Raw genomic sequence first — 144,179 nt, forward strand, 5'->3', positions numbered from 1 at the left:
GGGTCAGCCCGTTGGGCTACCCGGCCCATGAACAGGTCTAGCCACAACCAATTTATTGTAGGTTACCACATCTGGGAGACACCCTAGTCGTATACCATCAATTAAAACCACTTGCATTTTTTCTAATTGTCACACTTTACACAAAGAAGCTACACAGATATTCATTAAGCAAGTCAAAAGTCTAAGCAGAAATCCAAACATGTATGAGATGAGAGCATTCCATATCAAACGGTACTAGAAAATGTAAGAATAACTAAAGAAAAGCATCCAAGCTTTTGGAACAAAAACAAAATTTGCCCTAACTTCTCTCTTTTTTTCAAATCGGTACTGGAAAAAACATCCAAAGCAAATTTCTATTCCTTGATAGTTTCTGCATGACTTTTTTTTCATTTGTTTTCCTCATAGCTTCTTTCTATGATCATATTTGGCCACGTCAACAAATGTGATGTTACCTCCGTAATTCCATTTTTGAAATCAAAGTTGGTTTAAGACTTTAGGTACTGTAAGACTTGTCACTTTACAGTAGTAGTCATTCTTGTAGAAATAGAAGAAATATGGTATCGCCATGGAGGCTTCTCACCTATGGAGTGGGGTGGGGTCGGGTGGGGTGAGTGTGTGAGACCACTTTTTCCTTCTGTGTAAAAGAGTCAAAATCACTTATCAGGTTTACTATGAACAAACCAGTGATACAACAATATAATATGATGGTATCTATATTTTTAAAATGTGAATTAATAAAAAGTAAGTAGACCATATAACGCCTTTAATGTCATTTGTTTAAATTTTGATGTAACAAGTAAACATTTTCAAATACACTTTAGTTGGATTGTGTAGTTTAGGGAAGTAAATGATATCCCTCAAACTAAGAGTTTACATCATCTTTAAAATCTATTTATTTTACTTTAATTTCCCAAGTCTCTATGCCCATCATCATAAACATCCTCTTTTTATTAGGCCCTATTCATTTGTTGGTATTTAGCAAGGGGTAAGTTGGTTAAATAGGCAATTGACCACACATCTCTACATTCACATGTTACTATATTGGGTCCCACCGTAAGTCAAGATAACGGAGAGTACCTATTACCTCAACAACTAATACCCTCTTAGAGGGTGGGTAAGCAACTTACTCGTGCACTGATAATGTTCCTCTCTCCTACTTCTCTTTTTACTTGGGTAAATAACTTATATCACGCAAGAATATTGGAATCGAACTTACCTAGACAAGTTTTACTTAGGAAACATTTTCTTAGATAAACTCATTTACATAAGTAAGTTGAAACGAACGGAGCCAACTTAAGGTAAAAGACTTAAGCGTCCCTTGGCTTTTTCTCCAAAATATTAAAACTTCCACTCTCTTTTCAAATTGGACTAAGACCTCCCCCATCATATGGCATTATTTGATAAAGACCTCCCCTCCATTAACAATCCATCAACATGTGGCTGAATTTTGTAAATTTTTTTGAAAAAACCAATATTATGCCTCTTTTCATACAATTATATGAAGGAATCCTTGAAGTGAAGGTTGAAAAAATGAGTAGGATGTAATCTCATGAACAACAAGAGGACACAACACTGTTCATCTAGTTACATGTGACCCTCTTCTACCCAACTGCATGAGATAATCCAGTAGCCATAGGACTTCACGGCTAATCCAGTTAGGCTTCCTTCATTCTTGGAATTGAGATGTGGAATCATGGCCTTAGATTTATTAATATGTCCCCACCATGATGTCACCTTATCTCATTGAAGGTGGGGTTGTATCAAATTTTCAGTACATCACTTTGATTTCCTTGTTTCAATGCAACATTATATCATAGCAAAAGTAGTACCAGACTGTGAACTGGGCTACATATCAGAATGGACACGCTAGTGAATTGATCCTAAGGGTGGAAAATGGATGGGTTAGGTTGAGTTGGGTAAGGGTTGAATACAAATCCACCATGACACATCATCAATCCTTGTTAATGGGTCACAATCCACCCATATTTACCTACTTGACCCATTCATATTGACCCAATTAAGTCCACCTAAGTCCTAGCCCATGTCAAGTTGTGTTTTGGTTTGGTTCAAACTTTGGCTGCATTTGGATAAGTTTAGGATTTGTGCTTTTAAGGCCTAAACGCATAAAGCATCGATAGGCTTTGTGCTTTATGTCTTAAAAGTGATTTGGTTTTAATACTATAATGATTTTGAGAGAAATCCTTACCAATCATGACAACTTGAATCTATTTGTTGGCCATGTAAAAGGATCGGGATTTGGTCTTAGAACAGGGTCTGAACAGCCATTGCAAACCTGTATAACCAATTAAGAGTGAATGTTTCGGATAGGTTCTACTCAAAACCAAATGAGGCCTGCCTTGATTGGTCATGGTGGAGCCAACTTGAAACCAAACTTGCATTGAAATAAATTCCCGAAAAAACTTTAATAATGTTAAGATTTAAACTCAAGCACTCATGGTTAAAATGATTCTCACTAAACCATTAAATCACTTTTTTATAATATTTTTCGGTCTATATTTTTATGTGTATGATAAATAATGTAAAAGATAATATTTACAAAATTTAAATAATAATAATAATGATGAATTTTGAATTATATATTGATATATCATGATAATTTACAAATTAAATTACTCAATTTAATCAATAAAGGTAGTAGTAGCAAATAGATCGGATCTTATTAGATTTGAATCAGGATATATTTGTATCAGTATCTAATCTGACACTATTCATGGCAGATTCCAATCCGATCGGATCTGACAGGCCTCAATCTGAATTCGAATCCTATCAATAAGTCAGATCTTCGGATTTGATATGATTTGACTTATTTTCTTTAAAAATTAATAAATTATTAAAAGAAAAATAAAATATACCAATTTAAATAAAGAAAAAAAAAACAAAAAATATAAGTATTTTTAATTATTTTCAACATATATATACATGTTTTTATAAAAAAGTAAATGATATAACAAATTTTAAAAAATGCAATATAAATAATAATATTTATAAATAAATAAATAACATATATATGTATTATATATAACATAAATCGGATCGGATAAGGGTGACCCAAATCCAATCCAATTTCTTATCAGATCCTATTATCCAATTTGAAGATTCAAATAAGGGCAACCCAAATTTGACCAAATAGGATTGAATCAGATCGGATCATCCGATCCATTTACACCCCTAATTGACATTCAGTTTTATAAATAATATGTTCTATTTTTTGAATTAAGGCTTGGTTTGGAAAAAGTACAAGTGCAAATATGTACAACATAAATATTACATAGAAAAGATAAGGTTTTGCACTTTACATATTTGCATTTGTACTCCGCTAAAGAAAAATTGATTCTAGAGATAAAACAATGGCAAAATACCATCAAAATTGGGTAGGTTCAATGTTTGTCGTGGATCCAAAGTAAACCGATTTATACTCGAGTTGAGATCACCTACCAACAAAATACTTTACAACACCATCCCAAGACGTCGAAACGATATAGCATGACACATCTCATCGTAGACCGAGACCCACCATATAGTACCCGCCATGTGTACTCTCAAGTGTGTTGGAATGTATTTTGTTGATGGGTCCGGATGTAGTAGGCAGGTTAGGTAAGCACAATGAGTGAACATATAATATCTATATGACAGATATCCTAGTTAATGAGCCTTTCGGTTAGATAGAAATTATCTATTATTTTATTATTTTTGTCAAAATAATTAAAAATAAAAACAATGAATACGTTTTATTAATAATTGGGATATGTGTCACGTTCACTCATTCTACTTACCTAGGTGCCCACTACATTCAGACCCTTGGTGGGTGGTGACCCCGACTTATCAGGATTCGTTATACAGATTTTTATGAGTGATTACGTGAGAACTGAATAACGAAAGCACCTTGACGAAACGTAGCAAAACATCTGGGGATTAGTCTTGACAGTTGGAAACGTCGTGACGAAAGTAAACTCTCGTGAGTGGTGGCTTCCTTGAGAACTGGGAATGTTGACTACCCGCCAGACATTACCCAGAAAAAAAACACCTACCTGTGGACTAAGACTTTTGGCCAGAATCGTTTCTCTCCGTCCAATACGCAGAATCTAAATCACAACCGTTGAAAAAATTATCCTCAGGAAAAGCATGGCTTTTCCGATTTCCACCCATAAATAGTTTGGCAGAGAGAGTGAGAAACGACATGGGCGTGAAGAGAAGACGACGGCCATGTGCACGTTAGAAAAGCGCGGTAACAATTTCCTTCTAACTCTAATCGGTGACGATGAGCACCGGTTGAACCCCAACCTCATCGGCGAGATTCGGTCAGCTCTAAGCCAAGTCCGTGCACAGGCCAAGCGCGGTTCGGTCCTGATTGGCCAGGGTAAGTTCTTCTCCAATGGCTTCGATCTCGCTTGGGCTGAGTCCGCCGGGTCCGGGTCCAGCGGCTTCCTCCACCGGCTTCAGCACATGGGCGACGGTTTAAAGGCCATCATGGTTGACCTGCTCTCCCTCCCTATGCCCACTATAGCAGCCGTATCTGGGCACGCCGCTGCTGCCGGATTCATGCTCGCGCTTAGCCACGACTACGTCTTGATGAGGAAAGACAGGGGGGTCCTTTACATGAGCGAGCTCGACATCGGGCTTACTCTTCCCGACTATTTCATAGCGTTGTTGAGAGAAAAGATCCAATCGCCGATGGTTCGGCGTGACGTGGTTCTGCATGCCGCGAAGGTGAAGGCCGAGGAGGCGATCAAAATGGGGATCATAGACTCGGCACACGATAGCGCGGCGGAGACTCTGGAGGCCGCACTGCGCATGGGTGAGAAATTGGCCTTGACCGCTAGGAAGTGGGATGGAGGGGTTTATGCCGAGATACGGAAGTCGTCGTTTCCGGAACTTTGTAGAGTGCTCGAGCTACAGAGTAAGACCATCGTCACACCGCGTCTTTGATTGAAGAATAAAAGAAACTAAATAGAAAATCTCAGTGGTAGTTTCCGCCTCCGGCGGTGCTTTGGTTCGTCACGCTTTTTTTTCAATATAGAATATAATTTGGGGATTTTACGATCCACTCCATTTCAGAATTTATAAATTTATCGTACAATTTGGATCAATATCAAGAGAGAAAAAGATGATAAATTCACGGAGGATGGTGTTTATAAGGAAGTTAGGCGTAAATACATTTGGAAAAAAAAAATCCCAATTCTGAGGTGGATTGATCGGTAAAAATCCCATATAATTTTGATGGATAGTCTTGGACCATTGATTGGATAACACAGTTTCGTCGTCTGGTAGCTGTCCTTGTTGTTTGTGAATATTAAAGGGGTTTTTAAGTTTACGATTTTACTGTTTGGAAATATTTAAAGCTTTTTGTGGTGGAAGGAAATATTGAAAGTTGAGAACCTGATTATGTAATAATTTGTGGACTGACATATAATTCTCAAATCCAATCTCATTACCACCAAAAAAATAGGGAAAACAGGGTCAGAATTTTGTGCATATAGTGGGGTATTTGACATTTTAAATGTTTATGGATCTGGGGTGGAATTCAGAAATATGCATTGGTCCTGTCCTTACCTTATTGAAAAATATTTCAGTAAGGTTTGTATTTGGTACCATTCCCTTTTATACGTTTTTTTTGTTTGACGACCCAGATGGTTGGACCGTTTGGCTTGGGAACCATTCAAGCAATCAGTTCCGTTTTACCCTAAACCTGGTCTTTGGTAAAAAACTGTTGAATTGGTCAATGATCCATTGATTCGAGCGGTTGAACTGTTGATCCATTTGACCCATTCATTAGTTATTGGCCTTTTATTTTAATTTTTTATTGGAACGGGCCATTTGTTCGAACTGGACAATTAAACTATTAACCCAAAAATCGGTGGTTAGAATGGTTCCAGTTCTAAGTCAATTTTTAAAACATCGGTTTGCAATGTAGCATTTTACATGCGTCCCATTTCTTAAGCGTTTTCAATTTTATTTCAACTGATTTTTTTTTTTTTTTGAAAAATACCTAAAAAATCTTGTTTGATGGAAATGCAAGCTGATTAGTCATTTAAAGTATTTTGACTTGCTTTTATAACAATTTTATATATGAGTGAGCAGATGGCTAGTTTCTACTTGGAATAAATGGAACTGACATCAAATCAACCTTTAATTGGCCCTATTCAATTAGAGTAAGGTAAGTTCTAAATTCTTGGAATAGACTCCCAACTAAGTTGATTCTAGAGTTTAGAGATTTACCCTACCCAAATGGATACCACTATTCAACCACATCACAATAATTACTCCACACCTACTACCATTATTGAAAGATGACAAATCACCCCAATTCCCTTCATATTTATACGGTGTATTGTTGAATTCAAAAATCAATATTTATTCTATTATATGGAGGTATAATATGTTGCAATACTTTAAACATTGCCATCAATCGAGCATGGTGTAAATGTGAGGCAAATTTGAGTCCCAGGAAGAAGATTAACTTGTATTATTAATATAGTATTCTGTTTGCCTTTTTATCATACTAAGATTTCATTTTAAGGCCCCTGATTAAAAGAATTGAACCCTTTTCAGATATGTCCGATCTGGGTCCAGTTGGCCTGATATGATCTTACCACTCATCTTAGAATGTCCAAATAACCCAAATCTCAATCCCCAAATCCTCAAAACTCATTATAGATCTTATCTGATACCCTCTGATTAGTTTACCAAAATACCCTTTAAACCAAATTCCCAAAATACCCCCGTTCCAGATTACCAAAATACCCTTTGAACAAATCCCCGTAACACTTTCCTCTTCTGAATTACCAAAATTACCCCTTTGACCAATCCCTAGATTGCCCTTGGCCTAATTTTCAAAATTGCCCATCCTTCCAAAATCCCCCTAAATTTCCAAAATACCCTTTAACCAAAATTACCAAAATGCTCTTGACCAAAGTTACCCAATTTACCTCCTTTTGACCAATACCCAAACTACCCCAACCCAAATCCCAAAATACCCTCTCCCCTAAAATTACCAAAATATCCCTTCTCCTAAATTCCCAAATTACTCCAAGTTTGCAAAAATACCAAGTTACCCTTCTTTCCCCAATTTACCCCCAACCCTAGCCTATCCACCTAAAACCCCTTTCCTCTCTGTTTTTGTTTAGAAGACCCCTTCCTGAGGGGAGGCATTGTTTGTTCCCAATGAGTGGAAGGAGGTCTTGAGAGAGGAGAGAAGATTGTGAGAGAAAGCTGAGAGAGGAGAAAACAGTCGAAGATCCTGTCTCAGTCCGCGTCAAATTCGAAGAGAAGAATTGCTTTCATACAGCCCAAGTAGAGTTTCCATCGCTGAAGGAGCTTCATCGAGAGGCTGAACTTTCCCTTCCCTTGCATCACCGTTTCTCATTTCACGCCACAAGAGGTATATTTCGATTACCTCGTATCTTCTTTTAGGGTAAAGTTTGTAGTTGCAGTAGTTGTTTTTGTAATAGACGTTCTTGCTTTTGTTTTTTTTTTTTTTTTTAGGCTTGGGGGTTCTCTGGGTGGGGACTCTGATAGAAAGGGGGTGAGGAAGTAGTTTCTCATCCTTTTGCTCAGGCCCCTGCATCCAAAAGGGGATTGGTCTGGGAATGTAGAAGGGAGCATTCCTTCGAGCTATTAGAGGATCCGAATCTCCAATCTATCTTCTGCGCGAGTTGGGATAAAGGGGTGCCTAACCCCTTCCCTCTCTCTTTCTCATCTTACCCAGGTTTGTTTACTTTGTTTGGGTCGAATGATAGGGAGTCGCCATTAAATTCAAGTTTATTTTTGAAATCCAATTCTGGGAGACCCATCACTACCAGTTATGTGTTTCTGATGGGTGGCGACTCCTTACATTTGGTCATGAGGTGAACCGCCGGAGCCGGATTTTTCCGACGTTCACAGAATGGCGACTCCACTGGGGAGTTCTGAGAACAATGTGAATACCATTTCCAACGCCGGTTCCCCTTTTGGGCAATCGGTGTTACTCTTAAACAACATTCTGGTAATTGTAAGTTTCAAGCCCTTAGTGGTTTCTTTTTATTCTGCAAAAAAAAGGAGTAAAGTACAAAGCAATTATGTTTGTTTCCTCTAAGTTCCCAATAGCAGTTGTTTGTAATCCAATTATCATACATGTCCATGTTATTGTTTTCCCGAATCATTTCTTGATTTGAGGGAATCACTATTGCTGGATTTCAGAATTGGCACACAGACCAGGCATATCTGTGAGAAACTCAGACTTGGGGCATGATGAAAAGAAGTATCTGGCATTCTTAAGTCCGGTTTCAATCTTGTCTATAAGTTGATTTCAGATTGGGTTTGTCCAGGTTGGATGTGAATATAATCCCAAGGGTAGATTCGACATTGTTTTATGTTTATCACTTGTCCTATTCCTCAGACGTCAGCTGCCTTCATCCTAGGGCCTAGGCTTAGGGAAGACTAAACTAGATGGGCTTTTATGGATTTGGAAGTCATGCAGGAAGGCTGATACCAGGTTACCTCAAGTTCTGAACATTATTATGCAGTCTCTGTAAAGTCACGGGACCGAAACTTTGACTTTGGGACCACCATTCTAGTCTCCCTTCATTCCCCTCTCAGATTGAGATGGCCGTAGGTTTAATTGATAAAATACCTGTGCAGTTAACGGCTAAAGAGATTTAGGTTTGGGGCTGGATTGCCTTAGCTAGGCCTCTATGTTTAATTTCAGTCCTGGTTTCTTTATTGTAAAGGTAAAAGTCTGAATTCCCCTGTTTGAAATAAATGCTCTTGGGTCTGAAATAAAGTGTGGATCCTTACTCTTAGAAGTTGGCTTTTGGTTTGGGCAAAATGAAGGGAAAAGGGAGTTGGGTACTAAAGCAAAAACAAAGTGTCATATCAATTCAGACTTGGATAGGAAGTAGCCTCCTTGGACCCTTCTAGGTTGCTGAAGTATGGTTGCTTGAAAACTCCTTTGGTGACTGATATTGCCTTATGTCGAATAAGTAAAACAGTAGGTCAATTGTGTGAAAGGATGGCTTCCTTCCCAATATGTTTTAATGGTAAAGCATCTGCTGTTGGTGTGTGTTGAAATCTTTAATTTGTTTGTTTAACTTCAATAAGTTGAGCTTCATTTCGCGATCTTTTCAAGATAAAATGTTGTTTCTAGTCTTCCCTCTCTTTTAATTCCCTTCTTGAGATCCTTGGAATAAGGAAGGTGATTCTTGCTCTGGGCTGAGGTCAACCTTCTCTTTTGTGCCCAAAATTACTATGGCACTTTCAGCAAAGCTCCAATCTACAGGGTGCACTAGAGTTACTAGTCACATTCCTGTTTCCCTTAAATTCCATGATTTCTGAGTGTCACTGTAGCTTAGATTGTTTGTTGAGTGCAAGCTTATGTTAAATGTTTCAGTCTGAAATTTGAATGCTAATGGTGGTCCAGTTTTTGCATTCTAATTCAAGGCTTGAGTTTGGGACCTTCTACCTACAAGTCCGGTTCCCTTGACTTCTTTTGATAACATCACAAGGTCTGATGCCCAAACCCCTGAAACTGATTTTGAACTAAGACATTGATTTTTCACTAGTGTTTTTGAACTGTGCTGTCTAGTGTGCTTATTCCATTGCGGTGGTAAGGACATATAAGGACGAGAGAAACATGGCCATACCAGCCGCACTAGATAAAGAGTGATTTTTTTTACTAAGTTTGAAGTGGTGCATGTAAAGTAAGCTTTCTGGGTTGAAAGTAAGGGCGTTGCCTAGAATGAGAGTAAGCCAGAATCTTGTTAGCCAGACCTTCAGCAGCTGTGTCAAAGATGTTTAAACTTGTATCTTAATGTCAGAAGAGTCTTGACCTACTTGTTTGAGTTGTTTATATGCAGTTCGGGTAAGCGGCTCTAGGAACTACGGGTACAGGTTACTCAACCATGAGAGATTGTTTCTAGTCTGACCTATTTGAGGCTAGTTCTTTGTTGTAGTTGTTGGATCAATTCAGAGAGTTAGCTTTAGGACAGCTACAGTTCTAATCTGGTGTTTGCACCAAACAACTAGGAACCGGCTTAGTCTGTTTCTTTTTTCCTTTGAAGTCCGGACTCTCTTAGTGATAAGTGGGGTATTAGTGCACAGCATTCCACAGAGATGTCTTCTTGTAATAATTTTCATTTGGGGATTTAAAAAATGTCTAGTTAACCTCTTTTCCTTGGGAGTAAGTGTCTCTTTTGACTTAAAAACTGGTTTCAGACTTGTGCCAAGTGTCCTTCACTGAATTGAAGTTGACTTTAGGCCTAGTATAGAGCTCTGCTTTAGAATAAATGGGTGTTTCATTGCCCTGAACAAGCTCCATCCAGCATTCCAAAACAGATCTTATACTACTCTGATTTAATCTCTCATAGGTGGACCTGAGTGGAGTTAGTAGGTGATTACATGTTTAAGGCCTTCAAGATAACAATCCTAAGTTGGGTGGTGTTTCAGAACTGAAAGGGTGGTAGACCTAGGGTTCAGCCTCTGCGCAAGAGGAGGGAGTATTCCTACGGTGATAAAACTGTAAAGTCATCAGTAATTGGAAGTTCAATTGTCATACGCCATTTTTTTAGGAACCAATGAGTAGGCTGACAGCAGGTTCCCCTCGAGGTTGAGCATCACCGTTCAGCCCCTGTGAAATTGTAGAACTGGAACTTTCCCGCCTTCATTCCCCTAGTTCCTTCCTCTCAAGAAAAAAAAAAAAAAGAAAAGAAAAGGGAAAGCCTTGAGTATGGAGTAGCAAAGGCTATTGTTGGAGAGCCAAACAAACTTTAAGTTGTCTCTCTAAAAGGTTTGGCTTTAGTTTTTGGGCATAGTCGAATCCCTCTTCCAAGTTGACTTCAAGATTGCTTAATAACTTGCATTCCCATAGTATCAATAATTTCTGATTGCCTTATTCAATTATGCACTTTATTGTCTTGCCCTTATTCAGTAATCAGTATATCTAAGTGTGGAATCTCTCTCTCTCTCTTGTTAGATAGGTTATTCTTTTGGTTTTATGCAAGTTTGGATCTCCTGCCCACGAGAACTCTGCCTACATTTATCACAGCCACACATGGAGAACATCTCATCCTCTGTATAGTATTATGGAAGGGGATATTTTCCCAATTCACAGGGGTAGTGTATTGTGGGTAGGCGTGGGCAGAGTTCTCGTGGGCAGGAGATCTAGAGTCGTTTCATGCTGTTTACTTCATTAAATAAAGTAAATAATAGCAGTCATGTTTACATGCTTTGATAATATGTTGTTTAGCTTATGTTTATATGATGCACAACCACTTGCGCATTGTATTTCATTTTTAGTTATTTAGAAACCTATTGCCCTATTAGGTGAGAGTTTGGTACACTTGGGCCATCGGGTGCATCTGATGAGGCCGGTGGAAAGCTCTCGGCCAGTCACCAACCTGAGAAGCCCCTACGGGTGGAGGTTTGAAGACTGATGGCCTTTCAACCATGATCTATATATCACACTCCAAACCCATGCACATCATTTAAGCCTAGACTCTAGGGTCAACCACCTTGTGTGTGATACATTTGCATGATTAATCTTAGAGTGTCCCAGATTAGGAATGGAAAGCCACAAATACAAAAATGATAAAAATAAATAAAAAGACAGAGAGAAAATTCAGAAGAAAAGTTAAAATACAAAAAAGGGGGAACATCCAAAATTCAAAAGAGAAAAGAAAAGTCAAAATAAAAAAAGGAGAAAATCTAATTACCTTGTAGGCTTCAACAAAAGCAGCATTTGGTGATCAGTGCGTCCACTTTGCTCATCCAAGTCAATATTATTGTTATTTTTTGATAGATAAGTCATATTATTAATTAATGATTGGTTTTCTTGATAAATTTATCTTACAAATTTGTCTTCAAAGTAAATAGTACATGAGTGTAATTTATACAACGTTCTCTAATCTTTTGTCTTTGGATATTCTGAAATTCTACCAATGTTTGGTACATACATAAATGAGACAAAATGTACCAGCATACAGTAAATGTGTGGGAGAAATTAAACATGAATTGTCTAGCCAATCTTTTACATATATTTTATAATTTAATGGAAGCATATTAAACATGAATTGTCTAGCCAATCTTTTAGTAAATCAAATTGTTCACCTTAATTTTTTGTTCTTGATATCAAATTGTACAGAAATATATTCTATACTCTATTTATAAATTTATGCATTATATATATTTACTAATTATGGTTCAGTAATTTGCTTCACCTTTTATATATATTTACTAATTATGGTTCAGATTCCTGATCCCTCCTGTGTTTTATGCGGCATGGGTGCTGAATCTATAGATCATTTGTGCATTCACTGTCCGATCTTCTCTTCAATCTGGGGACATTTCTTCAAGAAACTAGAGGTGTGTTGGGCTATGCCTAAGTCTGTGAATGAGCTGTTTATGAGTTGGAGATTGGAGGGTCTTAGCAAGAAAGGCAGGCTTGTTTGGATTACTATTCTGCAGGCTGTTCTTTGGTCCATTTGGATGGAAAGAAACAATAGAATTTTCTGTAATCAATCTAAAAGTCCAGATGAGATTGTGCAGAAAGTGGTGGGGAAGATTTGCTCCTGGGTATTGGTGAATGAGGAGTTCAAAAGTCAGAATGTTTCTCTCCTTCTTTGTACTAAATCACGGATGTTCTTGTAATATGTTTTGAGCTCAGGAAGGCCTAATTGGCCTGAGTCTTGTTGTATTATAATTTTTGTACTAGTTTCAAAAAGTCAGAGAAAATTACTTGGGACTGCCTCATTTGGAAGTCTCTTCCTACTCATTGTTCCAATGTTGGAAATGCAAAACAGCCGCCATGTTTTTGATTTCTCAATTTCAATTCTAAGATAGTTTATTTGGTGTGGACAATAATATCAATATCAATATTCTTTTCTCTTTTAATTTCTGAACAAGAATTGTAGGTTGTTTCTTTAATGTTAAAACTGCCCTTCATTAAATCAGTACAAATCTGACAGTTAGTGTCAGCCTTCTGTGCATCTGACCACCAAGAATGGTAGTTTTTTTTTCCAAACTAGGTGGCTGCAAAAAAAGATGGTAGTTTGTACAATGGAAGATAAGTTACAAGGCCTCCATTAAAATTTATCGACTTCTACCATTTTGGAACACTGAACTAGCAATGCTGGTGCTGGTATTTTTGTCTTTTTTCATTGAGGTTGTTCTGTGCTATTTTGAAATGTTAGGCAGTGAATAGGAACAAACTTCTGAATAAGTTACTTGACAGTAATTTTCCCAAGTTAAGGAAAAAAAGAGGCTTTACATGGGCCTTCACACATGGGGCAAACAGAGGGCTTAAGGCTTTATCTAGAGAGAATTTAAGATGATATTGATGCTTTTCAACATTTCTTCTTCATACCCAGTCTCTAACCTTGTAAGGTATTTTCCAGGGGCCTTGGAACATTCCTCATCCACCATGTAACTAATTGTGGGTCTCCCTCCATAGACATCCTATCATGGCCATTGGATGCCGATAACTCGTTCTTGTGTACCAAGGTAATAATTTTCCTTACCAATAAAAAAGCGGTAACAATCGACTTGTGCAGAATCAATTGTATGGGCAGGTCATAAATATGCTATATTATTACCCTTTCTAAAAGCTCCTGCAGTGTTACATGGGGAACATCCATCAGAGTTTAGCTCAGTAGAGTTCACTCTAACTGGTTGAATATCACTGGTGTCTTTATTTTGTGAGAAGACCTGACCATTATACCCACTTTGTATTAATCAAATCAATTGTGATCCTTCTGGAAATCTGCAACGTAAAAGAGGATTTGGAAACATGTTCTTAGAGGGAAAGGACTTGGGCTTCTAATAAAACTTTACATAGAAGGCTCATCTGCAAGCTGGACACAGAAAAGTAACAAGGTAGAGATAAAGATATTGGGGCTTTCTGAATTTTAGAATGTGAAAAATTGGTTTTGAGGATTGTCAATTAAGTAATGCATCTGTAACTAAATTATTCATTTTCACTACTTTGTCCATTTTGAGATTTGTTGTTTTTATTGTATCCTGAATCCTGATAACTTTAAAGTTGTACTGGTATTCTCCCACGCTTTAAATATCCATAAACCTTAAATCTTAAATAGGACAATAAGATGAAAATGTTTATTAAAAAACTATAAGATGAAAGCGCAGAACATGAATCTTCAATACGTGCAGTACTTGTATCATCATCATCTAAGCCTTGTCCTAACAATATGGGTTGGCTATATGAATTCTGTTCTGCCATTTCATTATGTTCTTTGACATATAGATTGTTAATTTATGTTCCCTTAAATCATTCTCAACACTTCAACCCATATCGGTTTCGATTTTGGTCTGAATTAAACATATGATATGCTGCAATGAAATATATATCATGATGTATTCTGAACTGTGCGATGTAGTTTTGATTTCTCGAATGAACATATTGTTAACTTCAACTTGCGATGAATCTCGATTGTGCTTATTATATATATACATATATACATATACATATACACTCTACTAAGCCCCGGCAACCCCAGGCACTCTACAAAGCCCCGGCAACCCTAGGCACTCTACAAAGCCCCGGCAACCCTAGGCACTCTACAAAGCCCTGGCACCCTAGGTATGCTACAAAAGCCCCGGACACCTCGGGCACCTCAGTAAGCCCCGGCAACCCCAGACACTCTACAAAGCCCCGACACCCCAGGCACACTACAAAAGCCTTGGACACCTCGGGCACCTCAGTAAGCCTCGGCACTCCAGGCACACTACAAAAGCCCTGTACATCCTAGGCACCTCAGTAAGCCCCGGACCCCCAAGCACACTACAAAAGCCCTAGACACCCCGGGCACCTCAGTAAGCCCCGACCCCCTAGGCACAGATAAAGCCCTGGCAACCCTAGGCACAGATAAAGCCCTAACAACCCTAGGCATAGAGAAAGCCCTAGCATCCCAGGCACCGATAAAGCCTTGGCAACCCTAGGCACCGCCAAAGCCTTGGCAACCCCAAGCACAGCTATACCTCCGTGTAACCATTGGAGAGCTTCGTCGATAGCAGGTATGACTCCTATCCAATTTATAAATACATATACTCTGTCCAACTGCGATGAACTAAGGGAAAACAAACTTTACCCGCCCCTACATTGACAATAAAACTCCACTGAAGAACAACACTCCACTTCCCCAAACACGGTTGCGACAAAACTCTAACCTATGCTACTTATTATACTATGACTAAAACCCAAACTATATCGCCCATTGAGGGCATCACCTTCTTATGGCACAACAACCATTGATCCTTGTGTGTGTAGCAAAAACTGCATTTCCCTACAAAGTAATTCAAACTTCTCTTTCTATGAAAACGTTAATTTATTATTTACATAATGTTATTTGGGATAACTCCTTTGCACCCGAAAGTATCTCAGATGATTGAAACAACACTATTCGTTTTCTCTAACGATCTGCGATAAAGTTCACTATGCTTGCGATAAAGCCCACATAGAAGCCCAATCCTCCTACAAAAATCAAATTCCCTTTCCTATGCGCATACTAAAATTGTTCACAACCTTATCGCACCCAATGAAAATTTGAGAAACAGAACAATAGTCGATTTCTCCCTCCACTCTAACAATTTGGGACTAGAGGCTAGTTATGATGGCCGATCACCATGAAACATACAGGCGTGTTCACAAAATATTTAATTTTAAATACTTGGGTTTTATTTGTGACCTATAAACGCAATTTGCGATAAAACTTAAGACTCTGAATACCCACACAAATCGTGCTGGGCCTTTAAACCAGAAAACACGCCCAATATGTTATGATAAATACCTACGGTGCGGCGGTGTTAGTTTTCGATTTTAGAATGGCATGGCTAATACGGTATATCTTAGGAATCGGTATGACACTCGATTTCTCCCTCTAGCGATCTACAACTAAAGTTTGAAGTTGTACATATGTCAACACCCTTACAGTCCAATCATAGCAACACTCAAGTGATAAAAGTTCGCAAAACACCCAAATTTAAATCTTAGTTCGACAATTGCACTGAATTTCCGAACTAAGGAGTACGCACGATCTACTTTGTCAGAACAAGAGTTGCGATAATGTTTTCCTTCAAAGCTTAAATACTTCTAAATACCGAGTGAACATAGGATCACTATTAACATGAACACACGAACTTGGCCATTGCCAAAAAAGGCAACACACATTGCAATCCCATACACTCCCTTGCTATCCTCCCTTGTTAATGGCCATGGGGGGCTGAAATACGGAAACTCAACACTAGCTTGTCCGTTGCCAAGAAGGAGCATCACACACAGTAATTCCCAATGTCTTTTTCTAATTTCCTTCCCGTCAACAGTCAGGGGGGCTGAAACACACAAATAAGGCGTAGCATTGACCATTGACAAGAAGGAAACCACCAAAAGACGAGGGATAAACCGTGGAACGCAGGAAATTCCCATCACAAACACAAGACACATCCTACCTACACAAAATTACAAAATATGGCAAATTCCCAGACCCAACGCATGCAAACCAAATGACCCCAAGATTTAAAAACAAATATGAAGGTAAGTGCTTATCGATAAGCAGGGGAGCTAATGTAAGTACATGGTGGTCACTAAGACTATCAGAGTACAGAGGGTGTCAAACCAATGCTACGTGGACGCCTGCGATGGATCCGTAACCTATTGCACGTCTACGATGCGATTGCGATGAACCCGACAACATTACGAGAACTACGGAATCACGGTAGATCGGGAATAAATGCCGGTTACATGTGCATCTTTAAATTACTCATGCAAGTTTAATAAAATGTATGCCTATCAAACAATGACGTCACCCACACTACGTCAATATAATAGGGTCGTATACAAATAGAATTCGAAAGGGATAAGACTCTCCAATAATAATCCCTTAATAGTCAAATAAAAGGAAAGATCTCATTTCCTAACAGAAAAGATTCTCTTTCCCAACAAGAAAGAACTTCTTCCTAAATAACCTTAACCTTCTCTATATAAAAGGGGGAGAGCAATTCTTCTCCAGGGAGAACACAATCATAATCCTCACCTAGGTTTCTCACAAGGGATTCTCCCTTCTCTCCTCTCTTTTCCTCTCCTCCCCTCATCCTCTCTCTTTCTCGTTGCCATCTCTGGACCTTCAGAGACTAACTAACTGCTAGGAGTCAACGGCGAAAACAGAGAGAAAAGCAAAAAAAAGAAAGCTACAAAAAAAAGATTAAAAAAATGGGAAAATCCCAAAAATGAAAAAGAAAAGAGAACAAAAGAAAATCCAAAAATGGAAAGTTTAAAAAAAGGAAAAGAAAAATCCAAACTAACATATAAAAATGCAAAAAAGAAAAAATCCAAAATATATAACAAAAGAGAAAATCCAAAATCCAAAAAAAAAGAAGAAAAGTCAAAATACAATAAAGGGAAAATACAAAATACAAAAAAAGAGAAAAAATAAAAAAACTAGGGAATCAAATAAAAAGGGAAAAATCCAAAATCAATAAAAATAAGAAATAAAAAGAAAAAGAAAAAAATCCAAGTAAATGCAAAAAATGGGAATATATAAAATAACAATAGGGATATATAAATAAAAAATGGGAAAATGCAAAATCAAAAATAACAAAGAAAAGATAGAAAAATCCAAAATAAAAAAAGAAAGAAAAAACAAAATTCAAAAAAGAAGGGGGAATCCAATGTGCAAAAAAATAAAAAAAATCCAGGATTTAGAAAAAAATAGGAAAATATAAAATATAAAAAAATCCAAAACACCAAAAAGATAAAAGATCCAAAACATAAAAAAGAGAAACATGTCAAGATCTAAGAAAATAAGGAAAATCCAAAAAAGGGAAAATTTCAAAGTACAAGAAAAATATAAAATATCAAAACAAAGGGGGGAAATCCAAAATCCAAAATTCAAAAAAAAAAAAAAAGAAGTGAGAGTGAGGGAAAAATAAAGAAAGAAGTAGTTGCTAGCTGGGTTATGTTGACAAGAAAGCACCATCAAGAGTCCTTGGCCAATTTCTCATTAGACAGTGAATAGATCAGTTACTGGGTTGTGGCACAAAATCCCTTCCAAAGTCTTGCAATCACTTCTTAGCTAGCAAATCCGACTGCTTCCTCCTTAATAGAGCCTACATCCAGCCTGATCCCTTTCAAAGGGTACATAGAGCAGCCCATTTCATGGGTCCACTTCCGTAAATAAAATTATTATTTTCCCCATTTTTTCCTTATCTTGCCCTATGCTTACTTATAAGATAGTGATTAGCCCGTTTAGGGTTGTCTACCTGTTGAAGAAGGCAAAGTTTGTCTCTTCTCAGAATCCCAAAAGCATGCCTGAGGGAAGTTAGTTGTTGATCAAGAGCTCTATAGTTAAATTTCCTTTTAACCTCCCAATCTGTAATAAAGTCAGCATCTCTGTCCAAACTGGGGCAAAATTGCAACTACCAAAGAATGGTGCATTCCTTTTGAATAATGCCTAAGCTGACATAGAGTAAAGGCACCATCCTAACCTAGTAGTACTCTATGGATTAATCAAAAAAAGGACTGGAGGCCATCTTCGGCCATTCATCTTTCCTCAATAATCACTTGAATCCACAAAAGTCTCTAGTTAACCAGTTGAGCTTATGCATTAGACCTTTTTTTGACAAACTAACCAAACCCACTGAATGCACCTCAAGGATCATCAAAGAGAAAAAAAAACAAAAAAAAAGAAGAAAAAAAGGAAAAAGAGAGGGAGAGAGAAGAAGAAAGAAACAAAAAAAGGGAGAGAGAAAGAAGAAGGAGAATGCCCAAGGGGGCTTTGCTCGATACATACTATGCTTAACATATGCTTCTTCAATATGCAACATGTAGTCGATAATGAAATGAAGGGAGGCCTTCCATGGCCGCTTGTTTGACCTTGGGCATTTAATCCTGATAATATGTAGTGAAATCCTCTAGTTGGTCATTTGAACCTTCATATCAGCCTTTTCTTCACAATAAACACTTTCTAACGTGTGGGTGTCAAAATAAGTAGAATGCGATTAGAGCAATTGAGCAAGAGCAAAAAAAAAAAAGAAAAAAATGAACTTTTGGTAGCTTTGCTAAGAATGAAATACTCAAGTAAAGTGGGGCAGTTATCAAAGAAGATCAATGCAAATGCTGAATTGACAAACGAAAAATCAAGAAGTAGTCAAGAGAAAATGGGGCAGTTAAAGTCCTCCCTAATCAATAAGAAGGCACGATTCATTTTAATGAAGAATATGAAGAGCAATCTCCATCCATATGGCTACGAGTGGAGCATTGATAACAAAAATCAAAAAAAGAGAGAAAAAATAGGATATAAATGTGATGATGAAAGCAAGCCCAAAAACAAATTTCCCAAGAGGAGATCCATGCATCTAATGCCTATATTAATTGTTATTTGAGCCTTTTAACCCATCACTTGTAACTTTCATCCCATACCACATTTCGTCCTAATGAGCAAGACTTCCTCGATCTTTGAAAAAATTGAAAATCAGCATTAGATAGACCTATTTGGCTGACGATGAAAGACCATAGTTGTTACTCCCTCCATTAAAGTATTAGTTTCATAGCCCACCATTTTTGTTAACTAGAAAAAAAGGGAAAAGAAAAAGAAAAGAAAATTAAAAAAACTGGGGGCAGACCCCCTATGATAAAGCCTTTCTTACAATAAATCATTTGTTCAACAATTTACAATTCCATCACGCATGCTTGTGAATTCAATGAGTTTTTGGGTAATGACCATATACAAACTCTCATCTGATGCGAACTAGACATAGCCCATTTGAACATAATAACTCTCATATGAGTTAAGGTCGAAGGCACTTTTACCCTTGAGTTTTGAAGTTTTCCCTTCTTATCATTCTAATATTTAATGTCCTTGTGCACTGCTCGATAATTAAATGCTTTCTTGTGGCATAGGTTGAAATGTTTTGACCTTTTCAGTGCATGTTCGACTTCTATCTTGGCTTTACCATCACATCATATCATTTTGATTATTTATGTATTCCGTTGGTCATGTCAACCTCTATGCCTTGACTCGCATAAAAAAATTTCATCGGTCATGTCAACCTCTATGCCTTGACACACGTCTGAATTGAGCAAATGGAAATGACAAATGATAATAAAAAAAAAGGAGAAAAAGGAAAATAAAAAAAGAAGAACTAAACAAGCAAAAACAAATAGCAGAAAAGAAAAAAATATATATATAAGAAGGAAAGAATGATGAATAGTGATATCTAAAGCTTGGCAATGAGTTCTTCACATTTTTGCTTATTTCCCAACATAAAGTGGATTTTCGATTGCATCGCGGCATATTGCACTTTTGAGCAAATTAAAAATTGCATCATTGCATATCATGAATTTTTTATTATTTCTCAGCATAAAGTGGATTTTCGATTGCATCGTGGCATATCGCGCTTTTTAACAATTTAAAAATTGCAACATGGCATATCATAAATTTTTGCTTATTTTCTGGTATAAAGTGGATTTCTGATTACATTGCATCATATCATGCTTTTTAACAGTTAAAAAATTCCATCATGGCATATCATGCATTTTTTTCTTGTTTCCTGGCATAAAGTGGATTTCTTATTACATTGCAACATATCACGCTCTTTAACAGTTAAAAAATTACATCATGGCATATCATGATTTTTTTATTACTTCCGGACATAAAGTGGATTTTCGATTGCATCACGACATATCACACTTTTTAGTAGATTAAAAATTGCATCATGGCATATCTTGAATTTTTTGCTTATTTTTCGACATAAAGTGGATTTCCGAATGCAACGCGACATATCGCGCTTTTTAACAATTTAAAAATTGCATTATGGCATATCATGAATTTTTACTTGTTTTCTGGCATAAAGTGGATTTCCTATTGCATCGTGACATATTGCGCTCTTTAGAAGTTTAAAAATTGCATTATGACATGTCATGAATTTTTTGCTTGTTTCTCGGCATAAAGTGGATTTCCGATTGTATTGCGACATATTGCGCTTTTTAGTAGTTTAAAAATCACATCATGGCATATCATGAATTTTTTGCTTGTTTCTCGGTATAAAGAGGATTTCCGATTGCATCGCGGCATATCGTGTTTTTTAACAGTTTAAAAATTGCATCATGGCATATCATGAATTTTTGTTTGTTTTCCGACATAAAGTGGATTTCCAATTGCATTGTGGTATGTCACGGTTTTTAGCAGTTAAAAATTGCATCATGGCATATCATGACTTTTTGCTGATTTCTTGACATACAGTGGATTTTCCATCTTGCGTTACTATTTAACTTATTTTTATCATGTCATAAAATGATTTTCATCACTTTTCAGATAGAAAATATATTTCCTAATTTGCACTGCGGCTTATCGCACTTTACTATGTTAGTCTTTGATGTGTTTGACATGCGCCGAACCCTTCTTCCTAAGGGTACACCATTCCTCAGGAATTTGCCCATCACGCAACAATAAAATTGGCTTGAACTAGATAAAACGATGTTGCACGGGAACTCCGCTTCCTCATCTTTCCATTCGCTTTAATCTTCCTTCTTCGTCTCGCCCCTCTTCTAAGCCGGTCCTTCGCAAAAATCTCTCTGTACTTCTTTTTATCTTTGTTGTTTTGTAGTCTCATATCTCACAACAAAGAGGAGCAGCTATCAACACCCGATTTTTTATTGGTCCTTTACCTAAACCTCTAACTTACCCCAAACACCTTATCAGACCCTGCCGATCCCTCCGAAACACCCAAAAATCCTAACTTTCATCTCTAGAGCCCTCAGAACTACCATTAAACTTGCCCAATACCTATTCGATGGCTTTGATCGACCCCCACATACACCTCAACCACCAAATAAGACACAACCATAAGTTCTCGGATACCCCCAAATACCACCTGTGAAATCTCAGCCCAAAATACCTCTGTTTACCCTTCAATCGCACCAAGATTTCGTTTTAAGGTCCCAGATTCATAGAATTGAGCTCTTTCCAGATCTACCCGATCCGGTCCAGTTGGCCCAATATGACCTTACCACTCATCTTAGAATGTCCAAAGAACCTAAATCTCAATTCCCAAATCCTCAAAACTCCTTATAGATCTCATCTTATACCCTTGACCAAATTACCAAAATACCCTTTAAACCAAATTCCCAAGATATCCCATTCCAAATTACCAAAATACCCTTCGAACAGATCCCTGTAACACTCTTTTCTTCCAAATTACCCTTTTGACCAATTCCCAAAATTACCCTTAGCTTAATTTCCAAAATTGCCCCTCCTTCCAAAATTCCCCTAAATTTCCAAAATACCCTTTAACCAAAATTACCAAAATGCCCTTGACCAAAGTTACACAAATTACCCCTTGTTGACCAACACCCAAGCTACCCCTAACCCAATTCCCAAAATACCCTCTCCCCTAAAATTACCAAAATATCCCTTCCCTTAAATTCCCAAATTACCCCAAGTTTCCAAAAATACCAAGTTACCCTTCTTTCCCCAATTTACCCCTTGAAGACACCAACCTAGTGAGATACCTCCCCCCAAATCCTAGCCTACCCACCTTAAACCCCCTTCCTCTCGGTTTTCGTTTAGAAGCCCCCTTCCTTAGGGGAGGCATTTTCCCAATCAGAGGTAGAAGCAAAGAGGTTGGAATGGGGGTTTACTGGCTCTCGACATTTTCCTTTGGGGAAGTATGAGAGCCACTGAATGGAGAGTTGAGAGGGAGTTCTGAAAGAAGAAGAGAGAGAGAGAGAGAGTCCATGAGAGAGAAAGGGAGAAGAAAATAGAGAGGGTTGGGAAGAGGTCTTGAGAGAGGAGAGAAGATTGTGAGAGAAAGCTGAGAGAGGAGAAAACAGTCGAAGATCCTGTCTCAGTCCTCGTCAAATTCGAAGAGAAAATTTGCTTCCATCACAGCCCAGGTAGAGTTTCCATCGCTGAAGGAGCTTCATCGAGAGGTTGAGCTTTCCCTTCCCTTGCATCATCGTTTCTCATTTCACGCCACAAGAGGTATATTTTGATTACCTCATATCTCCTTTTAGGGTAACAACTGTAGTTGTAGTTGCTGTTTTTGTAATAGATGTTCTTGCTTTTGCTTTTTGGCTCGTTTTTATTTTTTATTTTTGCTTTGAGGCTTGGGGGTTCTCTAGAGTTTGGGAGCTTTATGCTTCCTATCTTTTTCATACCATTCAACTGAGTTCGGAGGTGGGGGCTCTGATAGAAACGGGTGAGGAAGCAGTTTCTCATCCTTTTTCTTAGACCCCTGTGCCCAAAAGGGGATTGGTCTGGGAATGTAGAAGGGAGCATTCCTTCGAGCTATTAGAAGATTCGAGTCTCCAATTTATCTTCTACACAAGTTGGGATAATGGTGTTCACGCTGACCAGAGAGAGGGGTACCTAACTCCTTCCCTCTCTCTTTCTCATCTTACCTAGGTTTGTCTACCTTGTCTGCGTCGAATGATAGGGAGTTGCCATTAAATTCAAATTTATTTCTGAAATCCAATTCTGGGAGACCCATCACTCCCAGTTATGTGTTTATGATGGGTGGCGACTCCTTACATTTGGTCAACCGTTGGAGCCGGTTTTTTCTGACGTTTACAGACAGATATTGAAAATTAATATATGAATTTGAATCCGATTAAATATTCGATTATATTCGAATTCGATTAATTAATTATTTTAGATAATTAATAAATATATAAAATAAATATTTTATTGATATAAAATATATAAATATATAAATTATTTATCTAACTTAATTATTATATATAAATTATATAAAATATTTTATATATTATATATAAGAATTAAATAATCGGTCGAATTCTAATATTTATCAAACCGAATCAGGTCTTATCCGAATTCAAATCTAATTAACTATTCGGTATGAATAGGATATCCGAATTCGGCCGATTAGATATTCGAATTGTCCAAATTCGATTTGATTATGTCAAATATTGAATTCAAAATTAGATTTTCGAATACCGTTTACACCCCTACTCATGACCCATGTTTAAAGATATATGATATGACCCACCATGGAATGGATGTTTAATGGGTCAATTAATGAAAGTCTTGTCCAAATAATGTGTCAACTGAATCCTATTTTGTCATTCCATTATGTTTAGTGTCATGGTGTTGGTGTTATTGTTAGATTGTCTACTCAAAATATTTCAACATTTTTAGTGTAAAAATAATATTTGAACTAATAATATGGTCAATTATTATTATTATTACTATTACTCTTACTACTGAAGTTTTACCAAATCTGGTGTATATCTTCCACATTTTGAGTCAGTTTGGGAAGGTAGCAACTTGAAAGTATAAATATGCTCAGTTCAAAACCTTGTATATGGTATTTCTAAATCTTGTATTTGTATTTTTTTTTTAAATTGAGCTTTCTTTTTTATATTTTCACACGGAGGGAGACATGGATTTTCTTTCTGTTTTTTTTGGTGAGGGGAGTTAAACAAGAAAATAAAAATAGGGAGTATAAGAGGTAGGGTTTCAAGAGAAATGGAACAGGAAGGTTTGAGTCTATTATAAATGTTTTTAAAGGAAAAATAAACAAAAAAATCTTTTAAATTTGGGAGTTGAGGAGCATTAGAGTAGCTCAAGTTCGGTTTCCTATGTTGAGACATACCATTTTTTTTTGGGTATTATGTTGTTTTTAATCTAATCGAATGTTGGATTTGGCTGCAGAATTTTGGACATCATTGATAGGCTAGGCTACCTAAATGGCTAAATCTCCAACTTGGATCCAGTTGGCAACCTAAGACAAACATCAACTAAATCCATTATAACTCAGTTGGGATTTGGCCTATGGGCTCAAGCAAGTTGGTTGAATTTATATTTGCTCATATTTTTCATTTCCACTTCTTATTTGAGTTTTACAGTCCAACTTAATATAAAATAAAATGTCATTTACTAAAACATCTATATTTTCTTGTATTTATTAATATCTATTCTATAGTTTGTGTTTTATTAAAACATTCAATAATATCTGATTTTTGCTTGATTCGCTGTTTGAATCCCAAATTCACCCTAAACACTAGATCAGACCTTTTTGATCTCTCTCAAACATAAAAAATCCCAATTAACCCTCACTCACCCTCTCCATCATATTGCGATTCCATTTCTAACTTTCTCCTTGACCTCAATTCCCCCTTCAGATCAAATTTCCATATTACCCTTCACATTAAGTTACAAAAATACCCTTCAAACCAAATTACCGAAATACCCCCAAAACAAATTCTCAAAATCCTCTTTAGATCAAATTCCCAAAATACCCTTCAAAACAAATTCCCGAAACCTCCTTCATAGCAAATTCCCAAAATACCTTTCACACCAAATTGCCTAAATACCCAAAATACTCTTCAGACCAAATTACCAAAATGCCCTCCAAAACAAATTCCTGAAATACCTTCATACCAAAGTACCAAAATACTCTTTAGAATGAATTCCCAAAATACCCTTCAAATCAAATTCCAAAAATCCCCTTCAAATCAAATTCCCAAAATACCCTTCACACCAGATTACCAAAATACCCTTCAAATAAAATTCCCAAAATACCCTCCATATTTTCTAAAATATCCCTCATCTTAATTACCACAGGTACCACTCTTTTCAAAAAATACCCCTTAACAAAATGACCAAAATATCCTTCATGCTTATTTTCACAAATATTCTTCATTCCCCAAATTCTCTATTCATAGAGCTCTCGGACAGGAAGGATTTTTCAAAGAGTTCTATTCTATCGAGCTAAAACAGGGGAGCGAAGAGGTGTAGAAGTCTCGAGAGAAATTGAAAACAAGAGAGGAAAAGTGGAGAAAGGGTTTCGAACCGAGAGAGAGAGAGAGAGTGAGAGAAAAAGATCAGAGAGACAAAGGGGGGAGAAGATTTCTGTTCCTTCCATTCTTGCTACCGAATACATTGGCCGTCTCTGCCATCACCGCCGTCGATGTCCTATTGCCATTCGGATTCGAGTGCCGCTGCTAGTACCCTCGATCTGCCCCTTTGTCACAGCTAAGCTAAAGTTTCCACAGCACCAAAGATCCCAGTTTCATCAAGTTATTCAAACCTTCGCATTCGAGTTCGCTAGTTCTGCAGGTTCTTACAGCAGCATCGTTAGTTTGAAGGTTACAGGAGGTAAAGCCAACTACCTCATCTTCTATACCTCTGTTCGAAGTTGATTTAACAATTCAGAAGTAGCTCTTTTATTTATTTATTTGTTTGTTTGTTTCTTGTAGTTGATTATTGCTGGTTCAATCTCTTATTTTTGTTTGGCATTTGAATTCGAGCACGAGAACGGTTGTGTTCTCTGGCATTAGAGGGGCTAGCATGCTTCCTTGCTCTTCAGGCCAGCCAATTGAGTCCGAAGGTGGGGTTCTAATAGAAAAGGGGTGAGAGAGCAATTTCTCACCCTTTTGTGTAGGCCCTGCGTCCAAAAAAAGTGGTTGATCTCGAAGGGAAGAAAGAAACATCTATGTACTTTAGAGCTGCCGAAGGAACTGGGTTCCCGATTCCAATCTAAATAAGGAAGGGAATTCGGTTTTCACACTGACCAAAGAGGGGTGCCTAACTCCTTCCCTCTCTCTTGACTTGTCCAGACTAGCCTTGTCCACGCAGAGAAGCATGGAGTCACCAACCTTCAACTAATTTTGATAAGTGCAAATCCCAGAGGGCATCACTCCCTGTTACGTATTTTGATGGGTGGCGACTCCATATGTTTGGCCATGAATTTGACAGCTGTTTTTTCTGATGTTCACAACAATTTTAATCTTAACATTTGTATAAACAAATTTAATCAGTAGAAAATAAAAATGAAAATGTCATTTTTCCCCTATAAAACATGGGCACATTCTCTTACCAAATCAACAAAATGATATATAATAGACAGCACAAGTTAGGGTATATGTAACTTGTAAACATGGATCACACGAAGGAGAAAATCACCATCAAATTTTGTTTTATTAGAACTAAAAAGGAGAAAATCACCATAATTGTTACCTCTTCTCATCTTAAGTTAGGGTAGACGTTATTTACACTTCAAATTTATTATTATCAAACAAAATATGTAGCTTAAAAAATGACACCTACTTGAAATGTGAAGACTGGATCACATGCACTTAACATCTTCTCTAACCAAGTTCTATTATAAGGGGAGGGCTTTCTTTTTTGGAAGCTTGATATAAAGTGCTCGGGGTATTTTTGGAATAAACAATCATGGGTCCATGCCCTTAAACATTTTCCACTTGGTTTAGGTGGTCATGTGACCATTTTCTGATGGTAATATAAGCAATTATTAAAAGAAGGTCAACTAAAGAAATCCCTAAACTATAGGGGTGTTTTAATAAAACTCAAACTTTAAGGTAGGTTTTTATAAATAGACGAAACTAGAGGGGTGTCCTTCTTATATGCAGCTATGCATAGTTGTATACGAAATACAATGCACTAGTATTGGGCCCCCAACAACTTTCGTGGACAGTTAATGGGTCACCATTGGGCTCGACCCAACCGTGAAAACATATGTTAACGCTGTCACACACATACATGACATTAGGATAGAGCAAGTATGATGGTAAGACATTTATCAAAAAAAAGTACGATAGTAGGACTTGTGTTCGTAGGGTCTTAGCTGATTTCCGCAAGTCAATCTCAGAGTGAGAAAATTGTAGCTGAATAGTCAGTTCCTTTGTGTTTCAACCTAGAATGTTTTTTGCATCCTTCTTGGGTTCTACGATTTGTTTTTTTTTTTTTTTTTTTCGAACTTCGTTGGGTGTGTTTTCCACTACCAATTTGAAAAAAGAGAGAAGTTGGGGCAAAATTGGCAAATTTTGTTTTGGTTCCAGAAGCTTGGATGCTTTTCTTCAGTTATTCTTACATTTTCTAGTATCGTTTGATATGGAATGCGCCCATCTCATGCAGGTCTGGATTTCTCTGGAGCTATTTTAAAGAATGGTCTGTAGACTTTCGACTCGCTTACTAAATATCTGCATAACTTCTTTGTGTAAAGCGTGGCAGTTAGAAAAGGCGGAAGTGGTTTTAATTGATGGTATACGACTAGGGTATCTCCCAGATGTGGTAACTTATAATACATTGATTGCTGCCTATTGTCGATTAGTTGGAGTTCATGAAGCATACACAGTTCTTCGTAGAATGAGGGAAGCTGGGATAAACCCGGATGTCATTACTTACAATGCTTTGATTGCGGGTGCTGCTAGGTATCGCTTACTACCACTATGTCTCGACCTGTTCGAAGAAATGCTTCAAAATGACATCATTCCTGATGTATGGAGTTACAATACTTTGATGAACTGTTTCTTTAAATCTGGACAGCCGGTGGAAGCTAACAGAATCTTCCGCGATATGATCCTAAGCAATGTTTCTCCATCTCCAACTACATATAACACCATGATTGATGGCCTATGTAAAGCAGGTTATAGTGTTAATGCCCTTCGGTTATTCAGGAGCTTACAACGGCATGGATTTCTTCCCCAGTTAGTAACATACAATATACTTATTAATGGACTTTGCAAATCGGGTAAGTTAGGGGAAGCGAGAATGATCTTGAAGGAGCTTGGCGAATCTGGTCATGTCCCAAATGCCATAACTTACACTTCTGTTATGAGATGTTGCTTTAGACATGGGAAATTCGAACAGGGGTTTGAGATTTTCTTAGAGATGAAGGGTAAAGGTTATACTTTTGATTCTTTTGCATATTGTACAGTAATCAGTGCTTTGGCTAAGATGGGTAAGCCAAAAGAGGCTAATGATTACATAGAAGAAATGTTGAGGACTGGCTTTGGGCTTGATATAGTGTCCTATAATACTCTGATTAATTTGTACTGTAAAGAGGGCAAGCTGGAAACTGCATTTCAGTTGTTGTATGAGATAGAAAAATGTGGGATGCAAAGTGATGAATACACTCACACAATCCTAGTTGATGGATTATGCAAGATAGGTGACATTGATGGGGCCCAACGTCACTTGGAGTATATGAAGAGGATGGGATTTGAATCAAACTTGGTGGCATGTAACTGCTTGATTCATGGGTTATGTAAGGTGGGTAAGGTGGATTATGCAATGAAGGTATTTGAAAATATGGAGCTAAAGGATTCTTTTACCTATGATTCCCTAGTTCATGGTCTTTGCAAGGCAAGGAAGTTCCTTTTAGCATCCAAGCTCCTGCTTTCTTGCCTGAGAAAAGGTATGAAAGTTCTTAGTTCTACCAAACGGGCTGTTATTGCTGGTCTTCGTTCTTCAGGACTTAGAAGGGAGGCAAAAGAGCTCCGGTCAGCAATTTGGATGGCTAGGATTTTACATTGGTGAGATAGGTTATAGTGCAAACAAGGGGGTGGAAAAAGGGTATATTGGGTAGACTCGGCAATATTACATGAAAGTCATTAGAGGAGTGAATAATCTCAGTATATTCCATTTAGCTTCTTTATTGCAATGGTTGATCAATGAAGTTGCTTTAAGTTGATGGAGATACAACTGAACTCCATTAAAATGGATTAAATGGCTAATCAAGTTTCTCTAACTCTCCATATGATGTGGATGCTCTTCATGGAGTTTACTGCTGTTGTAATGTAAGAAATTCATTCTTTTGAACCAATATGCATTGCTGTCTGGAAACATTTAATATTAATCTTTGTTATCATTTTGACATGTCAATTGATTGTTTCAGACCACTAAGGACCTGACTTTCCTTTTGCTTGTTCTCAAAGAGAAATTTGTGTCAAATCTTCTCCATGTGAGTATTGCTTTGACCTCAACTTGAAGTATTATTTTGTGATTTTATATTTTCTAATCTATTATTTTGGGCTCAATAAAAAGGGATAAACCTTGCAAATACACAGTACAGAACATACACATGAAAAAACCATAAAAAGTAGAGTATTCAATTTTTCTTTTTGTTCATGCATGGTTTGTTTATTTCTGTATTGATGAGAGACTACTTAAAAATATGTATGACAATGACTACAAATTCTTCCAGTGGTGAAGGTTATATTACATCTGTCTGCAATTGACTCTATGGATGAAAAGCAAGAATAAAAACTTGCTACCTCTTATTCTATTTTTATTTTCACCAATAAAATATGCACATCCTTACTGCTTATCTAGTTACTGCCATGTGAAATAATAACAGAGATAACAGATGATAACAGATGAAGTACAAATGAAATAATAACAGAGATTACAGATGAAATAATAAATAATTACAGAGGTTTTATTAAATAAAAGATGAAGTACATGAGAAAGAGAAGATAGCAGAGATTTTTCCATAATCCACGTCAAATTTTAAGCCACCATTCGTTGTTGCTTGCACCAAGTGATATTGGTCATTAGAGGCAGCAATGTTTCAATCTTAAAGTGCCCTAGATGAAGGTCAGTGGTTGCATGTGGACTTATATGCTGAAACTTGTTCCATGAATGAAGGATATAGAGAGGAGCACACGGAGTCTTTTCAGTTCAGGCCCATACTTATGACACCGTATGGCATATTCCTAGGTCATTTGAATCCTTTTCTGTAAGATTTGTATAGAAGTTGGATGCTGTAGCTGTATGATAACAATACAAGGGCGTGTAATTATTAGTTGAGTTGGAAGAGTCTCGAAGGAATTTTTTTTTTGATAAGAACAGTCTCAAAGGATATTGGACCTTTTACTTCTGGTTGCCATTTTTCTGCAGTCATGTTGTTTGGTGTTCTAGGTATGAAGTTTAGAGCCATATCTGAACTGGGTAACAGAATCTGAAAAATCTCCTAGTGGTTGGTCATGCCTATTAAGAAGGAAGTTGCTTAATATCTAGAGACTGGAAATGGTATATCATTTATTCTTTTTATCAGCAACAGTAATAAGCAGTTTTATTTTAATGTAGAAAAATCTGAGAACCAGGAACCTCGATACCTTAAGTGTTTAGATCAAAGGGAAAATGTCTTGACTCTTGAATGACTACCATAGTTATCAAGGCGACGCCTAGGCAACAAGGCACCCTTTGAGGCTCGCCTCGCCTTTTTTTTTGATAAATAACATCAATTCCATTAAAATAATGAATAGATACAAGAAGATTCCCTTAGAGGCGCGAGGAGCAGCCTCTCCAAACAGCAAATACACAAACTACAACAGAGAAAACATGAATGTTGAAATTAAAACAATAGTTACAATTGTGCCCAGGACAATGTTTCCCTATTTACCCCTTGTTTTGCCAAGACATCAGCAAAAGCATTAGCTGATCTCCCAACCCATTGTACTGTTATAGACATATTTCTTGTCAGCCATTTGAATTTCTTTAACTCATTTTTGTAGCCCCAAGTGACATCCTCCGGATTATTTAACCAGTCCACCACTGTCTTAGAGTCTCCTTCAATTAGAAGCTGCTCCGCGCCCACTTCTTTTGCAAGAAGTATTCCTTGTATTGCAGCTAGCAGTTATGCCCGGATAGAGTTCCCAACTCCTAAAGGGCCAGAGTAGATTAAGACAACCTCTCCAGCCTCATTCCTTAGTACACCTCCCATCCCAGAGGGACCCGGGTTACCCTGGCTACTCCCATCAAAATTCAGCTTCAAAGAACCAAGAGGAGGAGGGACCCAGCTAGTCATTGCCCTTCCCTTGTAGGAGGAACAGCTTGCTACCAACTTCCAATCCTTCCAACAATCAGTAAAAGTAAAATGGTTAAATAATTCTAGAGTCTTTAACCAATGTAAAGACCTGGACAAAATGCAGTCCTTTAAGGTTTGATTGCTTCTTCCTCTTTCTTGGAAGATTCTGACATTCATTTCTTCCCATACTGTCCATAACAATGCTGCTCGTGAGCATCTCCACATTTTCCTTCCTCTTTTATGGGGCCAAGAGAAGAAAGAAGGGTTAAAGATTGTACTTACTTCTGCTGGCATATCCCAACTAGACCCAAACAAAGATAGAAGCCAAGCCTAGAGCTTTGCAGTGACACTACAAGATAAAAATAGATGATTACAATCCTCACCATGAGATCTGCAAAGAATGCACCAGTTTGGTGAAATACAAAGGACGGGTCTTCTCTTTTGTAGGTTGTCCATCGTGTTTACTTTACCATGCCACACTTCCCAGCACAAAGCCATAACCTTGGGGGGACCAGCCTACACCAGACTTCTTTGGAAGGGAAACTCTGATGAGAGGAAGATTGGCAGAGGAACTTGAAAAAGGAGCCACAAGAAAAAGACCCTTTGGGGTGAATGGCCCAAATCCTTTTATCAGGTTTCAAGGGATCCAACCAAACCTTATCAAGGAGACACAAATGAGTAGACAAACACTCAATTTCCTCATCCCTTAATCCTCTACGGAAACCAAAATCCCAAGACAAAGCTGGTAAGATTATATTTGACGGAAGGAATTTTGAGATTACCTCATTTTTATACAAGGAAACGGAGTACAATGAAGGAAAAAGGTCTTTCAAAGGGAGATCTCCAACCCAAATGTCCTCCCAAAACCGAATAGAATTACTTGAACAAGCATCATACCTGACACAGCTAAGGAACTGCGGAAGAATTTTGTGAATTGCTTTCCAAGGTGTGGCTAGGTTAGCCCTCCTTGATGCGCCAACATCCCAACCACTCTTTGAACATCCATGAATACTCTTCACTACTTCGTTTTAGAGTCTATCCCGCTCCAAAGGCCATCTCCACAACCACTTCCCTAACAGAGTTGAGTTCTTTTTAAGCACATTCCCGAGCCCTAATCCTCCCTCCTCTTTGCTTCTACCCACAACCCCCCACTTGATTAAATGGTCTTTTTTACCTTCTCTCGGTTCCCACAGAAAATCTCTCATCAATTTTTCCAACTTCTTCGCTTCCCTAGACGGTATCCTAAAGACAGAGAGATAATAGGTAGGTAGATTCATGGGGGTAGCTTTTATCAAAGTGATCCTCCCACCCAAAGAGGTATAACTTTTCTTCCAAACAGCTAGTCTCTTTTCTAACTTCTCCAAGACTGGGGTCCAGAACCTACTCTCCCTAGGGTTTGCTCCCAATGGAAGCCCTAAGTAAGACAAAGGCCAGGAGGAAATGGAGCACTCAAGACAGCCTGTAATCGCCTCAACCTCCTCAAAAACTAAATTTACTCTGATTATGCATCTTTTTCCTAGATTGATTTTCAAATTAGAGACTCCTTCAAAAACTGTAATCAATTCTTTCAAAATTTCCACCTTCTCACCGAAACCTCCCTCACAGAAGATCATCAGTTATCTGCAAACTGAAGGCCCTCTGTCACCGTTTCGGACCATCTGGGTTTGAAAACTTTGATGAAGCTCTGTCGAGACTTAAACAATTGGGGACGGTGAAGGAGTACTAGAATGAGTTTGAGAGGTTGGCTTCTCGGGTATATGGATGACCTGAGTCAGTGTTGGTGGGAGCTTTCTTAGGGGGATTGAGGGATGAAATCCGGTATGAGGTGAAAGCCCTGCAACTGGTTACTATAAATGCAGTAGCTCACTTGGCCCGCCTGCATGAAGAGAGACTGAATAAACTCAGACGAGTGAGTAAACCAGCTCTGACCGGGCCAATCATCAAGACTTCCCTGACCAAAACTGAACCGGTTCCAGCCAAACCGGTTGGACTGAATGGTTTACCCCTCAAGTGTCTCTCCTGGGCGGAGATGCAGTCACGCCGCGAGCGTGGACTGTGCTATAACTGTGATGAAAAGTTCGGGCCCGGACATCGTTGCAAGAGACCCCAACTGTTCCTATTAGAACTGGAGGATCCCGACGAGGAGGGCCCCACAGTTGAAGAAGGAACCCTAGAAAATGAGGAAGAATCTATAGAGCAGGGACCGGAGATTTCCCTCCATGCCTTGACTGGCTCGTCATCACCTCGAACCATGAGGCTAAGTGCAGTGATCGGGGGCAGCCCAATGGCAATATTGGTGGATAGCGGGCACTCTCTAAACTTCATTTTAGAGGAGCTAGTTGACCAGCTCCATTTAGCGGTGGAACCTATACCGGTTTTCTTAGTCCATGTAGCTAACGAACACTGACTCAGTTGTGATGGGGTTTGTAAAGTCGTGGAAATCAAGGTGCAAGGGCACTTACTCCAAGCGAATCTCCACCCGTTGGAGTTAAGGGGGCCCGATGTGATTTTGGGCATCTAGTGGCTGCGATAATTGGGCCCGACTGACCATGACTTTCACCATAGAAGGGCAGAAATGCACTCTTCGAGGCCTCGACCCAGGGCCCCCATTGCAAGAAGAATTTGGCCTTACTATCAAGCCGAGGCCCCATTTCTCCCCACCGATCATTCTTTATTTGGGAGGAGGCCCAATGGGGCCCACACTCGACTACTCCTCTGGATCTGTAGGCCCAGGAAGAGATCTCATGGAATTATCCAGATTACTGCAGGCCTACCAGGATGTCTTCCAAGAACCCATGGACCTTCCCCCGAAACGGGATCAAGACCATAAGATTCCCATATTGCTCGGGGCGGGACCAGCCAATTTGAAGCCATACCGTTATCCACATTTCCAGAAGTCTGAAATTGAAAACATTGTAGCTGACCTGAAGAAGAGGGGACTGATACAGCCCAGTTCCAGACCATACTCCTCACCTGTCCTGCTGGTAAAAAGAAAGATGGCACATGGAGATTCTGTGTTGATTACCGGGCCTTGAACCGTATCACAGTAAAGGACAAATTTCCCATACCTGTGATTGACGAGCTGTTGGATGAGTTAGGAGCTGCAACAATGTTTTCCAAACTAGACTTGAGGGCCGGATACCACCAGATCCGGGTTCACCCGGAGGATGTGCAGAAGACGGCATTCCGGACTCATGACCGGCACTATGAATTCCTGGTTATGCCCTTCGGGCTGACCAACGCTCCATCCACTTTTCATGCTTTGATGAATGATATATTTTGGCACTACCTCAGGCGGTTCATTCTGGTATTTTTCGACGACATACTGGTTTATAGTGACAGTTGGGATGCCCATCTACAGCATCTGAAAACTACCATGGAGATCTTGAGGCAACATCAGCTCTATGCCAAGAAAGACAAATGTCTGTTCGCCCAGACAGAGGTGCACTACCTCAGCCATATTGTCTCTCAAGGCTGGGTTAGAGCTGATCCTGAGAAAATTGCAGCTGTGGTTAACTGGCCCATTCCAGACTCCATACAGGCCCTTAGGGGGTTCTTGGGCCTAACCGATTACTACAGACGGTTCATAAAAAATTACGGCCTGATAGCGGGCCCCTTGACCCAACTGCTCAAAAAGAATGCTTTTAATTGGAATGACAAAGCCCAAGCTGCATTTCAGGACCTCAAACAGGCCTCCCCGCCCACTCTTGCTTTACCAGACTTCTCTAAAGAATTCGTAGTAGAATGTGATGCATCTAAGTCCGGAGTGGGAGCAGTCCTTATGCAACAAGGTAGACCCCTGGCCTACTTCAGTAAGGCGTTGTCTACCCAGGCCCAACTACAGTCCACCTATGATAAGGAACTGGTTGTTAGAGCAACCAGTGCACAGCCCAGCTCAGCAGAAGTGGTTGTATAAGCTATTGGGGTTTGACTACCGGGTAGAGTACAAGCCGGGTGTAGCAAACAAGGCGGCAGACGCTCTGTCCCGCAGCCAGGAGGTTTTCATGTTGGGTGAATCCCATCCCAACTTTTCTATCTGGGCCAGGCTCAAGGAAGAAGTCCACCTGGATGAAACCATACAGAAGGTCGTTCAGAAGCTTACAACAGATCCGACTTCAGCCCTAGGGTTCTACTTAGTGGGGCCAGATCTCTTCTTTAAAGGGCGCCTAGTGATTGCGGCCCAATCAAAGTTTCTCCCGGAGTTACTTCAATTATTTCATGGCTCTGCCTTGGGTGGCCATTCGGGAATACTCCGTACCTACCGTCGGGTAAGCCAGCATTTGTTTTGGTCAGTGATGAAGAAAGCCGTCCAGCAGTTTGTAGCTCAATGCACTACTTGCCAACGTTACAAATCTAACCATCAAACTCCAGCGGGATTGTTGCAACCTCTCCCGATTCCGGCTCAAGTATGGGAGGATATTACCATGGATTTCATCACGGGACTCCCAACTTCCATGGGTAAATCAGTAATTATGGTAGTGGTGGATAGGCTAACCAAATACAGTCATTTTATTGGGCTGATGCACCCATACACAACGGCCCAAGTGGCACACACCTTTGTCAATGAGGTGACCAGACTGCCTGGAACCCCACGATCCATTGTGACGGATAGGGACCCGGCTTTCATGAGCCGCCTCTGGACTGCATATTTTAAAGCCCAGGGGACTCAGTTGAACCACACCACCAGCTACCACCCACAAGCCAACGGACAGTCCGAAGTGGTTAACTGGTGCTCGGAGACTTATTTGAGATGCTTTACGGGGGAGAGGCCCAAACAGTGGATGAATTGGCTACCATGGGCCGAGCTGTGGTACAACACCACCTATCACTCCTCATTGGGAATGAGCCCATTTAAGGCATTGTATGGGAGGGAACGACCTCTTATACTTCCCTATGAAGTTGGGTCAACAGCAGTGGCAGAAGTGGAAGAAAAACTACAGCAGAGGGATGAGGTTTTGAGGTCCCTGAAGGAACATCTGAACTGGGCCCAGCAGCAAATGAAGGCCCAGTATGACAAAAAGCACAGGCCGGTAACCTAGCAGGAGGGGGAGTTTGTGTTCTTGAAGCTTCAGCCCTACCGCCAAGTATCAGTCGCCCAGCGGAAGTGGCCTAAATTTGCACCTCGTTTTTTTGGGCCCTTTCGTATAGTGGGCCGAGTAGGAGAGGTGGCCTACAGATTGGATCTTCCGCCATCTTCTCGCATCCACCCAGTCTTCCATGTTTCCCTACTAAAGAAGAGTACAGGACCCTACACGAATGCTAGCCCCACATTGCCTGAGTTCGATGAGGAGGGGTGCCTGCAGCCGAAGCCTATGGTGGTTCGAGATCTAAGGTGGGTTAAAAGGGGAAAGACGGTGCACAATCTCAAGGAGGATGGTCCTGGGAAGACATTGACAATCTCAAGAAGAGGTTTCCAGGCTTCAACCTTGAGGACAAGGTTGTTCTAAAGGAGGGGCGAGTTGTTGGGGCCCCAGCCCATGTGTGACCGAAGGCCCATACCCCTAACCAGCACGGGGACCAGCCCACAGTGCCTATGAAGGCCCACGAGGAGCACAGCATGCTGAAAGAAGACAAACAGCTGCCCATTCACTACATGTACACAAGGAAGACACGTCAGCCATGAATAGTCCCATGCACATGTCATGATTTCCTTGTACACTATAAATATCTGAGAATAAACGAGTAGGGCAGACCTGGCTTAATCCATTTCTTCTTCTTTTCTTAGTAGGAGGTTAGGTTTCCCTCGAAGAGACCTCTGCAGTGGGCAGTATCCCATCACATTCTTAGTATGCCTCAAATCTATTGTTTTTAGCCGGTTGTGTCTAAATCTATTTTAATTCCAATTGTAGGTGTTGGAGCAGCTTAGTGGGCAGACCCCCATTTTCTCAAAGGGTAAGTTCAATGCAGTCTTCCTTGAATATGCCCTGTTTATTACCATTAACAAACACTCTTGTCTCTATGTCTGTGATTTTGTTCTTGTTTCGGCTGATGAGTTGATGCCTTGAAAGCTAGGTACACCATTCGGTCTTTTGGTATAAGATGCAATGAGAAGATTCCATGCTACATCAGAGTCAAGGGTTAGAAGGCGATGCAACTTCTGGAGAGTGATACTGGATACTTTGGTTTCAGTATTCAGGAGCATATTGATTTGGGTATCAAGTAAGCGGAAGTTCCATCCCTTTCCCATTAATTTTTGCTGTTCTTTTCCTCTGCTGATTAACATGAACTTGAACTAAATGTGCACCGCTTTTGGCTGTGTGTTGATTTTTTTATTAGTGGTGATTTAATTGTTGATCTGTAGATTGTGGGCTATGGTTCTGTCTCATATGATATCTGAATTGGTTTTGGATATATTGGTGAACTTCATAAACTTTTCAATCACTGACTAGAGAGCACAAGTATTTTATATGAACCTTGATTAGGGAAAGAAGACATTCTTATTGCTTTTTTTTTTTTGTAAGCACATTCTTATTTCTTAATGGTGAGGTGATACAGAATCTATTTGTTTATTTTTATATAATAAAAACTTCAGAAGGGTTCGTTGCCTTTTCAAGTGATTGTTCCTTTGGCGCCTGCTATCATGCATGGTCTTGGAGATTAATGGTGCCTAATAATGAAGTCTAGCAATTATTTGCTGTTGAATCTTTCTTTTTTTCTCCACTCTTACTGTCTCAGTGATGCTCATATTTGTCCAATGGAATGCTTCTTTCTTTGAGCGTTCCCCATTGAGATGTTTGTAAATATGGTCTGCTATCTTTTCCTTTATGAAGTTGAACTTCAGAAAAGGAACTTCTATCGGGGCTAATTGACCACTACATTCTAATTGTGGCAAGCTTTTTTGATGAATTTAGTTGTGGCAAATTCATATTTCTTAGTTCAAAACTTCAAAATGCTTGTGGTGGTTAGTTCCTATGGTAGGAGATTGGCTTATCTACATGTCATTTTTGCTTTTCATTTTTTCTATTATACTCATGTCAAGTGGGGGCAATTTTGTGATGGAAGTGGCATGACTTATATTAAGTTATTAAGATTATATACTTCGGATTCTTTATGTTTTTGTATTTTTTAGGGCATATTTCTTAAAGTACCCCTAAGGTTTAGGAAATTGACTAACTCTACCCTTCCTGTTTACATATTGTCTTAAAGTACCCTTAAGTTTTCTGACAATTGTCATTATTGTTAAATCCTAACAGAAATGATGAAATGTCAGTTATACTCTTCTGTTAAAATTGGCAATAAAGACATGCAATTACTGTTCGAGGAGAGGAGAAACTCCATTACCGCTGCAACTTTCAACTGGCAGTGTGACTGTGAAGAAGATAGACGGAGATGGTGAAATGCCATTTTATTTGGTTTGTTTCAAGGGAATGCGAGGAGGTTTGGCAGAAAAATGAAAAAGAGGAATGAAGTTAAAAGTAGGAGAGAATAAATAGATGGAGACGGGTCCAAAATATGGATGCCACCGCTGGCGTCAGAGACAGGATTTCCTTTCAGCAATGGGAGGTATAGAGTCACGGAGATGAGGGGCCCTCATTACACTCTTTTGAGCCAAAATGTTCTTCAGGATATTTTTGAATGTATGGGAGATTCTGTTGATGGGTCGGAGTTCGCTGGAGGCTCACACAGTTTGATGCCAAAAGCTTTTATCGAAGTATATGTTGGTACAGAAGACTGGGCTGAACATTTGATTCGTGGAGGACCATCTGCTTTCAAAAAATATGTGGAGGAATGCAAAAATCTGGGGTTTGAGACAATTGAGCTAAATGCAGGGTCACTTACCCTTCCTGAAGAAACTTTCTTGAGATTTGTGCGCCTGATTAAAAGTGGTGGATTGAAAGCAAAACCTCAATTTGCAGTGAAGTTCAACAAGTCTGACATCCCAGTAGCTGGTGATATAGCATATGGGGCATATATAGCTCCAGTTCCTTGAACATCTGAAATTGTTGAGGATGTAGACTTGCTAATCAGAAGGGCTGAGAGGTGCTTGGAAGCCGGAGCAGATATGCTGATTTGCCTAGGACTTGAAAAGACCATGTTCTTGCACAGGGTTATCCTTCTCTAAACAATTTTCTCTCACGCTCAGCTCCTGCGATTGCAGGGCTTCGATTATTCGTTCCTTTCCTTCTCTTTCATTCTTTTGGAGCCCTCGATCGAATCTAGTGTAATATCATTAAATTACATCTTATGCAAAATATTCTTATAACCTCCAGATACAGGGCATGTTCGATCACTGATCTCTCATCTTGTTCCAGATTCTTAACCGGGAATCTTCCAGGAGAGTTGGGAACTCAAGGGTTTATTCTTGTTTTGCTTTGGGTTTCTTTTCTGCTTGTTTGGGAGATAATTTTTGGTTTCTAGTTCAAGGATTCTGGTCGTTTTGGGCACTTGGTATTCACAGATCTCTGAGTTTCAGAGATTTGTGGAAGCTAATTCGCAGTTAAGTGCGCTTGTCAAAATGTTTTGGTGTATGGAGGGATTATCCGCCACATCTCCTGTGAGTTGGCATGTTGACAGAATTTCCTCCTATTGCTACAGGTTGGAGTTTCTCTTCTCCTCGATGAATATCCCTTTGAGAGTGAATCAATGAATTATTTGTTTTTTACCACAAAAGGGTATTCTAAGAATTTTTGAAAAATATATCAGACACGTGATGTCAAATGTGAACCGAGTGTGGTGGAAAGCTAATGGCAAGGGTGTTTTAGACAATTGTCAGAAAATTTAGGGGTACTTTTAAGACTATATAAACAGTAAGAGTAGAGTTGGTGGATTTTCTAAACCTTAGGGGTACTTTAAGAAATTTGCCCTTTTTTAAAAATACACAAGGCATAATATTGTAAGGAATTCTTTGTGTCTTGGAACTCTCAAATCTCCTGGGCCCGATGGTCTGAAGTGAACCCCTTGTTCTCTCAACCAAGCTATCACTGTATTAAAGAAGTTTCGAGAGGAACAAATAGCACAAATCTGGTCCTGATACCCAAGAAGCCGCCTGAAACAAGGATTTCAGGCCGATATTGTACAAGATTGTTGCAGAATTTCTTTCCACCTGACTCTTCCCTTCACTCGCTTCGCCATTATTTCTAGCTGGCAGGCAAATTATGTGAGTGGCATCATTACCCAAGAGTGGGGTGAGCAAGAAAAACTGAAAAATTGAATGGAAAATTCAGATAATCGAATCAACCGCTATTACATATATTTTTATATATTTCATGTATATTTATGTGTATTATATATATTTTATATATTATAAATTAATAAATATGCATAATGTATAAATATATATTTGTAATATAAAATATATTATCTATTATTTAAAATATAATATTTTATATATATCTAGTTTTTTATTATATATTCATATATTTTTATAATATATATTATAAATATAAAAAACCAAAAAATTGACAAATCGAACCTGTCAATAGGTTAACTGATCGGCTTTGGTTCAGTTTGGGTTAACTGGTTTTTTAGAAACCAGTAACTAGTAATACTAGTTCTGTAACATCTGTTTCAAAAATAGGCCCATGGTTCGGTTTATTGAACTATGAGCACCCCTACCTAAGACTATATGTACCGGTAAGACAATCATTTTCTACAACATGAATGTTTTTTGTTTTCATTTGTTTTTGGAATTGTCACATCAGCATAAAGACAAGCATGTTCTTGAACTATGTTTTGTTTTCAAAAGGAAAAACAATTTGGTTTGCTTATGCTTTAAAAAACAATACATGTTTTTGGAATCAACAAAACATTGGTTTTTAAAACAAAAATAAATTTTTTAGTATAGAAATCATATGATTTCATGCAACACGAAGTTGAATAATTAGATGGAAATATGTTTTTGAAACCAGATTCAAGAACATGTTTTTGGTTTTAGTTTTGAAAAAAGAAAACAAACAGAACTGAGAATGGGTTTTTTGTGTTTTTGTCTTGAAACAATCTATTTTCAAATCGCATGCCTTTGATTTCATTTTAGAACTGGTAACAAAATAAACAATTCACGTTCCCCCTTAGGTTTGGTCCCTGAATAGGTTTTTACTTTTTATTGTCTCACGTGATCCTTGTAAAAGCCTATTGGCTTTAAAGCATGGTTCATTTAATTGTAATGGGGTGATGGGATAGAGCGTTAGATCACTTGCTATCTCAAGGAATCCTTCAAAGCTTAGGCTGTTGCGATATTCCTAAATAGGTTTTTATTCTTTAAAAAGCTTTGCCTATGAGTCTTAGAAAACGTCACAAAAACTTTGCAATATGATTTCAGATGGGCAATTACATTGCCTTCAACTTCAAGGCTCCATTTGCTTTTCAGTAGCTTACTTATCTAGGTAAATGCATTTACCTAGGTAAGTATTTCTCAGGAAACACTTATCGAGGTAAGTGTATTTATTCATGTTCTTTTATTCCTCAAATAAATAAGACAATAACCGTTTTAACCATAAAAAAAATCAATTATTAAAAGGGGCCCATTTCTACCATCTTATCCATGTAGAGATGACCCAAATATATTATTTGGTTTCATGCCCCTGCTAAAAGGCATGGGAGCATGAACTCGATAAAGGGGTTAGCTCATAAGTTTGTTACTCTATCGGCTTAATTGTTCACATTCTTTTCGCCTTGTCGCCCATGCATCATTAGAGGAGGATAATTTCCTTTTATCATGCTAAATGATTATGCACCGTTTAGGCCAATAGTTTATATTCTTATTTACCTTATTGTTTGCATTATAATATGCTATGTAGAATTGTACTTGGGCGATTAGGACTTAGGGTCCGTTTGGTTTGTAGGAATAGGGGTCTGGAATCGGAATCGGAATGGGCTATTCCGATTCTAACTGTTTGGTTGGGCGGAATCGGAATCTCATTCCCATTCCTGCTGGAATGCCATTTCCCCATTTGAGGGAATGGCCATTCCCTGCCCCTCCCTTGGGAATGGAATCCCATTTATGTTGATTTTAATTCTCATTCCCATTCCTGTCTGAACCAAACAGACTATGGGAATGGACCATTCCGATTCCGGAAGATTTCGATTCCGATTCCGACTACGAACCAAACGGACCCTTAGTATTTTCTAAGGACCGATGAGGAATACAATGCCTTATTTCCCTAGACTTTCCTAGTGGGTTTTGATCAACAATTGAGGTATTCCCTACTTTATTTTACAAGCTTGTTGTTTATTTGCATAAAAACTATTTCAAGGTATGAGAGAATGAAATAGAGGATGGGGCTTCGGCCCTAAGCGGGTGTGATGCTTAACCCCTTCCACACTTATACCTTAATCCCTTACCTAGGCTAGTTAGACCTCATTGCTTTCGAGCCACATAGGGAATATTGAAACTTAAACTTTATTTTTTTCTTAAGACAAATGATTTTGAAATTCCTTCACTTCTTACTTTCTACCTCTTTTTCCTGATTTTTGAGTAAAAATTAGGTGGCGACTCCTCAACACACCCAAACTTCTCTATTGTGGCTTTGTGCCCATAGGCCAGCCTCCACATAGATATACCACTCATTTTAATAATAGGAAAAGGTCCACACATATAATAATTAATAATATAAAACTTCTTTTATTATTAGGATAAATAGTGGTTCTACATTGTTTCAAATACTGACAAACTTCACATTGGAGATCAAATATAAAGACAAATTTGGAAAAAAAAAGAAATAAGACTTAATGACACAATCTAGAATGCCACAAATATATATTAGACTTATCTAGGTTCTAACTACAAGACTACAATGTAACGACTGAAAGGAAGAAACCAAGAAGTAGAGGCCACTAGCTTCATGTCCAATCACCATCCCTCCTGAAAAAAACGTAGAAATTAGGAAAGTGATATAACTAATAGAAAGTAAGTTTGTGGTTAAGTTGGGAACATGAAGAACAAAGGTTGGAGCAAGATTAGAGTCCAAAATGAATGTCATCCATCCTTGGAGATGGAAGAAAGTGATCCACCTACAACTCTAAACTTGTCCTTTATGGATAAAGGTTGATAAGTGGAAAATAATCTTGTCCTTATTGGATTCGGCATACCAATCATGTGATAGGAAGCTCCTGAAATGGTTGCATACCAGATTGTAGAGGAGTCTTGAGCCCTTTCAAGAAAGGAATCCTTCTTCAAAATCTAGAAATACTACTATTACTCTAATACCATATTAGTATTTCAGATGTGATATTGAATGGAGAAAAAATAAAAAGAACAAAATGAGGGGAAAGATGAAAAAGAAAAAAAAGAAGAGAAGGAAGAAAATGGAATGAGACGTGAATATAGTGATATTACCTTATGATCTTTCCCCTCTTTATTTATACTTATGTGTTTAGATGCATTCAAATTACAAAATTGCCTCTCACTGCTAGCAGTGAAAATCTAAGTATTCTTATAGGATGGAACCAATTAAAAGGTTATTAGAAATTTTTGGTCGAATGAGATCTTTCAAGTTTCCTATCTCTTAAAGAAGGGAACCTAAAGGTTGATTATTAGAAAAGTAGAGTGGTTAAGCTGCTCAAATTACCTAAAGATGCAGGGATGGAACGACTGAGGTTATTACTGCACAATGCTAAACAAAAGAGATGTTCCAAATTTCCTATCTTTTAGGCTATGTTTGGTTTGAAGGAAAAAGTAGGGAAAAAAAAGGAAAGGGAGGGAAACCTTTTACAAACATTGTATAGATTTCCCTACCCTTCCTTTCCTTTCCCTACCTTTTCCTTCAAACCAAACATGGCCTTAAGGAATGAGACTAGACAGCTTATTATTAGAAAGGTAAAGAGTGGTTTAGTTGCTCAGATTACCCAAAGATGTAGGGATAAAACCACTGAGGTTATTAGTATACAGTGCTAAATGAATGAGATGTGTCGAATTTCCTATCTCTTGAGCAATGAGACCTGAAAGTTGATTATCAAAAAGGTAGAGAGTGGTTAGGCTACTTACATTACCTAGTGATGCAGGAATGGAACCACTGAGGTTATTAAAAGACAATTTTAAATCAACGAGATGTATCAAATTTTCTCTCTCTTGAGGAATGGAACCTGAAATTGATTTTCAAAAAGGGCCAAGGCCTGGGAGGATGAGAAGTCGAAGTTGTGAAGCGTACCTTGCAATCCCATACTCGATAGCCTTATCTCCCTAACTCTTCCAGCTGGATTGCAATAATTCCAACCCAATTGCAATGGTCATATGGACAATAAGAATTTGTGGAATTATTACCAGTAGGAACTTGTGGTAAGAAATAACTGTTTTAATTTAGCTAGGAAGACTGGCTTTCCATTTGAGGAGAGTTTTGGCTTCTTTCTTGTATGACAAAGGCTTTAGAAGAGCTAAACTTTGATAAGAGTGCAACTAACAAAATCACTAGGACCACTACAAGAGTGAGGGACTACTTGGATATGAGCTGAGATAGGAAGGGTGATGACTGAGTCATATTGTAAAACAGTTTATATAAATTGTAAAATTGGATTAGTTTTGCACTGACAAATTTATCTTCTTACCAAACACACTTTTAGTTGTAATGGATGCAAAAACAAATTCCAATAAAACATATACCTTTTATTTTTTTAATCAAAAGTCCACTTGAATGCAAATTTACTTCTTTTTTATTGATGTATTTTTACATCTTATTATCAATGTAAATATGCATTAAAAAATGTATTTTCTATCATTTGTCAATACATAAATACAATGTTATCAAACATAGACAAAAGTGAACTAAAGTGTAAATTTACCCTTAACTGGGATCTGGGATTTACACTCTATTTGCATGTTTCCAAAAGCAGCCTATGGAATTAATGCAAAAATGGGTTTAGGTTGTAAGAGGAAGTAGATGATAGATGAGGACTTGTATATCTTGGAGCAAGACTCTTGATAAGAAAAAGACTTGGGTTCTTGAGCTCTTGGCATATCACCCCTTTTGAACAAGGGTAGGTAATCAGGTAGGTAACACTCGTGAATTTTTTTCTCAGGCTGATGATGTTCCACTCTGTATGGACTCGTGAAACATTTCACGTTGGAACGTGTTGTTGGACTCGTGAATCATTTCACTCTGTGGGCAGCGTGATACCACTACATAGTACATACAGTATAAATAAACGCTAATTGTTTTTTTTTTTTTTTAATTTTTGGATTTACGCAGACACAAATCACGTTGGAACGTGTTGTTGGAGGAGATCCGGATCCATCAATTGTGTAGCTCACAATGCCAAAAAAAAAAAAGACAGAATCATTCCTATTCAATTTAGGGCTATCAACAGGTTGGTTCTGAATAGGGTTTAGGTAGAATCAGTTCGGGACTGACTATTAATTGGGACAAAATTATAGACCGAAAACCGTTTTGATTAAGAGTCGTATCTATCGGGTTTAGACTTGATTACGCTAAAACTATATTTGTTTATTTAAATAGTAATTTAAAATGTAAAATTTCAAAATATAATCTTAATAAAAATGATAGAAAAATAATAAATTATTTATATGTTAATAAACTAAATTTTTAACTAATATTATCTTATTTATTAACTATCAAATTTACCATTTCAAACAAAAATATGATACAAGTTATAAGAAATTGAGAAAATATAATATATATTTAATAAAATAATTAGTTTCGGGCCTTAATCATTTTGGGACAGGCAAGAGCCCAAACTGACCCAATTATCAATCGAGACAAAATCATAGAACCAAAAAACATTACGATTGGTTTGGGTCCATCGGGTAGACCCAACCCATTGACAGCCCTAATTTGATATGATATTATTCAATTTTGGTTTGTTTTATTTTTTAAATAGGGTCATTTACTTAGAAACCCCCTATAGTTTCATGTACTTAGTACTTACTATGAACTACTGTTTAGTTTGTGTATTACTTAGGTGCTCCCTCTACTTTGCAATCAATTTACTTATTGTTAGGGGTGCTCACGGTTTGGTTAACCAAACCTTGGCCCTAAATTTCAAACTGAATCAGTAGTATTGGTTTTTTGAAAATGGGTAATCGAAACTGAACCAAAGCCGATCGGTTAACCAGTTGATTCGTTTGGCTAACTGTTGGTTTGGTTTATCGGTTCTTTTGACTTTATAAAATATGTTGCAAAAAAAATATTAATATATAATAAAAAAATAGAAATACATATAAAATATTATAATATAAATAATAAATAATATATATATGTATGTATGTATGTATGTATGTATGTATGTATGTATGTATGTATGAATATATATATATATATATATATATATCAATCGGTTCGACTGACTGCTGATTTTTTTTATATTTGTTAACTAAAACTGAATCGATATCTTTGCTTTTTCAAAAATACCAAATCGACCAATTTAATTAACTAAAATTTTTTATTCGGTCTCATTGGTTCACTTCGGTTGGGGGTGTTTTTCACACATGCATGGGCAATGGTGCGAATGTGAGTGTATGTACGTGCCACACCCTATCATTTTCCTCTTTGACCGTTTGTTTTTTAACCATCGCTTGGTTTGAACATTTGAACTTTATTTTTTAAAATGTTTCTCCTTCCTCTTTTGTTGTGTCTCTTCGAACTAGTGCTTATTCCGGAGAGACACATCTCTGTTTGTGAATGGACATCTCTATGTCTGTTCGGGTGACTGAAAGCACTCTATAAATAGAGTGTTGGTCAACTTGATGATATAGTGGTTTGTGGAGGTCTAGTAAGCAAGTGCATGTTTATCAGTAGCCTGTAGGCTGTTTTATCTTGTTGACCGATTTGCAATCACTCAACTGCACCATAAGGGACAAATGCAGTTTTAAGGAGAGTGACCAAGTGGCACGACTCAACCCTCATTTTTATTATAATTCTTAGTTTACAACAATAGTTCTAAAACACTGCTACGAATTGGTTTTGGAAAGCATTCACTGATAAGTTCCATTTTGGCTTTTGTTACTATAATTTGCAACAATCTTAAAATCACATTATGGAACCTATCTCTTCTACCCCCTCTCATGGGAAATTGGATACTGTTAAGAGTCTAAGATTGAACATTTCAACAGAACCAATTATAAGCATTGGAGACAATGCCTTCTATTTGTCTTAGAACAACTAGGGGTAGCCTCTACTTTGACTGAATCAAACCCAATGAATATGGAGGAACTAGCCCATTCAGTTGTTGCACAACATTAGTTCATTGCTAACCACCTCTACAAGAACCATATCCTAAATTGCCTGTCCAATGAATTGTACAATGTTTATTATTCCTACAACTTTTCCTATAAAATTTGGAATGCTTTGGACAACAAATATACTCTAGAAAATGCCAATTTCTACAACTTTTCCTATAAAATTTCTTATATATATATATATATATATATATATATATATATATATATATATATGTGATTGCCAATTTCTTGCATTTTACCATGAAGGAAGACATTTATGTATTTGCCCAAATAGATGAGTTTCAGGTATTTGTAGGGGGAACTAGTTAAAGAAGGCATGACATTGTCAGATGAATTTATTGCCAGTTCTCTTATAGAGAAATTGTCACATACATAGAATAGTTTTAAAACTAATATGAAACACAAGAGAAAGGACACAACTTTGGATCAAGTACTGGTCTGAATCTAAATAGAAAAAATGAATAGAAAGAATAATGAAGTTCAGATTTCCAAAACCAACTCAATGGAGGAAATGACTACAAAATTCAAAAAGAGATTAAATGTGAAAAATGACCAAAAGTTTATGAAGCAATAGAAGAAACGGTAATGCTTTGTATGTGGCAAATCTGCGCACTACAAGAAAGACTGCCGCCACTGAAAGAAGAAAGACTCTAGGAAACAAAAAGTCAACTTGATTGAGGATATTATTGTAGCCATGATAATCGAGGCAAACTTTGTTGATAAATCGAAGGAGTGGGTATTGGTGGACAGATCCAGGTAAGTAAGCTCTGTTAAGTTTCCTAAAGTAGAAGGAAATGAACTTGTCAGATGGTTGTCAAATATTTTTAGGAATAGTTCAGTCAAACCAAAGATGAAGGAATGGGCCTAGTAAGATTATTTAATTGCAATGACATTTCTATAAGAGACTTCAAATTTTCGTAGAGGTATAGAAGGAATAGGTTGGTCAAGTTACATTAAGATATTGGAATTAGCCCTATAAAATTATTTGTGTACACAGATAGTATTGTGACTTAAAATTTCCTATTTCATGGGGTATAGGACCAAATAGCTATTTCTCATAGAGGGACAAAGCTGTGAGGCTGCTCAAGTTATCTAAAGACGGAAGAATGCTACTGGTGATATGGTTTTGATCCAGATACAAGATTTTGAGACTTGTTAATAGGCCTAGTTCTGATGATATATCTCCGGAAAACTGATTGATAGACAGATCAAGGTGGGTCAATTTGGAAAGATTGTACAGATAGGATGGAATGGTGCCGAAGAGCATATTATTAGTAAGATGAAGATGGATAAGGTTTGGAAAGGATGAAAATTTGAGGTTATGGAGTGTATTTTGTAATTAACTTTCTTACCTTGGGGAAAGTTACCAACATTTGGATGGAATAGAATTGTCCCTTTTAATAATGGCTTTTTATGACTAAAATGGTAATTGTCTTATTTACCTGGGAAATAAAAGAATATGGGCAAGTGCATTTACCTAGTAAGTATTTCTCGTGAAACATTTACCTAGATAAGTCTTCTCAGAAAGCGAACTGGTCAATTTGTTCAAGTTTTTCTAAATCATTTGTAGGGTGTTCATGGGTCAGTCTGGTTCAGTTGCAAGCATTTTGGCCAACCAAACCGACCTCTTGGGTTGGTAAACAGGTAAACCAAAACCAACCAATCATAAGGGAAAACCGGCCTAATCATGAAGGATCAGTTTATGACAATTTCTTGGTTTGATTAGGTCGGTTTACTGGCTTAAGATGGATGAGCGCCCCATTGGCGAGGTAGATTTCTACCATGGTTGCACTGTTGCACCATCAGAGTTTAAAGAAGAAATTAGGGAAGAAAGCAGAAAAAAAAAAGTGAGACCAACACACTTGGAAACAAGGAGTTGTAGGAAGAATGGAGATAGAGAGAGGGGAGGAGGCGAAGGAAGAAGAAGAAAAAGGGCTTTGGGCTCTGAACCTAACCTATTGTGGCTTTTCTCGAGGTGGCAGAGTAGTTGGCTGGTTGCATTGGTCATTGGATATATTTTTGAAAATATGACCAACTTGATCTCACAACCCCACTGTATCATATTAAAAAGAAAGGGGCATTTCTGTAATTGAAATTCAAAGTTTTAGTTGTATCAGGGGGTGGAGAGTTGTGACGCATTGAATGCCTTCAAGCATCTAATAAGTCAGCACTTGTTTCCTACCTTGAAGCCTTTTACAGCCTTATCACCCTAAACAGCTAAAACTATTAGGGAGAAGTGCCGATCAGCCCAGCTCAAAATTTACTAGCCACAAAGTACATGGGGAATGCATCCTGACCGTGAATTGATGCTAAATTCACGGGCAGGATGTGGTTTATAGGGAGGGAGAGGGCTACTCGTAGGGGGTGGCTGGAATTCAGAATTCTGCATCGTACTTTACCCAAACTATTAACCTAAATTAAGCTATTAAAAATAAGCCAAGTCGGTTCAGTTCACTTCAATTTTGGTTTTCAATTTTAAAAACAATAACCAGTCCGACCAGACAGATTGTTCAAATTCATAAACCAAAACCCACCGGTTTGGGTTGGATTAGATTGGTTTGGTCAGACTCATGAACAGCCCTACTCATTTGCCACCACCCATGCACATCCAAAGTATATTGTGATTTGGATTTAAGATTTCTTAGTTGACAACCGGGTCAATTTATATGTTAATGGTGAATGATTCATTACTTTCTAAATGCTTGTTTAGGAAATGACAATGAGAATATCTTTTTCTTTTTCCATTTTTCTTTCTTTCACAGTTGATCATATTTGCGGTGGGGATTGAGATGAACTTTTAGAAAACCACGAAGGGGAAAAACCACCTAAAAGAGAAGAGACATAATGGTATAGCAAGCAAAGCTCAAAACCTAGTTGAAGTGATCTGTCAACTAGTATTCAGTGTGAAGATATTAGTCTCGGGTAACTTCATGGCCCTGAGTGGATTTCAAAATTATGATGTTGTGAAGAGCCCAAAGTTGCTGGATATACAGAATTGCCACCTCAACTAAAAAGTTGGATGTGCACAGCATCGCCACCTCAATAAAATAGCTCGTTAGGGCATAGTAATATCTTAATATTTCAAAGAATTGCAAGGCATTGAGTTTAACATGTAAACCACCAACAGTGGGAGCAATTCCACGAGGAAAATGAATATTTGTCATGAAGGATCAGATTCTGGACTACATTCTATCTAGAATTCCCCTTTCCTTCTAGATGCTATCTCTGAAGCCCAAGCTCTCCCCACACCAGTCTGGAACTTACCTGCAGCCAGTACAGCAATAAAAGAATTAAGAAAAAAGACTACAAATTGTAACTATAGAAACTGTCATCACTCCCCCTCAAACCGGGTATCACCCTTTTTTGAGAACATCAACAACCGGCATATCTGTCTGAAGCAACAAATGCCAAACAAACTTCTCTAGTAGTCACTCTCTCTCTCTCTAATAAAGTGCCAATCAACAAAGCAATTAAGAAATCGCTAAGTACTACTATAAGAAACATCAACATCTTTCACCCAAGACAACCCCTCTGTTTCGAAGGGGTGGGAGGGGAGGGAGTTTATCCAAATCTAGGAAGCATGCAAATGTTTACAAATTTCCATGTCTAATGGAAGCAAGTATTCCTTATAGCAAATGTTAAATGCCTTAATATCATATATCACAAAATCCAACAGTTATTATGAAAACCTATTTTTCCCCTGAATATTTTGGATTAGATTTACTCACTGCCTTACTATCGTGAACTTAAAATAACTCTAATTCCTCATAAACTAGCTAATTATGGAAACAACATAAGATTATTACCAGCAGTTGACTGGAAAAACTCATCCAAATCGGCCCCTTGCTCTGTACATAGGAAAAAATAATGTCAGTTTTCAGATCACTTACAGCTAAAAGTAAGATGCTACTTCCCTATTCATTAATTTCAATGGTAGTCAATATCTCCTTACACTCACAGGTGCAAACATATAGATAGATATATGCAGACTAATTTGTTTCATGAAAAGCTCTGGTTTTTGCATTTAATTTCAGACTAGAAGGTTTTACTTAGAAAGCTTTTTTTTTTGAGAAAAGGTAGAGTATAATTGTATTGATCAACCGGTCCTTAGTACAACGAGAAACTGTACAAAAACTGCAACAAGAGGACCTCAAAAAAAGGCCACCCTCAAATAAGTACAATCAGTTGTATCCTCTTTAAAACCTGTGTGTATGGACAACCAGCTCCTAAGAAGCTCTATAGCCCTGTTAATGACCTCAGCTTCCGAGGAGGCTTTCTGATCAAAAGTCCTGCTGTTCCTTTCAGCCGAAACTGCCCACAAAATAACCAAAGGAATTGAGGACCAGCATAATTTCCCCTTCTTTGTCATTCCAGATATGTGCCAAACCTCCAAGCATATTCTATGTTAGTATACCTATTTCAATTGATTCTTTGGATGCCGTTTTTATCTTACCTCTCACATGAACATGTAAACAAAAATTATGTTCAGTAATGTGTAGACTTAAGTCTTTTGCATGGGCCAATACCCTCTTTGACATCCCAACTGGCTAAATCAATTACAAGAAGACAACAGGAAAAGGGTCCCTTTTATTGAATAAATAAATGTCTAAAGTTATGGTCCGTGAAAAATTTTTAGTTTTCCTTTCTTTGTTTGGAAAAAAATCACAATTAAAAAGGGAAAAAATGTGACAGACAGAGAGAGGGAACAATTCTTGATTACATTTTCCAAGGTTCTAATATAAATCTACAAATTATGTATGTTCTTCAAAAAGTCAACATAGATGTAATAAAGCTATACCTTTTTCATATTCCAAGGCTTGAAGTATCATCTCCACCTGATAGGATCAAAGAATTTATAATTATCACCTTATTTAAAGGGATACCCAGGAAAATAAAGAAAGCTATTTCTGAATGCATTCTTTAAACAGAACTGAATAATAAAATAAAAAAGCAAAACTATAAGCAGCATTTCACTTCCTTCTGAAGTAGGAATTCAATCACAATGTCTTAAATACCAAAAAAGAAAAAAAAAATCACGATGTCTTCTGTAGATTGTTGACTGTCAAAATATGAAAGATATGCATCATTTCATTGATGACTTAAATGGCCACGTGAGCTTTGGGGTCAAGAGACTGTTAGGGCACGACAATGTTGTTCTATCTTCTTCCCTTTCATCTGCTACAGCACACTCTGATGCCAAGTCCGGTCCAAAGCTTGGTCAACAATGGATACCAAGAGAAAAACAAAAAGTGAAGGACCCGGGCATGGCAGCAGAAGATCACCCAAACCTGAGGTCCACTAGGGACAGATCGGAGGAGAAAGAGATGGTGAATGGAGGGTGGATTGATTTTGATCTCTCGAGGAAGAAGACTCTGATTCGGATACAGACTTGTCAATTGGCAGCCTGGGGCAAAGTGAAGGGTTCAAATATTTGGAAGGGAACCTTGATATTTTGGCATTCTTCACCGAAGAGAAAAAGGCAATGGAAATCTCCCCTATTCAATGTCAAACAACAGTAGTGAGAGATTTAAAAGATCCTGAGAATGCTCTGGATGTTGGGAGTTAGACCAAGTGTCAAACTTAGAAAAGAAGAGTCATTGCCTAATAGAAATCATGAGCAGGGTGTCCATAAGGCAGGTGCAAAGCACCATAAATGGCTGAACAAGAAAACACTGGAAGGAAATAAGCCACAGAGCTCTGGAGGTGGTTCACAAGTTGTTCCTTTGACAGGGAACTGCCAGCAGCAATCTCATTCTATAGAAGCCAGTAATCCCCAGCCCAAGTTATAGGAAAAGGATACAGTTCCCTCTCCCTTGCCACTCTCAGGTAAGTGTGTGCTTTCAGTTTTTGATACTGACTTGCCTGCAGCTTGTGCTCCAGGTCCCCAGCTTGGTCTAAAGCTGCCAGCCTCGTGTTGAGAAGGATATCAGAGGGTTTAGTATTGGATCCTTAGCCAAGGACGAAAGGGGGAAAAGAATCTGGGAGTTAATTGAGCAGTATTTGGAGGAGACAGAGAAAGAAAGTTCTAATGAGCTGGAGAGTCAATTGGGGGAATCTGCAACTGACTCAAGAAAGGATCAAGTGGATGAGGAAGTGTCTGCAAGTGTGATGTTTAGAGAAGACTCAGTAGCAGAGTTTATGGGAAAACTTGGGTGTAAGTTAAAGGATCCAAATGATTTGAAAGCTTTTTAAAGAAAGAAAAAAGGAGGAAGAAGGGAAGGTGAGGAAGAGAAAAGTGGCTGAGAGACTTAGACTGGATGTGGTCGGTGATAGGGAGTTTAGCGAAAGAAAAGGAATAAGAAGAGGAAGTCAGAAAGGGACTGTAATTGGGGGAAAAGAGTAGCTGTAGGTTAGATAGAAGATAGTGAATTGGCCATGTTTACAATTTAGCAGAGTGTGCTAGTATTTTGGCTTGTTAGATTGAGTCCCTTCCAGTCAAATATTTGGGACTCCCGCTGGGGGTGAGTGGCGGTTCCTCTGCAATCTGGGACCCAGTTATTGAGAGATTGGAAAGGAAGTTGGCCTCTTGGAAGGCAAAATATCTTTCTTTCGGGGTAGGGTGACTTTGATTAAGAGTACTCTCTCCAATTTACCTACCTACTTTCTGTCTCTATTCTTTATTCCTAACAAGGTTGCAAATCAGATTGAAAAACTTAAGAGGAGTTTTCTTTGGAGAGGCTGGGAGGAGGAGAAAAAGGTGCACCTGGTTGAACTGGGAGCAAATTTGTCTCCCCAAAATTGAACGGGGGTTGTTAGGAACCTGCCTAACTCAGGGCTCTTCAAGGGGCCAACCTCCTGAATTCTTGGAAAAAGAGAGAGAGAGAGAGAGAGAGAGAGAGAGAGTTTAATGCTGAAAGAATCAATGTCTTATTCCCTTTTCTGCTCTACTACTTATACTGTTTTACAATCTTGATTGTCTTTCTGTTACAGTTGTTGCAAGTGGATGGTTAGTTGTGCTGACGTGGCCTCCTCTTGTAAAACTGATTAACTGCTTTCTGTTGGTCTGTTCCAGCAGTCTTAACAATCCCCCCTTCCTTTAGAGCGACCTTGCCCTCGAGGTCTAATGTGGTAAAATTTGATTGTAGATCTAAGTAGGATTCCCAGGTTGCATCCTCTTCGGGGAGGTTAGACCAAACAACTAATGCCTCTGGTATGACTCTGCCACTCTGGCGCACCCATCTGAAATCAATGATCCGGGCTGGCTCAGTTTGCACTTGTCCTTCTTCTGAAAATGTGGGAAGACTTGTAATGACTCCCGACTTCGGCCCCTTCTTCAGTAAGGAGATATGGAATACAGGGTGCAGTTTTGATGTTGCCGGAAGGTCCAGGTTGTAGGCCACTGATCCTATTCTCTCCAGGACTTTAAATGGGCCAAAATAGCGCGGGCTGAGTTTGTTCCACTGTCGGCTTGCAACTGAAATCTGTCTGAAAGGTTGTAATTTGAGAAACACCCAATCACCTACTTCATATTGGACATTCTTGTGGTGTTTATCATAGGTGTGCTTCATCCATTGCTGTGCCTGTAAGAGATGATGTCTCAGTTCCCTTAGCACCTCATCTCATTGCGTTAGCTGTTCTTCAACAGCCGCTACTGTGGGGGTTCCTTTTTCATAAGGAAGTAGAAGGGGAGGGTCCCGAGCATATAAAGCTCTGAAGGGTGTCATCCCCGCGACGCTATGGAAAGTGGTGTTGTACCACCATTCGGCCCAGTGGATCCAGTTCACCCATTGTCTTGATCGATCTCCCACGAAGCATCTCAGATATGTTTCGAGACTCTTGTTAACCGCCTCTGTCTGTCCATCAGATTGGGGGTGGTAGCTAGTTGACTTGAACAGTTTAACCCCGTGTAGGCGGAAAAGCTCAGCCCAAAAATGACTGATAAAGATAGGGTCCCTGCCTGATACAATTGAGTTGGGGAGCCCGTGTAGGCGCACAATTTCCCGGAGGAACAATTCAGCAACTGTGGATGCTGTAAATGGGTGTGATAGAGGTAAGAAATGACAATATTTCGTCAGTCTATCCACTACCACAAGGATAACTGTTTTGTTGGCAGAAACGGGCAATCCCATGATGAAATCCATTGATATATCATCCCAGACTTGGGTTGGTATTGGGAGTGGTTGCAAGAGGCCTGCTGGTGTTGTAGTGGCCGACTTGTTTTGTTGGCATACTGCACACCCGGCTATGAAGTTCTGGATAGATGTACGCATGCCTTTCCAATGGAATTGTGTGGTGATGCGCTTTTGTGTTCGTAGGATGCCGGAGTGGCCACCTGTGGGTGAGGCATGGAATAATTCCAGGAGCTTCCTGAGATGAGTAGAAGCTGCTGGAATTTCCAGGCGTCCTTTGAAGAAGAGTAGATCATTCTTAATGGTGTACCCGGGGTGCAATGAGGGATTTGCCAATACTTGGGCCTTCAACTGCTGTAACTCCTTATGGGATTGGGCTTCTTTTCGCAGTAGATCCAGGAGTGGAGAAGTTGGGGAAGATACTAGTAACTGAAATGATTGTGGGTGTCGTCAGAGGGCGTCCGCCACCCGGTTAGCAGCCCCTGCTTTGTATTCAATTCTGTAGTCGTACCCCAGTAGCTTGGATATCCAGCGCTGTTGTTCCGGGGATAGAACTGATTGATCCAATAAGAACTTCGGACTTTGATGGTCGGTCCGAATTATGAACTGTCTACCGATCAAGTAGGATTGCCAGCATTGGACTACTAAGACCATTACTATTAATTCTCGTTCATAAACTGATTTAGCCCACTTTTGTGATGTTAAGGCCTTGCTGAAAAAGGCTAGTGGTCGCCCCTCTTGCATGAGAACAGCCCCAACACCTTGACTGGAGGCATCACATTCAATGATGAAGTCTTTTGTGAAATCGGGCAGTGCTAATGTTGGAGGGCTCGTAACTGCCTGTCTCAATTGCTCAAAAGCTTGTTGGGCCTGGGTTGACCAATTAAAAGCGTCTTGTTTCAGTAATTGGGTCAGTAGGGTAGCTATTAGGCCGTAGTTTTTGATGAAGCGGCGGTAGTACCCCGACAGGCCCAAGAAGGCCCTCAATTCTTCCACACATTTGGGTTGCGGCCAACCCATTATACTGGAGATTTTATCTGGGTCAACCGCTATAGTCCCCTTCTCTACAACATGTCCCAAGTAGTGAACTTGGTTTTGTCCAAAGGAGCACTTGGACTCTTTAGCGAACAACTGGTGGGCCTCAAGTGTTGCAAGGGTGACCTGTAGATGATTCAGATGTTCCTCCCAATTGGGGCTATAGACCAATATGTCATCAAAGAAAACAAGGATGAACTTACGTAAATATGGCCGGAATATGTCATTAATTAATGCTTGAAATGTGGTTGGAGCATTGGTCAGCCCAAATGGCATGACCAGGAACTCATAGTGGCCATCATGTGTCCTAAAAGCCGTTTTGTGAACATCCTCCCTATGTACCCTTATTTGATGATAGCTAGCTCGTAAATCTAGTTTTGAGAATATGGTGGCTTGACTGAGTTCACCAAGCGGCTCATCAATGACTGGTATCGGGAATCGGTCTTTAATGGTGATGCTGTTAAGGGCTCTGTAATCAATACAAAACTGCCACGTCCCATCCTTTTTTTTGACTAATAATACTAGTGAAGAGAATGGGTTGTGATTGGGCTGTATTATCCCTTGCTTAAGCATTTCTTGAACTTGCTTCTCGATTTCAGATTTTTGAAAGTAAGGGTATTGGTAGGGTCTTACATTGGTCGGGGCTGATCCGGGCATGAGGGGGATGCGGTGGTCATGCTCCAGGCGTGGTGGCAGTCCTTGGGGTTCTTTGAACACGCTGCCATAGTGCTGAAGGAGTTGTTGTAGGCGGCTTTGGAAGTCTCTAGGCCCATTTGGGCTGCTGTTAGCTAAAGATGGGCTGGTCCAATTTGAGTCCATGTGCATGAATATGGGTTGATTTGGATCTCCTCTTTGCTTTGTTAGTGTTGCAAGACTGATGGGCCTTGGACCTTGCATGTTTGCCCTTGTAAATGGACTGTAGAGTTCCCTGATGTGAAGTCCATGGTGAGACGGGCCCAGTCACAGACCACAGGTCCTAGCTGTCTTAACAATTGAATGCCTAACACCATGCCCGCTCCACTGAGATGGAGAGGATATAGGTCCACCGCAAACTGATGACCTTGAACCTTTAGTGGTAGGCCCATGCAAATGCTATTGCAGGATAGGCTATTACCGTTGGCCACATGAACTGTAAAGGCCGTTGTTGGTTGAACCGGAAGTCCCATTTTATCCACCAAGACTTGAGTTATGAAGTTAAGGGAGCTGCCACTGTCTATGAGGATTGACACTTGGCGTCCTAGGATTAGCCCTACAACTCTCATTGTTTGAGGGGACGCAAGTCCCGTAAGGGCTTGTAGAGATATTTCAGGCGTGCCATTGGATTGTATTTCCCACCCTAGGTTAAATTCTCCGCAACTGGTGAGGTCGTCTTCCTCTTTGGCATCTGTTTGGAGGAGAAATGCTTGTTGTTTCTTGCAGTGATGGCCCGGCCCAAATTTCTCTTTGCAGTTGTAACAGAGACCTTTGTCTCTGCGGGCTTGCATCTCTGCCCAGGTCAGCCGTTTGAAAGGAACCAGTGGGCCTGGGCCCAATATTCCTTCCTCCTTGTTTGGTGTTGTCATCCTTTATTGCTCCTTTCTTGCTCTTGGACCCCATGGTCGTTGCACCTTTCTTGCTCGACTGAACTTATCCTCATACAATCTTGCTAGCATTGCCGCATTGATGACCGAAGAGGGCAGCATCGCTTTCACTTCCAGTCGCAGTTCTTTTAGGCCACCAATGAAGCTTCCCACCAACGCCTTCTCCGTCCACCCTTGGACTCTCACGGCCAGCCTTTTGAACTCCATTTGGTAATCCTTTACTGATCCCACCTGTCGCAGCTTTGCCAAATTTTCATCAAGATCTTCGAACCCAGATGATCCAAAACGGACAGTCATGCCGTTCGTGAAGTCTGCCCAAGTTTGCCGAGGGTGCCCCCTTCGGTACCATTGAAACCAGAGGATAGCTTCCCCTTCAAGATGCGCAAAAGCCAGAGCTACCCTATCTTGCCCAGGTGTTTCATGGTAATCAAAATACCGTTCGGCTCTGAGAATCCAGGGAGTTGGGTTGCCGCCTGAGAAGATGGGGAAATCGATTTTGGCTATTCTCGTTGCCGCCCCTGTTCTGCGGTTGTTTTCATTGTTGCGCTCTTCTTGGCTTCCTCTGTCATTGTTCGTTGCCCGCTGCTCCAGTCGAAGGAGGAGGGCAGTGAAACCTTCCTTCATTTCTTTGAGATCTGAAGACATTCAATGGATCTCTACCTCCATCTGATCCACTCGAGTGTCTACTGACATGTTTCTTGTGTTGGTCATGCTGGCTCTGATACCAAATTGTGAGGAACCTGCCCAACTTAGGGCTCTTCAAGGGGCCAACCTCTTGAATTCTTGGAAAGAGAGAGAGAGAGAGAGAGAGAGAGTTTAATGCTGAAAGAATCAATGTCTTATTCCCTTTTTTGCTCTACTACTTATACTGTTTTACAATCTTGATTGTCTTTCTGTTACAGTTGTTGCAAGTGGATGGTTAGTTGTGCTGGCGTGGCCTCCTCTTGTAAAACTGATTAACTGCTTTCTGTTGGTCTGTTCCAGCAATCTTAACCGGGGTTAGGTGTAAGGAAGCTTAAGTCTTTTAATTCTGCTCTCCTCTGTAAGTGGATTTGGAGATTTATTGTAGAAAATGATGCATTGTAGAGATCTCTCATTGCCAGCAAATATAGTGTGAATTGGGGCAATTGGAGAACTAGGGACCCTCCTCCCAACTGGGGTAACTCTCTATCGAAAGGGATAATGAAGAACTTTTCAGCTCAGGCTGAGGGGGTCTCAGTTAGGGTTGGTAATGGTAATAGGACCAAGTTCTGGAAGGACCCTTGGTGCTCAGACGAACCTCTTACTAAGTCCTTCCCCCTCCTCTTCCAGTGTGCTTCGAATCAAGAGGCCTCAGTTGTAGAGTGTTATAGTATTTCAGGTGGTTCAGTTCTTTGGACTCTGATGTGGACACGTATTGGGAGCAACAGCAGCAATGATCCGGTGTTCTCATCCTATCCAATTCGGCAGCAACAGTCTTATCCATTCAGCATATTAGATTAGACTATCTTGTTATTCTTATCTTATTAAGTTAGTAGATTAGATTATCTTATCTTATTAGATTAGGATTAAGAGAGACTTATCTTATTAGATTAGGATTAAGAGAGACTTATCTTATCTTATCAAGATAGAGTTGGAGGTCTCCCTATTCAGCAAGGAGTCTCCCTAAGAGCAGGACTCTTGTAATCTCCTATTTAAGGAGCCACTATTATTGAATAAAGGCATCCAAAATTTCAGTCAAAGAGAAGAGTAAAGGAGAGTTAGGGTGATCTCTTGGACAAATCACCCCTTAGGTCGCCACGATAGGGTCAACACGCAAAGGGAGGGGCAAGGGAAAACTAGAGGTTCTCCCCGTGGACCGACCCGTGACGAGATCCTACGCCCGGGCCCATAACAGACTCCCTCATTTCGAAGGAATCTTTTTGATTGGGAGGTGGAAGAGGTTGTGAATCTGTTGACCTGTCTTCAAAACCAAGAGTTGGATTACAGCTCGGAGGATAAGTGGCATTGGAAGTGGAACTCTGATGGGGTGTTTTCTGTTAAATCTTTGGCTGCTAATCTCAGTAGGAGGGATGTTCCTGATTTCCCAGATTGGCAAGTGTGGAATCCCAACAGCCCAACAAAAACCAACTTTCTAGTTTGGACTATGGCTCTTTATAAATGTCTTTCTAAGGAGAACCTTGTGAGAAGGGGAATTCAGGTTTCGGACTTGTTTTGCAGTCTATGTGGGAGTATTGCTGAATCTACTGATCATTTGTGTATCCATTGTCCGTATTCTGCTCAGTTGTGGAACCATTTCCTCAGCTCTTTGAAGGTTTGTTGGGTGATGCCAAGGTTGGTTAAAGAGCTGTTGTGTTGCTGGCAGCTTATGGGTTTGAGAAAGAAAAAGAAGACTGTTTGGAAGATGGTTCCAGTTGCTGTAATTTGGTCCATCTGGACCGAGAGGAATAGGAGGATTTTCAGCAATAAGTTTCTAAGTTCGGAAGAGTTAATTCAGAAGTCAATGGGCAAGCTGATATCTTGGTTGTCTGTGGCTGCAGATTTCAGAAACTGTAATGTGTCTGATGTATTTTTTTCTAGCTCTTGATGGTTAGTGTATTTGCTGGTTTGATCAGTCAGCCTGTTCTGGGACTGATCTCAGCCTCTTGTGTGTAATTCCTTATCAATAAATATTACTTTTCCTTTTCCAAAAAAAAAAAAAAACGTGTTCTAGGAATATGATAAAATTTTGGGAACATAATTGGATTGGGAAGTTGCCTTTTTTGGTAAGTAAAATGATTTTATTAATTAATAAAGATCAATGAAGGAGTACATAGATAATGCTTCCCTCAAGAGGTGCGAGATGCTACCTCAAGAAAACCCTCAGGCCTTGTTCGCTTTTTAGTAAGTTACTTACCCGGGTAAGTGTTTCCTGGGAAAGACTTACCCGGGTAAGTGCATTTACCTATATTCTTTTATTTTCCATGTAAATAAGGCAATTACCATTTTATCCATAAAAATCCATTATTGAAAGGGGTATTTTTGTCCCATTGACCAACTTTCCCCCCTCTCAAAATCCAAAAAAAGAACGCCTCCTCAAAGTTACAACATAGCCCAAAAGAGTTGGTTCCCATGCACCAGGTTTAGAAGGGCCAAAGCAAATTGGGTCGAGAATTTTAAGAAGCTAAGCAACACATTGGAGTTCAAAATCTCTCAAGTCTCTCCTAAAACCCAAATTCCAACTAAAAATAGAAGAATGAGTAGAGTTCACAAATCTCCAAATAGGTTAATTTTTAAGAAGAGTAACGAAAAACAAAGAAGGATAAAGATCCTTGAGGGTAGAGTTATCGATCCAAACATCCTCCCAAACAGAACCTTGTCTCTAGAGCACATCACGCCTTACTAAGCTAAGGAACTAGGGAAGAATGCTATGTATAGCCTTCCGCAGAGAGTTTAAGGTAGCCCGCCAAGATACACCAGCATCCCAACCATTACCTACATCTCCATGAATACTCTCCACAACATCATGCCAAAGTCTATCCCTTTCCAATGGCCACCTTCATAGCTATTTGTCCAACAAAGTTGTATTCTTCTTCCCCATGTTACCTAAGCCCAACTCTACCTACTCCTTCCTTTTACACAGTAGTTCCCATCTAACCAAATGATCCTTTCTATCTTCATTAGGCTCCCACAAGAAGTTCCTCATGATCTTTTCTACTTTCAACACCTTTCGTTGTGGCATCCTAAAGACAAAGAGGAAGTATATTGGAAGGTTCGCTAAGGTAGCTTTTATCAAAGTGAAACGACCCCCGAGAGACACATCACTCTTCCAAGCTGCCAATTTCTTTGCACAACCAAAAGATTTCGCTACCCCATCCAACTCCTAGTCTTCCAAGTTTAGCCCCACAACAAACTCTTCTCAAAGTTGATCTTCAGCTTAAAACAAGTTCAAACAACTTTATCACCCATTTCAAATTTCTTGCCTTTTGTGTATCCCCTGTCTCACAAAAAAATGGTCGTATCATCCGCGAATTACAAATGGGTTACAACTGTACCCTCTCTTCCTATGCTCCATCCTCTTATTAGATCCAGCCTATCAGCTCTCTCATAAGTCTACTAAACATATGCTCTATCAAGGTAAAAAGGAAGGGGATAGGGGGTCCCCTTGTCTAGTAGGAAAGAAGCCTTTAACCACAACATTAACTAGAACCGAATAATGTCAAGTTTTCGAACAACCTTTGATCCAACTACACCACCTCTCTCCAAAGCCATAATTCCTCAAGGATTCTAGTAGGAAAAACCAATCAACCATGTCATAAGTTTTTTTTCCAAATCCAATTTGCACACAAATCCTTTCTCTCCCCTCATTAGCTATTAGGATTTGGTCAATAATTTGTCTTCCTTGGATGAAAGCCCCTTCAATTGATTTATTAAGTTTGAAAGGGTTACTCTTAACCTCAAAGACAACACTTGGCTGCAATTTTGTAGATGCTCGTCACACCAATGGGCCTAAAATCTCTAGGTTTGATGGAATCTCCCTTTTTAGGTATCAAGAGCTCAGGGCTAGAAAGGTAGAATTTACCCCTGGACTAATGAAATGATCCTCAGCAAACTCCACAAAGACCTCCACAAATCTGATTTGATAATGAGCCTTGGACCTTGGCAACACCTTAGCTCTACTTCATGTAGGTACATAGTAGTCACTAAGACCATCAGAGTACAGAGGGTGTCAAACCAACACTACATCGATGCCTGCAATGAATCCATAACCCATCGCACGTTTGCAATGAGTTCATAACTCATCGCAAATCTGCGATGAACTCATACCCGAAATAGGTTGCGATGAGCTTTGGCCTACACGGATCTGTGATGAATCTTAGACACGCGTGAATTTGTGATGAGCTTTAGACATGTGCGTCTTTAAATTACGCGTGTGACGGGACGCCTCGTGGGCCTAGTAAAGGCAAGCGATGCAAATAACGACATCACCGCGCTACGTTAGTATGAAAGGGCCACAAAAAGAAGTAGCATGCGTAGAGAATCCTTAAGGGAAAGGAAACCCTATCTTCGAAGGATCTCGCTGGACACGTGGCAAAACCCCAATAATGCTCCCTTAATAGTCAAACATAAAGGAAAGATCCCCTTTCCTAATAGGAAAGGTCTCCTTTTAGATCCTTCTCCTTATAACCTTAGGGTTCTCTCTATATAAAAGGGAATAACTCTTCCCTAAAAAACAGACAAGATGAGAGAATCTGGACCTAGGGTTTCTCAAAAGGGGATTCTCCCTTCTCTCCTCTCTTCTTCTCTCTTCTTCTCTCTTCCCCATGTCCTCTCTCTTTCCCATTGCCTTCTCCGGACCTTCAGAGACTCAACCATCCGCCAACGGGAGCCCACGTCATCTACACTTCAAATTTTACAAAAGGTTGTGTTGGATCCCTCTAATTTGGACTCCTGAATTTGGACCCTTTCCCCTTCTGGTACTTTCATTTGTGTATATTTTTTCAAAGCTTTAGCTCAACCTTCAAAATAGTCATGGGCAACCTTTTCCTATTAAGGATGTTTGGGGTAAACCGGTTCCACCAAGGATTGGGTCTTTCTATCGGGAAGTCTTCTTGGAAAGAATTAACACTTCTGATCTAATTCAAAGAAAAGAGCCTTATTGGTTCTTATCTCCTCACTGATGCTTGCTCTGTAAGGATAATGGTGAATCTTGCTACCACTTATTAATCTCATGCCCCTTTGTTTCCTCTATTTGGGATTGGTTTCTCTCTTTGTTTGGTTGCAAGTGGACTCCTCCATCTAACATGCAAAGTCTCTTTATCTCACAAATTGGTAGTTGGACAAAGACGAGGGGAAGGTTACTGTGGAGATGTACAAAATGCTGTGATTTTCTGGACAATTTGGGAGGAACAGAACCAAAGATCTTTTCCTGAAAAGGAGAGGAGTATGGAGGTAATTATAGAGGTAATCATTGCTAGAGTGGTTCACTGGGTGAAGATCTTAGCCTTTTTTTTTTTACTTTTGCCTTGCTGAATAAATAAAAGTGGCAGACTCAACTCCTAGTAGAGCTATTTCCCATCAATTGTAGTCTCCAGCCTCAGGTTTCACTAAACTGAACTTTGACAGCAATAGTGAAGGTAACCCTGGGCCTTCAAGGATTGGAAGAGTTTTCAGGAATGAGGATAGTGTAGTAACTGCTTTGTTTGTAGGGCCAATAGGGGAAGAGGACTCGCTCTGAGCTGAAATCTAGGCAGTCTTAGAGGGTGTAAAAAGGGCTAAGGAACTAAATGGTAGCAAATTGGTTGTTGAAGGAGACTCAAAAGCATGGTGTAAAATGTCACTAATTTCTCTAATACTTTCACGACATATTTCTATTTCTATGGGCACCGACACAAAATTTTACTGGAATTGGCATATTCCCCAATGAACATTATGTGGAGTACAAGAGATAGCTTCAACAACATATTTCCATCTCTACTTCCATGAGTAGCGATATGAAATTTTACCAAAATCGACACATTCCCCAATAAAGACTACCAGCACTATGTGGAGTACAGGAGATAGTATTATAACATAAGTTGGTGACAATATTGTAGAGAAATCACTCAAGGAACATAACAGTGACAATTGTTTTGTAGTTTAAAGTATAAAGAATTTCAAAGGTACAGAGAAATAGGAAGATGAAAGTTACAATACCTTGTCAAAGTCCTTGACAATCTTAGCTTCTGGAGAAGAATTCTCCTCATACTCCATCCACAACTCCCTTATTTCATTTGCTGCAAAGGTTCAAGATTTTATTAAAACCAAACTCCTACTATATTTCAATTAGTGAAAAGACTATATAATTCCCTAGTAACTGCATGTTCAGATCCATAACAATATATTATAATAGAGTGCTCTATTCTTCAAATTTCCACATTTAGAACAGTAAAAGATTCTAAAATGAAAATTACTTATCTTGTCAGACTATCATTTTCTAAGATAGAAAACAAGCAGAGGTATAAATTATTTGTCCCTACAAGAATACTTCTTGACCCTTCACAGAACATTCTACAGTACTGACTACAACTAAAAGAAAAACAATACCTCTTGACCCTCCGCCAAGTAGTTTGCACATGTGATCAAGTGCTTCCTGTTCCATTCGGCTTTTTTCTAGCTTTGGTACCCCATCTGAAGGAGTGATATCTCCAACAATGGCTATAGAAGAATTAAGAAGGCAGAGGAAATAACACAATTCACGAATTAAAACAATGCTTCAGGGCACATGATACAGAAGCCAAAAAAACGTACAATACAGTCTCTACGGAAAATACAAGAAGATGCCTAGCAAGGAGTAGAATATGGTCATTATGACATTAATGGTAAGTCAATTTATGAGAGAGATTTGTTTGGATCATGCTTGTTCAATTTATGAGAGAGGTTGCAGATATGCACAAACCATACAGGAATAAGGGATTTTTTTATGAATAGAAATAAGGGAAAATTAGCACATGTAAATAAACTCCTAATAAGAACTAAAAATCATAACCAATAAAAAAGAAAACATTTACAACAAATATAGATATCATATTATAAATATACTTGGATATTTGTTTTAATGCTTCAATTGCTATAAGTATGATAAGTGCCATGCAATTACCAAAGCACTACTCATAAGAACAAAAAAAGCATTTAGAAATTAGAATACCTTGTAGGGATGCAAGAAAGAAAAAATTATGAGGGGTTTTCTTTGGGAGTCGGGAGAGAGAAGAAGAGATCACTTGGAAAAATGGGAAAAGTTGCAGAAGTAAGGAAGAGGGAGGGTTGGGTATCGGAAGCGTGAATAAGAAAGAACATAGCTCTACTAGGGAAATGGATGTTAAAGTGGTCTTTGGAGAGGGAGAGATTGTGAAGAATATAGCATAGTTTTTGAATGACTAAAAAGATATTTTGGGTTGTATTGAGCACTGGCCAATTACGTATTTGGGAATGTCCTTGGGGGCAATCTTAAGAACTCTAGCTTCTAGGACCCTATAACTGAAAAATGCAAAAGGAGATTGGATACTCGAAAGAAAAATTATATTTCTAAAGGGGGCAGACTCACCTTGATCAGGGCAACCCTTTCCAATCTCCACATTTATTTCCTCTTGGTGTTCAAAGTTTATGCTAAGGTGAGAAACTATTTGGAAAGAAACCTCAAAGGGGCTTCTTGTGGCATGGTGTAGAGAAGGAAAGAAAAAGATCACTTGGTCAACTGAAAGCTGGTTTGTAAGCCAAAGAAAGGTGGTTTGGGCTTGGTCACATAAAGGAAAGGAATCTAGCCTTGCTCAAGAAGTGGCAATGGAGAATGAAGGAGCCTAATTCTCTCTAGGCATCTATAATCAGCAGCATCATTGGTGAAGACGCTTTAGGCAGGGATAGCTCTTAGTTAATCCATCATTGGGCCAATCACCCTTGGAAAGGTATTACCCAATCCTTGCCTCTATTCTCAAACTTCATCAGTTTCAGTTTAGGGGATGGCAATCTCATTAAGTTCTGGATGGATCTTTGTTGGGCCACCAATCCCTTGGCAATGGCCCTGGTTTCCTCAGGCCTATCCTGTGATGTAAATGGCCTCATTAAGTTCTTTCCTTTTATCTTAATGAAATAGATACTAAAAAAAGAGGGAGAGATTGTGGCATGAGGTCATTTAAAGTATTCATGGCATATTAGAAAGTGACAATGTAGGTTTATTTAATAAGGTATGAAGTTTGTTCTGGGGACTCTATATGGTTTTGGGGAGGCTTGTGGCTTGGTAATTCTCCTCTCAAGGACATGTTTCACTCCTTGTTTCCTATCTCTATGTTTAAAAAGGTGTCTATTTCAAACTTCATTACACCTCCTATTCTTCCTTTAGGTCAAAGTTGGAGTTTTGGTTTTCGTAGAGGGTTAAGGGATGACGACTCAGTGGGCTATGGCTAACCTTTTGCAATACTTAATAAGGTCTACTTGGACCCTCCTAAACAAGATAGAAGAATTTGGGTCCCATATCCTAAGAGTGCCTTCTCTTGTGCCTCCTCTTTTCAGTCTCTTTGCCAGTCAGCCTCCCCCTAGGTTTTCCATGCTACTGAAGTCTAATGTAACCCCCCCCCCCCCCCACAAAGTAAGTGCCTTTTGTTGGGAAGTGTAATGGAAAGGCTATGTTATGTTTGTGCCTTGAATTCTTTGTAGCGACCTGCTTCATGAATCCACTCCAAATTAATTTGAGAAAAACCCAAAGGCAAAATTTCATAGTGGTTTGTGGTGGATGTGTAGGGCCTGTAGCCCACAACAAATCACCATTGGGGGTGCGGGAGCGCAGCCCCCCACGGTAGTATGGACCCAACCCATATTCATCTTATAGGTCCGAACTGAATACGAAGAGTCATGTATTTTGGGGGTTTCCTCTCTTGTATACAAAAGTCTGAGTCTTGTGAGAGATGAGTGAGACATTGGGTGTATTTGGGGCTTAGGGTTTAATGTGAGAGCACGACTCTGTATTTCTTCTCCATTACCTACTACATAGTGGATTTCTATTCCTCCTTCGCCCGTGGATGTAGGCTATAAGCCGAACCACGTAAATTTGTGTGTTCTCTGTGCTTGCTTTCTCTTTATCTCTGTTTTATTTTCATTTGAGTGCCATTTCGAATCTGTTTTCTTGGGTTTTCCTGCAACAGGCTAATACCTTGGACACCTAGCAAAAAAGAAGACCTTTCCTATGCTTATCTCCAAATTGGTGTATTCTTTGCAAATCCAACAGAGAGAGTTGTTAATCTCATTACAAATATTTGGAAATGATTGTTTTCTTTTCAAAGGAGGTAAATTTCCTCTTTGATCCTTCTACTTTTTTGTGGCTTAAGAAAAGGGGAAGAACCGTGTACAGATGCACAAGAGCAGCTTTAATCTGGACCATATGGGAAGAAAGGAATGCAAGAATATTCCTAGAAAAGGAAAGAAGCTAGGAATCGGTAAAAGAATGTATATTGATGAGGGAAATCCATTGGTTAAAAAGTTTGTTCTCACTATTCTCTTTTAATGACCTTTGGAGGAATTGGAGTGAGGTGGCAAGAAGTTCCTCTAGAAAGGAAAAAATAAACACAATTTGGAAGCCCCCTTTAGAAGGGTCTATAAAACTGAATTTTGATATGAGCAGCCAAGGTAATCCAGGCTCTTCAGGAGTTGAGGGGTTATAAGGGATAACGAAGGACATGTCCTTGTTCTTTTCTTAGGACTAGTGGAAGTGGGAGACTCTATTAGAGCTGAAATGTGTGCAGTTCTGCAAGGAGTTCATATTGCAAATGAGCTGAATATGAACAGAGGTCACATCTTGTGCCTCTCCTAGGGATGCTTGTACTGACTGCACATTTATTAATAAAAATTCATTTTTACTTATCAAAAGAATAGAAAAGAAAAAACAAATATTTACCGGTCAAAGTTAGGATGCAATGCAGATATTGGCATCTAATAGCCTCTCTTTGAGAAGACTCTTTGGGGGGTAATGGATTCATTAGGCCATCTATCAAGACCACCATGATGTGCTCCACATGGTTGACTAGTTTTGGAGGACTAGAAAGTTCATAAAGAGATCCAAAAGGTCCTCCAATAGAACCTAAGAGCCTTGGGGCATGCAAGGCCCCTCCTTTACTGACCAAAGAGGAATCCAATAACTCAAAGTCGAGAATGAATCAAAACACACCACCTGACTATGTTAATAACTAGAGAATCCACTTGGCACCACTCAGTGGTTTAAAAGACATGCCCAGGCCCACAAGCAAGGCATATTTCAAGGTATTTGTCTTGCCTAAGCCCAAGCACAGTCCCTTTGAAAGGTGTGCATCTAGTGGACCTAGGTGTTTCAACCTAGTTGTTCACTTTTTCAGCTAAGTGGTTCCCAACAAACAACACCCCCCCCCCTTGCTATTGTTGTTCTCTTATCCTTCTTAATACAAAACATTCTTTATCAAATTACATTTGATTCATAATCCTAAAATTACAAAACTAATTTCTTTATATATGGGGCCAAAAATTAAGAACCCTCGTATGGACTTGCCTCAAGGAGATGGATTAAAGGCACGAAGGATCAGTCTCACAAAATTACAAATACAAGATGTTTAACATCACAGTAGCTACCTGAATTAATACAATTAGGACAGAAATAAATAGGTTAAAAGTTTCGCATACTTGAATTGAGTTCTTGAATACGTTTTAGTTTGACTTTATTTCTACATTTACAGTTTGAATATGTTTTATACATTATGTTTATATATTATAATTTGAGCCCATACGCTTTTTAAAACATCTAGTTTCTTTTAAAATTCAAGTTTGCATTTTTTTTCTAAAACTTAATATTATTTTTAAGTTAATCTTAAATTCTTTTTAAATTTTGCATCTTTTGCTTCAAAAAGGTGCACACTTCACATGCAAAAAGCCCCTTGCACTTTTCCTACGCCTTGTGCTTTTAAAACACTGGCACCACCAAACTTTACCTCTAGATATTTTTTCCTGTATGATTGTATCAAAAGGATGTTAAAGCTAGTAATTTTAACATATTTAGACATAATCTGGGTGCTGATGTCTTGACCAAATTAGAATAATATAACCAACATTCCATGGTCAGAAATATTTGGAACGAATTTTAGTTTAAACAATGGAAAGACCCGGCCCAAGTAAAGTTACAGAGCTTAGCAGTTGGGATAAAATATTTTTTTATTACCAAAAAAAGAAATTTGAGTTATAAAATAAAAAAGATGCAGCTTCTCACCTTCGGCGATATCATGTACAATTGCCATTTTTAAACATCTGCAAGAAACAACAACCAGGCATTCACTGATCAAAAAAAAAACAGGCATTCTACATTTCTAGAAATAAGGCAGATAAAAGGAAACAATTCAATCCAAAATCCAAAAATTAACAGACAAAATCCCGAACCTGTCCCGGTCGATGCCAGGAATATCTGAAGCGATGAGAGCCATGACGCCCATTCGGTACATGTGATCGGCTATGGATTCGGGATCCTTAATGCCCCTACGAACCCATCCAGCTCTCTTTGTTGTCTGATCAAATCCAAATTCAATTAATCAAGAACCAAAAAAATGCTTCCCGTGCACTTTTCCATTTTTGCGTTCCTCAAATTCGCAAAGAAAGCAAAGCAATTGAATGAAAACCCAATAAAAGCTCCAGCTTTCGACCCATAATACCTTGAGACGGTGGCAGAGAGTGAGAAAATCGATAGCAGAAGAAGCGGAGGAGGTGGAGCATTCTTTCTTGGAAGAAGAAGAGGTGGAAGCTGCGTCTCCATTTGCAGAAGCTGCAGCTACAGAAGCATCTCTGTTGCTGATATCATTGTTGTTGAGTGGAGATGCTTCGGTTGCCATTCGAAGAAACTTCGTAGTGAAATTGGGTTTTCGAGGAGTATTGAACCTGACGAGTTCAGTGGAAGCGATGGAAGGGAGGATGAGTGAAGATTTGCAGACTACTCTGCTCCCACTCATATCTCTTTCTTTCTTTTCTTTTTTCTGAACCTCCCCCCGGGCCTCTGTAGCGTTTGTATATTCGTTTAATCGTTTCTCACTTTCCGTCTCTCTCTGTCTGTAGACGGAAAAAGGGCGGAAATTGGCCGGGCTGGGTCGAACGAGTGCCAACCTTGGCATTGGGCCTTATTGGCCCGTGGGCCACCATTCCCATTCCCAGCAACAAGTGAGTTGAACAATAATAATGCTAAAGCGCCCCACATCTTCAGCCACGTGGAGGAATTCCATACGCTATTCAAATTATCCATTGGGGTTCCTATAATTTCTTTGAGGAAAGGAAAATTACTGACATAGGCACTTACCACATGGACACTTCGGGTTGATTCTCGGTCGGGTTGAATTTCGGATTGGGTTATCAAATGTTAGACCCTAACCCTAAATGTTTGGGTTAGGGTTGATCCATGGGTCAATTTGGGTTATCTCAAAAAATAACTAGAATTTATAAAAATAAAGAAAAACTATATGAAAAATGCCAATATTAAAGGAATTAACCTTAAAATTCCAAATATAAAATAAAAGAACTTGAACATTTAACAATTTAAAGAGTGAAGAGTAAATAAAAAAAATTAAAGAGTGGAAACTTCTAACACTGTATAAATAGTCCCAATTAGACTTGACAATCGAGTTAACGGGTTGACCTATAACCCAACCCAGTTTTTTCCGGGTTGGGTCGAGTTGGGTCATTTTCAAATTCAGGTAGTTAAATATGAGACCCTAACCCTGCTTTTTTGGGTTGGGTTGAATCGGGTTCACGGGTTGGGTCCAGGTCTACACATGGTATGTGAAATAAAACCTTTACAAAAGTTTTTATCTAGGGCTGCGTTTGGTAAGAGAACAAATGCATATTTGCAAAGTGCAAAGGCAAAAGATAGCAGATATGGGACTTGTAAATTAAGGTGTTCATTGGTCCGGTTTAGTTTGGAGAAGATCTTAGCCAAATCAATAAATTACGGTTTCAGAAATCTTTAGACCAAACTAAACTATTTTAGTATAGAAACCAAATCTTCTATTATGGATGATTTATGATTTGATCCAGTTTCTGAAATGGCTTGGTCCATTCTATTGGACTTAACCCAATTAGAAATCCCAAATGACATGAATACCTCCATAAATAAAAAATATAATTCAACTATCAAATTAAAATATAATAAGTGTCACCTAATACTATAATATAAGGCTGCATTTGGCGAGTCTTTCCATGTGGTCTTTTCCCTCTTTATAAGTCGGAAAGACCGATTTTCAGTTTATTTCCATTTGGGGTACAGAAGATCAAACTGCCAAGAGTTGGAACGTCGAAAAGATGCGAAAAGCCCATTTTGGGCTGATTTTGGGAAACTCCAAATGAAGCTTTTCGCATCTTTTACGGTTTATTCTCGCACGGAAAGACTCGAGTCTACCAAACGTACTTCGAGCTTCTCAGATCTTCATGCAAAAGCTCAATGCTTCTTTTGACTGTCAGAGCTACCAGAAGATCTTCCCAAAAAGACGTGTCATTCGGCCCGAAATTAATATTCATACTTTCTCAAACATAAACAGCTTCTTAGGCATTAAATACAAGTTAAAAATTGAAAAAAAAAAACAACAATATCTTGGTCCTCTTGGACTATCTTAACTTGCCACCTGTCACATGTTTCTAGCATTTCAACACACCAGATGCGGGACCTAAATTGGGAGACCCATTAGGCTGAAAATCAGCTTGTATAAAATGTAAACCGTTCATGTTACTGCATTCAAAAAATGGAGATAAGTTTCTCTAAGAGTGAAGTAGTTCTATGTAGAATGTCAAAATTAGATGGTTGAAAGTTAATCTCATTAAACTGATTTTTTATGCATTCATGGCCTTAGTTGGCTTTGATTTTTGAAGCTGGGCTGTTTTAGATTGATTCTAGGTGTTCCAAGCTAATCAAACTCCAATGCAGCATATAAGGGAAATATATTATTAACATGGCTGAAAATCAGCTTGTACAGAACGTTAACAGCCCACTGCTGTTACTGCATTCAAAGAGATAAGTTTCTCTAAAAGTGAAAATAGTTCTATGTAGAATGTCAAAATCAGATGGTTGAAAGTCAATCTCATGAAACTGATTTTGTATACACCTATGACCTTAGTTGGCTCTGAGTTTTTAATTTGGGTTGTTCTAGACTGATTCTAGGTGTTCCAAGCTAATCAAACTCCTATGCAACAGAAAAGGGAAATATGTTATTAACATAGGTACCTTACTTCATGGATAATGCTATATCATATACCCCATTTCACTCTGTTAAAACAACCCAATATCACTCACCTGAACAATTTTAAAAGTATACACCCATGAGTTCTTATTAACATTAAATGTTCTCTTGAAACACAAGCATTGAGCAGTTCTTTTCCTTCAATTCCATATTTGGAACTTGATAGAGCTGGCTCTTCAACCTGTCAAATTGTATACACCCAAGCATTGTCATCCATATGCATTCAGATCTACTGTTAGACCCGCATGGATGTAGCAGATTGTATTCCAGAATGTCATATTATGTTTACTTCATTTTTTCTTGTTATCAAGTATTCTAGAGTTTAATTTTTGTCATACATCTGTCCATATGTGAATCATCAAACTATAAAGGCTTATACATCTTAACTTTTGCCCAATTGAATGACTACAGAAATATATTATATATGCATATATAATACATACGGAAATATATTTATATAATATAATCACATATACTTGTTTTGGTTTTGTTTACATCTTCAACCTTCAACACTCATTGCAAGCTTCGGTGTCAATAAAGAACAAATAAATCACTAACTGCTTGATTTGAACATTCATTTTGCATCAACACTTCCGTAGAATAAGCATAAAGTGGCAAAACTATGGACATACAAAATTAGAAAAAGAGGGACTCTTACAAAGAGCCCCCAATAAGTGGCAAGATGAAGGGAAGTCGAATGAGATGATTTTATCATGTCTAGATATCAATTGCAGCAAAAAACAAGAATAATCTAGTGCAATTTGAAGTTTCTACAAAGGGCAACGTATGACAATGAGGACTGGTGATTTATCTGATGTAAAATATAACCATTAAAGGAGTGGAATAGCAAAATCAGATTAATCAGATGCATATACATAACCTTAAATAGCTTGGGTAGGGGTAGTTCAGTTTAGTTGCATTTTTTTATTGTACCCACAATTAACACATTTAGTATCTAGGTCTTGACTTATTTGATAAAGTAAAGGTACTAATGCATTACTTACCTATAGGCTGTAGCACAAAGGTACAAATTGCTATAGTAGGAGTAGCCAATAAGCTAAATGAAAAAATGGTTACAAATGATATTTTTTTTATTTTTTAAATGATTTTCATTGTAGGAATGATTTATAAATGGATTTGTCAATGATTTTTTAAATTCATCGATCTAAAAATAAATTATGCAAAAAATGAACTTTTTTTAAGTTTTAGAAAATTTTAAAAAATTAAAAATTATATATTTTATATTCTAAATAATTTTCATCGTAAGGAGAACTATAAGATGGACTTATCAATGAAATATCAAACTCATTGGTCCGATAACAATGTAGTGTCTTGTGAAATTTTTAGTAGATTGGAATCTCAAAAATTGTTTGAAGTACTATTACTTATTAGTAAAAATGTAAAATTATTGTATGATATGTATTTGTTTTAGACTTCCAGTATTGTAATGCATTTCTTTATATCAACTATGGAAGTTTACATTTATTATGCACTTATAACTTATTTATAATTATTTCAACTTTAGATTTGTTATTTTTGATGTATTTGTGAGATTTGAAAGAAATATTATTAGTTTTAGGAGATGGAAGCAAGTTTTTTTTTTTTTTTTTTTTTTTTTTATTACAGGTGCAACTTGGGTTAGGTTGGGTTGAACCATTAAATTGCTCAATCCATTCAATGGGTTATTCGTCATATTAAATTCTTGTGTTTTTTATTTTTTTTTATTTTGCAGTTTTAATCATTTCCACAACTCTACACTTTATTTTTGCAAAAAGGAATGATTTATGCACTCATATTTAACAATGAAGATAGCACTAAACTAAACAGAATGGCAAAACAGGTTTCATGTATCTGGCCCCTTATAATTTCTGTAATGTTTTGTATTTTATCTATTTTATATTGTGATTATTTAATTATGATATAATGGGTTTATTCATTTTACCCATTTTATTGAACCACTAATCCACCACCTGAATAGAAAAGATAATTATTTAATTATTTATCTATTTTACCCATTTCTGTAATGGAAGGTAATGACCCGACTAATTATTTTAATCCTCCCTCAATTCTTCTCATGAAGACTGTTGTTCGTTAGAAGCAACTAATAAATAGAGGTAATGAACAAAAATGCTTTTCACTGAATAAATGCCATGAGAATGGGAAACTTGTGTTGCAACGGTTTCAAGGGAGCAATTTGATTCCAAATGCAACCATCAAAATTCACCAGGTTGTTTAGTAAGAGCCTAGAGGAGGCTTTGGGTTTTACTGTTTTAGCCTTTTCCATCGAATTCTACAAAGTAAGCAGCCCATGATTATGCTTAAGCCTCAAAATATCTTTGTTACCGTATTGGTTGACTGAGGGTAATTTAGTCATGTAACTTACATAAATGCTTTAAATGGACAAATTTCCTTAATGATCACTAATGATGGTGTAATAGAAGGTAAGTTTTAGACAACAAAATCTCATTTAAGCTCTCTTAGATGTTTGGGAAAGTCACTCATGGTAAGTTTTAGATAATATGCCAATAAAAATTTATTTTTATTATTTTTAAAATTAATAAATTCATTTTCTTAAATAATGTACTCTAAAGCTATGTTTGGTGTGAAATTGCATATTTAAGAGCTTTCCCTCAAAGTCCTCCTATTGTCGTCTTACTTTCTATCAAACCAAACACAGCTTAAGGCAATTATTGCCAAAGCAATCCATGAACATTCTGTGAGAGAGTCGAGAATAAATGCCCAATGTGGCCCCAAGGAATTATCATCATCGTCGTCCTCCGTTTGTCACCACCCTACCGAATACCGACGTTCTGTACACATGCATCCACACGTGTCAATCCTCACCGATAAGCTATCACAAAGTTCCATTGTTAAATGAAGAGACAGGAAATATCTTATCACATCTCATTTTGGGCCATTCTGAACGCACCACGTGGGGTACAGAGTGCAATGGGCCGTGGGTATCGCTAGCAAACTAACGATAGTTAAGGAAAGCCCAGGGCCCCAGGTCCAGATCCAGGTCCATAAACAACAAATACGGAGCCCATCTACATGGCGTTTGTTTTGTCCCCAGTGCCCCAGTCCTCACAAAACTTCCGCTGTCGGCGAGAACTTAACTACAGTGACGCCCACAACTTTACAGCTGGATTAGTCCCAGCGATCTCTATCCAGAATTAGTACTTCCACCAATCAGATGGACGCCGTACCACGTCCAATGTGCTCCTCTGGGTCCCCCATCCTGAGCCGTAAATCACGGAATACCAGCTTTCCCTTCGATCTAACCTGTCCACCTCCGCGTGGGCCCCGCTTCATTAAATTAAATAATACCAATAATAATTTCTTATCTGGAACCCAAAAACAAAAAATGAGACAAACAAAATCCGCCGAAAGATCTCTGCCGTCAGATTACCGGAAAAAGAGAGACAAACCAAAAACAAAAGCAAAAAAAAAGAAAAAGAAGGCGTATCGGACGTATCGGATGACAAAAGAACTAAGAGAATACGAAACTTTTCTTTTTACAGAAAGCCCAAAACTAACGAGGATACGCGGCTTCACCGGTATCCCCAAGAAAAGAATAAGTCTTTTTTTTCCAGTTTTTTTTTCTTATAACAAAAAAAAAGAAAAAAAAATAAAGATTTCAATTTACAAGTTTGCTTTGGCCGTGATTGTAACCATAGTAATTGAGGTACCATCTAACGAACTTCTTCAACCCGGTTTGCAAATCGGTCGTGGGTTTGTACCCGAATTCCATGCGCGCCAGGCTTATGTTAGCATGCGTGAACGGTACGTCACCGTTTCCTGGCATATCCACGATGTTCTTCTTCGCCTTCATCTTCAGATGCCGCTCGAGAATTCCAACAAGTGTCGGTACCGTTACGGGCGATGTGTTACCCAGATTGAAGATCCGATACGGTGCTGGTCCGCGTTTCTTGCCTCCGCTACCGGTGCTCTTACCCGCCGTGTCCAACGACCCGAGGCAACCCTTAACGATGTCATCAATGTAGGTGAAATCTCGGGCGAGATCGACCCGATTCTTCCCCCGGTACACGGTTATCGGCTTTCCTTGCAGAATGTTTCGGGTGAACGAGAAGTAAGCCATGTCGGGCCGGCCCCATGGACCATAGACGGTGAAGAATCTCAGCCCGGTGATCGATAGACCGTAGATATGGTTGTATGTGTGAGTGATTTCTTCTCCGGCTTTCTTCGTCGCCGCGTACAAGCTCGCCGGCTGGTCCGTCCGGTCGGCCTCGGAGAAGGGAACCTTCTCGTTGAGCCCGTAAACCGAGCTCGAGGACGCCCAGACGACTGCCGGCTGGGGGTTCGCCGATTTGCAGGCTTCGAGCAGAGCAACCAGACCGGCGATGTTGCTGTGAACGTAGGAATGAGGGTTCTCCATGGCGTACCTGACACCGGCTTGCGCAGCGAGATGCATAACGTGGGTGAACGCCACGACGTCGAAGAGCTTCGCCAGGAGGCGGGCGTCGTTAATGTCACCTTCGACGACGAAGATGCCATGGTTGTTCAGAAGCGTTTTCCGCGCTCTCTTCAGAGATGGATCATAGTAATTGTTGAAATTATCGAGACCCACGACGCCATCGCCGCGTTTCTTGAGAGCAAGAGACACATGGGTGCCGACGAATCCAGCACCGCCGGTGACAAGCACGGAAAACCCACCGGACCGGCGGATCTCGGCAGACGTTCGGACCTGTTTCTCCCATTGAATCCCGCCCCAAGAAGCCGTGAGATAGCGACTACCCGTGTCAACGAAGCTCTGAAAACTGAGGTAAGAAGCTGTCAAAGCGATCAAGAAAAGAGCCCAGAGGAACATAGTAGTGGTGGAAGCGAAGCATCGATGGAACTGACGATTCATGGCGTGGGCTCTCTCGCCCTTCACCTTGCCCGGCGTGGATGGGAAGTGCTCATCGTCCAACGACGGCATTTTCGCTCCAAATTCTTTTTTTTCTGGTTATTTTTTCGTTTTGATTATTGGTTGAGACCAATAGGATGCAGAAGGAACAGTCGAACAGATGCAGAAATGAAGGGCTTGAAAGAGATGTTCCTTTTCTGCACCTGCCGAAGGGGGGAAGGGAAGAAAGGATTATTTATAGGGGATGCCCCACGAGAAGAGACGAGTTTACGCGTGAATGCATTACGTGATCGAACGGTTGGCTTAGATAAGGCAGAATGAGAGATTAATCTGATCAAACGGTTTAAATTCTTTATTATTTAATTTTGAGGGTTTAATTTGGAATAACTAAATAAAAGATTAGTAAAATGGGAAAGAACATGGGCGCCCTACAATTTGTTAGTTGAAAGAAGTGGGAAACCGGAGATGTACTATTTTAATACTATCTCATTATTATTTTGACTATTAATTACTAGGAATGTGGGACCCACTAGACAACCTGTTGAACCGGTCATTGACTTGGAGAAGAGCTGGGGGACAGCTGGGATTTCCCCGGCTATCCCGGTTGCTTATCTCTCTCTCCATCTCTATCTCTTGGCTTGGGGTTGGAGATCGGGCGGTGCTCCTTTCCTCGACTGCCGAGTCCTTCTCTCCCTCTAGCTACCTCTTTTGCCAGCTTGGGTTCAGTAGAGGAGGTCGAACCCACTTGGATGGTCACACGTGGCAAGAATCGGGAGTGGGACCCGTAAAGCTTCTATTTATTGTTAGCAGGACCAAGTACTTTGTAGTTTGTACGGGATTGACTCCTCGTTTGATAAATATACTAATTTGAGTTAAAAATCACGCGGTTAAATAAATTGGGGTAATTGATTTTCTTCTCATAAAAATAAATTAATTGATTTTTGTTTGTTTTATCATTTATTAGTAGTTATCACGAGAGGAAAATGACAGGAAAGGGAAGGAAAGAAAGTGCCTGGAAAATGAAAACGAGGGTTTGTTTGGATTCCTTGCTTGGATTTTCCCGTTTCAACGCTGACGAGGGGATTGGCTATTTGGCTGTTTGGACTGTAATTGGAAATGGCAGCTAAGCATCATTGAGGGGTCCAAACACTCTTTCCATGTTAGTGGTCCGTGGTGTAAATACTGATATTTGGATGAATTGGGCTGATGTTTGGAGATGGGACTCACTTTTTACCTTATTAGAAAGCAAAGAGTGATGGAACCCACTTTTTTTTATAACAAAGAACAGGAGAGAGAGATGGGACCCATCTGAGAGAAAGATTGGAAGATTCAATCTGTGGGCATTCTCATTGATACAGGGAACACCCAAGAAGAGAAGGGGCTCATTTCAGTGGATATGTTTTTTTTTTTTCAAAAGATTATGGATGAGGATGCCACCATGTATCGATCTTCCTTTCTCTCACAAATTTGCTTGGGATGGTGTGATTTTTAAAGTTTAATGGGTCCTGACTAATTTGATTGTTTAATAGTTCAAACATATTTAAAAATAGATAATTTGGATTTTAAGAAAATTATATTCATATTTATATCATTAAGTGTTATAATGAAAAGTCAAGTGGATTTAAATGAACTATTAAATCATGAAAATTACTAATAGTGAAATGAAAAATAGGGTAATGCATGTACATAATTGGAGAGAAAATTTGGCTTAGATGGGATGAAAATGGGTTGTCGGTATGAAAGGCTAAGTCCCAAAAACAATGCCACAAAATATAAGAAAAAAACATGGGGAAATTAAAAAAGAAAAGAAAAAGCTCCCAAAATGAAGCCAAGATGTACTATAGATCTAAAAACAGAATTCAAACCAATCTATTGTAAGCTGAATGAAATAAGAATCCATGCTAAATAACTGAATTTAAACTATTCTCTATGGGCTAAAGATTAAACCTTTTTTTTTTTTATTGATGAGTCTGCATAATTGAGGGTAACCCATCCCCACCGCCTTAGCCCCCCAACCTTGGTGGCAGCCAGTGGCGGATTTTCTATAGTGTACCTAAAGTTTGATTTGAAATTTCTCGGATTAAAAAATGTAAATCCTATTTGACTTTAATGCTGGGCTAAGATTAGTCCAACCTGGTTGTGGGTATAAGGAGTGGGCTGCCACTGGTCATGGGTTTGGGTGGCCAAGGATCCCCATTCCCCACTCAATAAAATGGCTCTGCCCCTAGTGGCAAGGGGATTTGATCCCAGCTCTCTTCTACAACAGATACTACCAAAGTACCAATTACAACAAGAGGGATCTAAAAAAACAGAGTTGCCTTTTCCTAGCCAATGACATCAGCATAAGAGAGCGATTGAAAGAAACATATATGGCTTTTAAGGCTGTAAATGGTATTGGAAATTCAGATTTGAATCCGATCTAGTAAGGGTGATTTGAATTCCTTCCGTTTATAATTTTATGATGTACACTTAACAATAAAATAATTGGATTGATTATGGATCCATCTCTATCCAATTCAGCATAATTCGATTCATTTTGGGTATTTTGCTTTTACTAAATTGTCATAGGTTCAATTTTTATGAGAATAATTTAAAATTTATTTTGTTCATGAAATATAATATTATATAATATTTTGATCATTTTCAGTTTAACGTATTTATACTATTCAATGTCCAATTGCAAATGGACTTTGATTTGAATCCAATATAAATTTGATTAATAATATTCCATTCAATTCAAATTTAAATATAAATGAATCAAATTTGGATTTATCTATATTTGATTCAATTGCAGCCCTAATGACTTTAGCAAAAGTAAAGGGCATCCTCATGCAAGGTCCAGCGAGGAACAGATGTAGCAGCACCCTTAAGCAAAAGTGAAGGGCATCCTCACTAGGGGTGGATTCGAGCTGAGCCGAGTCGAATAGTACTAGGCTCGAGCTCGTCTTGAGACTATTTTATAAGGCTCTAGCTCGGTTCAAACCAGAATCTTGAGTTCGAGCTCGGCTCAAGTCAAAAGTTCATAAGCTCGAACTCGATTTTGAGAAAAAAATATTTTATAAAAATAAAAATTATATAAAAAAATTTATTTTAAATTTAAAAAATTAAGAATTATAAAAATTAATAATTAAAATATTTTTATTATATATATATTATTTTCTATAATTTTATTATATATATTCGAGTTTAACTCGTTTAATAATCAGGCCACTGAATTAGATTCGAACTCGAGCTTAAACTCGATTGAAGCTGAACCGAGCCGAGCTTTTCACGAGCCAAACTCTATCATCTTGTGAAAAACTTGACTCATTGCCACCCCTAATCCTCACCCTCTCTTTGAAAAAGAATAACCATACGTAAGTTCAGGTGAACAGAATTGGAAAAGCCCCACCAAGGTAGTATAAGAAAAAATAAAATCAATTTAACATAAAAATACAAAAATAGGTGAAACCTGGCATAAGGATCTAAAGGTGGCACAATTGCCACCTATCGAAAAGTAGAAGCACAAAGAGCCGTTTAGAATCTCCATCTCTATTGGAACAAACCAGCTGACATACCAACTGAACCACCCTGTAAATGAACGAAAACACAGTTTAATAATCTATTTTTATTTTTATTTCCAATGTGAAAGTTTTAAGATAAAATAAAAAGAAAAATATCCATTTTATATAACACCCTCTAAATGAATACCAATAAAACTAATAAGACTTACATAATTCGAAGTTTCAAGCAGTTAGAACTTAGAAAAGCTCCTCTTCTCACATTTCTTTGGGCTAATTTTGCCTTACATTGCAGAATTACACTACCATGTTACATATGATCATAGACAATATTCTTTTGATTAGTGTTGTTAAAATCAATTCAGACCTGGTGGTTGAACTGATGAATTGGTGAACTAATGAGCTTTTTGCGCTCCCTCCCTTTTTAGGCTGCATTTGGCATTCCTTATTTTAAAGACTTCTCCTTTTTACTATTGAAATGCTTCTATAAACATTGAGTTTTCAACTGCAAAAAGTAGACAAGTCCTTAAAATAATTAGGAATGCCAAATGCAGCCTTGAATGAATTTTATGGACTAAACTAGTTTTGTCAAACTTAGGCTTAAGCTGCACCAGATTGATGATCAGACCATTCAAACTGGAACCTTGTTGTGTCTTCATGTTTTACCTTGTTTTTTCAAAATTTTGAAAAATGATGGTCCACTATTAACCCAAATGAACCAATTCGATCCATTCGAAAAGCTAATATCATATTAATATCATACTATATTGTAGTTACAAAAATTAATAGACTTAAACCTGCATCTTACTTTGAGCCAAAACAAAAGAAAAAAAAAAACTACAAAAAATCAAGAGAATCATCAGAATTGATTCTCTAGAGTGATGCCAAACAGGGCCTTAATTTCTATTTGAAAACAATAACATATTATTAAGGAATCATCAGGGTGTTATCCTTAAGATTAAGGCTTATAGCATTGGATCTGCAACGATAAATCTTGCTGAAGCTTGAACGGCATGGGAAGCCATCAACATTGGAACTAACTTCAAGAACCAATTGATCATCATTGAAGGAGACTCAAAGATCATCATAGACTGCGTTAGAGTGAAGCCCCCTGGACATTGGGTTGCATCATCAAGGAATGCCTAAGCCTCTCATCCATGTTCAATTTAAACATCAACTTCAGGCATACTCTTCAAGAGACGAATCAAGCTACTAGTTGGTTGGCTCGTAAAGTGTTAACTGGTCATTTGGTCAACTTTGGTTAAACCCCTTGTGATTTTAGATTCATTTGTTTTGCTGATTTGTGGGGAAGAACTATCCTCCCCCCCCCCCCCCCCCCCCGGCCGACAGTACAAGAATTGGTCTAACCACGATCCGAATGCAACCTAAGATTCAGATCAAATCCAACCCTACCTCTTATTATAAATTCATCCCAATCCAAGTGCAACATAAGGGCATTTACATCTCTAATGGCTGAAGGTGAATAAGTAAGAGCGAACTACAACCAAGGAAATAATTGTAACTTTAATGGCTGGATTCCTCAATGCAACTTTAATTGTTGGGTTTTCTATATTTTGAATTCATAAGAGAAAATTAACAAATAAAACATCACTCTGCAAGAAATATTTAGTATTTTATTTTTTTATTTTTTTTACACATCTTCCCAAATTGGTGGTTTAATAATGCAAGTATCATGTATTAAGAAAAGAAAACATGTTTCAATAATATGTAGCCTTCACTTCATCGCATATTACAAGGTTTTCAGTGTGTAAGAGAGTAGCTAATTTTGATTATTAAATTTACTAATCGTATAGATTGTGCTGAATTTAAAAATAAAAAATAGTGTTGGAATTGTTTAACCACATCTGATGTCACTGGGTGCGCCATTCAAATCCAGACTAGCTAGCAATATATATAAAATCAAATTAAATAAATGCATAATCCTACTTAATCTTTCCTTGTGAAAATTGAATATGGAAATAACATTCTTTTCAAATAAAATGTTAAAATTCATGAAGATTTTATAGTGTTGATAGCATCAACAAATTGTATCCCTTGGTCGATAAGAAAATAAGATTAACCAATTTTTTCCTGATTTAAAATTGAATATTTAGCCTTTTTTTTTCTATTTTTTCTGCTGATCTTGCCTTACAAAGAGAGTGTTGGTGAATTTATACCCCTAAAATTTGCCACAGACACAGAATTCCCTCCATGACTCTTGAAGAAGGAAAAAAGCTCTTTATATGCTATCAAGGATCGGGTTGGGTCTGGTCTAGGTCAGGCTAGACCTGGTCCCAACTCCCAACCAGATGAATAAATGCGTAGAACCAGTTCTAAAAACTAAACACTATAGGGTCTGTAATAACAACCCAGAAACAACTCAAGGTCTGATCTGATAACCTGATTATAATTGATTAGGCATGCAAGTTGGACTGGGTTGAGGTCAAACCCTAACCTAACTCAAGCTGTGAGCCCTCAACCCTAACCCTAACTCAATCCGAAGTTGTTGGCATGGGTTAGGTTGAATTTGGATAAGCCCGATTTCTCTACTTCTTTTTCTCTGATGTTTTTGTTTTCTAAACTCAAATCTTGAGGTCAATTTAATTTTAGCACTATTGTTATGTAAAAGAATATAACTATCATGCTTTTGAAAATTTTTGCCTTTAAACTTAAAATTGTTGACTTATGTACGTATATATATATATACATGCATATATAAATAGATACATGCATACATAAATAAATACCTAAATTTATATCTATACAACATTAACAAGAACCAATAGCCTCAAGAATGTTTCTGGAATTTTTTGAAGACAAAATTTACTCTTTCATATTTAAATTTATTAATAAAAATGAGAGCAAATAGGGTAATTTATTATTGATATTAAATGAATTGAAAAGAGGTAATTTTAAGATTTTCAATGCATTCAATTTTCTCTCATTAAATCCAACATTTAAGGTATTAATTTACATTCACCTTAATTGAATAATATATTTAAGTTATTTTTATTTCTTTTCATCATTAAATTCTATTAATTAAATCCATACATAATAAATTAATAATTCCAATAACATAAAACATGTACTTTTAATTTAAAATCTAACTACAAAAAAATAGTGTTTTCATCTAGGTGGTGGTAAGAAATTAAACCACTTTGGGTCATATGGGCCAATCCATATTGCCACAATTAAATAATAAAATTCAAAAATATAGAAATTAAAAAAATTTAAAACATTTTTAAGATCATATATTTGACATATTAAACGATAATAAGTATGATAAATAATAAATGTTTTTATTAATAATGGAAATGAAATGTAAAATTTAAAACCATTTGAAAATAAAACTATTTTCATATTTTCTCTCATTAAATATCATATCTAAGGTATATTCTCTCATTAAATCCTATATTAAAGATATATTTTTCTTATCATTAAATTCTACTAATTAAATCTATAATATTATTTTTAATAGTATAAAAATAAATATTTTGAAAAGTAATTTAAAAACAAAACCATTTCCTTCTCCCTTGATGGTGGGTAAGAAATTCAAGTATTCAACCATTTGGGGTGAAATGGATTAATAAATAATGGCATAATTAAATAATAAAAAATAAAATATATAATAGAGAAAAAGAATTGGGCATATTTCTAATATTGTATATTTATTATACTAAATAAAAATAAGTATGAAATGTAAGAAGTATTTTTATTAATGATGAAAATGGAATGCCAAATGTAAAATCAACCTAGAAATGAAATGATGTCATAGTCAAATAATAAAATCTTTAAAATAGAAAATACAAAGAATTACTAAAATAAAAAATAGAAAAAACTGGGCACATATCTAACGTTATATATTTATAGAAGATAAAATACTGGGTACATTTCTAATATTATGCATTCATTATATTGAACAAAAATAAGTATTATAAATAAGAAACAATTTATCAATGATGGAAATGTAATACAAAATTTAATGTCAACATAGAAATCAACTATTTTCCTCTTTGGGTGGGGGGTTAGTGGTTTGGGTCAAATAGATTAATCAATGATATGATAGTTAAATAATAAATATTTAAAAAAATAAAAAGTACAAGTAAGAAAAAAATATATAAATATTATATATTAATCATATCAAACAAAAATTAAGTGTGATAAGTAATTATTTGTATAATGTAGATGACATATATATTAAAATTGATCCGAAAGCAAAATTATTTTATTATCTATATGGTGGATCAATGGTCCAACTTTTCAAAGAAACTCATGATGTTATAATTGAATGATAAATATCTAAAAAATAGAACACAAAAAATGAAAAAGTACAGAAATCGAAAACGTTTGGAAACATTTCTATTGTTGTATATTCATCGTATTAAATAAAAAACAACTGTTAAAATAAATATTATTTTTATTTATGACAGAAATAAAATACAAAATTTAATAATAATAATAATAATAATAATAATGATGATGATGATGATGATGATGATGATGATGATGATGATGATGATGATGATGATGATAATAATAATAATAATAATAATAATAATAATAATAATTGTTCTTATAATTTAACATTTTCATTTATAATGCATGTGCTTAATTACTAGTATATACATGCATACATTCTGTTTGGTGAGTCTGTTGATCTGCCTTGATGTATAACCAACACCATTGTTAACTGCAAGGGTTAATGCATTGTATTCCAAACATCTCGGTGAATCATATCTATAGAGAGGCGAGCAATGTTGCTCATGTCCTTGCAAAGTTTTCTCTCTTGTTTTAGAGTTGTTGCTTGGGACATGGCTCCAAATTTGTTGTATCGAACTATTCAAATTGATTTTTATTGACCGAGATGTTTGAATCGATTTGCCTGTTTTGGGCTAAAAAACATAGAAAAAAGAACATGCCAAATTAAATTGGGAGACATAATGTAGAGTGTACACCCAAACCCCATATAATTGATTCAATTTGGTCTGGTTCTGTTGGGCCTACTTGCCCCATTAACAGCCCTAGTTCTTTCGTTGCAGGAATCCTTTGCAAATTAGAATGCCACAGCCCATGCTTTTGTTGATGAAACTCCATTAGCAGAACTAACCACCTAAAACTTGAATTAGCCACTCTGACCCAATCCCTAAATGCAGCAATTCACTTCTCTTGGGAGAAAAAAAAAGAAGAAAAATAAGAGAAATTCTTTTTTGAAGAATGAGTTCTAACCCATTAAATGGTTCCTTGTTTGAAGCTAAAATTTTGTCTCAAATAATTAATTCCAAGAATGAATTTTGATCCCAGAAAAAGAACTAATTATTTCAACATTTTTTATAAATTCAAACGAGAGAGAGAGATGAATAAGCCATATACATCAAAATCAATTACAATTGTGTCTGCCCGTTGTCTGATGGGGTCCATACATAAGTAAGCATACAATAATTGTAATTATGGTATCTCTTTGCTTACACAATGCACTGCGTTTGAATAATCTTTGCGCTCTTCAATTCTCAGCGTTTAAAAAGTATAAATTAGAAAAACACGACAAACACTTAAACAAATGAAAAAGAGAAAGCCACTTAGCTTGGAATGTTATCCGAACACGCGAGGACATTGTAATATTGTATGGCTTTAATTGCAAGATAAAGACCAAAAAGGGTGTTCCAATCCGGCTAGACAAATAATCAAACACCTTGAGGCTTTTCGCAAGGTGGGTGAAGCATCACGTCAAGAAATCCATTAAACAAGATACGCATGCATGATTCGCGAACGACTTCTTGGTTCTTACTTCTACTTGGGTTAGGAGGGCAACTTGTGTTTTACGGCCAGCCTGGAACTGGGTACATAGATCATGGCTTCTCTCTAGGCAAGCCCAATCCACTTTTGTTACGACGTGGTTTTAGCCTTAGGCTGAAATATGAAATGATGGCCTTTGATGTATTATTGTGACTATGGTTTTGAAAACTGGACCGGATCGGATGGTTGGATCGAAAAACTTAGGAATCGGTTCCGTTTCATCCTAAAATTGCTTTATGACTAAAAAGTGTTGATTTGGTCAATGACCCGCTGCCCTAAGTGGTTGAACCATTGATCCAGACAATAAGTTTTGGCCATTTTTCATTTTTTTATATATTTTTTAAATTAGAACGGACCATTCGTTTGAACCAGATAGTTGGACTATTCAACCCAGGAACCACTCCCCAGAGCGATTTCATATCTGGTCCGATTTTAAAAACCTTGGTTGTGATTTCACCTTTAAATTGAAGGCCATGATTCACGAAGGTAAAACTGTGTTGTAGCAAAAGTAAATTCTAGGAAAGACCAGCTAAGTATGTTAGGAGCCACACCTGGGCTGATGTTAGTGGTTAATTGGTTCTAAGTGTTGCTGTCAAGGATGGGGCTGAGGGCAACAAGGTAAATCCGTTTCCTTAGTCAAGGCCGATGTGTCCAACCAGATAGTAAGAGATCGCACATCAGAGGCTTTGGGTGTTATTCCAGGGGCGGAGACTCTGACAATCAAGTTAATCAAGTGTGTAAGAGGGGTTGGACGAAACCCAAGGTGAGAACTCAGACGATGTCATTTAAGAGCAAGAGAACTAAAGAGCAAGAGTGAGCAAGGTGGTTTAATCCGGAGAGGGGCACCCCTATTTCTACTTGACCTTGCCTTGGGAGTGGTAGAAGGTGATTGACGATGAATGGCCAAGATTACATCTGGATGATGCCACGTGGTACCATCCTAGGCTTTACCACACACGCCTATATTACTAAGCATGTTTGGGTTTGATCTGGGCCAGGATAGATGCAGATCCAAATCAATAAGCAAATGTGCAGAATCAGTTTCGAACCAAGCCCTATTGATAATCCACAATGCCCACCCTACTCTGCAAACTGCATTGAGAACATATTTATTCATTTATTTTGGCTCTTAATTGATTCAGATCAATCAAAACCAATCCTGACCCAATTATAATTAGGATACATAATGCAAATCACACCCTTTATAATTGGGTCGAGTCAGTTTGGGTCTTTCAAATCCAGATATAACCTACAACTGACTGTCTGTCCTCTTGATGATGGCTACAACTCGACCCAACCCAACAAAAAGTCCACAAATAGCTGAATTTCAACGGAGAGAGGAAATAAGGGTATCATCGAGTGACAACCGATCCTGAAGTCTATTAATTATGTATGGACTTATTCTTGCGGGGGCCTCACTACAAACAACCCTACCTTATGAAAGTAATCTACCGGAATAAGACTGTTGATGGAAATAATATACGATTTTCAAAGCTAGAATTGGTCTTCTCATGGTTGAGCTGGATTTTTCACACTTCGCACTCAACTAGAAATTTGCTAGCTATTATACAGTAGTTTAAGAGGGAATCCTTGGTTCTTCAAATCTCTTTTTTTTTTTTCATTTCTAATAAAAACCATGAACATTCCAACTCATTCCCATTCTTTTAGTGAGATCATTGTTGTGGGTGACACGGTTTCTCAACTCTTCAAACACTGAGCACTACCCACTTGTAAATAAATTTACTAAACAATCAAACTATGTATGGGTTGATAATAAATAAGTGAGAACTTTTATTTTCGCATTTATCTATTTTTATATTTTCAATTGATTTTTTATTTACAATATTTATGACCTGCCTCGTGACTAGGAGGAAATAGGTCCCATTTACAGTTTAGTTTTTGTGGCCATTTAGGAGGGTTTTCACGCAGTGGCTTCTTTCTTTGCAAAGTGTATCCTACATGGAAAGCCTAGATGCTATGGCCCCGCTTTGGACGACTTCTATGTTAGGGGTGAGTTGCCTTGATTGAACTGCTTTTATTAAGCACCTATGTTCTTAAGAAGCTAATTAAACTAGTTTGGTTTTGGTCATGGTTCAAAGTAACATCCCGATATACTGGTAGAGGTGTTTTCATACTGTTTATCCCACACTTTTTTGTAGTTTTTTTTTATTTCAGTTTTACACATTTTTATATTGTTTAATCAATATAAAAGCATTAGTTTCCTGAAAAAAAAAAACCTTTAAATAGGTGTATCAAAAACACAAAGACAAGATATGATATATGTATTTTTAAGTTTCACAAGATAATAGCTATATATGTACATACATATATATGTATGTATGTATGTATGTATATATGTATATCAGAGCTTGGGTTGGAATAAAATCAAGTTGGGCTTGGGACAGGTCTAGGCCCAAGCCCAATCAGAAAAATAAAAAATAATCCAAACTTGTGGGCCTTCAAGCCCAACTTGTGTAAAATTGCAGGCTGAGTCGATCCAAGCTAAGGTTTGGCCTGCCCAAGTTGAACCCCTTGAAGGAGGTTTCTTCCATGAAAAAAAAAGACACCGTGTCATTCCTTTTGATCACAAATTAGTATTAATTGCACCTAGTATAGTTTCTTATATTTTCTAGGAAAATTATCTATGTCCTCCTCTCACTTTATTATGATGTCTACAAAACTTTGACTTTTAAATACCTCAACGGACACTCAGATCTACTACATTGGGAACACTTCAATATTTGAATTTTTATTTTTAAAATTGAACAAAATTACTCAAAATAGGATTTTAAGTCTTCAAAACTTTCATTTCTCTTCATTAATCATTCCATTAACTCTCTCTCTCTCTCCTCCAATAACTCACTCTTTTTTTTTTTATAATAACCATAAATGTGTTACACACAACGGGGGTAGTACTCACTCTACTAATTCTTTCTTCTTTCAATTACTCCATTAAATTGCTTAAAATTCATTTACTCTTTTTTCCTTTTTATTTCTTTCCTATTTATTTTATTCTCTTTCTTCTCCTCATTAATCTAATAAACCAAAAGCAATTTTCTTAGGGATAATCATTTCAATCCGGCCCAAGCCCAAGTCTGCATCAGGCTTACAAAATTCAAGGTCGGCGTGGGCCTAACCCATCTTGTAAACAAATAATATTTTAAAAATTAGTTGATAAAAATATCATAAATAGTCAATTCACCTAAAAATAATGAGAGAGAGAGAGAGAGAATTCTAAGACATAGGTCACATCCCTTTCATTATTTCTATAGGCCTCTTCCATTATTAGTCGATTATATTCCAAAGAAAGAGAATTTTACCTCATCCAAATTCTATTTATTTGTTTTATATTCAAATTCTATTTAATTGGATAATGATTAAAAAATTATAATTTGAAACCTAATATCTAAAATGAATAAAAATTACAAGTTAATAAAGATATTAAATTTTAGCAAGTTTTTATCCAAAAACTATTAAAAATTAAGAAATTAGTAGTTCATAAAATAAAAATAAAAATATATTTGAATTCTATTTAAAATAATTAACATTAATAGGATAAATTAAATTAATAATAATAATAAGTAAAACATTTATTAAATGTAATAAAATAAACCATTTGCATTCCATGTAAAAATTAATTAAAATGAAAAACTAATAATAGCCCAATTAGATATGTCATAAGACTCCTTTTAACTAAGTAGGGATGTCAATGGGTCATGTTAGATGGTAAACCTGCACTGGTCTGACCTACCGGGGTAGGGTCAAGTTGGGTTTGGGTTGGGTGAACCTGTACTAACAATGCAGCCTTAATATACTTAATAGGGATGATCGTTTATAACTTAGTCCTACAAATTTCTTGTATCTCCTTTAGCTTTAATATTAATAATTTTTATCTAAAAATAATTAAAAACCCAAAAGATTTAGGATGCCATATACAATGTTTTGCACAGCACAAATATAGTGTTCAAACATATACATTTTTGTAATGCCAAAAATACCCTTAAATAATTTTTTTTGGGAGAAAAAATACCTTTAAATAATAACTGTTCTACAAATGAACAAATGCAATTAAGGCTCAATTTAAACAGCATACAAATATAAATATGTACAACATAAATACATATAAAATAATACAAAATACAAATATGTACATTTCAAATATAGACAAAATTATGTTTTTACGCTCTACATAGTTGTATTTATACTCTTTCCAAACTGAGCGTAACGTACTGAGAGGGAGACCTTGTATGAACATGAAGATAACTAGTGTACTGGGCACGAATTCCCAGGAAATTTATTGCAAAGATTCTTGTCCATATTTCCGGATTACAAGCCAAAATTTTGGAAGTGTGTATATGGAAAATGTCCCTAAATCCTATCCTATGTAAGAAATCATTCTTCAGCCATTGCCAGTACTCAATTGTTGGTATAATCACCATGATTGTTAAGATGTATGCCCCATCCACTGGGTTGGACAGCTTAATTACCTCAACACACAGCCAACTGTTCCATCCTTTTATTGACAACACTCCAGCGTAAGACACTGTTGGCCATCAGCAATGTCTGGGCCAAACTTATTAATTAGTTTGCATGTCTATCTCTATGATCATCTTCGGCCTGGCCTATGGGTCTATATCATATAATATGTAAAATATAAAAATAAATTTTATATACATAAACCTAGAATTTAGATCTAGCCCAATCTAAGCCTTTTATCGTATGTGCAAAGTCCAGTCCAATCCATGATCACCCCTTTACAGGGGTTCCTTTATTCACTACATTATATGGGGAGGGATGGGAGAGCATTCCTCATCATTTGAATATATTTTTATAAGATTGTACTTATTTATTTAAAAAATTAAATTAACTTAAAAATGGCCGGGAGTGAGATCCCTGAGATCTCTATGAGGGTCCCCTTTAGATAAAGCTGTCAATGGAATTCAGTATTGCACAATCCCATCCAATTATTGCTAAAATGGCGTTACAGAAAAAGTAAGTTCTAGGTGAGGCTGGCTAACCATGTTAAGTGGCCAGACCTGGGCCAATTTTAGTGGTAGGTCCAGATATAGTTCTGCCAATGGTTTGGGTTTGGTCTGGGCAGGGTAGAACAAGAGCAAGCCTCTTAAAGTCTTAAGTAAATTTACAAAATCAGTTTCAAACCAGACCCAATACTTTTAGTCTGTAATTTGACAATTTAGACATAAAAATATGATAATATTACAAGTATATCAACTTATCAACAGAAAATAATAGTCCGAGAGTATCTTTATAATATGTCAATATCATTAAACAACGATTATATACAATTATTTATCTATTCGTGTTTGGTCTTAACCAATTCAGAACAATCAAAATGGGATCCTGACCCAATTATGATCAGGATGCATAATGCAGACCCGGGCCATTTATAATTGGGTTGGGTCTGTTCGCGGTAGGGGTGCAACTTGAGTCCGGTTGGGATGAGAATTTATCAAAATTTCAATGACCTAAATCCTAACCCTCTTCGTATGAGGCAACCTTACTTGTAGCCTTAACTGGAGTGATAGTTGATCCTGATGTGATGTGTATTCAATTATGTTCGACTTGTTGTTGTGATGGCCATGGTTTTCTAGACCAGATCCGAAAACTTGAAAATTGGTCAAGTAATCAGTTTCGTTTTATCCTAAAATCGGTTTTTGGCCAAAAATCATTGATTTAGTTAACAATCTGTTGACTTAAGCAACTAAACCAATAAACCGTCAATCTGAAAAATGATTTTTGGTTATTTTTTTATTTTTTTTTAAGTCAGAATGAAACATACATTTGAACTGGACAGTTGGACCATTCAAACCAGGAATGGTCCCTAAAACGATTCCCTGTCTGGTCCAGTTTTAAAAGCTTTGGTGCTGGCCTCACTAGAAACAACCCTAGCTTAGGAAAATAAGGAAAGTAGTTTATGGAATATGACTGTTACAGAATTTTCAAAGCTAGAATTGGTCTAGCTTGGAATTCGCTAGTAGTCTATGGAATATGGAATATGGTTGAGCTGGATTTTTTTTTCAACATTCGACCTAACATGAAATTCGCTAGCTGTGATACCCCTAAGTTTACTTCACGTGGAGGGGTGGCCACCTAAAAATATTATTAACCATTATCAAATGGGGTAAATCAAAATAGGGGAGGACGTAACCTGCCTTGACCCAAAACCCAATAATAAAACACATAACCTCACCCTCTCATCACAACCCAATACAAGGCTCAAGAAACAAAAAGTTAAAAGTCAATAAAAAATAAACAATAAGGTTATATTTGGTTTGAAGGAAAAAGTAGGGAAAGGTAGGGAAATTTATACAAGTTTTGTAAAGGTTTCCCTATCTTTCCCTTCATTTCCCTACTTTTTCCTTCAAACCAAACACAGCCTAACATTTAATCTATAGGAAGTGATGAAATCCCAAAATAGTCTTCTTTAAGAAGTAATCTTGCCTCTCTTGGAAGGATATAAGTTAGATGCCAAGGGTGGAGAATTTTTCCGAGGAGAATATCAATTAAGCATTGGTTATCACTTTCAATCTCTACCTCCAAAATGTTGTGAGAGAGGCAAATCTGAAGGCCATCATAGAGAGCATTAAATTCAACTCTAATAGAGGTCTCTCGCCATAAAAGTTGTCAAGCAAAAAAACCCTATAAAGTTTCTCACTACACCACCTCCTCCACTGGTACGAAGGTTTCCACGACAGGCATTATACACATTTAAGGTGGCATTTGTTAAATCTGATATCTGAAGTCTGAAAATTTAAAAAGATATTAAAACTAAAAGTATCTGAAATCTGAAAAGAGGCATAAATGCTTTTCTACTTTTTAGAGGCTCTGAATAGATAAGCTTGTTTGTGTTGGACCAAATCTTTAGCATCTAAAATTTCTTGATTTTATTATTTTATTCCTAGAATAGACTATTTAGTCATTTTGAGCTCAACTTGCACTATTTCATATAAAATAATTTATTAAATTTAAAATAATATTTAATAATTAATAAAAAATAAAAAATTAATAATTAATAAGATTAATGGATATGCTTGTGTCCCCCTGATATTTATATTTTTGTACCCCATAATTCATCCTTTTAATAAAAAAGTTAGCATGGCTGATAGAAAATTAGCATGAATTCTTCAAGTTCTGAAATTCAATTAATTGGGATGGATTGTTTTTCTTTTATTATTAAATTGGGCTTGAATGGGGAACAAATGATGAAAATATTGAACCAGCTCGTTTTTTTTGGAAAATTGGGAATCGGATTAAATGTAACTCCTTAAGTTTTTTTATCAATAACTTAAATGTATTATTAATTTGTTTATTTTTTGTTTTGTTTCACCAAAAGAAAGCTCTATTCGGTCCCATATAACCACAAGCAGAAAACAAAAAAGGAAATAAAAATATAGTAAAATAGGTAAATCAAATAAAAAAGTCAACCCCTTGAACAATCGTTTGAAGAAGAAGAAGAAACTTTCGTCGAGACAAGTGGTGATCTTCGGATGAGATGAGCGTGAGGGTGCTCTTTTTTCCTATTCCAGAGAGAAAACACAAATGGAGAAATGTTTTAGGTTTTGGGGTTAATAGGGGCAAACTTATTTGAAGAAGAAGAAGAAGTTAACAAGGGCAAAATCGCATCATTTCCATTTTTTTTTTTTTGGGGGGGGGGGGGTATTTTCAACTTTGAGTTCGCTCTGAAACGCGTCTAAGCGTGTTAAGAGCTAGCCCACAAGCTTAAAATTTAACATTTGAAAACAAAATTCAGACCCATTTTTAGAAGCAACACCTAGGGCTGTTCACAGGTCGGGTTGGATCAATTTACTGGTGTTTTTCCAACCGACCTAACTTGGTCAGTTTACCTAGAAATGAAACCGAAACTGACCCAGTACTAAGTAAAACCGACCTGGTCGGTTTGAATCGATTTGGGTCGGTTTTGTGAATGATTCTCTCGGTGTGAACGATAAAGGATTCAAGTGTAAGAAAGTAAAGGTTGGATGCCTAGAAATTAAAAATGATTTGATGGATTAAAACTGATATTTTATATATCAGAGATTTTATATATAATATGTATATTTTTGAAATAAAGCTGAATATATATATATATATATATATATATATATATATATATATATATAATATCTAAGTTGATTCGGGTCGGTTCGGTTTCGATTTTCACACATGAAAACCAAAACTGAACCAAACCATCAGTTTATGTTTTTTTGTAACCCAAAACTGACTGGTGATAAAGAAAAACCAACCAATTCGGGTTGGATCAGACCGGGTTGATCAGTTTGGGTCTTGTTATGAACAGCCCTAGCAACACCGAATGGGCCTGGTGTCTAGCAAAGCAAGTTTTTCAAACACCGAACCTCTAAAAAGTGTTATCAAATGCCCCCTAATTTATAAGACAAAGTTTGCGGTGATTTCTAGGTGACTCACCTAATTCTTTCCTTCCTTTTTGTATAGGTAGGAATGATGAGAATATCAAATACTAGAGCATTGCCAATGTTAAACCATGTATTCTCATTTGCAAAACTAATTTCCCTCAACCATTTGTTTATCGTAAGAAAGAAGAATCCAAATAATCCAAACAATAACACATGGAAAGAATCCAAGTATTATTTGAAAAATAAGTTCTTAAAAACAAGTGTTTATTCTAATAAGCACTTATGATCATTTTGTAAAAAATCACTTATTTTAAACAAGGTAATATAAGTATTTTCAAAATGACGTCATAGGCCAAGATAGGACTGAAAGAAAATAAACACTTAAAAATAAACCCAAAATTTGGGCTTCTTAAGTACTTATTGAATAAGCACTTATTTTTAAGAACTTCTAAACTTTGTCTAAATAGCTTATTCAAGGCTTTAAGGTCAATGCAGCTCAAAGCTGAAGCCCATCGCACTGGTTCAGTTCAACTATTTCATTCAGATCCTATCAAATAGTTACGATTAAGTAGTGTTTTTGACTCACTTTTGACCCAACCGGTTGAACCGTCGCCGGGCCAGAAGGTTGGATCATTGACCCAGTTGACCTGATGACAGGATTTGTGTTCCAAGGGACCATAGATGCCATGCTCTGCTATTTTTTTCAGAAAACCCTTTTAGCCTCGAATCTTAAATTTTAATATTTTTTTATAAATAAAAAACATAAATTAAATATAAAATAATACATATATTACATGTAGAACACAATTATACATTATTTATTGATTGAACACATGTTTATATATACCTACACACATATATATGTATGTATGTATGTATGTATGTATGTATGAATTTACGTAATGATGATGTGACATGGTCTGACCCGTTTAACCCGGATGGTCAAACCGGTGTAACATGCAACCCAAAGACAAAAACAATTTGACCTCCGGGTCTGTTTTTAAAACATTGCTATTAAGGTCATAGTTTGTTCAAACCCAAAGAACTAAATTTTCAACATATAATCAGAAAATTATTGGGTGAGGCAAACACCTACAAAGAGAGAAGAAGAGAAAAAAGTGATTTCGGCTGACCAATAGCCACTATTTTTTAGGTAAGTTTTTTTTTCTGCAAAATTAGAAAATTGATCCTTTTACTGGTACAGTGAAAGATTAGATGGAGGAGGTTTCTTTTATGATAAAAGACACCTTGTCATTCTTTTTCATCAAATTCGGTAAATTATTTAAGGGCTGTTCTACATATATATTTTTGTTTTCATTTGTTTTTTAAATCGCCACATAAAAACAAAAATAAAAACATGTTTTTGAATTCTATTCTTGTTTTTAAAAAGAAAAATAAGTTGGTTTTATTTCAGAAAATAATACATGGTTTATGAACCATCAAAATAATATTTTAAAATAAAAAATAAATTTTGTAGTATATATAAATCATTAATCTATAGAACATGATATTAAAATACATGATGAAAACATGTTTTTGAGATTAACAATTTAAAAACATATTTTTGCTTTCAGTTTCGAAAACAAGAAAAACATACACAGTCAAGGACATGCTTTGGATGCACTATGCACGAGCATAAGGGCCTTGAAGCTTTCTAAGTGAATAATTGGGTCCTTGATTTTGTCATGGTCAAGGTTGGGCATTTTGAACTTCAGTGGGAGAGGTTCATCCATGATGTTTGCAGTGAATGGTGGCTCTCTAAAGATCTCAAGATGGGTGTTCTTGCCTCGCTTCACTTCTATTACAATGAACTTATCATTCCTTTTCCAACTTGGATTTGTCCATCCAGTTAAGTTGGAATCTCCTTGATGCTTGGTTTGATTCCATTGACCTGAAGGGTTTCCCCCTGAATGGCTTCTAGGAACATCTTAGAAACCAAGGTGCCCTTTCTGATTAGTGGACTAACTCTTCTGGATGTTGGTATGACTGGTTAGGTTTGTCGGAGCTTCCTCTCCTACTACTCCCAGCTAGTGGCTATTTGAAGGGGGGTGTAACGCTTTACATCGTGGCTACGAGGCTCTAGACTTTTCATTGAAGTTTGTTGAATTACTCTTGGATGACTACTTGTGGCTAGGCCTAGTTTTAAGGGGTCCTTGCTAAAGAGAAGGCACATTGGGAGCTTCAAGTGGGAGCTCAATGCCTCGCATCATGGCGACAAGGTCCTGGACTTGTTGTCTAAGTTTATTGAACTACTCCTGGATAATTACTTGTCTCTAGGCCTAGTTTTCTAAGGGTCTTTACCGAAGAGGAGACAAGTTGGGAGTCTAGGGATTCCCTCTATGTGTGATTTTGTGTAGTTTCCATCTTGGGAAGCATGGACATTGAATCATATGTATCAGACTCATCGACAAATTTCTCCACCTCAGCTATCAAGCTTCCCTCTACCTTCACTAAGACACCCATTGAAACCCTAGATCCTCTTCCCTCTATAGGCATGCCCTTGAATGGGCTGGTGTGACAAATTAAAACATGCACCATGCACAACAGGTTGGGCAACCTGTCATGAGTGGATATAACAATGCTCTGTACACTTTGGCAAACTATTTAGGTGATGTTTGGCATGACGTTGATTCTTCCTTACCATTTTAAAATTTTGGTGTTTTTCCAATTTTTAAAATCAGTCCATAATTGGTAAATTTTTTAAGAATCAACCCATAATTGATTCTTGAAATTAGTCCTTTCTACTGTTTTTTAAAAAATTGGTAAATTTTGGTGATGTTTGGCATCAACGTTGATTTCCAAGAAACCGAGCTGTGTCAAACTTACATCAGAATTTGAAGAATCAATGATATTTTTTCCTTGTTTGGTTGACCGATTATGCCGATTTCTGGAAAGTCAGCAAAAATCCAATCCCTAAAATCGGACTAGGTGAGGAATCACCACATTTAGTGATTTCCCGAATTTTAGGTGATTCTGATTTTTGTTAGGTGAGGCGACGTCCTACATGGCAAAGACAAGATACAGTTTCACCAGAAAAGGTGATCCCTAGAAAAGACTGATTTCAAGAATCAATTATTGTTTGATTTTTTGAAAATCTTCAAAGTCAGCCAACCAAACTGAAATTTCAATGCCCATTCCTCTTGATGGTGTGCGATCTGGTCACTCCTAGCTGGAAGGGGCTGCGCTCTTAGCTGGCGACGGACGAGACACCTACAAAGAAGAATATGAGGAGATCCCGGGAAGCTCACCCGGCGGGAATACTCTGATACTTAAGTTAGTAACTGAGAGAGAGCTAAGAGCTGAGAAGGAGAGTTGCAGAGAAAATGAAGCTAAGAGTGAAGATGCGCCAATTACCCTTTTTCCTTGGGGGTCGGGTCCCTTATATACTGGTGTCCTGACAAATCGGGTACAACCGCCATTGATTCTCTGCTGCAGCCATTATTTGCTAGAGCTGAGGTGGTGGGTGCAGGTAACCGTTACAGAGTACGGCCTTTCAGGGTTGGCAGGCACAACGCCGCCTGGCAAGAGACGTGGATGCAGTCTGCAGATTTGGCGGGTACGGTTGTCAGGCAAGAAATCCTTCCGTGATACGCCAAGTTGCTCTTCCGCCGAGCTACTTTTGTGCCGAGCTGCCTTTATGCCGAGGTGACTCTGCCCGAGGTAGGCTTTTGGGGTGGCTCACTTAAGCTTGGATCCTTAGGGAACGAGCTTGGCCCGAAGTGCCTTCAGCTCGGGACGTTTCTCTCTTGGGAAAATCTTAATTCGGAGTGCTTCTTACTTGGAAGAATCAGGACTCAGGGCAACGGAGAGTTATCTCGTAGCGAGCTGCCACGCTGGATTTTAGCGAACTGATCATGCTGAGTTGTCGCTTATGCTGAGTCATGTCCACGTGTCCCCTTATAATGAGGTCGGGCTGAATCACCCTCCATCACCTCTAATACTAACATGGCTCCAAGGTGGCAGTGATTTTCAGGAAATCATCATCGATGTCAAACATCACTTTAACTCCCTCTTCCGTTTTCTCAATCACCAATTTCTGATTTCCTTCCTACAAACAAACTAATGGTGGCTTATCTATATATATATATAAGGGTTCGACATCATAAAAGTGGTATCAAACCTCAACTCTTGTTTCTACTTGCCCTATGTATCAAAGGCCCTAGGAGTTTGAAGTGATGGAATCATGGAATATTCCCTTTAACAGATGCTGAGTGCCTCTCTGAGCCACTAACATCTCTCGAAATTAATTTCAAGATGCTTCCCCCTTATTATCACCTCACATAGAAGTTTCACCATCGTTCCACCAGTCAACGATGGGTTAGGTGACAAGAAGAATAAAGCTAAAACAAAGCTTATGCTCAGAGCAAGTGTTTAGTTAGCTACTATCGGTCAGAGATGGGTTGGCCGTCCCCTCTAGAATTAAAGAAACAGCTATCCCTCTGCGCATTGTTGTTGGTTTTACAGTTCAATTCGTTACTTGTTTCTCCTTCCCCTGCTTCAGCTTTTGCATCTCCCACCACCACTACTGTCACCATTGAACAAGCCAACGCCCTTCTCAAATGGAAAGCCAGTTTCCAAAACCAAACCCAGTTGCTTCTTCCTTCCTGGAGAATTCCTAGTAGTAAGACCACCAATTCTTCTTCCCTACTGATCCCATGCAATTGGGTTGGAATTGCTTGCAGTCAGGATGGCAGCATCACCAATATAAATCTACCAGGAATGGGACTACAAGGTATGCTCCACGATTTCAAATTCTCATATTTTCCAGATCTCGTTAGTCTTAATCTTTCCAGCAATTCATTCTTTGGCCCCATTCCATCCTACATTGGTAACCTTTCAAAACTCACCCACCTCGATCTGTCATTCAACCAATATGGTGCGGACATCCCATCCGAAATTGGCTTGCTAACGCATCTCCAGGTCTTGTTTCTCGATGACAATCTTCTAAGTGGATCCATACCCATATCTTTATGTAATAATCTGTTCAATCTCACCAATTTAGTCCTCGGGGGAAATCAATTTTCTGGTATCATTCCTCCACAAATTGGAAATTTGAGAGCTCTTCAGGAGTTATCTCTGTATAGTAACAATCTTACTGGTCCGATCCCTCCATCTTTAGGTAATTTGAGTAACTTAATATATCTATCCCTCTTTAAAAATCAGTTCTCAGGCCCCATTCCTCTTGAAATAGGAAATCTGACAAATCTCATAGAAATAGACTTATCTGTTAACCATTTGACAGGTCCCATCCCAACCAATTTGGCAAACTTGAACAAACTAAGCGTTTTGCACCTGTTTGATAATAAATTATCTGGCTCCATCTCTCCAAATTTAGGAAATCTAAGTGCACTTACTAGACTGAGCTTGCATACAAATGATCTTATTGGTTCAGTCCCTGCTGAATTAGCTAACTTGAGCAATCTGACCCGTTTACGCCTCGATACCAATCAATTTTCTGGTTCCGTTCCTCAAGAAATAGGAAAGCTAGAGTCTCTTGTTGAGTTCACTTTATTTACAAATAATATGGTCGGTTCCATCCCTGCATCTTTAGGTAATTTAAGCAGATTAAGGGTTCTAAGTCTTTTTGATAATCAACTCTCTGGTTCCATTCCGCCTGAGCTAGGAAAACTACAGTCTCTTTTACTCTTCGATTTGTCGGGTAACAATTTGTCTAGTGTTCTCCCTGCATCTTTGGGTAATTTAAGCAACTTATACGTTCTACAACTCCAAATGAACCAATTTTCTGGTTCGATTCCCCAAGAAATGGGAAGGCAGCCAAACTTGGAAATGCTATCTCTTTTTGACAACAATTTCTCTGGCTATTTGCCACAAGATATAGGCATGGGTGGACGACTTCAGAACTTTTCTGCATTTAACAATCACTTCACTGGTCCCATTCCAAAAGGTTTAAGAAACTGCACAAGCTTAGTGAGACTTCGGCTCGAAAACAACCAACTCACCGGGAATATAACAGAAGATTTTGACATCTACCCAAGTCTTGATTATATTGATTTGAGCCATAACAAATTGTATGGGGAGCTTTCCAGAAACTGGGTGGAGTGTCAAAGTCTCAAGGGTCTTCTCTTATCTGGAAATCTGATCAGTGGTAGAGTACCGGCTGAGTTTGGGGAGTTGACTCAACTGAGCCTACTTCGCTTGTCATCAAATCGTCTAGTTGGGGAGATCCCAAAGGAACTGGGAAAGATGAAATCTTTGTTTGAGTTGAGCTTGAACGATAACAAGCTACTGGGTAGGCTGCCACCAGAACTTGGAGCATTGTCCAACTTGGAAAATCTTGATTTGTCAGCTAACAAATTAAGCGGGCCAATACCTAAAGAATTAGGGAGCTGCTCCAAGCTATTATATTTGAACCTCAGTATGAATAGATTGAATGGAAGCATCCCAACCCAAATTGGTAATTTACTTTCCCTGCAACGTTCACTGGATCTGGGTCAGAACAATCTAACTGGAGAGATCCCACCAGAAGTGGGAAGACTGCAAAATCTGGAGAGGCTAAATCTCTCTCATAATAAACTCTCTGGTTCTATTCCATCATCATTTGATAAAATGATTAGTTTGACACATATAGATCTGTCATACAATGAGTTGGAAGGCCCACTTCCCAACAACAAAGCCTTTCAACATGCTCCCATGGAAGCTTTCAGAAATAACAAAGCATTATGTGGCAATGTAAGGGGTTTGTTGCCTTGCAATTCTTCTCAGGGAAAGGTGGAAAATACCAACAAGGATCATAAGGTCTTAATCTTCATCATAGTACCTCTATTATGTGCATTGTTTCTCCTGTTTACATTTGTGGGAATTGCTTATTCTGTCTTTCAAAAAAGGGATAGTAATACAGAGATAGATCGAAGAGAGAGACATCATCATGATGGAGATCTGTTTTCTATATTGAATTATGATGGAAGATTAGTGTATGAAGATATCATTGAAGCAACGGAGGATTTCAATGAGAGATTTTGCATTGGGATGGGAGGATTTGGGAGCGTCTATAGAGCTCAGTTGCCAACAGGTCAAGTAGTAGCTGTGAAGAAGCTTCACCAAACAATTCACGATGATGGTGAAGATGCAGACATGAAAAGCTTTAGAAATGAGATACAGACGTTAGCAGAGATACGCCATCGGAACATTGTGAAGCTTTATGGCTTTTGTTCACACCCACGACATTCATTTCTGGTTTATGAGTACTTGGAGAGAGGAAGCTTGGCTAAGATGTTAGCTGACATGGAACAAGCAACTGAGTTGAGCTGGACTAGGCGCATACATGTGATAAGAGGTGTTTCCAATGCTTTATCATACATGCACCATAATTGTTCTCCACCAATTGTTCATCGAGACATATCAAGCAACAATATCTTGTTGAATACAGAGTATGAGGCTTTCGTCTCTGATTTTGGCACTGCTAGACTTCTAAAGCCTGATTCATCAAATTGGGCTTCTTTAGCTGGTACATACGGATATATTGCCCCAGGTAACTTATATATTTACTGCCTTTTTATTTCAGAAGAAAAAAAAAAAGTTAGGCTGTGTTTGGTTGCAATGCAAATTTCATTTGCACCAGTGTAAATGCATAGGATTCAAATGGGCTGTGTAATTATTGGTTTGGTTTTGCTTTAACTTTAACCTTGTTTGTGAAAAGTAAAATGGTGTGGTAAACCTTATATACAAGAGAATGGGTGTTCAGATCTGTTGACCGGAACACATTGCTGGCCACATTCACCCACCCACAAATTGTGATTATTGGTGATGTAAAATATAAGAGATGTTACCAGTGTAAATGTGGCCAGAAATGTATTGTGGTCAACAGATCCAAACTCGAGAATGGAAGTAGGAGGGTTATTTGTTTGGAAGTGAGGTAGGAGTAAACAAGATGATGTGGTTTCCACTTTTAATAAGAGAGTTTTGAGGTAGGAGGAATGTGGTGCAAATTTTGCATCAGTTTTTGGGATGAAAATTTTTCATAGATAATGAGTAAAATTAAGACAAAGGCTCAGTTTGGAAAGAGTACAAATACAAATATGTAAGTGCAAATACAAGGTTTTGCACTGTATATGTTTGTTTTTGTACTCTTTCTAAACTGAGCCAAAAATACAAATTTTATATCAAATAAAAATACAAATTATAATTTCAAACAAACAGATGCAAAATTGATTCGGGTATAAATTTTTTATTTAGTTCAGATTTGCGCTGCAACCAAGCACAGCCTTATGCTTGACTGGTCTCCTCTTTTATAGTTTTATTGATTTGAGTAAATTATTGAAACCTCCCCTGAGGTTTCTGGTTGTTGCTGAAGCCTCCCCTGAAGTTTGGTAATTGCAATAACCTCCCTTGAACTTTTTAACATAGTTGTAAGTAAACTCCCTTTGTTAAAATCCTCTAAAGAGAGACATGAAAATATCCAAAATATTCATATAGTTACTTTTGACCAATGTTTATTTTCTAAATTTTCACCTCATATGAATGCCTAGTCCAAATCCTTCTAAAATAGATTTATTTTTCAAATTTGTCCAAGGGTAAAGATGGAATTTTAAATTCTTTTTTTGTTGTTTATAAAGTTTGTATTGTTTTTTCTTTTGTAGAAACCACCTCAATAGTAGTTGCATGGGTATTTTGGACAATTTTGCATCTTTTATGAGAGGATTCTAATACAGGGATCTACTTGCAACTATATCAAAAAGTTCAGGGAAGACGATTACGCTTGCCAAACTTCATGGGAGGTTTTAGCAATAGTCAGAAACTTCAGGGGAAGTTTCAGCAAACAGCCGCTAACACAACAATTAAGGTTGTGTTTGGTTTGAAGGAAAAAGTAAGGAAAGGAAAGTAAAGGTAGAGAAACCTTTACAAACCTTGTATTAGTTTCCCTACCTTTCCTTTCTTTTCCTCACCTTTTCCTTCAAACCAAACATAGCCTAAGGGTAGCTAATCAGATTCATTCAAGTATGAATTTGATCCAACCTGAACCCTACCTGATCTGACAATTAGAATAGGATTACGGATTACCCTAACCCGACTACTTGTCCACAAAACCGATTACTTTAGAGGTTTTCAATGACACTCTGCCAATGGGCTGGGTTTTGGTTAGGGCTGCAAGTCGGGCCAGGTTAGGTCGGGTTAAGGCCAACCCTAGCCCAACCCAACCTTCTTCCCATCCTTTAAAATCTCATAAAACTATTTAATCTCAAATCTTAACTCACTTTTTAGTATATATATTAATCCTATATTTTATTAGTATTTATTTGTAATGTTTTTATTGGTTCTTTTAGTACAAAATCAAGAAACTAAGTGTTTGAAATGATAGTTTACTATGAGTTATGACTTATGATAGATCTTTTATAGGCGCCAAACATTAGAGAGGAGATGAAGAATAAAATATTCAAAAAACACAAAATATGTTATTAAGGTTTTAGTCTTTTCATTTAGGATTAAGTGAAGTGATTATCTTAAAAGAAAGACATGATTGTATGTAGTGAGGGCTATCATACATCTAAAAAAATCAATGTATAATATAATATAATATATATATATATAACATATATTTATATATGGCATATACTATAGAGTCGGATTTTCCAAGGGGTCAACCCTAACCCAACCCGAAATAAAGTCAGGTTCATGAATTTCAACTCTAACCCTAACCCAAGCATCAACCCAACTTTTTTGGGTTGGATTAGGGTTAGGTTCAGGCCATCCCGGCCCAAGTTGCAGCCTTAGTTTTGGTGTCGGATACAGCCTCAATCTGAACTCAACCTAATTAAGGTGCAAATTAAAAAGAGAGAGAGAGAGAAACTACAAAGTGTAACATTTACAGTGAAAGTATCATAAAATATATTTTTAAATTATAGAATTATTCTATTTTAATCAATAAATAATAAATGTTTTAACAATTTCATAAGTAGGTTCTAATATTAATTGGATCCTAACACTGCCCCTAGATTTTGTCAATTTTAATGTCTTTTTTCCCTTCTTCGATTTTGTATTTTTTTATGTAAGAGAGATCTACCATAAATAGGAGGTTTAGCATGTTGAGGGGAGAGATTCCTAAACCATTCTCTTCCCTAGCTTAGAGCCCCAAAATCTTTGGTAGACCAGTTTGGGGCTCATCACCCTACAATGGTGAGTGGAGACTCTAATAAGAACACGTAAAATTTGGGATGCTCACAGTCAACTTGTTATAGTTGTTCTTTCGTTAGTTCTTTGTTGTGTTGTCATTATTTTTTGTAAGAGAAATCTGTTGTAAATAGGGGGTTTACCATCTTCGGGGGAGAGGTGCCATGTTGCATTTACCTTTTTTGCAAGTAAAAATTGTGTTCATATGGTTATTTTAATTGCAAAAATAAGGAATGCCAAATGCAGCCTAACCCCCTTCGCCTCCCCAACTTAAAACCCCAAAATATTTGGTAGACTAATTTGGGACTGACCACCCTAGTGGCAACTCCGGTAAGAGCACAAAAAGGTTGGGATGCTCAAAGTCAGCTTGTAATATTTGTTTTTTAGTTAATTGTTTGTTGTGTCTTCATTTTTTCAAAGTGGGGTGCATATCAGGCTCACTGGTCATACCATTAAGAACCTAGGTTCCCTTAACTATATCCTCTTCCAAATTGGAGAGTTGCAACTAACCATCCACTACTAAATCATCGATGTTCTTCTTTAATTTGGTCCATGTGTTTCTCCCATGGTTCACCGTGTCAGTTTTAAAAGTCAGGGTTTCTCCTCCTTGGTCATAAGGCTGGTGGTTTGTTAAACCCAAGTGAATTTGCACACTGGATCAATTTTGTAATCATTTAGTAAGAATATGTTTTTGTATTGATAACGGCAGCAAATTTGTCTGACACAATTGCATTCAAAATGGAAACGATGCTTGCTTTTAAAACATGGATACAAACTTTGCACTCAAAGTTGCTCAATGTAAAAGGTAGATTATAGTCTGGGAATCTATGTTTTCATTTACATAATTAACCAAAACTATATCAATTTTACATTTTTCATGAACCATAGATACTTGCATTTACATTGAACATATTTGCATTTCAATTCCATTCTAATCAAACACAACCCAACATATTACAATATTTCTCTATAAAAACTACGCTAATCTATATCGCATTATTTACAGTAGTAATGAATTCATTATTATTTCTTTTGATTCTTAAATAATAAAATTCTTATACATAGATATATATAATTCTTAATGGCATTGTAGAATTTTTTTGGGCAATAACCTCATTATAAAAATTGAGTACTTCTAAATTTCTCTTTTGCAGAACTTGCTTATACAGTGAAGGTAAATGAAAAGTGTGATGTCTATAGCTTTGGAGTAGTAATAATGGAAGTGATAACTGGAAGGCATCCACGTGAAATCATATCTTCTCTATCATCATCTTCATCTTCTTCATTGCCATCATTTTGCCAAATGACATTTGTAAGGGATATATTGGATCAACGTCTCTGTACCCCTACAAACCAAGAGTTTGATGACATAATCTTTATTATAAGATTAGCATTTTCATGCTTACATGTTGATCAACAATCCCGGCCAACCATGCAGTATGTGTCTCAAGAGTTGTCCAAACGTGGGAAACCTTGCCAAAAGCCATTTGACATTACATTGGAGCAACTATTGGATAGTGAGCAATAATTATCTATGTAGAAGAATATTGTTTAATAATTAAGATGGTTAGTGTGACAAAAAATAATAATTTTGTATGCTTATTTAATGTATTGTATTTTTTGTTTAGATATTCATTTTATGTATTGTATTGTTGTTCATTTTACAAACACTATTTCTATGCCCTTTAGTTTTTTTTTCAACATTTCAAGCTTTAAGTTTAGACCTCTAGGATCTGATATTATAGGTATATAGAGTCCAAAATTTCAAATTTAACAACACAAAGATCATTCAAATCCAACACCATTTACCCTTTTATCTTAAAACTTAAAGTTGAAACTGATTCCAATCGTCCAATTAGGATCATTTTGATCCTAATATTCAACTCACATCAATTCAAAAATCTAATACCATAGGTACATGGAGCCCAAATTTTCAAATCTGACGATATTAAGATCACCCAAATGCAATACTGTTTACTCCATCTTTATACCTACAGCTAGAACCAATTCATGTCGTCCGCTTGAGATCATTACAATCCTGAACTTTATCTCATATCAAGTCAGAAGCTTAATACCATAGATATGTAAATCCAAAAATTTCAAATCCGATGACATCAAGCACTCAAATCCAATACCATTTACCCCTTCATTTCAAGACCCAAAGCCGGAACCAATTCTGTTCGTCCAATCGAAACCATTTTGATCCTTAACCATATCTCAATTGAAATAAAAAAAAAATCCAACTATGTATATGCATAGAACTCGAAATTCTGAGTCCAATGACACTGGGATCATTTAAATCCAATACCATTAACCCCTCCTCCTTAAGACCCAAAGCTAGATCCGATTCAAACCCTCTATTTGGAATTGTCTTCGCTGAAACTTGTAACCTAATGACCCACATGATCAAATCTCTCTCCCAACCTCTAAAACCATCTTTAAATTTAAAATAACCAGTTAAGATGTATCCAATCAATCAAGCCAATCACCTAAATGTGTTAATCAATCAAGTGGAATTTATCAAAATTCATAGGTGAGTTTTGATTGGTCAAAAGTCTTTCAGTACTATATATTTCCAGCATCATAGATTTTCCCTAGGAAAAATTCTTAACAAACATTATGAAACCAAACACAGCCTAAATGGCTCAGTTAGGACTTTAATTTAATCATTCCATTTCTTAAATAGATGCTTCTCCCCTTCCAATTTTATACTTACAAGTTCCAGTAATTGATTTTGTTATTGCACATGGGGAAATTTTTGCTATCTACTTTTAATCAAGATTCAAAGCATTGATACACCTAATACATATGAACAGGCATATGGGGTGTTTCAATCATGGTTTTCAAAACCGGACTAGACCTGACGATTGGATCGGAAAACTGAGAACCGGTCAGGTGACCAGTTCTGGTTTTCTCAAAAACCAGATTTTCCATAAAAACTATTGATTTTGGTCAGCAAACCACTAACCCATGCGGTTAACCGTTCGAATGGTTTTGACCGGTTTTCATTTTTTTATTTTTTTTACATTTTTTGTCAGAACGGACTGACCGTTCGATCCAATAACTGAACCCCTGACCGATTTAATCTCCGAGTCGATTTTAAAAACCATGGTTTCGATGCTTAATAACTTCTTTTTTAGTTTCTTTATTGCTTCAGAGGGTTGATTTTAGGCATGCCTACCTCATGATACCACTCAATCCGAAACACCCCTTATTTGAGGTATCAGGGACCTGATGAAACACCCCCTGAAACCACTCAAAATTATGAAACTTGTGTTCGATCAATAGCCTGCACTTTCCATAAGTTCTCTTCATGTGACTGATTAATCCACACTAGGAGTGCAACATGGGCCGGTTGGGTCAGATTGGCTTGACCCTGATACAACCTGATCAGCTCAAACACAACTTTACATAGACACAATCCGAGCTTAACCCAACATAACTCAGGCCAGGCTCGAGCAGATTAATTGAGCCTGGGCAGATTGGTCGTGTGGTCGTGTTTGAAGGTATTTTTAGAATATGTGGACAGCCTGATGGACAAACAAAATTTTCTCCAACAAACATGTCATGTGGAGAGAGACAGCCTTTGGGGATGGACGATTTTATAAGAAGTTGCATAGTTGCATACAAGGTGAGAACGTGAGAACTTAGAAGATTTATTGATGGAAAAGAAGAGAATGAATCGAAGTCTTTGAAGCTAAAGATACAAGCCACTGACCCTCAAAAGGAATAGCTATTAGCCTATTATACATTTTTGCAGACCGATTTGCTAAATGACTAAAAAAAAGCCAATCGCCACTATTAAGGTTACAAATTGGGTTATCCGATTTGAAAATTTTCAACTTGAATTAGGGTTACAAATTGTGCCCACATTCAAGTTAATATGTTGTTATTTTGCATTTACCATTTTCCTGACTCCCAATTCCAACACCCCATTTCCCAGATTTCAATTTTTTTATTGGAAGGAAATTGCCTAAGGCTCAGGCAAAATGATACAAAATATGATGTTTTGCACTCTGCATATGCATATTTGTACTCTTCTAAACTGAGCCTTAAGGTCTTAAGAAATAGGGAAAATTCCTGATAGGTATCCTATACTTTAGGTCCAGTGTTAATTTAGCATTCAAACTTTAAAATGGGACAATCTAATACCCGGACATTAAAATGCGACAATTTAATATCCCTAACTTTCATTTTGCAACAATCACGTGGCCTCATGTGTGATTTAAGACTTTTGAAAATGTCAAAACTACGGTGGAACACTGGTCATCATTTTCTTTCTCAAAAAAATGAAAGATAGCCCAAACACAATCTTCACCATCTTTTTTCTCAAGAAATTGAAGATCAGGAAACCAAAATCTCTTTGATGGAGGTAAAGCCTCCATCCACCACCAGCCAGATGTTATTTGCTGCACCGAAGAATACTTGCACCAATGGCTCCAACCATCGCCACCGAAGAAGCATTTCATCAGCAGCCCAGTAATAAGCCCTTAACCTTACAATATTGGGGTGCTTAACACTGTTCATCTTCTTCACAGAGAAACAGAGCAACGGCAGATCTGAACCCGTTTGGTAGGTATTAACACCATATCAACAAGGAGATAAGTTTGAAATAGTCTCAGGCACTGATAGCATGCAAAGTAGTTACTTCCTATTGGAAGATCAAAGATTGTAGCAAAAGAAATAGAAAAAGAAAAAGATTAAATCAAGGTATGCAATTAATAATCCTCCTTTAGAATTGTTTTCGTGCTTCTATTTTACAAAAATGTCTTGTAATCCATCGGAAATGCAAGAACGGAGCATCGACACCGACAAGCTTAGTTATGAGATCTTCTCTATTCTAGAAAGTAATTTTCTCTTCCGCTACGACGATCAAAAACTCTGGATTCCCAAATAGATCGCTTTAGCCATAGAAACAAAATCCAAAATTACATCTCTGGCAACCACCGATAACGGCGTGGGGGCGATCAAGAATCAGAGAGGTAAGGTCTGCACTCATAGCATTGATGGGGGAGGAATGAGAGGGATCCTCTCAGGAAAAGCCCTAGCTTACCTAGAACAAGCTCTCAAGACCAAATCCGGAAATCCAAACGCAAGAATAGCAGATTATTTTGACATTGCCCTGGTTCGGAGGGATTTTCACGACGATGATCTTTGCCACCAAGGGAGATAACCGACCCATTTTTCAATCTTCCTCTAGTTCATTCTCCGGTGGGGGTTTTATACGGCGACAAGCTTAGTTATGAGATGATCGAGATATATATAGATCAAAGCTTACTATCATCGACAACTCACCTTACCAGATGCACCCTTCCACATGCATGGATCGGTGTCGTTTTCGTTCCAATTGGAGAATGCTGAGACATCTGACGTCTGGTCAAAGGCAGACTTCAAAGCTAGGAGGGAGAGACCGTCAGGGGATAGAAAGAAGAGTAAAAAGAGGTCAGGTGAACAAAAGAAGATGAAAGGGACACGGCTTTTGGGCTCTATTTTATTTTCGTGAGAAAGAAGATGATGAACAGTGTCCTTTTCATTGATTTCTCAAGGGCATTTTTGTCTCTTTACATGTCACTTAACGGTTGCTAGATTATCGCAAAATAAAAATTCAAATACTATATTTTCGTGTTTTAAAATTCGAATATTCAATTGACACTTGACCTAAAGTACAAGATACTATCGAGAGTTTTCCCTAAAAAAATATACTAAAAAGGGTCTACCTCTCACACGGGAAAAGGGATTCGCGGATTCAGATAATATTATTCTGGCTAAGTTTGGAAGGAGTACAAGGCTCTGGAATAATATTCTCTCCCCAACATAAATCAGAGAAAAAAAATCCTCTCCAACATTGAAATTAGAAGTTCAAGGCAACACTTTCTTTATTAATACCGTTTTCACGACTCCCTCCCTGGATCGTTAGCTCTTTAAATATGATTTAGTTTCCTTTTGAATACATTCCAAATGCGTCGCTGGCTCGCTTGCAGGTGGAGAAGCCTCGTAATCAATCTTATCATCTATTAAAAATTTTGATACCAAGGCTTCGTTTGTTTGAGGTGTAAATACAAAAATACGCTAATGTAAATAAAAAACGGTCAGATGGATAAATACAAAAGTTGAACCGGTACTGTGTTGTTTTTACACCTATGTACGTTTGGAAGAACAGTGTAAATGTGAGTGTATAGCTGCAGTGTAAAAGTCCACTGCAACGGAGTGATTGCAGTCGTTGCCGGTCGGTCAAGAAACAGAGCACCGCGAGCGGCGGTGAAAACTGGTCCCTCTTGTGCCACCACCGGAGCAGACGAGCTAGACCCATGGTGTCTCGGCCAACAATGCCAACAATGCGCCCTTTGTCGTCAACATCTATCCATTCCTTAGCCTCTACCAGAACGACAACTTTCCCATGGAGTTTGCTTTCTTTGATAGCGACAGCAGTCCAATCGTCGACAATGGAATCAAGTACACCAATGTCTTGATGCCAACCACGACACAATTGTCTGGTCGTTGAAGAAGGCCGGCGTTCCCAACCTGAAGATCATCATCGGCGAGATTGGGTGGCCTACCGACGGACACAAGAATGCCAATGTGCACAACGCAAAGAGGTTCTACGACGGCCTGTTTAAGAAGATGGCAAGCGACAAGGGCACCCCATTGAGACCCGGGCGAATGGACATCTACCTGTTGGGTCTTTTCGACGAGAATATGAAGAGCATTTTACCAGGTTTTTCGAGAGACATTGCAGCATCTTTCGATACGATGGCAAGCCAAAGTTTCCGATGGATTTCTCCGGCCAAGGACACGATAAGCTCCCAGTGGGTGCAAAGGGAGTGCAATACTTGCCGGCAGAGTGATGCCGGAGCAGGAGCGGCGGTGAGCACCACTGCTGTCGCCGCCTCTCTGTTCTCGTCGGAGGAAGAGAGAAGGAGAAGAGAGAGAGAGAGAGAGAGAGAGCGAGTGAGAAGGAGAAGAAGAAGAAGAAGAAGAAGAGAGAAGGAGAAGAGAGAGACCCGAGCGAGCGAGCGAGCATGGGAAAAAGAAGGAGAGAAGGGGAAGAGAGAGACCGAGCGAGCGATGTAATAAATACATCGAAAATTTCGATATATTTATTACATCGATTATCGATGTAATTTTACACCGATTTTCGGTGTAAAACTACATGTTTATCAAATGCTTGTAAAATCGAACGGGGTGCAAAGTTTATTCCGATTAGATTTTACACCTCTACCAAACGCAGCCTAAATAAAAGAAAGTTGTAGCAAAAGGTGAAGTTAAGAATCTTGAAGGGAGGAGCGACTATAAAACTGAATCGGGTTCAAAATTTATGTCCGGTTCATAATTGTATTGCAAACAAAACAGGACCCAATGCGCAAAAATATTGAAGAAAATCAATAACTATACAAGCATCTATCTGCCTTGTACTCAAAATTTATGTCATTTTTTTGAATCATTAAGATGAAAAAGGATGAATTCTCTGTTGGTTGTGCTGCTCTTCAATCATTAAGATGTCAAAGGATGAATTCTCTCTTTCACTATAATTGTCAGTATGTTTCAAATACGTAGTCTCGGTCAGGCCTCTTAGAAACCAGCAGTTTTTTTTAAGTGCATAGGCTGCATATAACAAAGTAAATGATGATGCAGCTCTAGAGATTAACGACTAAAGATTAAAAGAAGAAGAAGAAGAAAAAGAGATCAAAACTCTGCAAGTGGAGGAATTTACTTATAAGGAATTCTGCAAATACATGGCTATAGGCTTCTTCAATGCCTAATTATTTATTTACAACAAATGGTGGAAATAGAACGTAACTCCTATTATTACACCCACCTTATTAATTGCCATTTCCATGTTCAGAACCAGAGCCTGAGCCAGAAGAATCACCATGTCCATACCCTGAAGCGGAGCCTATGCCATATCCCTGGTCGCTGCCGGAGGCAGAAGCAGACCGGGAAGCAGAATATGACCCAAGGCCAAGGCCAGAGCCAGAGCCGGATCCAGAACCAGAAACAGAAACTCCTCCCAACCCAGGTCCAGAACCAGACGCAAGGCCCAAACCTGCACCTGTCCCAAGCCCCAAACCACCGCCGGAGTCCAGACCCAAGTCGCTCCTTTCAACTCGGCTCTCAGCCATAAAAGCAAATGTGGCAACAAGTAAGCCAAGGAGTGCTAGAGGCTTCAAGTAAGCCATTTCTTATGTCTGAACTCAAACCCTTGTGAAAAATGGAGATTAAGATGTCTTGTGGAGATGAGCAGAGAGAGATTCAGCTATCTATTTATAGTGGTGCATGAGTGATAAAGAAGGTAGGATTCAAAATTGGATTAATTAATGCACCAACCCAAGTGCGTCTAGGTGGAGATATCCTTGATAATTGAGATTTGCCGACAATGCATGTTTGTGAATATGTTGGAAGGCAACCCTTATCATATTCAGTAGTGGGCTTCATAGTTTTTCAATTAAATGGTGGCCACTATTGACCAAATCGTGAAATCCATGTGAAGGTGGAGCTCCAAATAAGTTCTGGAGATCGCCATGTTCATGTTTCCTGCTTGAATGGGTCCAGTTGTGCATCACTGATCACTTGCACACTTGAACAAAACAAGAGCTAACTTGAGAGCAAAGTTTCTTTCTCTGAGGCATAGTGTTTGATAATTGGTTTGGGACTTTTTCCAAATTTCCTTGTTGCATGATACGTGGAGGGAGTCTCAGCCATGTAAATTGGTCTGCCCGTGGCCAAATTCAACCTGTGATGTCATCATTATATTGTAAAAAAATTAAAACAATACCTAAAAAACAGAAGTGGTAACCCAATTAATGAATGGTTGAGAGTAGTCTTTAGACAGGCCACCAACAGTTCAAATTTGTCTTAGGTTAAGGCTTCTGTGTCTCCCTAGGATTTAATGCTGTGTTTGGTTTGAAGGAAAAAGTAGGAAAAGGTAGGGAAAGATTCCCTACCTTTCCCTTCCTTTCCCTACCTTTTCTTTCAAACCAAACATAGCCTAAAGGTTGCTAACTCTTAGCTTTTTTATGTTTCTGTAGCCAAAAACATTAATGATCTTCCTTCCAAACATTGGAAAACTATTTTCGCCATAAACTAGAACAATTCATGTCAAACTTGATTGATGTGAAACAAAAGACCCAAAACCATTTAAAATGAGAAGAAGAAAGAAATTATGAACGTATGCCTCAAGAAAATATTTCAGCTTATTTTATTTAGCTTATTGGATATCAATTTTACCACACAGCCATTAATTGTTTTAATTCATTAATATAGTTGGGTAAAAAATTTAATTGGCATTGTGTTATATATTCTCCTTGTTCTTATATTTCCAGCTATATAACATTTGCTTTTTTTCTCAATGTGAAATCAAAATAGAAATAGTTATATAGCAATTCATTGAGCATAGCTTAATATATTCAAGATTGAAAATAGAGAGAGGGAAGTGCAATTAGGCCAATAAAGATTAAAAAATATGGCCTATTTGAAGGTTCAATAAACTATAAATGAGTAACCCAACAGAAAATAGAGTACTGTATTAAGCTGATAAAAGATGTAGTTAACCCAACAGAAAATATAGTGAAAATATGGCCAATCTGTGGGCTAATTTTTCTTTAAGTTTTGGAGTACCCTTTCTATACAACTAATAGAGTACTGTATTAAGCTGATAAAAGCAATTCAGTTGACCCTCAGTACACCAAGGTACTACACCAAGGTACTGTACAAAGAGAGTTGTGTACAACTATGATTCTTCACAAGTCAATGCTTAAGCTAGTAATGTTAAAGGGTAATTAAGTTTTAATTCCCATCTAGGTATAACTCTTTTTCATAACCAAATTTTCCCAAGAATTTTAGAAAAACTTGAAACATGTTAGTAATTTCCAAAAAAACATCTGATGGAGGGTGATTCGGCTCGACCTTATGATAGGGGGACATGTGGACATGACTCAGCACAAATGATAACTCAGTGTGATCAAACTGCTAAGGTCCAATGTGGCAGCTCGCTACAAGATGACTCTCTGATGCCCCGAGCTCCAATTGTTCCCAGTAAGAAGCACTCCGAACTAAGATTTTCCCGAGTGGAACGCCCTAAGCTGCAGGCACGTCGGGTTAAGCTCGTTCCCTAAGGCCCCGAGTTCAAGTAAGTCACCGCGAAAGTCCCACCTCGAGGAAAGGCACCTTGACACGACGCTAGCAGCTCGGCATAAAGTAGCTCGGGGTGAGATAGCTCGGCATAAAGCAGCTCGGTACAAGGTAGCTCGGCACGATAACGACTTAGCGTGTCACAGAAGGATTTTTTGCCTGACAACCGTACCCGCCAAATCTGCAAACTACACCCACGCCTCTCGCCAGGTGGTGTCGTGCCTGCCAACCCTAAAGGGATGTACTCTGTGACGGTTACATGCACCCGCCACCTCAGCTCTGGAAAATAACGGCTGCGGCAGAGAATCAGCGGCGGTTGTACCCGATTTGTCAGGACACTAGCATATAAGGGACCCGACCCCCAAGAGAGAGAGGTAATCGCACACCTTCACTCTTAGCTTATTTTCTCTACAACTCTACTTCTCTGCTCCCAGCCTTCGCTCTCAATTCTAACCAAAGCATCGGAGTGTTCCCGCCGGGCGAGCCCCCCGGGAATCCTTCACCTTCTTCTTCTTCTCAGGTGTCTTGTCCATCGCCAGCTAGGAGCACAGGCTCTACCAGCTAGGAGTGACCAAGTCGCACTACATCATTTGGCACCGTCTGTGAGAATCACTTCAAAAAGCCTTCCACCAAACTTTGCAAACTTCAGTTTCCACGGCTTCCTCCAGCAACGCCAGACGCAGTGCAGAAGTGAACACCACCGGAGAGCAACTCTAGGTCCCAGCGGTATGTATTGGACAATTCACCGTCCCCCTCTCTGCGGATGGAGTTCCCATCCTGAATGTGCCTCAGACAATGGCACCCGTGAACGCTCCGCTCCCTCCCATGGTTGGAACAACCTTCACCGAACCCTCCATTGTTCCTCCGATGACCGGCCAAAACCAGCTTAAAGACCTGATGCAATGCATGTGAGCAATGCAAGATCAAATGCAACAGATCCAACAGTTCCAGCTATACCAGCAACAAGTGTTGAACCAAGTTTATCAGCACTAGTACCAGCAGCAGTTTCCACCGCTGCCTCAGAACTAGCAGTCGCTTCCTCCTCGGCATCCGGTCGCATAGCAAGCCAAGCCCCGCTGCCAGAACGAGCATCCTTCTCACTAGGGAGAGACCTCCCAGAACCCTCTCGGAAGCCAAGTCTCATCCCACGGCAGAAAGGAAAGACAAGTTACTCCCCCCACCTCGCAGCCTGTAGTCAGGTTAGGAGCCTCTCAGCCAATCAGACCCGCATCACCTCGGCCTTCACAGTTCGAGCTTCTGCTCGCCGAGAACCAGTTCGAGGTCCTGGCCATGGACTATAGATAAGGCCCTTCAGTTCACAGCCATCAGCAGCAATCCGGGCCCCACCCTGGGCCCATCGAGCTCGGCAACACATAAGCAAGCAGCACCAACGTCGAGCCAACGAAGCAGTGGAGACACCGCCGCTCGCCGAACTGTCACTCATAACCTGCCCGAGCTCAAGGGCAAGGAAGAGGTGAGCTCATACGAAGTAAAAGCCACTATGCTCCTCTCAGTTCCGTCCCCCTATCTCCAGAACTTCTTGTCGTCCCTATGCCTAAGGACATCAAGGTCCCTCCCTTGGACAAGTACAACGGGTTGTTCGACCCAAATGACCATGTCGACGCCTTCCAGTCGCAAATGCATTTGGCCAGGGTGAGCGAATCCTGCATGTGCATAGCCTTCTCAACAACCTTCAAAGGAGTGGCTCGCACTTAGTACAGAAACCTTGCGCCCGGGTCAATAAAGAGTTGGGTGCAGTTCGTGCAAGTTTTCACCTCCCATTTAGTCACCAGCAAGCGTTGCCTGAGAACCCAAGAAAGCCTCCTTGGCATAGTCCAGATGGAAGGGGAGTCTATTCAGAGTTACATTAAGCGATTCAATGACGCTTGTTTACAAATACCCGACCTGGACCCCACAGTGCGGCTTACAGTAGCCAAGAGAGGCATCATGCACAATGAGTTCAAGTGGCACGTGGTTGTCAATCGTCCGAAGACTGTAACCGAGTTCCTCAAGCTCGCGGACCAGTTCATAGGGACGGAGGAAGAGATCAACCAAAAGAATGATAGTATGCCTGAGAAAAGGAAAAGAGAAGTCGAGTCCTCAACCCACGGGGACAGTAAGAAAAAAGACCCACCTCGGGGGGCAAGGCCAGGTCAGCCTTTCCGAGCTCCGCCAGCAGAAAGGACAGACAACACACCCCTGAATGCGAAGCGGGCCGAGATCCTCATAGCGATCAAAGACGCCCCCCATATGTAAAGTGGCCACCCCGGCTGAAAGGGGACCCCAATGCAAGGAATAAGAATTTGTATTGTAGTTTTCATAAAGATCACGATCACAGTACCGAAAATTGTAAGAACCTCCGCGTTGAGATATAAGAGCTCATCCGTCACGGATACTTAAGAAATTTTGTACAAAATAGTAATGATAAAGTAGGTCGCCAGGGGGAGCAAGGTAAAGATGCTGCCAAATCCAGCAACGGGCAAGCTGAGCAGCTGCAGAGGCAGCCTCCCGAAGAGAGACCAGTTCGGGGCACATACACGTGATCGTTGGAGGGTCGATCATCGCAGGTTGCACCTCGGCTGCAGGTCTGACTTCAGCTCGAGAGGTCGAAAGGGAAGAACAGAACCCCCCGAAGCGGCCAAGGGCAGAAGACCCAATCTTCTTCACTAAGGATGACGTGCGTGGGGTCCACTACCCCCACGATGATGCGCTCGTCGTGAAGATAAGGATTAATGACTTCAAAGTCAAACGTGTCCTCGTCGACTCCGGCAGCTCGGCAAACATTCTTTTCAAGGCAGCATTCGACAAGCTTCAGCTCCAAGAGAATGATCTCAAGCTCGCAAGTACTCCCTTGGTAGGCTTCAGCAGAGAGGAAGTCAGGCCCCTGGGGAGAATCACAGTACCTGTGGAGGTCGGAACTTGGCCCAGCATAGTAAGGCTCAACCACAACTTTTTGGTGGTCGTAACTCCCTCCCCGTACAACGCCATAATCGGTCGGCCCATCACCCACGCTCTACGCGCGGTGGTCTCCACTTATTATCTGGCGATGAAGTTCCCCACGAACTTCGGAGTTGGGGTAGCGCGAGGCGATCAGCTCAAGTCTCGCAAGTGCTACGTCGCCACTCTCAAAGGGAAAACCAAGGTGGCAGACGACCTCGAGCTGGAGCGACCTATGGAGCAATGTGAAGAGCAAGTTGCACCCATGGAAGAGACTGTCCCAACTTCGACAGAAGACCCAGCTCGGGCACTCCAGATCGACGCTTCAGTCAAGGAGCCTCTACGATCTCAACTGGTAAGTTTTTTACTTAAGAATTTAGATGTTTTTGCATGGTCCGCGGCAGAGATGCCCGGCATAGACCCTAGCATCATAACTCACAGACTAAATATTGATCCTATAGTTAGGCCTGTTAGACAGAAGAAACACAACTTAGCCCCAGAGCGCTGGAGAGCAGTTGACGAGGAGGTCGGGAAGCTCCTCATATCCAACTTTATCAAAAAGGTCCATTACCCGAGTTGGGTAGCCAACCCAGTCCTGGTAAAGAAGGCCAACGGTAAATGGCGCATGTGTGTCGATTATACCGACCTAAACCGAGCTTGTCCGAAGGATTGCTTCCCACTCCCCAAGATTGACCGCCTGGTGGATGCGACCTCAGGGCATGAGTTGCTGAGCTTCATGGACGCCTACTCGGGCTATAACCAGATAAGAATGGACCCTGTCGATGAGGAGAAAACAGCTTTTATAACCAAACTAGGCCTGTACTATTACAAGGTCATGCCCTTTGAACTGAAAAATGTCGGGGCTACCTTCCAAAGACTTGTAAATAAGTTGTTTGAGCCATTGATCGGCAAGAAAATAGAATGTTATGTAAACGACATGGTCGTCAAGACTCAGTTTTCAAATGACTAAATAAAAAATTTGCATTCTGTTTTTGAAATTTTGCGTAAGTTCAACATGAAACTAAATCCAAACAAGTGTGCCTTCGGTGTCACCTCGGGTAAATTCCTAGGGTACATCGTCAACCGACGTGGCATTGAGGCCAATCCGGATAAAATTAAAGCTATCCTAGACATGAGACCGCCTCGGAAATTAAAGGAGGTTCAGAGGTTGAATGGTCGTGTAGCTGCTCTGAGCCGCTTCATGTCCAAATTGGCAGATTGTTGCCTGCCTTTCTTTAAGGCGATTAAAAGCAAAGGCTTTGAATGGACCGACGAGTGCCAGCTCGTCGAAAAGGTACCTCGCCAGTATCCTAGTCTTAACCCGACCCAAGGAGGGTGATGTTTTGGAGCTGTACCTCTCTGGAAGTGACGAGGTAGTCAACTCGATACTGATAGGAGAAGTAGATTGGGTCCAACGACCAATCTACTATGTTAGCTAAGTGTTGCAGGGAGCAGAGACGAGGTATCCCGAGATCGAAAAGTTGGCGTACGCACTAGTCATTGCAGCTCGGCAGCTCCGTCCGTACTTCCAAGCTCATACTGTCATCGTCCTCACCAACAAGCCTCTGAGGCAAGTCTTGCTCAAGCCCGAGGTTTCTGGTAGATTGACGAAGTGGGCCATCAAACTAAGCGAGTACAACCTCCAGTACAAGTCACAAACTGCTATCAAAGCCCAAGCCTTAGCCGACTTTGTCGCGGAATGCACTTTCAGCACCAACGTCCCCAGGCCGGTTGAGCTCGAGCACCGTGAGGAAGCAACCAGTGCGGCTTCTCTCCTAGTGAGATCGAACCCGCAGGGCAGTGGAGCTGGAATCATTCTGTATGGGCCAAGCAGTGTGAAACTAGAGTACGCACTACGCTTTGAGTTTGCGGCGTCCAACAATGAAGCAGAGTATGAGGCGTTAATAGCCGGACTGGCTCTAGCAAAAGAAGTAAAAACCAAGCAAATCGTCATCTGCAGTGACTCCCAGCTCGTGGTCAACCAAGTCATAGGTGAATATGAAGCTCGTGAACCGACCATGGTAGCCTACTTAGCCAAAGTTAGAGAGGCTCTGCTCAACTTCCAGTCCCACTTCATCAAGCAAATCCCAAGATCCGAGAATACTGAGGCCGACGCCCTGTCTTGGTTAGCCAGCACAAGTGATAACACCATGAGAACTGTGTACATAGAGAACTTGCCTCGGCCTAGCATTCTCGGGGGGGCAAAGAAGGTCGCTCCTGTCACACAAGCAGAGCCGAGCTGGATTGACCCGCTCACGAGCTTCCTGTTGCACGGGACCCTCTCTGCAGATCGTAATGCTGCTAGAAGGGTAGAGCGTCAGGCAGCCAAATACGTCATGATAGACGAATGGCTATACCGAAGATCTTACACGCTCCTCTATCTACGATGCTTGCAGCCCCCTGAGGCCGAGCTCGTACTCCCTGACATTCATGAGGGCCTGTGCGGCGGACACTTGAGGGGCAGAGCTCTCACCCAGAAAGCACTACGACAGGGGTATTACTAGCCAACGATGATGGCAGATGCGATCGAACTCGTCAGAAGATGTGATAAGTGTCAAAAGCATGCCAACATCCACCACCAGCCTGCCGCCGACCTAAAGTATCTCACCAGCCCGTGGCCCTTCGCACAGTGGGGGATTGATATACTCGGACCATTTCCACCAGTGACTGGACAGAGGAGGTTCTTGGTGGTAGCAGTCGATTATTTCACTAAGTGGGTACAGTTGAACCTCTCACAACGATCACAGCGCGGAGTGTGCAGAACTTCTTTTGGAAGAATAGAGTGTGTCATTTCGGGTTACCCCGAGTACTCATCTCCAAAAACGGCAAGCAGTTTGAGGATATTAAATTCCAGAACTGGTGCAAAGATATGGGCATACAACAAAACTTTACCTCGGTAGTGCACCCTCAAGCGAACGGACAAGCGGAAATCACAAACAGAGCCATTCTTCGCGGACTGAAGGCACGCCTGGACCGAGCTAAGGAACTCTGGGCAGACGAGCTGCCCAGTGTACTATGGGATTACCGAACCACAGTGAAGATCGCAATAGGCGAGACCCCCTTCAACCTCACTTATGGCACAGAAGCAGTAATTCCCGCCGAGATCGAGGTACCCACGCTATGCCAGGAAGCATATGATGACGAAGCAAATAAGGATGAGTTGCGCACCAACCTCGACCTGCTTGACGAGGTACGGGGTCTTGCATACATTAGGATCGCGGCCTACCAGCAAAGAGTAGCTCGGTACTATAACGCCAGGGTCAAAAAGCGAAACCTCCTCATCGGAGACCTGGTCCTTCATAAAGTTATGGTACTTGACCCTGGTGTTGGTTAGCTTGGGCCAAATTGGGAAGGACCCTACCAAGTAAAACTGGTGCTCGGGGAAGGAGCATATGAGCTCAAAACCCTAAAAGGGAAGCAGGTACCTCGAGCTTGGAACATCATCAACCTAAGGTAATATTATCTATAATTGTCGAACTAGGAGAGTGGACCATAAGTCGCTCCCTAGCCTAAGGGCCAAGATGCCAAGCTAACGAAAGAAGCTCGGCACTATAAGACCCAGTCGCCTCTGGCATGGGCGTACTCTAGGAGTGGACCATAAGTCGCTCCCCAACCTAAGGGCCAAGACGTCGAGCTAATGAAAGAAGCTCGGCACTATAAGACACAGTCGCCTCTAGCATTGGCATACTCTAGGAGTGGACCATAAGTCGCTCCCCAGCCTAAGGTCCAAGACGCCGAGCTAACGAAAGAAGCTCGGCACTATAAGACCCAGTCGCCTCTGGAATGGGCATACTCTAGGAGTGGACCATGAGTCGCTCCCCAGCCTAAGGGCCAAGACGTTGAGCTAACGAAAGAAGCTCGGCACTATAAGGAAACGTATTTCATTACAGAAATTTCATTACAAGAATATGTTCAGTACAAAGGAGAGGGAAAATCGAGCTCGCAGGCTCAAAATACAAACTACTCGAGGGGTTCATCCTTCTTGCTCGAAACTCTCGCGGAAGTGTCGGCCTGGTCAGTAACCTCTTCATCGTCACCTTCAGGCTCGGAGTCCAGGTCCTCGGCGGCTATACGGGCTACCTCTCCTGTGATCCGCGAGGTGGTGATCGCATTCACATCAAGCTGCAGGAACTCGCGCTTTATCAACCACCGACTAAGTTTGAAGCCTCTACGGTAGGCCTCCGCCATTACTGCGTCGAACTCCTCCGACTTGACATAATGCTGGACGGCCTTGGCCTTAGCCTTCTCCATGGCGCCAAGAACAATGTCAGTTCGCTCCTTGACGTTGGCTTCAAGGTTCTCTACTTGGCGCTTTAGAGTCCCTCTGTCCGACTTAAGGTTTTACACCTTGAGCAGTAGCTCCTCCTTCTCACGAAGGAACGCCTCCTTCTTGCGCTGCAACTCCTCCGCCTTGCGCTGCAACTCCTCCTTCTCCGATATCAGCACTTGGATGTAGTTTTTTCTTAGCAACGGCATCGCTCTCCAACCGGAGGACCTGACCGCGAACTAGCTGCAGGTCGGTGTGAGCCGCGCGGGCTGAGTCTTCGGCGGCCAGAGCTCGCTTCAGGTTCCTCTCAAATTGGAGGGTCAGGGTGTGGACGACGGAGTTCACCTGCCAAAAATACTAGTTAGTGCCAAAAAGGCAACATATTGCAAAAATTGAAGTTCAAGTGAAACTTACCACCATAGAGTGGGTATCTGCCCGAGCTTCGAGTTGGGTGGGCGTTAGCTCAGACCATTCGGAGACCTCTTCAGTGTACACAGCCGCTTTGCTCTTTCGAAGGCTGCACCTCGAGATCAAGATGCTCTGATCTAGTCCTCGCTCCCTGATGAGGTAATGGCCGTCTCAGGCGCAGGAGTAGGCCCCGTGGTGGGCTCGGACTCTTGAGGAGGGAGAAGGTTCTCCGACTCCTCCAAGTTGATCACTGAAGGAGCATCAGCGGGTTGCTCGGGCTCAGGGGTGGAATCCCATGGGGACTCAACACGAGCTCTCTTGGCAACTCGCTTCTTTCTCCCCTTCATCTTCACAAAAAGCTTCTCAGCATTAATTTGCTCCATTGGACCTGCAGCAGGAGTTCGACATCAGTAATGCTACTAAGTATAAGCTAGCTACCTAAGAAAAATACTAACTCTAAGACAAAGCGACCTAGCGAGACTCAGACCGGCCTCAAGGAGTTTCTTCTTGGTGATGAAGTCCTTGTGGTCGAAGCCGAGCTCCGCCCAAGACTGGAGCGTCTCCCTCGTATCTTTGTCCAGCCTAATGCCAGAATCTTGAATGGCCACCCTCCAGTGGGCGGGGAAGGGCCACCCCACGAGGTTCCAAACTACAAAGTAATCCCGTTTCCAAGTCGGGATCTTGTTGGGGAGGTTGTGTAGTAGCTTGTAGCCCGGGCGAGGAGACAGGTAATAAGTCCGCCTGTGCTCGGGGAGAACACTAGATGCATTCTTGTTTATTGACAAAATGGAAGAGAAGATATCGAGATCAAGTGGAAGGGCGTAGTCAGAGTAGAGGGAGATTGTCCCGACCGCGTTCCGAATCGAGTTCGGATGGAGCTGGTCTACGGTGACAACGAAGTGATTTAATACCTCAACAATTAAGGGGTGCGGAGGGAGGCGGAGTCCGGCCACGAGCTGTTCCCCGAAGATCACGATCTCATCTTGATCGTGTTCCCAAGGGAAATCGCCTGCAAGAAGATGATAGGTGTTTTCCTTCGAAAGGTAGTACCGAGCTATAAGGCTCCTGAGCCTGTCTACCGTCATGGTAGAAGGACCGAACTTGTCAGGCATCTTAACTCGATGGGAGGTAGACGCCGGGTTGGAGGCAGACATCGGGTTACCCGAGGTCTCCCGCACCTCATAGGTGGAGTGTGCCTTAGAGACACCTACTTGAACTGAGGTGCCCACCTCGGGCTCATCTAAAAGGTTGTCAAAGCTATGGTCTAACATAGCTACTGAGACTAGGAAAGACTAAGGGAAGCTAACTACGAAATTGAAAAGACTGGAAACAAACTGAAGAGGAGAAAGAGGAGACTCACCAAGGGAAGCTGACCGAACTAAGAAGACTGGCAGACTCGAAAACCCGAGCTGAAGAGCTTAGCCGCGACCTCAAGACAAGTTTGTAAAACTTATGGCGAGGAAAATGGCTGGGGTTCCCCCTATTTATAGCCGCTATGTCCGGAAATCAACGGTCAAGATCAAGATGATCTAACGGCTCTCAAGAAAACCGGTTGCGCGACCCCCAAGGTGAAATCAGTTTAGCACATTTTTTGGCGTCCGCAGAGTCTATAGATTGTGTGATGTCCGCACGTGAACTATACGCGACCTGGGATGTCTCTGATTGAGTCAAGCAAGCGAACTAGTCTAACTGGCAAACTGTCTGACCGGACGGCCTGAACCTCGGGCCAAATCCACCCGTCACACCGTGAACTCCCCGCACTAGGTCAGGACCCCTAGCACGGTGAGTGGAGGGCAATTGATGGAGGGTGATTCGGCCCAACCTCATGATAGGGGGACACATGAACATGACTCAGCACAAATGACAACTCAGCGTGATTAGACCGCTAAGGTCCAATGTGGCATCTCGCTACAAGATGACTCTCCGATGCCCCGAGCTCTAATTCTTCCCAGTAAGAAGCACTCCGAACTATGGTTTTCCCGAGGGGAACGCCCCAAGCTACAAGCACTTCGGGTTAAGCTCATTCCCTAAGGCCCCAAGCTCAAGTAAGTCACCGCAAAAGTCCCACCTCGGGGAAAAGCACCTTGACACGATGCTAGCAGCTCGGCATAAAGCAGCTCGGTACAAGGTAGCTCGGCACGTAACGACTTAGCGTGTCACAAAAGGATTTCTTGCCTGACAACCGTACCCGCCAAATCTGCAGACTGCACCCACGCCTCTCGCCAAGCGGCGTCGTGACTGCCAACCCTGAAGGGTCGTACTCTGCGACGGTTACCTGCACCCGCCAGCTTAGCTCTGGCAAATAACGGCTGCGACAGAGAATCAACGGCGGTTGTACCCGATTTGTCAAGACACCAGCATATAAGGGACCTGACCCCCAAGAGAGAGAGGTAATCGTGCACCTTCACTCTTAGCTTTATTTTCTCTGCAACTCTACTTCTCTGCTCCCAGCTTTCACTCTCAGTTCAAACTTAAGCATCGGAGTGTTCCCGCCGGGCGAGCCCCCCGGGAATCCTTCACCTTCTTCTTCTTCTCGGGTGCCTTGTCCGTCGCTAGCTAGGAGCACAGCCTCTGCCAGGTAGGGGTGACCAAGTCGCGCTACATCAACATCCTTGGTTAAAAAGGAACTTTTGCTCTTATCAGTAACCTGATTTCTAATTCTGTATATTTTTATACATTTCAATATTATCTTTCCTATATTTTATATTTATATAGATATTGATCATCATACTTAGTTGCTATTCTTTATCGAGATTATATGTATATTTGGCCTTTCCTTGTACCATCCAATCTAGGAAAGATTTGGTTGGAGTTTTGAGTATTGAGAAAAAATTCAGAAATATGACATTTTCATTCAGAAGGTGGCATTTCCAAATCAAACACAGCTTCAGATCGTCAGACATTAGATATCAGACATGTCTTATATAACACCATGCATTTAGAACATGGATAATTTGAAGTTTCAATGCCATGCACCTTGTGTTGCTCAATCATATGCTCATAATCTGTTTAACCATTTAACTTATGCCAAAAGATTCAATAAGAAAAAGAAGATAGGATTTAATAGTGTAATTGTCCTTGATAGGTAAATCTGATGCAGCAGGTGACCTTAATTGGATCACTCTAAGCAATTTACACCCCTTTAACTGAATACATTAGTTCTCCTGGAAAACCAGCTTTGGGCATTTGGAAGTTTCTAAGTTAAATCATTTATCTTAGATTTCAATAGAATTTTGAAACCAAAACCAAAATATCCTCACCCTCGAAAATTGCTGAAATGGCCTCATTTCTATATATATTTCTTAACAACCGAAAATGCAATGGAAATTTATAAACCACAATGAAATCATTTCATTCCAGGTGTAGTTTCCAAATTCTGATGAAATTCTCAAAGTGTAGAGAGGTATTACATATATTAGATAATAACTTGAAAACTTACATTCTTTTAGCTAACATAGGACTCTGAAACTCAATAGATTCAAAGAAATACATAAGACTCATCACACCACTGCTTTGCTTTATTTTATGAACAATACGATGATGACAAACTAGTCTAGTTTTAAATATTACATTTTCCTCACTTTCCATGCCCAGCTCCATAACCTGATCCATGGCCAGAGCCTTCGCCATAACCAGAACCATTTCCTGACCCACGTCCACTGCCAGAACCCTCGCCATAGCCTTCGCCGTATCCGGAACCACTTCCAGAGCCATGCCCATGTCCAGAACCCTCGCCATATCCTTCACCATGTCCTGAACCAGAACCTTGGCCTTGGCCATGACCTGACCCGGAGCCTGATCCAGCACCAGATCCAGCATAGGACCCAGCAGATGAACCTGCTCCTGAACCAGCACCAGACCCAGCTCCAGAGGCTGCACCAGATCCAGAGCCAGAGCCAGAGCCAGAACCAGATCCTGACCCCGACCCTGAGCCACTACCTCCTAAACCAATACCTACTCCTGCACCCACTCCAATTCCTAAACCACCACCCAAGTCCAAACCCAAATCTTTCCTTGCTACTCGGCTTTCAGCCACAATAACAAAGGTAGCAACAAGCAAAACCAAAGGAGGTAGAAACTTCCAGCCAGCCATTCTTGCTTTGTGGCCAACTAAGATGTTTCTGGCTTTCTCCACTTAGAATCTAAAAATGTTAACACAAAGAAATATTGGTTGTGAATGAGAACGGAGGAGGAGAATCGCCTATTTATAATCATCTGTGACTGACGTGCACTTGATGGTCGGTCGGTGAAGTTGTAAAAGCGGAGTGGGAACTGGGGAGTGGAGGAAACAGGATATCTTTCTTTATTCTTGGAATTTGGCAATCTGTATTGATTCCCATCATTGGGCTGGAGCAGGACGTACCGCTGGATAAAGTCTGAGTTTGTGGCAGAGAAGGCTGAGACCTTTGGTGCTGCTTTTTGTCACAATCCATGGACGCTTAACACGTTCTTCACTTGTGCCGCCCAGTTGAAACTGGCCCAAGATAGTGGAGGATGAATGGCACTCAACTCATTTATTATGCGTAGGCTGTAGCCTGTAGCTGCTTTTAATTAATAGTTGATAGTTAATACCTCTCCTCCTTGTCTTAGTGCTCATCGGGTGGTGCTTCTTTTAAGAAGATTCTTTATTTTATGGAACAATTCCAAACAGACAATGAACCATGCACCATTGCATTTAGTATGGGCCGACCTTATGGCAATTCTATGTATTTCTAAGTTCTTTAAGTTGATTCTCAATCATTATGTATAGGACAATCCTGATGCAAAGGCCAAAGGTCCTGCTTTGGTTTCGGTCCCATTGCCGCTGCAGCTGTCCCATACCGGGAGGTTCAAACTTCAAAGTGTGTCTTGACACTAAAGTAGGGCAAATCTAGATGCCCATCATCCATGACAAGGGTAGTCTCACTACATTGTTCAATTAATTTACTCAAAACCATTACACATATATTGAATCAATTTGCATCTGATGACCATGGCTCGTATAATAGTTGAGCATGAAATTAATATACCAATTGAAAAGCATATCACTAAAAGGAGATTCAAGTAAAAGATGTATATAGAAAGATGGAAAAGAAATAGGGATTAATTAAGGCTATGTTTGGTTTGAAGGAAAAGGTAGGGAAAGGAAGGGAAAGGCAGGGAAATCGATACAAGGTTTGTAAAGGTTTCCCTACCTTTCCCTTCCTTTCCCTACTTTTTTCCTTCAAACCAAACACAGCCTAAGAAGCCAACTGAGTCAGAGGGTTAAAATCTTTCTTCATGAGAATAGAGAAGGTAAAATGTAGACTTAGTTTAATTTGGATTCCTTTCTTTTGGGTTCATTTAGATATAGGTGTTTCTGCAAAATCTATTGGATTAGGGTATTTTACTAGAACTCATAAAACCATAATAGAAACAAACTATCTAATTGGAAAGATGCATACCCAACCTTACAATTCTGAAGGTCTTAAAGGTGGTTGGTGACACTAACCAACCAGGACAGCACATGTTTTAATAAAAGGTATTCTGGTTAATGCAGTTTGGTCCTTAGATAAATTTCATTATCATGTTCACTATTTTGTAATTAAGTTGAAAATGTGACAAGTTGAATGGTCATTTTTATTTACTCATCAACAAAATCAGTTCTTTTAAAGGATAAGAAAAAAATGTTTCTTTAATTTGATAATGTAAACCAAACTGGCTTTTCTATGTGCAAAAATTACTTTTTTTTTTCTAATCAGACTAGTTATTTTTCTTACAGGGAAAATCTATCATGCAGGAAAGAATGATACCAGAAAGCTTTTCACCAATCAAAACCCCATGAACTTAACTTGATGAAAACCCACTTAATTGGTTACTACTTTTATAATGCCAGTTGATTGGTTATAAGTTTTTTCGGTATCATATTTTTCTGAAATCGTAGTCGAACCCTTTCTAATTATATTGAACATTATTGTAGGGCTGATATTAAGTGGTTAGAGAGAGAGAAATGGCTTCATAACTGAATTCCGCACCATTAACCCACAAACCAAGCCCCAATGTATAGCACACTTCACGCCCATGGAGCTCCAAAGCCTCATTATAGTACCAAAGCACATATAAAAACAACAACATATGATTCTGTATGTTTGTTTGCAGTGCAATAAGTATTTGTACTAATGTGAATGCAATTTTGGTCAATGAGTAAAAGTGCAAACTTGGTTCAGTTTTGCACTGTCAAATTTATTTCTCTTGTTTGGTCGTGATGGATGATGCAAATACAGATCTCGAAGCCGGAACCAACCTATTTTACATTGTACTATGAGTAGAAAGCTTGCTTCCACATTTTTAAGCAAACATTTTCCCATTTTAAATGAAAAAGTTATGAAAAAGCAAATTTACTTGCACTTTTAGTACAAAATTACTTTTTTACCAAACACTTGTGAAATTGAATTAGAGTGCAAATTCACTTCGACTCTATATACGCACTCTTACTAAACCCATAAGTTAAGATGTTGTCAATGGAAAGTATGGTAGTGTATCATACGATATGCATCAACTTTCAGGGTCATTGAAAGGCTAATGAATAATAACTTCTTTCTCTCATACACCGGCATGTTCATTCATGATTGGTTTCGTAGCTCGTTAAGTTGTTATGTGCAGATCCAGTAAGAGCCAGTACGTTACGTTGAACTGTTCTTAGAGAAACGAATCTTTTATTATTTTTAATCTTTTTTGGAAGCATGCATCCATGAATATTAACTTCTTTCTCTCATACTTTGGTGACCCTTGTTATGTTTCACATGAGAGCGTAACAGTTGGAAAAGAGATAGAAAGCAAAACATATATCTGACACTAATTAGATGACCAGCAGGTTCTTCAATTCAGAAGTACATTCATAGAATTCAGAACTACATAGGGTTTAGTCTCACCGTTTCCTTATTTATGTACAAAATGGTGATATTAATTAAACCTCTGAAACTATTGTTTTCTCTCACTTTCCATGGCCACTTCCATAGCCGGACCCATGCCCATAACCTTCACCATACCCAGTTCCAGATCCTTCACCATATCCATAACCACCTCCAGAGCCATGCCCATGTCCAGAACCCTCGCCATAGCCCTCACCATGCCCAGAACCAGATCCAGAGCCAGAACCTTGGCCTTGGCCTTGGCCATGGCCCGAACCTGATCCAGCATAAGACCCAGCAGAAGAGCCTGCTCCTGAACCAGCACCTGACCCAGCTCCAGACCCAGAGCCACTACCCCCTAAGCCAATACCTACTCCTGCACCCACTCCAACCCCCAAACCCAAATCTTTCCTTGCTACTCGGCTTTCAGCCACAATGACAAAGGTAGAAACAAGCAAGGCAAAGGCAAGAATAGAAAATGACCTCAACCAAGCCGAAGCCATTCCAATTAATCTACTTGTCTGCAACTCTATAGCGCCTGAACAAAATAAACAGCTAGCCCTCGTTTAGAATAAAAGACGAAGAGGTTGGGTACGTATATGTCTATCTATCTGCTTGGGCACTTGTATATATAGCAGGGCTTGTTGTGAAGAAAGAAAGAGTGAATCGGCCATTTATAGGTGCGGTGGTAGTGCGCTCTTTGTTAGTCGGTACTCGTAAACGCGTAGTGGCCTGGAAGTGGAGAAAACATGGAAGGATTTATTTGTTTATTTTGGCTGGACAAAGTTTGTGGTGGAGAAGGTAATAGCTTCTATGTTGCAATCGTTGTGCATTCGACACGTTGTCCCAACCAATATAGTGGAGCATGACTGTCCCCTTCGGATCAACAGCTCTTCAATCTTCATCAATGGCGTTCTTGTGCTTTTGGTTTTCATGAACAGTGCTATCCATTTAGCTTCTTTTTCCATATTAAGCTGACCAGAAATTGCTTTTAAATATCAATGCATGCGGCATCCATTTAGGCATTTTCTTCGATACGTAGTATGCACTACCATTCCTATGTATAGGGCGGGCCTACAACTGCACCGGAAGTCAAGGCAATTTCGAGTGAATTTTTTTTTTCTTATTTCTTTTCGGTTTGGTGGTACGGCGCTTGGATGGAGAAGGTGCTCCCCATGGTGTCTCTCGAGGATTTGGTGGCTCTTAGCCACTTGGATTACAACTATTCAAAGAACCATGTTCCTGATTAGGATTGAAGTATGATAAGTAGACACATCTATACCATAATAAGGATAGAACACTAGACCACTTGATCAAATAGTATCATCTAAATGAATTATTTAACCTAAAAGCTTAAGTTATTAGGTGAAGCTTATTCTTTAACACAGATGGAAATGGTATCCAATTGTCTGAAAGTGAATTCAAATCCAATCCCATTAAGGGTGATCAGAATTTGACCTTTGTATATAGTTGGATCAAATATGGATCCACTTAGATAAAAAGTATTGTATCTATAGTAAAGATGGTTTGAATTTTGTGTTTTTACCAAGTGATTGTTTGAAGGGCTCACACAACGGCTTCTAACTTTGTAAGGTGGGCCCCAAATGGAAAGTCATCTAAACACCATGGCTGTGTTTGGCATCGATGCCATTTTCTGAGAAAACGATGCCACGTAGGCACCACATCAAAGAAAGTGGTGCTTCAAACAATGTCTTCTTGCTTGGTGCCATTTTTCTAGAAAAAAATATTGTTCTAGACATTTTCTCAGAAAGTGTGGTCTCAAGCAATGCCAAATTCAATGTTTTCTGAGAAAATGGTGTATTGTTGCCAACGATGCAATGATATGGCATCATCTTGAATGTTGGATAATATAGACCATATTGAAAATGTTGATGCCAGCACTGGTACCAAACAAAACCAGTGATGCTTTCTCGGAAAACTACATATGTGGCAAAACCGGTTCCAAACAAAATGGTGCTTACAACTCCACAAGCCCAGCACCGTTTTTATGAGAAAACGGTGTAATGTTCCCAGCACTGATTCCAAATACCTACTATATTTGGTGAAAAACCCAAAAAGCCCAACTACGCTTTAATTCAGCTAAAAAAACAACTTTCCTACGAAGCTAGTTTTAATATCTTCTTAATAGCTATCAATTCGATCAACACAGCTCAATCAAAGATGAAACCCTTCCAAATCAGTCTGTATCTATCTACTATAGGTAGGGGTGTCAATTGGACTGGATTTGGTCCAATCCAATCCAATCCAATGTCAATCCATTACAAATGGACCTGGTCCAATCTAGTACAATGAATATTTTGGACCGGTCCAGTTCAATGTCTGGGCTGTCCAATTTGTTCAAATTCCTATTAATTTAGATTGGTTCCAACTCAAACTTGGTTCATTGACACCTATGTTCTTATCTTCTATCAATGGACTATATATTGGCTAAATCCAATACAAATTCATTATGGATGGACCAGGTCCAATCCAATATGTCTTATTGGTCCGTCCAATACATCCAAATTCAATGTCTTATTGGCCCATCCAATCCGCCCAAATTGATTTTGATTTGGATGGAGTCCAACCCAAAACCGGTCTATTGACACTCCAAACTATAGGCACAAAGACGCCATACACACCTACCTACATGACACCACAGCTACACACTGAGAACATCTCCCCATAAATGACAACATACAAGTATGGGAGATGTTCTCCGATCCTAACATGTGGCAATAGTGTCCTATGGGTAGACGTAGGTAGCACTTTTGTGGGTGGAAAATCTGAATGCCTATCAAATGGGATCTAAATTGTCATATAGGTTCAAGTTTCATACGAATTATTTTAAATTTATTTTGTTCATGAAATACAGTATGAAAGCCATCTTTTAGTTCATTTTATTAATAACATATAATATTTTGGTGATTTTAGTTTAATTTACTTATACTATTCAGTATTTGATTATTATCCAAATTCAATTTGAATCTTATATAGTTCGATGGATAAGATCTATATATATATATATATATATATATATATATATATATATATTAAAACAAAGCGGTAAGAAATATTTTCCTTTTTTGAATTTTTTAATTTTTTTATTCCATGTCATTTTTGAAACAACCAATGAGACGCACTTTCCTAATAACCTAAATAATCTATTCTCCTAAAATTTCTCCTAAACTACCTTCCCCACTTTCTCCAGAATTATCTCTAATTTCTATTTATCTTCTAAATTATCTCTAATTTCTATTTATCTCCAAAATTATCTATAATTTAGTATAGAGTTTCTCTCCGAAATTATCTTTAATTCCTATTTATCCTCTCCCCTACTTTTTATCTATATCTATCTAAACAAACTTCAGATTAAACAATCTAAGAAATGGATTCTAACAGAATTATATAGTGACTTTAAATATTTATTAAAAACACAAAAAATAATTTTATATTTTTATAAAATATATCACAAAATTACGTAATAGCAATTTAAATTATGTTTTTCTGGATTATCAATTTAAATGTTTTTCAAATATTTAATAAAATGTAATAGTTTTAGATAAAAAAAATTCAAATAACAAAAACTTTAAATATTTTATAGATTATTTAAATAGTTAAATAACTAAATATTTAACATAACTAGATTTTAAATAGTTAAAATAACAAAATTATGTAAAAAATTTAAAAAACTTTTTCAAAGTAAAAAAATAATTATAACATAATATTGAAATTAATAATAATTTAATATTGTAAATCACTAATTTCACATATATCAAGTAATAATTCGAGAAAATAACTTTCAAAAAATTAATATTTATTAATAATAATTTTAAACTCTTAATCTATATTTATTATATAATTATATATACTAAAATTAATATTTATTGTCTTTCAGTAATTATTTATTGTTTTTGTGATAAATGCATTTTCAATGATTATGTATAAATTTATTTTGTTTTGTTATTTAATAGAAAATTTTCAATAATTATTGGAGATTAAACTACTATTAGTGTACTTTTTAAATTTAATTTATTGTACTTATTGTATTTATTGTATTTTTGTTATAACTTATTGATTAATATTTATTAGATATTAAACTATTATTTGAGATTATACTATTTATTGACAAAGTTAATATATTTTCCATACTTATTGTAATTTTTCATTATCAATATATTTTCAATAATTGTGTATTTTTTCTATAAATTTTCAACAATTATTGGAGATTAAACTATTGTTATTTATCAGAAATGAGACTATTAATTTAGCTAAAATTATGAGTGTTCATGAGTTGGTTCGGTTCGGTCGTAGGCTATTTGGCCAACCAAATTGACCTGGTCAGGTTGGGGAGTTGGTCAGTTGAAACCGACTGACCTTTTGTGAAAAGCAACCCACTTAAGTTTTATCGGTTTCGGTCGATTTTTTGGTTTGATTAGTCGGTTCAAAAGATTTAAATTTAAAAATTTAATTTAATTTTAGAAATTATAGGGAAATTATTAAAAAATAAATTTAAAATTTAGATTTATGATATAAAACATTTTAGACTAAGAAATATGGGAAGTTTCCCACTTTTCCATATTTAAAATATATAACATTAATATATATCCATGGTTAGGTCGTTCGATTTTGGTTGATTTACAAATGGCAAAAGTGAAATTTCCAACTTGGTCAAATTGGGAAATTTTTTAACCAAAGCCGATCTAAAATACTAGAAAACCAACCAACTCGGGTTGAGTTGATCAGGTTGGTCGGTTTCTTCAGTTTGATGAATAAACCTAACTGAAATTAATTATTATTATTTTGTATTATAAAAAAGTTATTAAAAATAGTATATAAAATATGAATAATTATTTATTATTTAAAAAGTTGAAAATATAAAACAATTATTTAGTAAAACACATCTTATAGTTTTACATATTTACTTAAACATACCTTATAGTTTTCATTTTATTAAAACATCTCATATATTTTACAACTTATTTACTTAATCAATCTTTCATTAAGTAGTGTTTGTTTTGCCATTAGGTCCATGATTTTTATTCCAAAAATACCTTTAACACTTTTTTTGTACAGAAAACAAAATTAACCAAATATAGCCCATAGAGTGGTTATCCGTGTCTTATAAAGGGAAAAATTGGTATTTTTATTTTTATTTTTATTTTTTTTATTAAATTTATTTAAATGAACATTAGGGTCAACACTATCATTTTCCACTGTCATCTAATGGAAGATTTATTAAATCCATTACAAATTATAAGTGGTGCTTTAGTAAAATTTTAACTATAGTAAATGACCCCTTTCTATTAGTAAATGACCCCTTTGTATTATTTAGCTTCCGCTTAATAAATCTTGTGCATCACATGGGTCCCCGCTAGTATATATATTAAAACAAAACGGCCAAGAAATTTTTTCCTTTTTTTGAATTTTTTATTTTTTTTATTCCATATCATTTTTAAGATAACCAATGAGAAGCACTTTCCCAACAACCTAAATAATCGATTCACCTAAAATCTATCTTAAACTACCTCCTCCACTATCCCCCACTTTCTCCAAAATTATCTCTAATTCCTATTTATCTTCTAAATCATCTCTAATTCCTATTCATCTCCAAAATTATCTCTAATTTAGTAGGGAGTTTCTCTCCTAAATTATCTCTAATTCATATTTATCCTCTCCCCTACTTTTTATCTATATCTATCTAAAGAAACTTTGAATTAAAAATTTAAGAATTATTTAAATATTCTAACAAAATTATATAATAACTTTAAAATATTTATTAAAAATACAAAAAATAATTTTATGTTTTTACAAAATATATCACAAAATTATGTACTAACAATTTAAGTTATGTTTTTACGGATTATCAATTTAAATGTTTTCAAATATTTAATCATATGTAATAGCGTTAAATAAATAAAATTCAAAAAACAAAAAAAAATAAATATTTTCTAGATTATTTAAATAACAAAATATTTAACATAACTAGATTTTAAATAGTTAAAATAAAGAACGTATGTAATAAATTTAAAAAAAAATTCTAAAAAGTAGAAAAATAATTATAACATAATATTGAAATTAATAATAATTTAATATTTTTTCATAATATTGTAAATAATTAATTTCACACACATCAAGCAATAATTCGAGAAAATAACTTTCAAAAAAATTATTATTTATTAATAATAATTTTAAACTCTTAATCTGTATTTATTATATAATTATATATACTAAAATTAATATTTTTTTTGTATTTCAGTAATTATTTATTGTTTTTTATGATAAATGTATTTTCAATGATTATGTATAAATTTATTTTGTTTTGTTATTTAACAGAAAACCTTTAATAATTATTGGATATTAAATTACTATTATTGAAAATTTTAAATTTAATTTATTGTATTTTTGTTATAACTTATTGATTAGCATTTATTAGAGATTAAACTATTATTTGAGAATATACTATTTATTGACTAAGTTAATATATTTTTAGTACTTATTGTATTTTTGTAATTTTTGTAATTATTGTATTTTTCATTATCAATATATTTTACAATAATTGTGTATTTTCAATAATTATTGGACATTAATCTATTGTTATTTATCAAAGAAGATACTATTAATTTAGCTGAAATTATGAGTGTTCATGAGCTGGATTGGTTCAGTCGTAGACTATTTGGCCAACCAAATTGACCTGATCAGGTTAGGAAGTTGGTCAGATGAAACTGACTAACCTTTTGTGAAAACCGACCCACTCAAGTTGTATCGGTTTGGGTCAATTTTTTGGTTTATTCAGTCGGTTCAAAAGATTTAAACTTAAAAATTACAGTGCAATTATTGGAAAAATAAATTTAAAAATTAGATTTATGATATAAAACATTTTATACTAAGAAATATAGGAAATTTTCCACTTTTCCATATTAAGAAGTATATTTAAAATATAAAATATTAATATATATCCTTGGTTAGGTCATTCGATTTTGGTCGGTTTATAAATAGCCAAGTAAAATTGATCCAATTTGGTCAAATTGAGAAATTTTTTAACCAAAGCCAACTTAAAATACTAGAAAACCGACCAACTCGGGTCGAGCTAATCGGGTTGGTCGGTTTCATCAGTTTGATGAATAAACCTAACTGAAATTAATTATTGTTATTTTTATATTATAAAAATTTTATTAAAAGTAGTATATAAAGTATGAATAATTATTAATTATTTAAAAAGTTGAAAATATAAAACAATTGTATACTCTTATGTGTTTCTATTAGGGTCATTTACTTGAACACACCTTTAGGGATGGCAATTTTCCCCATCCCCGATTGGGACCCGACTTCCCCGACCCAATGGGGCCGGGGATGGGGATTGTTTTGGTGGGGCGAGGGGGCAAGGGACGGGGATTAATAGGAATTCTCAGTCGGGGTACGGGATGGGAAATAAATATACTATTATATTATTTATATTATATATATATCAAAATATATTTAAAACATTATTTATAATTTAAATTTTTTATTTATTTTAAATAAATTTATTTAAAAAAATACTATTATTTGAAAACATTTTAGGGATTCGGGTCCCCACGGGGAACCCATCCCTGTCGGGGATCGAGGATGGGGGTTAATATTTTAATCTGGGCCAGGGATGGGGAATATGGCCCCAACCCAAACCCATCCCATTGTCATTCCAACACACATTATTGTTTTACATATTTACTTATACCTACCTTATAGTTTTCATTTTACTAAAACATCCCATATATTTTACAACCTATTTACTTAATCAACCTTTCATTAAGGAGTGTTTGTTTTGCCATTAGGCCCATGATTTTTTATTCCAAAAATACCTTTAACATTTTTTTTGTACAGAAAAAAAAATTGACCAAATATAACCAATAGAGTGGTTGCCCAGATCTTATTAAGGGAAAAATGGTATTTTTATTTTTTTTATTTTTATTAAATTTATTTAAATGAACATTGTGGTCAACATTGTCATTTTCATTATCATCTAATGGAAGATTGATTAAATCCATTGCAAATTATAAGTGGTGTTTTAGTAAAATGCTAACTATATGGTAGATTTTAGTAAATCCATGAAACTATAAAGGGTATTTTAGTAAATGACCCTTTCTATTATTTAGCTTACGCTTAATAAATCCCATGCATCGCACAAGTCCCCACTAGTATATATTAAAATAATGAAGTCTATAAACTTTCTCCTTTTTTTATTTTTTATCTCTAATATAATTTAGTAGATAGTTTCTCTCCTAAATTATCTCTAACTCTTATTTATCTTCTCCCCCACATTTTATCTACATATAAATATAAAGAAAGTTTGAACTAAAAAAATTTAAGAATTATTTAAATATTCTAACAAAATTATATAACAACTTCAAAATATTTATTAAAAAGACAAAAAAATAAGTATAATTGATTTAATAATATCTATATTATTAATAATTATGTATTTTTACAAAATTTATCAAGAAATTATGTACAAACAATATAAATTATGATTTTCTGGATTGTTCAATCTAAATTTTATTCAAATAAGAGAAATCTAACATTAAAAATGAAATAGTATTTAAATATTTCAATAACTAAACATCTTAAATAACATAATATTAAAATTAATATTTTAAATCAATTAATAATATATTTTAAATATTTACTGAATAAATTTAGTTATAATAAATAGATTAAGATTTTAAATATTTAGTTAAACAACAAAATATTTAACATAACTAGATTTTAAATAGTTAAAATAACAAAATTATGTATTAATAGTACTATAATTTTATGGATTATTAAATTCAATATGTAATTAATATTTTAAAATTTAAATAATGATATTATTTCAATAAATAAATACTAATGTAAATAACTAATTTCATTTATACCAATTAATAATATTTATTGTATTTTCAGTAATTATTTATTGTTTTTTGTGATAAATATATTTTCAATAATTTTGTATAAATATATTTTTGGTTTGTTATTTATTAATTTTAATAATTATTGGAGTTTAAACTACTATTATTTAGCTTTTTTAATTTAAATTATTGTGTATTTTTGCTATAAACTTTTAATAATTATTGGAGATTAAAATATTGTTCACAAGTTGGTTCAATTCAGTTGTAGGTTGTTTGGCCAACCAAATCGACCTGGTGAGGTTGGGGGGTTGGTCACTCAAGCTATATCGGTTTGGGTTAATTTTCGGTTTAGTCGATCGGTTCAAAAGATTTAAACTTAAAAATTTTAATTTAAAAATTAAATTTATGATATAAACTATTTTAGCCTAAGAAATATTAGAATTTTCCACTTTCCCGTATTAAAAAATATATATTTAAAATATAGAATATTAATATATATCTATGGCCGGGTCGTTCGATTTTTGTCAATTTACAAATGGCCAAACCGAAACTGATCCAACCCAACTGGGTTGGGAATTTGTTGAACCAAAGCCGATTGGAAATACTAGAAATCAGGTTGGTCAATTTCATTAGTTTGATTCGGAATGGCAACGGGGCAGGGTAGGGACGAGGAGCCTCTCCCCATCCTTGTCCCCATGAAAATCCCCATCCCCGTTAATGGGACAAATTTATCCCCATCCCCGTCTCCATGAGGATCCCCACTCCCCGTGATTCTTTATAATGTCAATCATTATGTTTTTTGTTTTTATTTTTTAAAATAAAAATAAAATAATTAAAATTTGCAATCTTATTAGAAAAGATTCAAACATAATCATCTATATTTTTTAAAATATTAACATATAGACGTATGAGTACATATATACATATATAAATGTATGCGTAAATATACATATATATTATCGGGGATCGGGATCCATGCGGGGTAGGGAGTGCTCTCCCAATCCCCACCAACGAGGATGAAAATTCCCCATCTTCGTCCCCACAGGGGGAAATCATCCCCACCTCAGTCCCCATCCCCATAGGGATTGGGGAAATGGGGAAAATTGTAATCCCTAAGTTTGATAAACAACCCTATCTAAAATTAATTATTGTTATTTTTGTATTATAAAAAATTATTAAAAGTAGTATATAAAATATAAATGATTATTAATTATTGTATAAAACAATTGTATACTCTTACATGTTTCTATTTTTTATCTTTAACTTCACAAATCATGTGCATCGCACGGGTCCCTACTGGTATTCCAATATAAATTAACCAATGTTATTGAAATAGTAAAAGTCAAGGTTCCTTTTATTTGCTAAGTTGGTGGGATTGAGTTGGTAATTAAAATAGAGTGAAAGACTCTAAAGTATCACTATAGGAGATATGTCTTTGGATGATATGCACGGGGATTGAATATTCAAGCAACAACAGAAGGTTCAAAAAATAGGGTTTTAATTGTTCAGTCTACCCCTAGAAATCTTAGCTCCACCCTATGGGTGGAATGAATCCTGACCATGGATTGATGCCAAATACGATGACAGGATGTGGTTTATAGGGGGGCTACTAGTAGACTAGAAGGCAAGGGAAAATGGCTTTTTGAGAATGTTCATGGTCCATATATGTTTTTGTTGATGCAATGGTAAAATATCAGGCCAATGGCATGCTAAAGGCTATGACCATACCAGTTTACTCCTCCTAAAATCCCAGATAGACAGACAGGGCAATATTTTGTAATGGCCTTTTTTAGTTAGATGAACCGATGAAAATGTGGGTGATGGAGATGTAAGAGGAATAATGATGGTCTTTAGGAGAATAAGAAGACAAATTACTTGGTGGAATGGGTTCAATAGTTAACTTGATATGAGTTCAGTATTCTCAATTCTCATGCAATGTTTTCAACCCGTCGTTTGACTCGGTTGGTCGAACCATTTGAACCATCACCCGGCCAAGATTTTGGTTAGATTCAGTCAAGACCCGCCAAATGGTCAAAAACCATTGACCTGGTCAAGAACCGTTCGACACAATGACCGGGTTGCATATTCAATGCATACAAACTTTCGGAGGCCATAACTTTGCACTTCGATGTTCGATTGATATTTTTTTATTTTGAGTAACTTTTGGATACAAACTTCCGATCTACGCTCCTTGCCCCGCTATTTTCGTGAAAGAAAAAACCTTTTTTGGCCTCAAATTGCAATTTTTATATTTTTTATAAATAAAAAAAAATAAAAACTAAATTAAAAATCATAAATTAAATATAAAATAATACATATAACATATCTAAAACATATTTATACATTATTTGTTGATAAAATATATATTTATAGACATACACACACACACACACACTATATATATATATGTATGTGTGTGTGTATAAATATAAATATACTTAATATATATGTGATGATGTGGCACGATCTGAACCGTTCGACCTGGCCGATTGAACCATTAACCCATAACCCGGAGGCAAAAACGGTTCGACCTCTAGGTCAGCTTTTAAAACATTGTTCTCATGTGTCATTGTAGAAATAGGTTTTTGTCATTTGATAATTGATATGTGTAAGGAAATCAACATTTTATTGGTGTCTAAGGTTTTTGGTTGATAGGCCTGCTCGTGTTTATCTAGTAACCTTTGCTTTCTTTTTATGTTATCTAGGTGGCATCATCAGCTCATTAATTTTGTCTTTAGAAAGGGGAGTCTTCCTTTGGATGTAGCAATACGAGGGGTTGGTTGTAATTTAGCATTGGTTGTTTCTAAGGCATGTGGAAGATGGGATATTTGAGAATATATGTCAATCTTGTTCCTTTCGTGATATACATCATATTTGAACCACAATTGAGATTATTCAAGACAATATTAGAAATTCATTAAGAGTGAAAGAAATATGGGTAATATGAGAAAAAACACTTTCTATAAGAGTAATGATTCTTTTTTTTTCAAGCCTTTAGGCAAAAAAACCATTATTCATTGAAACCATGGTTTTCAAAACCAGACCAGACCGGATGGTTGGACCGGAAAATCGTGAACCAATCACCGTTTTACCCTAGAATTGTCTTTTTGGCAAAAAAACCATTGATTTGGTCAACAAACCACTAACCCAGGCAGTTGAACCATTCGAACCGTCCAGCAGTTTTTGGCATTTTTTTATTTTTTTATTTCTTTTGTTAGAACGGACTGTCTATTTGGTTCAAATGGTCGGACAATTTGACCAAAAAACCGTCCACAATGTATGAGATATGCAGTGCTGGATCATGTTGGTAGGTTGTTGAAATGTATTTCGTTGGGAGGTGATTGGACTCAATTCATTCTAAACATTTTGCTCCTTCCCTTGCTAGTGTATCTAATAGTTATAGTATTCAAGATGTATAGGCAATTTTAGGTGACATCATAATATCATATCAAAATGTCTATCCATTAGGTAGTAGAATATTATAGTTTTGCAATGGAAAATTAAACTAATTATATAGGTTAGTTCCCTAATTTATTGATAAGCACGTATATAAATTGAATTTCTATGCTCATTAGTCTTTACTAGTAACATAAATTTCCTTTTAGAATAACATTCCAAATTAATTAATTTTAATCTTCACATAATCATATGACTTATAAGTATTTAATAGAACAATTGGTCAATTAAAGAAGGCATAATTTTATACTAGTTGGGAGATTCGTGCAATACACGGTATTTATTTAGCAAATAAAAGGAGTTATTGGACATTTAGAATGGGTAGAGCAATTCTTAGTCCTTTTTTTTAGAGAAAGCCCTTGGGCAAAATTCATTTAACTTAACCCAGTAGAAGTGTCCTTCATACAAATAGAGGAAAGGAAATCAGGTACAACTGACCATGTAATAGTTTGAGGTGAGGTAAGACCTTTTTTTACCTAATACATGGGCAACATTATTTGCACTTCTAGGGACATAGCAAACTGAGCAAGCAGGAAGGTGTTCTAATAGATTCCTGTAATTGGCTAGAACTGATCCGATTTGCCAAGGGGGATTAAAGCCTGCCAGGAAAGCATAAGCTTCAGCCTCAAGAGAATAACAAATGGAGATTGGTGAAGCTCTAGCGAACAACATAAAACCATTGTGATCATAGGCAACCACACTAAGGTTCAAAGTATCGATATGTATCAGCCCATATCGGTCGATATGTATCATGCCGATGGCTTCCCGATATGCCCCTCCAAGGGTTGTATCGGGTCAAACCATGGTTCAAAGGGTAGCTAGGCCTTAAATTGACCCCTCTGAACCAGTTTTGGAAAAAATAAATAAATAAAACCTAAAAAAGTACTGGTACTGACCAATAAGGCCTACAATATCGGCGTATTGACTTGTATCGATATACTTTGAACCTTTCCACACCCCAAGCCGCCTTATCATTTTTTACAGATGCATCAACATTAACTTTCACTGCACCCAAAGCTGGTTTAGTCTAATGAACACAATAGTTTACATGGGATATGATGTTCATGGAAACACTTTTACTTGGCCCTAGAATAAAGGAAATAGAAGTGTTTGCTCTTGTGATCACTCTTAAAGGATTGAAGATTGAACCTTGAATAACCTCATTTCAAGCAGTCCAAATATGCCATAACTAAATGCATCCTTTTAAGAACAAACCCGATTGCTCGTTATTGTTTTCCATGTCAGCTTTCCACCAAAGGATCAGTAGATCAGAGATGTCTTTGAGATCAAGCATATCACCCAAGGTTTTAAAAGGCTAAAGGCGTAGTTGAGGCGTGAGTCTCAAGGCATTGAGAGGTACAAGCCTCAAAAATTAACAAAAAAAGTAATTAAAATTTATAAATGATAAAAATAACGTGTAATATACCAAGTTAGAATGATAAAATGTACAAATGTCCATAAAAT

General features: G+C 38.1%; 6 protein-coding genes and 1 pseudogene across 16 annotated transcripts; 4 read left to right on the forward strand and 3 right to left on the reverse strand.

Moving 5' to 3' along the window:
- The first annotated feature begins 3,693 nt into the window (after nt 1-3,693).
- On the forward strand, nt 3,694-14,081 carry LOC104612317 (enoyl-CoA delta isomerase 3-like). Of its 6 annotated transcripts, none has more exons than XR_016082955.1 (3): nt 3,694-4,918; nt 6,571-7,399; nt 13,386-14,081. XR_016082955.1 is itself a non-coding variant. In XM_088899075.1 (2 exons), exons 1-2 carry the CDS (start codon nt 4,225-4,227, stop codon nt 13,415-13,417), a joined length of 726 nt encoding a protein of 241 aa, XP_088755201.1. In that variant the 5' UTR covers nt 3,694-4,224; the 3' UTR covers nt 13,418-14,081. The 6 variants fall into 6 exon arrangements, 3 of the variants coding, with proteins under 3 accessions (XP_088755201.1, XP_088755200.1, XP_088755202.1); XR_016082956.1 differs by lacking the exon at nt 13,386-14,081 and adding an exon at nt 12,241-12,864; XR_016082954.1 differs by lacking the exon at nt 13,386-14,081 and adding an exon at nt 12,290-12,429.
- An 8,715-nt stretch (nt 14,082-22,796) lies between these two features.
- On the forward strand, nt 22,797-45,796 carry LOC104612319 (Pentatricopeptide repeat (PPR-like) superfamily protein). 6 transcript variants are annotated; one of them, XM_088897941.1, is made up of 6 exons: nt 22,797-22,982; nt 27,900-29,563; nt 29,662-29,727; nt 37,425-37,467; nt 37,588-37,734; nt 38,769-40,752. In XM_088897941.1, exon 2 carries the CDS (start codon nt 27,930-27,932, stop codon nt 29,301-29,303), a length of 1,374 nt encoding a protein of 457 aa, XP_088754067.1. In that variant the 5' UTR covers nt 22,797-22,982; nt 27,900-27,929; the 3' UTR covers nt 29,304-29,563; nt 29,662-29,727; nt 37,425-37,467; nt 37,588-37,734; nt 38,769-40,752. The 6 variants fall into 6 exon arrangements, with proteins under 6 accessions (XP_088754067.1, XP_088754066.1, XP_019055807.1 ...); XM_088897940.1 differs by lacking the exons at nt 22,797-22,982; nt 38,769-40,752 and adding exons at nt 25,688-26,120; nt 45,526-45,796; XM_019200262.2 differs by lacking the exon at nt 22,797-22,982 and adding an exon at nt 25,688-26,120 and having other exon boundaries at nt 37,584-37,734.
- Nucleotides 39,032-40,752, forward strand: LOC148802096 (protein HEAT-STRESS-ASSOCIATED 32 pseudogene; annotated as a pseudogene).
- Nucleotides 45,797-50,616: 4,820 nt separating the features above from the next.
- LOC104612321 (uncharacterized) lies at nt 50,617-70,915 on the reverse strand. The gene is made up of 8 exons (XM_010279705.3): nt 70,541-70,915; nt 70,272-70,396; nt 70,105-70,142; nt 65,433-65,543; nt 65,043-65,122; nt 52,503-52,539; nt 51,511-51,552; nt 50,617-50,968 (listed from the first exon to the last, which is right to left on the reverse strand). Exons 1-8 carry the CDS (start codon nt 70,832-70,834, stop codon nt 50,898-50,900), a joined length of 798 nt encoding a protein of 265 aa, XP_010278007.1. The 5' UTR covers nt 70,835-70,915; the 3' UTR covers nt 50,617-50,897.
- A 5,669-nt stretch (nt 70,916-76,584) lies between these two features.
- On the reverse strand, nt 76,585-78,193 carry LOC104612322 (UDP-glucuronate 4-epimerase 1). Its single transcript, XM_010279706.3, has one exon. It carries the CDS (start codon nt 78,042-78,044, stop codon nt 76,743-76,745), a length of 1,302 nt encoding a protein of 433 aa, XP_010278008.1. The 5' UTR covers nt 78,045-78,193; the 3' UTR covers nt 76,585-76,742.
- Nucleotides 78,194-99,911: 21,718 nt separating this feature from the next.
- LOC104612323 (uncharacterized) lies at nt 99,912-107,456 on the forward strand. Its single transcript, XM_010279707.3, has 2 exons — nt 99,912-103,147; nt 106,938-107,456. Exons 1-2 carry the CDS (start codon nt 100,054-100,056, stop codon nt 107,309-107,311), a joined length of 3,468 nt encoding a protein of 1,155 aa, XP_010278009.1. The 5' UTR covers nt 99,912-100,053; the 3' UTR covers nt 107,312-107,456.
- A 19,394-nt stretch (nt 107,457-126,850) lies between these two features.
- LOC104612325 (uncharacterized) lies at nt 126,851-127,705 on the reverse strand. The gene has a single exon (XM_010279710.2). It carries the CDS (start codon nt 127,614-127,616, stop codon nt 127,101-127,103), a length of 516 nt encoding a protein of 171 aa, XP_010278012.1. The 5' UTR covers nt 127,617-127,705; the 3' UTR covers nt 126,851-127,100.
- Between the last annotated feature and the right edge of the window lie 16,474 nt (nt 127,706-144,179).

Source organism: Nelumbo nucifera, chromosome 2, assembly GCF_055504915.1.
Source record: "Nelumbo nucifera cultivar China Antique chromosome 2, China Antique-T2T, whole genome shotgun sequence".
Taxonomy (NCBI): domain Eukaryota; kingdom Viridiplantae; phylum Streptophyta; class Magnoliopsida; order Proteales; family Nelumbonaceae; genus Nelumbo; species Nelumbo nucifera.

Coding starts and splice junctions, on each gene's coding strand:
- LOC104612321 (XM_010279705.3), bottom strand. CDS start 70,834: ATGAGTGGGAGCAGAGTAGTCTGCAAATCTTCACTCATCCTCCCTTCC. Junction 70,397..70,540: donor CTCTCTGCCACCGTCTCAAG/GTATTATGGGTC, acceptor GGATTTGATCAG/ACAACAAAGAGAGCTGGATG. Junction 51,553..52,502: donor AGCCTTGGAATATGAAAAAG/GTATAGCTTTAT, acceptor TCCTATGTACAG/AGCAAGGGGCCGATTTGGAT.
- LOC104612323 (XM_010279707.3), top strand. CDS start 100,054: ATGGGTTGGCCGTCCCCTCTAGAATTAAAGAAACAGCTATCCCTCTGC. Junction 103,148..106,937: donor ATACGGATATATTGCCCCAG/GTAACTTATATA, acceptor TCTCTTTTGCAG/AACTTGCTTATACAGTGAAG.
- LOC104612322 (XM_010279706.3), bottom strand. CDS start 78,044: ATGCCGTCGTTGGACGATGAGCACTTCCCATCCACGCCGGGCAAGGTG.
- LOC104612325 (XM_010279710.2), bottom strand. CDS start 127,616: ATGGCTGGCTGGAAGTTTCTACCTCCTTTGGTTTTGCTTGTTGCTACC.
- LOC104612317 (XM_088899074.1), top strand. CDS start 4,225: ATGTGCACGTTAGAAAAGCGCGGTAACAATTTCCTTCTAACTCTAATC. Junction 4,919..12,289: donor TAGAGTGCTCGAGCTACAGA/GTAAGACCATCG, acceptor CTGAATCTATAG/ATCATTTGTGCATTCACTGT.
- LOC104612319 (XM_088897941.1), top strand. CDS start 27,930: ATGGTCTGTAGACTTTCGACTCGCTTACTAAATATCTGCATAACTTCT.